Genomic DNA, 102321 nt, shown 5'->3' on the forward strand with positions numbered 1-102321 from the left:
CCTGGAAATCAGGAAGAATTTCTCCAGAGAGGGTGGGATAGAGGAGAGAATGGTCCGGCAGGGAGGGGAAGTAGTGATCTGGGAGAAGGCAAGACCCTAAGCAGTGAAGGGCCAGTTAGAAAAACCTCAAAAGCATTGTTCAGAAAAGACTCTAAAGAATGTCTGGTGTGTGAGCCTCAACTGTTTGCAGTGCATCATGGGACCCTGCTGCGGGGCTCAGAGCATCAGAATGTCTTCTCTACCCATGAATGTTTTGTGTGGGAAGATACGTGGGCAGTCCTCAGGAAAGGCTGAGCTTCATCTCTGCATTTTTGAACCGTGGCACTACAACAGCCTGGCAGAAACAAAGCCTGAAGGCATTGAGATTTAGAACACAAATCCCCAGAAACTGGCAGAAATCTAGGGAAGGCTTTGACCTCCATGATTCACTCTTACTTCAATCGCGAAGGGCAAGGAGGTTGACGTCTGAATGCACATTACAAAGTAATGCATATTTATATCAAAAAGTACAAAAGAGAGAGAGAAGCAGGAAAAAAAATCACTCAGGGTTCTATCATCCAGATATCTGAGGGTGTGGCCAGAGGAATGTATTTGAGAGGGAAGGGGTAACCTTAAATTTAAGGGTGGTGTTAAGAAGGGAGTTACACATTGCTGGTATACCTATGAATCAAGTTTTGTTGGTCACTAGATGACAAACCCAACTTCTCCCATACTGCCTACTAGCTGCTAGGTATCTTTTCACAGTATATCTGAAGGCACAGGTTTGGGATAACAGGATTCTTTCAGGTCTCAAAAAACTAGTTTAGGAAGGAAGAGCAGAATTTGCTACAACAGTAAGGAGCATTCTCCCAGTTTAGCTGGATATTCAGGAAGATAGGTAAAAACTCCATAACCATAAATTTCTAGTTGCAGAAGCCTGTAGAGAGAGAAAACCCTTTCATTAAAATTTCAGGCAGCATTGACTCCTTCAGCGTGGTCTGGAGACCCAGGTTCTAACCTCGGCGTTGCTTCTAACTGCAAGTCACTCACCTTCTCTGGGACTGTTTCTTCACTGCAAGGACGTGGAGGCTGTATTAGGCTGTATTAGACGCCCTCTAAATTCCTTTCCAGCTTTAAATTCCCTTTTGTGATACTTGCTGGACTTGTTTTACTGGCCCTGGAACATCCCCTCCTGCTCCTCCTTCAGCCGCCGCGCCCGCATCCCGCACCAGAGGGCGCTGCAGGCGGGCCCTGCGGAGCGTGCGGTGGGCGGAGTGCAGAATCAGAGGAGTCTCCAGGAGGCTCTGTGATTGGCTCCGGTCGGGGCGGAAGGGGGCGTGGAGAGAACGGAGTGGGCTGAGGTGCGCGGTGACGTCAGGATAGTGGGGCGGGTCCGGGCCGCGCAGCGTGTGACGCCGCGGCCGCTGCGGAGCTGGGGATTAATGGGAAAAGTTTTGGCAGGCTTCGGAGGATCCTGCGGAGCCTGCGGGACGGCAGCGGCGGCCCGGGAGACGGCCAGAACAGGTCAGCCCGGGTCGGGGGAAGCAGTAGGCGGGCGGCAGAAGGAGGCGGCTAGTCCGGGCTGAGGCGGCCCGCGGGGCCGGGGCGCGAGGCCCGGCGGGGAGTGGAATGAGGGGAGCGGCAGGGGTCCGCGGCGGAGCAGCTGCGGCTTCCCGACACCCCGGCCCCGGTCGGTCCGCGGTGGTTTGTGGGTCTCCTGGCGCCCCGCCGCCCTTGAGCCCCTGGCCTTTTGGAACCCCATCACTGAGCCCGAACCGCGGGCCTCCCCCACCCTACTCTATGCCCCCTCTTGGGCCTAGTGGCTCCGTCTCCTCCCACTTCTGTGGCGGAGACCCGAGAGCCGGGTCTACGGCTCGGGGTCCTCTCTCGTTCCCTACTGTTGTCTCTGACCTCTTCCTTCATCGCTTCTCTGGTGTCTCCAAATCCATTGCCCCCTCTACCCAGGGTCTCCTTGGGGGAATCTTCTCTGTCCCTCTCGTTACCTCTTGCCTTCGTCCTCCCACCCTTGACCGGTCTTTGCTCTCTTTTTCCGTCCCTGTCCCTTCCTCCCCCCATTGCCTGGCCCTTCTCGGCATTACGGCTTCCGGTCATCTTTGCGGTGTTATTAGGCTTTTTCTGTACTTTGCCAGCAATCTCTGTCTACCTAAGCCCCTTCTACCCTGGCTATCCTCAGAGGCCCAATTTTTGCCTCTCTCTCTAATTTCCTGTCAGCTGCCTCTCATTCCCTTCCAGTCTCTTACCTCTATTTCAGGGAGAAGCATTAGCTCCACACACTACTCTGCTTTCCCTTAATTTGCTACTGAGATACCCCTGGCGGGGGGGTCGTGGGGGGGAGTGGGGGGTGTGTCCAGCCCCTGATTAGAGTAAGAGCTGAAGTAAGTAGCAGGCATGTCTGTGTGGGAGCATTTACTCGGGTGTTGCATCAGGGATGGTGTCCAGTTTGTAGACCATTCTAATCTCAGCTTTAATACTTCCCCTTTATGGGTCTGTTGACTTCCAGGAACCCTTGGGGAGAGAGCAGCCGCTGACTTGGGTGTGTGCCAGGGGTAGCTGGAGGCCTCATCCAACTCTTTTCCCCTTCCAGGAAACAGGGCTCTCTGTCTTTCCACTCTGGATGTACCAAGCACAGTTACACCATGATACTCCAGATTATCTCTGGCCTCACTCCCACCCTTCACCCTTTGCGCCATCCCCCAAAGCTAAGAGGAGTCTCCAGAAGTTGTGTCCCAAAGAATCCCGTAACCTTTTTCCTCTGTACTGGCTCCAAGACATTTTTTTCCTACTTGAGTTTTGAAATAGATTGCTAGCCTGATAGCCCTGGGGCTGGCAGGCATCTGTCCCATTTGTTACTGGTCACCTGAATCAGTTTCTGATTTTCACTCATGTATCTCTAATCCACTGAACGTTAGGGCCTCTGATGAGTAGGTTCTCTTGAAGGTTCTTCTCCCTCCCGTTTTCCTTGAGAGCTTAATTTCCTGTGGCTCCAGGAGGAAGGCTGACCCCTAAGTTCTGGTCCCTTTGCCCTGTCAGGTGGATATCTGCCTGGGGAGTTGGTGGGGCTGCGTTAGATGGACGGTGTCATTGTTTCTGGCCACTCACAGAGATATCTTCTCTGGGGCCAGAAAGCCCACTGCCTTCCTGGTGTGTCTGGGGGTTTAACCTTCTTGTCAGGCAGAAAGTTCTTTTCAGATGCCTTCAATTTGAGCTCCTTTATTTGGCATTGGTCCCTGGAGAGATTTTTAGGAAATAACATTATCCTGTTTCTGGCCAGACTGATCTTGGAGGATTCTGAAAGCATGACCCACTCTCACATTTAGAAGTGAAGCCCTGTTTCACCTGACTCCGGGTTTCTAGGTCTCCTCTTTTGAGGATCGTGCTGTCTTTGAGCCAGAATTGGACACAGAATTGGCAACCTTCAGGAGCTGTGGTGGAGAGCCAAGTGAGCCAGCTTAGACCAGACTTAAAAGTTTGGGAGCCCTCTTGTGTACTGACCCTTTTCTGTGAAAGGAATAGGACTGTGGATGTCTGAGCCTCTCCCCTCTCCATTGACCCCTGAGTCCTTCCCTGAGCAGTGCCTGGGTGGGATTTGGATAGAATGGACCAAAAGGGGTCCCTTGTTCTTACATAAAGCATCCCTCCAGAGTTATAGTGTGTCGTTCTGATGAAGGTGAAGTCATGTGTTTGGCAGTAGGTTAGTCCAGTCTGACTCCCAAGGACTTTACCTGACTCTTTCTAGAGGTTTTCTGCTCCTCTGTCTTTGCTTACCCATTAGTACTCTCCACTGAGGCAGCAGGTGAGAGGGGCTTAAGAAGGGGTCAAGCCCAGTCCTTATGGAACAGCTTTGGCACCACCAGCTCTGGCTGGTAAGCTTCTTGCCATCTGTCCACCCTGTGGCCTTGGCGGTGGTCAGAGTTATCAGTGACCAAGTTCCCATTCAGTAGAGTTTTGCAGAGTTTGGGTCAGCCTTCTTTCTTTTTCAAAGGTGTGGGCAGACAGGTCCCCTGACATTATTCTACAGAGGCTGTAGTCCATCAGCTCCTTAGTTCTTTTTGTTTGGCTATTTCTTCTTGCTTCTCCACTACTGTTTTCCTCCTTTGGTGTAGGCATCTACCCGTTCCAGAAGAATGGCCCTTACCCCACCTGTGGTCCCTCAGGGCCTGATAGAGGCCAGCCAGAGTTGCACGCTGGCCTGGGCAGCAGGTAGGCCTCTGCTCTCGATAGAGTGCTGCTGTTCTGGCTGTTGTGCAAGCTGTCCCGAGGCCCTGCAGATCCCGGCATGTCCTCTCTCTCAGGAGGAGTCAGACCTGTTGCTTCTAAAGGCCTCAGCTGTAGAGCCCATCATTGCGGCCCACCTCCCCGGGTGGTCCCTGCTGGCTGGGGAGCCCAGTTGCAGGGCCCACTACCCATGCCTGAGCTGGGCCTGCAGGTACCAGGAGTTGCCTCACTGCCCTGCACTGTCCACAGTGGGATCACTCTCTTCTTCCTCCCTGCCCAGTGTCTCCACCAAGTTTGTCTGTCCCTCCAGGCTCTGGCTTGTGTCATGTCAGAAGTTCTGTGTGCAATGCCCTCGTCTGTGCCATGTTGTTGTACATGGCATGGCAGCTTCTGCTTGGGGATGGTCTGATGTTCCTGAGTATTTTGCTGTGCCTTTGGATCCAGGGGGAGGAGCCCTTTGCAGCAGCTGTGTTTCACCAAGTCAGAGGAGAGCTGGGTGCTTGCTCGAACCTGGGAGGGAGGAGATGACCCCTTGCATCAGGTTTCAGCCATGTGGGTCTTCTTCTTGGCAGATGGTTCCTGGCCTCTGTGGCTCTGAGGCGGGTGATTCGGGTGTGACTCTAGTCTTCCTGCCACAGGGCTTTGGTCAAGGACTCAAGCATGACTCAGGGCATCTCCATTTCTGAGCTGCCACCTGTGGAGGCTGTTGGGCTCCAGGTCCCTTCTTCCCTTGGCCAGCTCCTTTTGCCTCGCTCAGGGAAAATGAGCAAAGCTGGTGTCTGCTTACTGAGAAATGAGCAGACTCCTTCCAGGATCGGGAAATATTTGCTGACTCAGGCCCAGAATAACATCTCAGGCTGTGTGTGTGTGTATGAGGGACAAAGAAAGAGCGCGCTTATCTAAGAGCAGTTTTGGAGCCCTCATGTTTACTTAAAACATGAACGTTACTTTTCTGACCCCAGTGCCTCTCCAGTAAAGATGTTGGGTTTCTTTCTGTCCTGCAGCGTTGTGTGGCATTTTGGGCATGCACGTGGTACTCACGCAGTGGCTTCTGTTCACCGATAGATGAGGACAGATGCGCCAAAGAGGTAATCCCGTTTTCCTTACACAGGACCTCTGACGACCAACTGAGACATCCCAGGTTTAGGATCCTGGCCTAAATGATGGAAGTTTCACTAGGGCTGAGTTCCCAGATCCCAGGTGCCTGTCATAACATGTGGTACTCGTTGCTTCCACATAGTGGGCGCTTATTAAATAATTATTAAATGTCTATGGCTTATGTAGTTTTTTGGGGAGTGTTGATATTGCCTCACCTTTGCACCCACTGAAACATAAAATCCACAAAGGGCAGGGACTTATTTTATTTCCTGTTGTGTCTAGGACTGCCTAGTGCTGAGGAGATTCTAAATATTTGTTGAATGAATCAGTGCACAAACTTTTCTTCTCTATCCATATGGGTGCCAGGCCACAAAGTTGGTGCTTTACATTCTCTTTCATTTATGCAGCAGGCATTCCTGAGTGTCTGCTGGGTACCAGGCACAGTACTAGACACTTGGGAAGTGATGATAGGAAAAAAACCAAATTCATTCCCTGCCTGATGGGTCCAAAGTTTGTTGGCACACATGAGATCTGGGCATAATACACAAGAGTTTTTCCTTCCATCTCTGCTGGCATAGCAGGTCCTCACCAGTGTCTGAACAATGTGGATGGCCTCTCATCACTGTTTCCCTGTTTGTTCTCAGGATGCCTGGCAGATTTTATAAACCTTCAGAAGGGGAGCTGCAGGGAACTCGATGTTCATTGTTTCAGCTATCTGGGCGGCCGGGGCTGTGGGGAGATCCCTGCTGGGGGCCAGGGAAAACATGGGCTCCTGTCAGATTTGTTTTAATCTCTGAAGTTCAGTGGTTCCAGCAGCTGTTTATGGGCTTCACTTCCCTTTCTCTGCCTTTAACTTGCTGTGGGTTTTCCTGTTGCCAAACAGGGTGCTGAGCCCACATGTCTGTCTGCCTGTGGGGGCCAGCTCGCTTGTGGATCTTGCAGGAAGGCCTCAGGCAGGGGCCCCTCTGGTTGTCAAACCCATGCCCAGTCCTTCCTCTGAAGGAAATGTGAATGAGGAAGAAGGGGGGTGTGGGAGGCCGCTGAGGTTCCCTGAGAGGGGATCAGGTAGAGGGAGAGCCACTGAGTTCATGGCTTTGTCATTCGTTCCAGCAGCAGCTGGCCACAGAGCCGCATGTCCAGAATTCACTTGTCCGGTTTATCCCTGAGCTTTGAGCTCCCAGTCCCAGCCAGAAATTTTCCTTCTTAGTTTCCACTGGCAAAGGTGAGCCTGGGGCGTTATCAGATTTTTCAGTGCTAATCTCAGAAGTCTGTGGTGTGTTCCTTATCTTCATCTTTCCCATCTGAGGTCAGGTCCTGTGACCGATGTTTCAGATACAGTCCTTGTCTGCTCCCCCTCCCTCCCCACCAAGGGTGTAGAGTCTGGCTGGGGAGAAAAGACATATGCACAAAAAGATTTTGAAAATATGAAGAGAGCTGGTGGGTATGAGGATAATGGCAGGTATACTCATTTAGAGGAGCTGATCGTTACTTTGGATCAGCTTTGTTCCTGAAGAAACTGGGTTTCAGATTGGGCCTTGAAAGAAAGTTGGTTTATTTTGAAGTCTTTTTTTTTTTTTAAGATTTTATTTATTTATTTGACAGAAAAACAGCACAAGTAGGCAAAGTGGCTGGCAGAGGGAGAGGGAGAAGCAGCCTCCCTGCTGAGCAGGGAGACTGATGCCGGGCTTGATCCCAAGATGCCTGGATCACAACCTGAGCCACTCAGGCACCTCAGTGGTTTTGTTTGTTTGTTTTTAAGATTTTTATATATTTATTTGCCAGAGAGAGAACACGAACACAAGCAGGGGAAGCTACAGGCAGAGAGAGAAGTAGGCTCCCCGCTGAGCAGGGAGCCTGACACAGGGCTTGATCCCAGGACCCTGGGATCATGACCTAAGCTGAAGGCAGATACTTAACCAACTGAGCCACCAGGTGCCCCTGAAGTCAACTGTTGTGCTGTCATAAACAATGAATGTCATAAGCATCATAAACAATGATTCTCAAACCTTTTGACCTCAAGACCCTTTTACACTCTTGAAAATTATTAGGGGCACAAGAACTTCTATTTATCTTAGTAGAAACTAAAAACTGAGGAATTTTTTTAAATTACTAACTTATTAATCCATTTAATATAATAATAAACCCATTACATTTACCACAAATGGCATGTTTAAGAAAAAATGGTTATTTTTCAAAACAGATTTGAGAGAAGTGGCATTGTTTTACATTTTTGGCAATCTCTTAATGTCTGGCTTAACAGAAGACAGCTGGATTCTCATAACTACTTCAGTCTGCTTTGGTCTCTTGAGATATGTTGTTTTATTTGAAGGCCATGAAAAAAATCTGGCCTCACACAGATAGGTTCTTGAGAAAGAGGGAGTAATAGCTTTTAACAGCTTTTGCAGATAATTGTGGATATTCTTCTTTGATACACTACCAAAATAGGACAAATGGTAGTTTCTTAAAGGGTAGTTGGAATGTGGAGTCTGAAACCTTACCAACAGAGTTTTCATACTATAACATTAAAATCCATGGGTTCCTCTTGTGCTTTGAATGGATCTTTTACTTTAAGTTGGTCACCAGAAAATATTGGTTCACTAAGTCACATAAATCTTCTAAATGTTGACATATTTCATTTTACAATATCAATAAATCATATTAATACCACTGATCTCAACAGAAAGGCATTCAAGTGTTGAGAAGCTGTTAAGCTCAGAGTGGTAGATACAAGCTTTCCATAATTTGGATTTTCTCTTGAAAGCTTGATTTTTATCACTGGTAACATACTCTCAGGTTTTTTTGTTTGGTTGGTTTTTTGTTTGTTTGCCTAAAGATTTTATTTTTTGAGAGAGAGCACGGATGTATGTGTGTGGGGAGGGGCAAAGGGAGAGTGAGAGAGAGAATCTCAAGCTAACTCCCCACTGAGTGCGGAGCCTGCCACAGGGCTCGATCCCATAACCCTGAGATCATGACTCAGGCCGAAACCAGAAATAGGACACATAACCCACTGAGCCACCCAGGTGCCACCCCATACCGTTGGGCTTTTTATTTGAATCTCCCTTTCCAAGAAAAAGTCTGTCAAATACTCAAAGTCTAAATAATTATAGTGTGTTACTCTTTTCTTTGAAGTAAAAATGTTTCAAGAAGAAAATGACTAGCTTCCCACAATTTTTCTTGAGACAACCATATGACTCTCCTTACAAAGAATATTTAAAAGACACATACTTAAGGGTCATGATTTAACAAAGTCAGTTTTTATTGTCTCGTCTAGCAGTTCCTTCCCTGATTTACCAGCGTGGCCCTGAGGGCCTCAGTGTGGGGAGCCGCCAGGTTCTCTTCAACAGTTGGGTGTTCTGGTCAGTGCAACATGACACCCCTTTTTTATTTTATTTTATTTTGTTTTATTTTGTTATATTATGTTTATGTTATGTTATGTTATATTATATTGTGTTATTTTTTTTGAGTCCAATCTTCAAAGCCTGCCTTCCACCCCGCCTTGTCATCATCTCCACAGCTCTCCAGAGATCATTGGCGAATTCTCCACAGCTCATAGTGCCACACCTGTGAAAGAGTTCTCCCACGGGGAGGACACTGGAGGGAGAGGCTCCCTGTGTTGTGGGAAAACCACTTTGTGCTTAAGTTCATTCCTCTACTGTTAGGCCAATAGGTGCCTCAAAGCAGATTTTCACTGCCCTCATTTGCAATTGTCTGTAACTCCTTGATCCTTGTCTTAGTACTGCTCTTGGCACTTCCCTCATCCAAGAGTTGTAACCTCAGAGGCACACAGTTCTTTGGCTTCCACTCCTGTGGAAGTCCAGGCCAACTTTGCTCTCCCAGTGGCAGGTGTAGCCAAGCAGGCCACCCTACATACCCAACAGTCTGCGGGCCCACTTGCTCCTCAGAAACAGGCCTTCCTTCACTCTGCCAGAACCCAGAGCTTTACCTCTCATCCCCTTTTCCAAACAAGCAAAGAAGGTACACTTTCCTCAGTGTCCCTTTGTTGCTTCCAGCATTGCCTTGTTCGTGTCTCTCACTCTCTTCACCTCCAGTGCTATAGACATTTTGGGCTGGGGAATTCTTCATTGAGTAGGCTGTGTGTTGTGGGATGTTTAGCATCATTCCTGGCTTGGACCCACTAGATGTTAATAGCAACCCTCCCCTGCTTCTGCCTTCCTTCCCTGCACCAGTTGTGAAAACCAAGAATGTCTTCAGACATTGCCACATCCCCCAATACAGGGCAGACTCACCCCTGGTTGACAGCCACTGCCCCATTGCTTTGCCCACTAAATATTTCTGGCCAGCTGGGTCCCCTGTTGAACATGACATCAGTAGAACCAATACGGGAAGCATGCAGTTCTTACACTGGAAAAGTCTCCTTAATCATCTCACTGAGCCCTTGAGGGCTTTGGGGAGGAGTGAAATAATTCACAGTGAGATGGCATGTTCCAACTCAGTAAGAAGCCATATGACATCTATGCAACAGAGGGACAGTGCCCAAGGTGTAAAGCAAGGTCCCGGAGTGGCTGTGTTTGTCATGGCTTGCTTATCCAAATATTTCAGTGTCTGTGCCAAAACCATCTTCCTATAGCTCTCAGAGGTGCCAAGTACAATAGAGTTGATGTCGCAGGTAGACTGCCATTAACCTGTCTGTTCCTGACATCAGACATTACCAGCTGATCAGCTGCTCTGATCACAGCAGTCTTCCTTCCCTCGCCGAAGCCACAGGGGTTCTCAGAACCCTCTACCGAGGGCAGTTCTCATGAAAGAAGGCTTACCTGCCATCGCTGATCGTGAGCTTGTCTGTCTGGTCCAGACCATTTCTTTCCAGCTTCCCGTCCTGCAAAAGCCTTCAAGAGAGCCCAGAGATCCCGGTGGCTTCCCCTGGGCCCTCAGCACTTGCATCTTGGGATGTACTCTTGTGTAGTCCATTGGAGGCTGCAGATTGCAGACGACCCTTCAAGGGTAGATCTCCAAGGAGGCCCACCAAAGGCTAAAATGCTCAGTTCCAAGAAATTAATTCCCCACCCCGTAGATAATAGCAAGCAATGATAGCAAAAGAAAGCCCCTGGCCCAGGACACTGCCAAGATTCCTGCTCTGGTCTTTCACGTAGACCAGAGGTCTGAATTCTGTTTCTTCCACACTCTTGCAATCTATCTGCCATGGTGGTAGACTGGGTCATGGTCCCCAAATGTATGTAGGCCATAACCTCTACGACCTGTGGATGCTACCTTATATGGCAAAATGGACTTGGCCAAGGCGATTAATTTAAGGATCTCGCGATGGGAAGATTATCCTGGATTATCTGAATGGGCCCTAAATGCAGTCACGGGTGTCCTGTGAAGAGGATGGCAAAGGGAGATTTGATATAGAAGAGGGCAGTGGGACTGCAGGCTGCTACCCCACAGGCTCTGAAGATAGAGGAAGAGGCCAGGGAGCATGAGGAATGCAGCTCTAGGAGCGGGAAAAGGCAAGGAAGCAAGCACTCCCCGAGAGCCTCTGGAGGAAGCGTGGCCTTGCCAATACCTTGATTTTTGGAGTGAAACCAATTTTGGACTTTGAGCTATAAAAGAATAAATATGTTTTGTTTGAAGCCACTACATTTGTAGTAATTGGTAGCAGTGGCAATAGGAAACCACTCCAAGGCTCATTTGCCTCCAGGCCCAGGGGGTGACTTGGCTGGTCCTCACTCTTGTTTCATTCAAGTCTTAGAGCACCCCTGTTGCAAGATTCTAGGTCCTGCCCTTTCCTAGACTAATCTTTGAAGCAGTTTATTCTTTGAGGGGACCTTTTAGGGAGTTCTTGGGAGTAAAAGAAAAGGCCTCAGGTAGTATCTGATCCTTGCTTTTGGAAGTCACCCCACATCTTCAGTCAGTTGAGTAAGAGGGGGTTTCTTTCAGACTGTTGAGGATCCAGGATTAGTGTAAATCTGACCCCACTTCCATCTTCCACTCATTAATGTGCAGTTATTGGGTACCTCCTATGTGCTAGGCATTGGGGCTGAAGAAGTAAACAAAGCAGATAGAAAATGTCTTGTGCTTTCATGGTCGTTATGGTCAGGAACCAGGAGAGAGCCAGAATTAGGTAGTTAACATGTCAGATGATGGTAAATGCTGTATCAAAAAATAAAGTAGGAGGGGGTGCCTGGATGGCTCAGTTAAGTGTCTGACTCTTGGTTTTAGCTCAGGTCATGATCTCAGTGTCATAAGTTCAAGCTCAGCGTGGAGCAGACTTAAAAAATAAAACAAGGGGTGCCTCAGTGGCTCAGTTGGTTAAGTGTCTGACCCTTGGTTTCAGCTCAGGTCATGATCTCAGGGTCGTGAGATTGAGCCTGGTGTCGCACTCTGGAGTCTGGTTCAGATTCTGCCCCCCCCCCCACACACACCATTCGTGTGCACACACTCTTTCTCTCTCTCTAATAAATAAATACATAAATAAAGTCTGTCTTAAAAGGCAGGAAAGAGTAGTATTACTTTTAAATAGAGGGCTTGAGGACAGTCTCACTGAGAAGGTAATATTTGAGCTCAAAGAGAAGAACGAGCCATGTGTGGAAAGATCCTTACAAGCAGAGGGAAAGCAAGTGCAAAAACTCTGAAGCAGAAACATGGCTGGTGTGTTTGGGGAATAGTCAGGAGACCACAGTGGCTGGAGCAGAATGAGGGGAGAAGAGCCTAGAAGGTGATGAGATGAGGTCAGAGAATTGATGGGGGCCAGATCACTGTTGACCCTGAAGAACTGTAAAATCTCTCCCTTTACCTGGCTCTAAGCCTCTTCCCTTCTTTCCTCCTCTTCACACCCCCTCTCAGTCTTTATGCCTGTGTTCCTCAATTCCTTCCCATCAAATATTTGTCATGTCATACCTAGGGCACATCAGCAGGTAAATATAGTCAACTTAAAATACTAGGAGACGGAGAAGAAAGCAACCTTTTCTTTCTGAATAATAAAGGCAGCTCCACTGTCCATGGAGGCATGGAGTGGTGTTCCTAGAAATGCAGGTTGGCCACTCTGCTCTCCCCAGGCAGTACTAGGGGGGTCTCTGGGGGTCCTCACTCCAGGCCCCCATGCCTGCTACTTTGTCCCACTCCACTCTTCCTGGGCTACTCAGCATGGGTCCCACGGCTGCCACCTGAAATTCTTTCTTACAGCTTGAGCACCTCCCTGCCCTTCCTCCCAGGAGCAGCCCCATAGCCTGCCTTCTCCCCAGCTGCCCAACCAGGAGGCTGAGGGTTGCCAGAAAAAGAGAGCCAAGGACAGGAGCTGGTGCCACTGCATGTACATGGTTATCCCTTAGATTCGCCACCTCCAAGCCCCCCCCCCGCCCCTAGTCTCAGAGCCCTTGATCTGCCCACTCCTTAGAGGGTCCCACTCCCAACCTCAGGGTTCTGCGTCCTCCAGGTCCTCATGGCATCACTTGGGTTTCTAAGAACCCTATCCCAAAAGGTCAAGTAAGCTCAGCTTGAAAAGTCACGCTCTCCCCGGGTAGTGACCCCATAATAGTCCTCGTGCAACTTTCCAAAATGATAGCCTGCTGGTAGTTCATGGTAAGCTTCATTGTCATCTGGGGTCAGTTACAAATTGTCTCCATAGATTAAATCCTCCCTCCTTGTGTTCCCTCATTTTGTAGTCCTAGGTGACTCTTTCCAGAACCTGCTCTAAATAATGGCATCAAATTGTTACTGAAAAATTTTAAATGCTTGGTAACAAATTGATCAAAAATAATTTCTGTCTCCCAAGTGAAAATCACTAGGTGAATAAATTATCTTAACTGCAGAACATATCCAATCAAACTTGTATTATTCTAGTCTTGTTAAACACACACATATATATATATACACACACATATATATATACACACACACACATATATATATATACACACACATATATATATATATACACATATATATATATTTTTTAAGATTTTATTTATTTGACAGAAATCACAAGTAGGCAGAGAGGGAAGCAGGCCCCTGCTGAACAGAGAGCCCGACCAGGGCTCAATCCCAGGACCCTGAGATCATGACCTGAGCTGAAGGCAGAGGCTTAACCCTCTAGCCACCCAGGTGCCCCATAGTCTTGTTTATATTTCTATCCCAGTGTATGATTTCTATGATGTTTCTTTTTTTGGCATCTTAATGTCCCAGTGTATTTACAACTGCTACTTAAAATTTGCCTTTCATATCCTCACAGTCTGACACCTTGCTGAAAAATATTGTATCCATCCTTTAGCCCATTCCCTCACCTGCTGGGTTTATCGCACCCAGGTCAAGGCCTGTCTCTGGTCCCCTGCAAGCCTAGCATAGCCTTGTCTTTTCACATGCTACCATGTTTTGTTTTGTTTGCTTGTTTGTTTTAAAGGTTTTATTTATTTATTTCACAGACAGAGATCACAAATAGGCAGAGAGGCAGGCAGAGAGGGGGGGGGAAGTAGGCTCCCTGCTGAGCAGAGAGCCCGATGGCAGGGCTCGATCCCAGGACCCTGAGATCATGAGCTGAACCGAAGGCAGAGGCTTAACCCACTGAGCCACCCAGGCACCCTGTTTTTTTTGTTTTGTTTTGTTTTTGTTTTTGTTTTTGTTTTTTTAAAAGATCTTACTTATCTGAGAGAGAGAGAGGGAGATGGAGCATGTACAGGGGGAAGGAGCAGAGGAAGCAGACTCCCTCCAAGCAAGGAGCCAAATACAGGACTTGATCCCAGGACCCTGAGAACATGATCTGAACCAAAGGTCATGACACTTTAACCAACTGAGCCTCCCAGGTGCCCCAGGACAATCTGTTTTTGATTCACTTTTGTACCCCCACCCTGGGCACATTGTAGACAACCAAGAATGTCACTCATGAGCTGCTTCCAGTGCTCTCAGGGCTTCTGTCCTTAAGCTGCTTTCTCTCTGCGGACTGCGGTCTGAACCTTGGCCTCCTTTCTGCCTTCTGTTTCCATTGTGAGAAAGAACTGGTCCTTTCCTCTGATGTTCTTGATGAGTCAGAGACCTTGTTGAGTCGCAAGGGAGCAGCTGCAGTGTGCGGTCACGTTCTCAGTCCTGACGTGTGTTCATTAGCCACAATCAAAGATCCATTTCCCCAGAAACTGTCTCCTTAATGGGCAAGAGGTGCTCACTGAGCGCTTGTCAGATGGAAGAGTGCCTGGATGGCCAGCCTAAGTGGCTTGCTTCCCAGGATGGGCTTGGCATTGACCTACACCAGAGCTCTGTCTGGGAAGTCATTTCACGGGCCAGCAGTCAGACATCTGCAGATGGAAACTTAAGGCCCCCTTTCCTAGTTGTTGCTCTTTTGTTTGGTTGAAGCTTAGTGGAGACAGCTGAGGTTTCTGGTTTTGGCAGAGTCTTTTCCATATGTCTCCTTCTCATCACTTCCTCCACTGGGGGTCTAGTAAGGGTCCTTTCTCCTACCTCTGGCTTAGTACCTACTGTAGTATATTATGGTGGAGTTATTGCCTTATTGCCTGCATTCCAGGCTGGGACTGTGATTCTGAGAGCTAGGCTCACCTGTGTCTAATCCCCTTCCCATTCTCATACTGCCAGAAGTCAGTAGCTATCCAGGAGCCAAGTAAGCTGTGGCTCTCACATGTTGAATGCACTGTGCTAATTACTTCCCATGCATCACATTGTTTAACGCACACAATGCTGAGAGGTAGGAATCCTCATACCTCTTTTACAGATGAGGGTGCTGCGGCTCAGACTGGTTAGGACAATTGCTTGAAGCTGCACAGCTAATAAATGGCAGAGCTGAAATTTGAACCCAGGTCTATAAAGCTGTGTCTTTGATTACCACATAGCAGGGCCTCCCCAAGGAGGATGGCTGGTTGAATCTAATTATTCCAGTTTGGAAAGTACCTGCCTGACTGGCCAGACTGGTGTTGGCTTCCAAGAACACTCCCTGCTTTCGAGCACAGCAAAGTGTCTTGTTGGTCACTGAGCAGAACCAAATGTTGGCAGGCTTTAGAGCCCCCTACAGAGTCTTGTTCCAGGTCAGCGGGAAGAGGAGGTCCTGAGAATGGCTGCATTTAGTGTCTCCCTGGATCTGCTTCAAGGCAGTGAGCAGCCCCACATCAAACTAGAAGAAATAACCAGTAAGGTGGTGGGCCAGGCATGTAGAGTGGAAGGGACTTGTAGGAGAAAAAAACCAATCTCTGATGCAAGTGATTAATCAGCCTGTTTTCAGTCTGGTAAAGGGAGAGAAGAAGGAGAACGGGGCCCGGTGAGGCACATACGGAGAGAAAGAAAGGAAGGGAAATTGCCTTTATTCGGCTTCTCCCTTGGGCCAGACGTCATGCCATAGATGAGCTCACTGTCCCTCACACCAGCCTGCAAGAAGCAGATATTGGTATACCCATTTAGCAGGTGAGGAGCTGTAGATCACAGAGGTTAAACAGCTTACTCAGGTCATACACCTGACAAATCATGGCCTGAGGTATAAGCCTTTTGATCCCCCTGTGCTTCTCAGTTCAGTGCTGGCTTTTCTTGCTCATGTCACTCTTACAGATGTGTGCACATGTGCATCTGTAGGCCGTGAGCAGAGGCCAAAGGGGAAATCAGGGCTCTGGCTATCTGTTCTGCTTAGCAACGTGGGCCCTACCTAGTCCAGCAGGACCCTGGGCTCAAACCAGCAGTGGCCTTATATTTTTCCCCTTTCTTGTACCTTGCCATCCCTGGTTTATTTTTAGAGAGCTATTTTTATTTCTGCTCCCACTTTCCCTGGCTGGAGGCTGGGGTTGGGGTGCAGGGAAAGCATGGGGAATCAGAAGAGGCAGAGGCAGGCAGAGGCGGCATCTCAGCAGTGCACTCGGCTGGGCTCTGGGGACTGTGCTCACCTGCTTGCTTTGATGACCTCTCCTCTGGTCACCTGTGGGTCCTCGGGGGTCCTGGACAAGGGGACAGTTGCCCTTCTCATTTCTTTGCCTTCTCAGAAGGGAATGAGCTCTCCCCTGGAGGAGAACAGGAAGTAGCATGTGGCACTCTTTATATTTTTAGCTCACTGGCTGTTTCTGAGGCTAAGAACACAAGAGAGAGAGAATATGGGGTACTGGTTAAAAGCCAGAATATGTGGGGCTGAGGTCTGGCTCTACTGGTAGCTTTGGGCAAGTCACTTTGTGCCTTCATAGCTTCCTCATCTGTAGCTTGGGGGCACTAACCAGAGACCTCTCAGGGATGACCTGAGAATTAAAAGAGCTCATACAGGTACAGCACAGCTGTGGCACTCATTAGGTGTTGATTGTTTTATTGTTAGCCTGTCTCTGGACCCTGGGCACCTCCCACCAAGGGGTGGTTGCCAGTAAATGTTGATTGGACCAAACAGAACTTCAAGACTATTGGTTGGGCCCTGTTTCCACCTGAGCATTGGCTGGGGTGGTTGTTGGGTCTAGTCAGTGATGGCCTGCAGGACCCCATGGAGTAATTCCCACTGGCAGCTCCAGCCTACCCCTTTCCAGCCTTGATCTGGGCCTTGGGAAGAGGAGTCTTCCAACCTGAGGACATCAGGAGCCCTTGGCCTTGTGTTTGGTTTTGTACCTTTCTGAGGCTCTGGCTTTGGGTTGTGAGCTCTGAAGGGGTTGGGGACTGTATCCCATGGGTGAGGACAGTAGCAGGTGCTTCTGGGTGCTTGCGCGGAAGGTTTTGAAGGAGGAGCTTGCCCCTGGCCAACCATTTAGGTAGTAATAGTGAAAGACATCTTTGGAAGCTTGTACCTGGGGGCTGAGAAGCTAATCAGATACCATCGCTGCTGGGATTACCAGTGTTTGGGAGGCAGCGTTTCTTAGAATGTGAGCTGGCACTCAGGCCCAAGCATTTCCATGTGTGTGGTTTTTAATTTATCTGAAAATGTTTTAATTAGATAAATAGTGCTTATTCATAATAGACAATTAGAAAATACTTAAGTTGGGGTGCCTGGGTGGCCCAATCGGTTAACCTTACCTTCGTCTCAGGTCCTGAGATGGAGCCCCAGGTCCATCCATCTGTCTGTTCATCGTCCATTGGGCTCCCTGCTCAGTTGGGGGGGGTCTACTGCTCCCTCTCCCCCCGCCTCCCCCGCTTATGCACCTCCCATGCACTCTGTCTGTGTCAAATAAATAAAATCTTTAAAAAAAAAAAAATACTTGAGGCGCCTGGGTGGCTCAGTGGGTTAAAGCCTCTGCCTTCAGCTCGGGTCATGATCCCAGGGTCCTGGGATCGATCCCCATATCAGGCTCTCTGCTCAGCGGGGAGCCTGCTTTCTCCCCTCTCTCTTTGCCTGCCTCTCTGCCTACTTGTGATCTCTGTCTGTCAAATAAATAAATAAAATATTAAAAAAAATACTTAAGTTATGAGGATAGAATGGATAGCATGCAGCATAGTCAATAATATTGTATTACAGATTAGAAGGTTGGTAAGAAAGTAAATCTTAAAAGTTCTCATCTCCAAAAGAAAAAATTATTTGTAAATTTGTATGGTAACAGATGGTAACTAGTCTTACTGTAGAAATCTTTTTGCATTGGATATAAATGTTGAATCGTTATGTTGTACACCTGAAGCTAATGTATGTCAATTATACTTCAATAAAAAGAAAGAAAATACAGCTGAGCACTGAGAAGGAACTAAGAGTCATACATAATCACGGCATCCATAAGTGGCTGGTGTAAATTTTAGTCTGTGTTCTTTCAGATTTTACTGTGTGTGTACTTACTTGGTTTTCTTTGAAAAGTGGGGTATTATTTAACATTCCATTCTGGGACTTGTGTTTCCTGTTTTTCAGGTGGTTTCTTCTTTCTGCTCTCTAACCTTCCCTGCCCTTTGTGAATGAGCAAAGAAAGGCGTCTTGCCCAAACAGGTGCATTTGGGAAGGACAGTATGACTGTTCATTGCTGTGATGGTTTGAAGGGCGGAGGGCAAAAAGGTGCCTATTTCTCCCCATTCGTATTTCTCCCAACCCCCCTCCCTGTCTGCTCTCCTTCCCCACCCCTGGCCTTTTTCTCCTCCTTCCAAACAAAACCCAGAAAGGATACTGCCTTCCAGTCTGAAGATTCCTTTTCATGGTTTTTAGAGAGAACCCTCTCATGATTTCAGAAAAAAAGGTACACAGAGAAGAGGTGGGAATGATCGTGCCTTGTCTTGGGGATGGGGGGGGGTACTTGGGAAGAATAATAGCAGGGCCTGGGTCCCTGGCTCTGTTCTGAAACAAGAAGGAATTGGATCGTAGGCTGAGGGGTCAGGGCAGTGGCAGATTGCAACGGGATCTCCTCACTCAAAGAGCAGGCAGGGCAACCAGGCAGAGCCCAGAATAAGGGTCAGAAGCAGGGAGAATGATATACGTCTCAGTGGGACGTGCTCTTCCACCGAGGCTCTGCTCTTTCCATGAACTTGCACCTGGTCTGCTTTCCCCACCTGGCAGTGCCCAGGCCAAGTGGTTTGACAGGTCTGGTGGCCCCAGCCCTGCTGATGCCCGCATGTTCGCATGTTCGCAGCTGCTCTGTGGCACCTTGCTGGGCAGTGGGCAGGGGTCTGAGCATAGTCCGGCATAGGGAGGATGTTCCCAACATCCTTGACAGCTCCAATTCTGTTCTAGAAAAACAGCCCAGAGTCAGAAAACTGAAGATGGGGTATTCTGGGAGGGACAAGCTCTGCCTCCCCTTTACTTCTTACAGAGCGAAATGGGGGTAGGAGAGGAAAAGGCCTATCTGGGCCCTGAGAGTGAGTGAGACTTAACATCTCAGGTTTCTTCTGGACCATTCTGGTCTGCACATGGGCTGGTGTTGCATGGCGGGGCCAGGAATTCATGGTTATAAACAGGATGATTTCCATAAGCTGTGTGTCACTGTGGGCTTGACTGGGTCATACTTGTTTTCCTGTGGGATCCCAGTCCTGGTGCGACCTGACAGATGCTGTCTGGGCCACAGAGCAGGCTAGCTTCCTGTGTGTCCCCTCAAGGCTGCCCTGCTCCTCTCCCTTCCTCCACTCCTGAGCTATAATTAAGTTCCTCCGTGAAACCGAATCCCTCAGCTGACACACGCTTGTAACAGCAGTCCTGGTCATTGGGCAGCTCATCTGGGGTGACTGTTGGGGCTGGTGTCTCAGCCTCCAGACGGTCCTGGGTAGGTCTGTGTGGGAAGTGGAGACCCGCCAGGAAAGGGGTGGGTCTGGTGAGGCAGGGGCAGGCCTTGCCCAAGAGTCAGAAAGTGGGAAGTCATGGGGGCGATGAAGGGCTGGTAAGCAGCCAGAGAGTGCCAGGGGACACAGAGGGTAGAGGAGGGCAGGCTGCCTTGCAGGGTGAGAAGGCATGGATAGGGACAAGCTTTTGAATTACCGAACCACGAGGCAGAATATGAATGGCTTATGTTACTTTTTTTTCCTTTAATTTATTTTTTATTTGAGAAAGAGAGAGAGAAGGAGCAGAGGGAGAAGCAGACTTCCTTGCTGAACAAGGACTCATTCATGGACTCCAGGATCATGACTGGAGCCAAAGGCAGATGCCTGACCGACTGAGCCACCCAGGCACCTGGTTCATGTTACATTCCTTATCTTTTTCTAGCATTTTAAAATTGAGATCTACTTCACATAACATAAAATTCACTACTTTAAAGTGTGCGCTTCAGTGGTTTACTATGTTGTATTACTACTAATTCAAGAACATTCCCATCACCCCAAAACAAACCCTATGCCTATTAATAGTCCCAGTAGTACCCTCCCCTCAGCCATCACTAGGCAGCCACTAATCTATCCTTCTCTAGGGATTTCCCCATTTTAGACATTTCGTATAAATGAAATCATACAACGTGTGGCCTTTTGTGTCTGTCTTCTTTCAGTCAGCATAACGTTGTAAATGTTCATTTGTGTGCTTGCTAAGTAGCACGTAATGGTACTTCATTCCTCTTTATTTCTACTTGATGTAAAGTGCATTTTGCTTATCCATTGGGTTGCTTCCAGTCCCTATTCATGCCTTCCTTTACAGGCTTTTGTGTGCACATATGCTTTCAGTTTTTTCGGGAATAAGGGCTGGGATTGCGAGGTCATGTGCTACTAACTCTGTGTGTGACACTTTGAGGAACTGCCAAAATGGTGGCACAGTGCCCTCGCTGTATTTATTTGTTTGTTATGTTTATTGTCTATTTATTTCTCATTGTGAAATAGACATAACATAAAATTTACTATTTTATCCCTTCTTTAAATGTACAGTTCAGGGGCATTAAGTGTGGTCACACTGTTGTTCAACCATCACCACCATCCATCTCCAGAACTTTTTTTCCTCTTGCGAAAATGAAACTTTGTAGGTAATGCCCCACCCCACCCCTTGCCCCCAGCCCCTGGCAACGGCTGCCCTCCTTTCTGTCTCTAGGCATTTGACTAGGCTCAGTAGGACATGAGTGGAATCATCCAGTAGTTTTGCTTTTGTGACTGGCTTAGCTCACCTAACATAATGGCTTCAGGGTACATCCATGTTATTGGTTAAGTTGATTTCCTTACCTTTTAAGGCTGAATAAACTCCCCTGTATCTGTATACAGGCGTACCTTGTTTTATTGCACTTCATTTTATTGTGCTTTGGAGAGAAATTCCTTTTTTTTAAAAAATTATTTATTTATTTACTTATATATTTTACACAAAGTAAAGGCTTGTGGCAACCCTGCCGAGAGCAAGTCTCTCAGCCCCATTTTTCCAACAGCATTTGCTCATTTCACATCATGTGTCCTATTCTGGTAATAATTGCAATTTTTAAAACTTTTTCATTTTTATTAAATTTGTTGTGGTGATCTGTGATCAGTGATTATGACTCACTGAAAGCTCAAATGAAGCTTAGCATTTCATAGCAATCAAGTATTTTGTAATTAAGATATGTCCATCTTTTAAGATATAATGCTGTTGCACACTTACTACACTATGCCATAGGGTAAGCATAATTTACTTGCCCTGGGAAACCAAAAACACTGGACTCACTTTATTGTGATGTGTGCTTGATTGTAGTGGTCTGGGACTGAACCTGCAAGTATCTGGGAGGTATGCCTCCAGCGCATTTTGTTTATCCATTCATCTGTCAATGATCCGTTCATCTGTAGCTTTCACCTTTTGGCTCTGTGAATGTGCTGCTATAAATATGGATGTAAAAATATCTGTTTAGGTCTTTGTTTTCAGTGTTTTGGGTTCTATATACCCAGGAGTAGAATTGCTGGGCCATGTGCTAATTTTAGTTTTAATTTTGTAAGGAACCGCCATACTGTTTTCCATAGTGGCTATGCTGTTTGACATTCCCAGCAACAGTGTACAAGAGTTCCCATGCCCTCCCTCTTGATCAATAGTTTGATTGAGTATAGAATCCTTGGAATTTTGAGGCCACTGCTCTCTGTTTTATTTTTTTTTTTTTTTTTTTTTTTAAAGATTTTATTTATTTATTTGACAGAGAGAAATCACAAGTAGGCAGAGAGAGAGAGAGGAGGAAGCAGGCTCTCTGCTGAGCAGAGAGCCCGATGCGGGACTCGATCCCAGGACCCTGAGATCATGACCTGAGCCGAAGGCAGCGGCTTAACCCACTGAGCCACCCAGGCGCCCTGCTCTCTGTTTTAATATGAATAATGAAGTTAATTGGATTTGGGGTACTTTGTAGTAGGTAATCTGTTTTTTTCCTCTCTGAAAGATGTCAGGATTTTCTTTATTCTTGGAGTTCAGGCATACCACCAGGATATAACCAGGTATTTATCTTCTTTCCTTAGTATCTGCAGGGCCCTAATGGCTGAAGAGTCCTTGGGAAATTTTCCACTATTTGTTTCTTCAATGTCTCTAACCTCTACTTCTAGAACTCTGGATAGACTTTGGACTTTTGGACTTTTTGGTTCACTGCTAATGTGTAGAAAGATGATTGATTTTTAAAAAACGATTATTGACATGCAATATTGTATTAGTTTCAGGTGTACAACAAAGTGATTCAATATATACATTAGAAAATAAGTCACCACAGTAAGTCAAGTTACCGTCTGTCATCAAATATTGTTACAATATTATTGACTATATTCCCTATGTGTACAGTATATCCTCATGTCTTGTTTATTTTATAACTGGAAGTTTGTACCTCTTAATCTCTGTCACCTATTTCATCCACCCCCCACCTGCGGGGACCCATTAGTTTGATCTTTGTATCTGTGAATCCCTTTCTGTTTTGTTTGATTGTTTGCTTTTTAGATTCTACATATAAGTGAAATTGCGTGGTATCTGTCTTTCTCTGTCTGACTTAGTTCACTTAGCACAATACCCTCTAGGTCCATTCACGTTTCACACATGGCAAGATTCTATTCTTTCTGATGGCTAAATGATATTCCATTGTGTGGAATATCAGTGGACACTTAAGTTGTTTCCATATCTTGGCTATTGTAAATAATGTTGCAGTGAATATAGGGATATAGATGTCTTCTCAAGTTAGTGTTTTTATTTTATTTATTTGAGAGAGCAAGTGAGCGAGGGAGAGCACAAGCATTGCAGGAGGAGGCAGAGGGAGAGGAAGAAGCAAACTCCCCACTGAGCAGGGAGCCCGATGTGGGGCTTGATCCCGGGACCCTGAGATCATGACCTGAACCAAAGGCAGAGGCCTAACCCACTGAGCCACCCAGGCACCCCAGTAGCATGGACATTTTAACAATAGTAATTCTTCCACCTCATGAGCAGGGTATATTTTTCTGTTTATTTGTGTTGTCTTCAGTTTTTTTCAGCAGTGTCTTACAGTTTATACAGTACGGGTATTTCACTTCCTTGGCTGAATTTATTCCTAGGTATTCTTTTTGATGCAATTGTAAATTTTCTTAATTTCTTTTTCCGATAGTTTATTTTTAGTATATAGAAATGCAACGAGTTTCTGCATATTGATTTTATATCCAGCAACTTCTTTGAATTCATTTATTAGTTTTGTGATGTAGGCTTTACGGTTTTCTATGAAAGTATCATGTCATCTACAAAAGAGTGACAGTTTTACTTGTTCTTTTCCAGTTTGGGTGCCTTTTATTTCTTTTTCTTGCCTAATTCTTGTGGCTATGACTTACAGTACTATATTGAATAAAAGTGGCAAGATTGGGCAGCCTTGTCTTGTTTCCGATCTTAGAGAAAAGGCTTTCAGCTTTTCACCACTGAGTATGATGTTAGCTGTGGGCTTGTCATATATGGCCTTTATTATGTTGAGACATGTTCCCTCTATACCCACTTTGTTAATTTTTTATCATAAACCGAAGTTAAATTTTGTTAAATGCTTTTTCTGCATCTATTGAGATGATTCTATGATTTTACTTTTCGTTTTGTTAACATAGTGTATTATGATGATTGATTTGTGGATAATGAACCATCCTAGCTTCTCCGGAATAAATCCCACTTAATTATGGTGTCTTATCTTTTTAATGTATTGTTGAATTCAGTTTGCTAATATTTTGTTGAGGATTTTATGATTAAAAATTATATCACTCTTCTGTCGTTCAAACTTGCTAAATTTATTTATTAGTTCTGGTAGTTTTTTTAGTGGATTTCTTAGGATTTTCTAAGACCATGTCATGTACGATCATGTCATCTGCTAATATAGTTTTACTTTTTCCTTTCCAATCCAGATAACTTTTGGTTCTTTTCCTCTTTCCTAATCACCTTGGCTACAGTCTATAGTATAGTATTGAACAGACATGATTAGAGTGGACATCCTTGTCTTATTCCTGATCTCGGGGGAAAGCTCTCAATCTTTGGAGCTGTTTATTTTTGAATAGGCAATTATTGACATGCTACAAAATTCACAAGGTGTTCCCTCTTTCCCTCCCCTGTCTCTCAGCTGCTCAGTCCCCCCTCATGGAGGCAGCGCTCCATGTCACTTTCATTTACGAGCATGTAACTTTATATTATTCTATTATTATGTTATTACCTTTCAGGCAGATGCCATTCTGCCTTGTTCACTGGTCTGCCACTTGCTTTACATATTGTATCTTGTGCCTCGTGGTGTACTAGTACACTGTGGAGCTTCCTCATTCTTTTTTCCTGCTCCCTCATTTGTTGTATGGGTGTGTCAGTCTCTAGTCACCCATGTCCAGGTGATTTCCAGTCTTTGGCTGCAGTGAGTAACCTTGCCATGTGTCATTTTGCACACAGATAAACAGACAGATTGACAGTGATACAGTGTGACAGATGCAGAGATGGAGACGTGCAGGAAGAGCTTGGGGGGAGAGGAAAAGGCTCCTGGATGAGGCTGGTAGCTGGCACTTTAAGAAAAGCCTCAGGCTGAACGCTGATATGGGAGGTAGTCCTGGCAGGCTGGGAAGGTCGCACTATGTGAGATTTGGGAAGGGCAAATGTGAGTAAAGGAGCAACAGCTCAGATGTGTTTGGGAAAATCAAGAGTCTTAGTTATCTATTGCCTTCTAACAAATGACCCCAAAACTTATTGGCTTAAAACAACATTTGTGATCTTGCGGTTTTTTTGTGGGTCAGGAGGAAGGTATTATAGTGAGCTGTTTTAGAAGACTGCCGCCAGCAGCAAGTTGTAGTGAGGATGGGATTGGCTGGGGCAGGCCAGCATGACAGTGTGCAGCCATTATTGTAGCTAATCTGACATGCTTGGCTGAGAAGCTGAGATTGATGCGAGAACAGTGGGAGCCAGCAAGGGCCCTTGAGTAGGAGAGTAATGTGGTAGCTGTCATCTTGGACAATTAATGCGCTAGCATTATGCTAGAGGGGTCAAAATGGAGAGAGATACACAGCAGGAGAATTAGATGAGGAGATATCTGTATTAATTTAGGTGAAAACGGTTGCTTTGTACTGAGCACTTTCTCTGTACTGTGTGCTTTGGGTTCTAGGTTTTCTTATCCTAGAAAGGACTACAAATTTGGTTTGCAGCTAAGGAGATTAACCTCAAAGAGATAAGAAGCTTGTGTATGGTCCCCAGCTAGTAAGTTGGAGAGTGCACTCATATCTGCCTGGCCTCGAAGACTGCCTTTTGGGGGCCATGGAGATAGAGAGGTGGGGGTGATTGGAGAGGTGAGGTCTTGGCCATTCCTGGGTGCTAAAGAGAGACAGAGGAGTCTCAGAGGTTGACTTTTTGAACCGAGGTGACTAGGACAAAGAAGACACTGTGACAGGAAGAAGAGAGGCCAGAAGGGACACTGGTGTGGTGGGAGAAAGTGAGTCATCCTTGGAATACTGGGCACTTGTTGGCAGGTTCCCTCCCAGTTGTAGGGAATCATAAATAGTTCCTGTACTTTGTATATGAGGTACCCTTGGCCAAAAAGGGCTCCAGAATTGGGAGCTTATTGGTGAAAGGGTACTTACTGTGGGGCTGTTGTTTGGTTGAACACCGGGTTTACACGTTCTTTCAGCAGCCTGTACACTCCTTGGTGGGGCCTCTACCAAAGGCTGCTGGTCAAAGCAGTCACTGGCCAGCCCAGATTCAAGGAGAGGAACTAGACTCTGCATCTTGAGGCAGGAGTAACAAGGGGATGGTAGCCATCTTTAATCCACAGATAGCTGGGAATGGAGAGCAGGGATTTGAACCCAAATCTATGTGACTCAGACCCAGAGCTCTTTCTGCCACAGCATACCATGTCCCTTTCTGCTGCTGATTCCTTAGGGGCTGCAGAGCTTGCTGGCTCACATTTGCTGTTGTTAGAGGGCAATGATTCTTCCTTTAGTCTCCCAGAGTAGAAGTGGCACTGGTTACCCATTTTTCGCAGGTGAATATCCAAGATCACTGGGCCTGAGAGAACTGTCTAGAACAGGCTTTTTCATAGGGATTTGCTAGCTGCCTTCCCAGACTCTAGCACCCATTGCTAGACATGAATGGAATTTCCCCATGGACTTTCCCTTTTGATCCCCAGCACTGGCCCTGTGGGATCCATGTGGCTTTGCAGCCAGATGTGCAGGCTGGCCTTGTCGTTGGTGGTCTCAGACAGTATCTAGTCCCATGATTCCGAAACATGGCTCAGCCAGCAGATCCACCAGGGAATTTTGGAAAATAATGTAGATTCCTGGGTTTTGCTTCAGGCCTCTTGAATTAGGATTTCTAGGAATGATGTCCAGAAATCTGCATTGTAAAGCTCCCCATAGACTTGAGGCAACAAACCTGATTGGGGAAACCCCTGACTTCTCAGAAAGGTGCCTCTGAGATCATTGGTCAGAGAAATCAGTGGGACCTGACAGTGATGGTCCTGAGGGCCTCACACTTCACAACCAGAAATGACTCCTGAACACACCCAGGAGATTTCTGACCGCACCTGCTCAAATCTTTGACATTCTTCTGCATTCTTTGTTCATATCTGAACTTTATGGTGATGACTGGTTTTCTTTCTTTTTTTTTTCCTTTTTTTTTTTTTTTTTGTGGGTGGGGTGTGTGGAGAGGGGCAGAGGGAGAAAGAAAGGGAGAGAAGTAGACTCCATGTCTAGCATGGAGCCTAACGTGAAACTCTGCTTCATGATCCCAAGATCATGACCTGAGCCAAAGTCAGGGTCGGACATTTAACCACCTGTGCCACCCAGGCGCCCCACTGCTTTTCTTTTAAAGCATTTGCAGAGGAGAGTAAGTTCTGCCAGTGGTTGGCAGACCCTTCTTAATTGGGACCTATTTGGTCTGATTTATCTGGAATATACAATTTGTTGGCTTAGTTCTCTGGTTATCTTTGGTGCAAAGACTGTGACAACCCTAGATATAGCCAAGTTAAGACAATAGTCAGACCTTTCTAGCTCTGCATCTTGGATCTACTTAAGGTCCTCTTGTATCTTTTGAAACCCTAGCTGATTGGTCAGTGAAACAACTAACTTCTTCATTTTAGAATATTTGGAAAATACAGAGAAATATAAAGAACAAAATAGAAGCTACCTTAGAATCTTCCTCCCAGAGAATTACCACGGTTAATATTTTCATGAATATTCATTCTTTCTTGCCTTCTCTCTCCCTCTCTCTCTCTCACACACACACCTTCCTACACTATCTTTTTGAAAACCATGTTGAAGTCAAATTGTGATACTATTATTTAGTGGCTTTATTGAGATGTAATTCAGATACCATGAAGTTCACCAGTTAAAATGTACAATTTGATGGTTTTGAGTATATTTGCAGAGCTGTGTAACCATTGCTCTAATTTAATTTTAGAACCTTTTCATCATCCCAGAAGGCAGTCTTGTATCCATTAGCATTCACTCCCCATTATCTCCTCCCAGCCCGAGGCAACCATTCAGCTACTTCTTGTTTCCACAGATTTGCCTTCTCTGGACATTTTATAGAAATGGCGTTATACAATATGTGGTCTTCTGTGATTGTCTTCTTTCACTGAACATAATTGTGGTACTTTAAACATTTATATCACTAGCAATTTGAATATAGTTTTCAAGAATGCATTTTTAATTTAATTTAATTTTATTCCAAGATTTTATTTATTTACTTGAAATTTGAGAGAGAAGACCACAAGGAGGGGGTGATTCAGGGAAGAGGGAGAAGGAGAAGCAGACTTCGCGCTGAGCAGGGACCTCTCCCCCAGGGGGTGGGCACCCCCAAGAATGCATTTTTAACAAAGCAGAACAGTATTCCATCTTATGAGTGTATCTGAGCTTATATAATCAGTCCTATTGATAATTATTTATCATCTTCTGCTATTATATCTAATGCTTCCTGTACTCAAAAATCATCTTGTTTGTTAATCTATTGCTTAACTGTCAGGACACATGGATGGCTTGATTGGTTGAGTGTCGGACTCTTGGTTTCTAATTGGGTCATGATCTTGGGGTCATGGGATTGAGCCCCCCCCCCATCGGGGAGGGGGGTCTTGAAATTCTTTCTACCTCCCTCTCTCCCAGCTCTGCTCTTTTCCTTCCTTGCTCACGTGAGTGTTCTCTCTCTCTAAAGTAAAAAAAATAAAATCTTTTTTTAAAAACCTTATTGCTAGGGGCTCCTGGGTGGCTCAGTGGGTTAACCCTCTCCCATTGGCTCAGGTCAGGATCTCAGGGTCCTGGGATCGAGCCCCGCATCGGGCTCCCTGCTCAGTGGGAAACCTGCTTCCCTCTCTCTCTCTCTCTGCCTGCCTCTCTGTGTACTTAGGATCTCTCTCTGTCAAATAAGTAAATAAAATCTTAAAAAAAAAACAAACAAAAACCAACAACTTACTGCTAAACTGTCTGAATTCCTGACTAGAACAGAAGCTGTTTGAGGATACCCACTTTGTCTTGTTAACATTGTCTCCTTACTCCCCAGCCTCGTTCCAGACTACTTAGTAGGTATTCAGTTTTAAGAGTGTCTTTGTGTTTATATATGATTTTGAATGAACCAGAATGTTAAGGCCATCGATAAACTTCACCAAACTGCCAAATTCCAGAGAGGTATATTAATTTACCTTCTGTCTGCAGTCTACAAGAGTGCTTGACTTTATAAAGCTAATTTATAGAGGAAGCCCTGTGATGTTTTGTAAATTGGCACTCTCTGACCTGTGAGCCAGTTAGCTTAGGAATGCGTGCTCACCTCTCCCCATCTGTGGGCCCCAGAAGTCCTGTCTGTTGGGTAAGATGGTGGCTCTGACCTCTTGGCTTTTCCTCATGGCCCTGTGGTACTGTGCCGTTCCCCGTTGCCCTCAGAGAGGCTGCGAGGCATTTTCTGACCACGTGCCCTGTGGTGTATGGATGTGCTGGGGAGTGAGTAGAGTTGGGTTGGTTAAGTATGTATATAGGACATTGGTTCTGGCTGCTGATGAAACACCATTTGAGGGGCATCTGCGTGGCTCAGTGGGTTAATAAGCCTCTGCCTTCGGCTCAGGTCATGGTTTCAGGATCCTGGGATCGAGCCCCCTCGGGCTCTCTGCTCAGCAGGAAGCCCACTTCCCCTTCTGTCTCTGCTTCCTCTCTGCCTACTTGTGACCTCTCTCTCTGTCAAATAAATAAAATAAAAATTAAAAAAGAAACACCATTTGAAGTCATCAGGAGAGATGGTACTCTGGAAGTCATGTGTCTTCACAAATAGAACTGAAGAATGTTTTCAGGAAGTGACACAGTCAGCCCAGTGTGCCCCCTCTGAGGGTGGTAGGCACCCCCAGGGCTGGTAGACCCTGCCTGAGTCACTGCAGGCTACAGGCCCTGCTCCTGTCTACACAGTTCCTGTCTGGGAAAGCCAGCTACCTGCCCATGTGGATGAGCCGCCCCGAGAGCTGCCAGGGCTGCAGGAAGGTCTCCCCAGGTCGGGGTGGCAGTCCTTTTCTCTGCAGGTGAGCTGTGGCCTGTGTGTCTTCTAGGGAAGCATGTGGAACAGACACGGGATTTGAAGGAAGAGCCGGTTGGCCGGGATAATGCTTGTGTGTAGCAGAGAGCGCATGAGTCCTTGTGCGGGGTCAGTTAGAGCCCTGGCAGTTCACCTTCTCCCACAAATGCTGGCTGCTTCTCCTCTTATTCCCCTCCTATGGCTTTCAGATCACATTCCACGTAGAGTCTGTGCCAACCCTTTGCCCACTCACCCACGTCTCTGTCCTGGGATGCTGCCTCTTGGAACCACGGACATCACAAGCGTTACAGATGCCATCACTTCTTTTTGTTGTGTCTCCTAAATTTCTCAGGAGAAATTTGGTCTCTTACACAGCTGTTCACTGTTTGAGTCTTATTTCAGCTCGCTCTGTGCCCACTGCCGTGTTAGACTGTAGAAATATGCAGCAGAAGGTCCCAGACAAACCGTCTCGTTCCTTGCCTTGGCCCCGGGTCCCTTTCTCTCTGTGCCTTTGCTATCCTCCTTCCTCTTCCTCTTTCCTGTCTGCCCGTGAGTGTGCTCAGTGCTCTGTCCTTTCTCTGCTCCTCTCACCCTCTTGGCCCTTCCTGGCTAAGAATTTCTTCCCTTGTAGGGAAAAATACTGAACTACTTCCTTTTTTTTTTTTTTAAGATTTTTTTTATTCATTTGAAAGAGAGAACACAAGCATGGGGAGGGGCAGCCGGAGAGGAAGAAGCAGACTCCCTGATGAGCAGGGAGCCTGACACACAGGGCTTGATCCCCGGACCCTGAGATCATGACCTGAGCTGAAGGCAAGATGCTTAACTGACTGAGCCACCAGGGTGCCCCAAAATACTGAATTTCTTACCACAAATCCTTTTCTGCTGAATGCCAGACCTGTATGTCCCCCTGGCTACTGGAGTAGTTTTCAAGGCAGAACTCACCTCTGTCCCCTCCCTTCCCTTGTCTCCGTTTTATCTGTAACACACCATTCTCAGTTCTTGGGAGCCAAGTGACGGCTTGAACCCTTCTCTCTTCTACCATCCACAGGTGTCCCTCCCATTCTGTCCGTGTGTATCCCGACTCTTCTGATTTCACTTCTCATAGTTTGCATAGTGGCTGCACAAGGGACATGTCCGTGTCCTAATCCACAGAACCTGTGAATGTGACCTTCTTTGAAAAAGGTTCTTTTTGGGATTCTTGCCTACACTGTGGCTAAGTACAAGCCTGTGCTCGCTGACCTCTGGGCCTTCCCTTGGCCTAGAATAGGGTCAGTGTTCGCAGTGCACAGTAATTCCATGTTTTTTATTTCATTCAGTCTTCTCAAGTTTAAAGGCAGGGTTCTCTGCCTTCCTCTTCCTCTGTATTCCTAGGTCTGGAGAATATGTTCAAGGCTTTATGTCTGTCTAGCAGCTACAAATGCAGTCTGGGTTTGGATTCTGGTTCTCTCACTCATTAGCTGAGGGCCTTTGATAGATTATGAACCCCCTTGCGCTTCAGTTTCCTCTTCAAGAAAATGGGGCTGATGGATTGTCATGCGGGTTAGGTTATATGGTAGTGTCTAGTACTGTGCTTGACACTGTTTTATAACTGGAGAGAGTCACTGAGCTTCTACAACGAGCACTCAAGCTGGGGCAAGCCCAGGACCTCTGACTCAAATCCAGCCCCTCCCTCTGTCGTCCTGCCGCAGAGTTCTCATCTGTGTACTGTGCTTGGTGCTAGCTATGGCAGGGTTCTATCATGACGTGATCATCTAGGAGCGTAAGCAGAGCATGTATACACGTGATGTGGTATGACAAAGCAATTACAAGTGTGGGCTCTGGAGGAATGCCTGGGCAGCTCAGTTGGTTGAGCTTCCCACTTTTGGTTTTGGCTCAGGTCATGATCTCAGGGTCGTGGGATCAAGCCCCATATGGGGTTCTGCACTCCACACAGAATCTGCTCAAGGTTCTCCCTCCTTCTCTTTCCCTCTTCCCCCTCCTTGCTCGCACTTGCTCTCTAAAATAAACAAGTAAAATCTTTTTTTTTTTTTTAAGATTTTATTTTTTATTTGAGTTATAGCACGAGCAGTGGGGAGGAGCAGAAGGAGAAGGATAAGCAGACTATCCCCTGAGCAGAGAGTCTGATGCTGGACTCCGTCCAAGAACGCTGGGATCATGACTTGAGCTGAAGACAGACACTTAACCAACTGAGCCATCCAGGTGCCCCAATAAATAAAATCTTTTAAAAAAGAGTGTGGGCTCTGGAGATTGACATGGTGGATACAAATTCAGGCTCAGTGAGTGTACCTCAGTGACCTTGGGCAAGTTCTCTTTGCCTTTCTAAGCCTCAGTTTCCTCACCTGTAAACTGAGAACAAGTGGTACACACCTTAGAAGGTAATTGAAGGATTGAATGAAAGCATGCTCATAAAAAACATTCAGCGCGTGCCTGCCTCTTTATAAGCCTTAATAAATATTGTTAGGAAGCACCAGCTTCCACAATGGAGGGCAGTAAGTGCTTTGAGGCCCTGAACTGTAGAAATCCTGTGCCCCTAGAATTAGGTAACAAGGGGACATGCAAAAAGAACATTTCCAATGTTGCCTCTTCTGTGAACTCATGATTCTTCCCCTGCACTGCAGAGGGGAGCTTGTCATTCTTAAACCCAGAGCTCTTGGTATTTCTTTTATGGAGGTTTTTCTAGTCTTTTTTATATTATGGTTGTCCTTTATACCAACATACACACCCTGGGAGCAGGATTGGCACTGGGTAACTATTTGATTATTGGAGTTGAATCTGGGCATTCAGCAGTGGGAGTAGTCAACCCACTGCTAGCCAACCAGAGAGACCCTCTGGCTCCTGATCCCCACTTCTAGTGAGTCTTTTTCCGTGGCCATGAGATGCAGGGTTCCTTCTTCCAAAGAGCTTTCCACTCTGTACATGGGACCTGACTTGGCTCCTGAAGCCCTGTGCACCGCCCCTCTTGGAGTCAGTTGCTGCCTCTCTCACCATCCAACCGGGGCATTGTTTGGATGGGCCAAGCATCAAAAGGAGATGCAGGTTTAATGCCAAGGTCATTGTGATTCTTAGGACTAGCACCTGGGGTTTGGTTGTTTTGGGGATTTTTTTTTTTTTTAAAGAAGGAAACAAGATTTTATACATTCTTTTTTTTTGGTGGGGGGAGAGGGTAAGAAGCAGACCCCATGCCGAGTGTAGAGCCTGATTCAGGGTTCAGTCTCACAACTCTGAGATCATGACTTCAGCCAAAATCAAGAGTCAAATGTTTAACCAACTGAGCTATACTGTCGCCCCCAAGAATTATGTACATTCTTAATACTGAGTGTTAAGACTCTTCTCTGGATAACTGCAGAATAACCCAGTGAACTTGTGACTATCTGTAACTGCTCATGAGACATCATCACCTGGGGGTCTCTAGGGTTCCAGAAATTTAGTATGCCCCAAAATGACCCCTGTGTTTTTTGCCAGACCTCCTCTTCCAGAGTCCCTGCCTTATGGGGAGCATCCCCACTCCCCCGGTCACCTCATAGTGGCCCTCCATTTTTTCCCTCTCTCCATGGCCTCTTTTATTCAGTCACCAAGCCTTGTTATTTTTTCCTTCTAAATATTTCTTCTGCTTTTTGCCTTAAAGTTGGATGACATTAATGCTACTTCAGCTTGGGCCTTGTTATTTGCATTGATTTTCAACCTTCTGTGTCCTCATGTTCCAGGAGTTTTCTTTCATAAATAGAATGTGGCTGCATTTAAATTTTAAAATCAAATCTGAAAATCTGTCTTAAGTCAGTATAATTATTTACATTTTTGGTATTTGACTTAAATATATCGTGTTTTTGCATACTTTCCTTATACCTTCCCCTTTTTGACTATTTTTCTCCTTTCCTGCCTTCTGTTAGATTGCTGGAGTTTTCTTTATTCCTTTACGGGTTTGAAAATTACGTATCTTGGGGCATCTGGCTGGTTGGAGGAGCATGCAGCTCTTAAAGTCCAGGATACTTAACATAATACATTTATTTATTTATTTATTTATAAAGACTTTATTTTTATTAGAAAATGAGCAGGGAGAGAGGAAGAGGGAGAAGATGACTCCCCACTGATCAGGGAGCCTGACTTAGGGCTTGATCCGAGGATCCCCAAAGGTGGACACTTAACCAACTGAGTCACCCAGATGCCCTGTAACATCTTATATTTAATTCTTTTTTAAATTCTGGGAAATTCTCAGGGTACCTGGCTGGCTCAGTCATTAGAGCATGTGACTCTTGATGTCAGGGTCATGAATTCAAGCCCCACATTGGGTATGGAGCCTACTTAAAATTTTAATAAATAAATAAATAAATAAAAATAAAATAAACTCTGGGAAATTCTTCTTTTTCTCTTCAGTTCTCTCCCATTTTCTCTACTCTGACCTTCTGGAATTCCTCTTAGATATATGTTGACCATTCTACCACCCAAGTCTCCATATCTGTGTTTTTGCTGCTTTAGCTCTTTAATGATCTTAAATGTTCTCATTTCTAAGGCTCAGATTGTTTTACTATTTCTGGTTTTAGGGGTGATACTACTCTTTTTTGGTCTCTTCCTCTTGGTGGTTTATTTCCTTGCATGGTTTATGACTTTGGGTTGTGAGCTCATCTTCAGGAAGGACTCTGCTTTAAGGGTAAGTGTTGTGTCCTGGGTTGTGAAACTGTCCCTAAGAGCAGTTTACTTCTGGTGGGGACATTGTTGTTTCAGTGGTCCTGGCTCAGTTTTGTGTTTCGTTTGTTTGTTTGTTTGTTTGTTTTAAGATTTTATTTATTTATTTGACAGAGAGAGAGCACAAGCAAGGGGAGCAGTGGGCAGAGGGAGAAGCAGACCCCCTGCTGAGCAATGGCCTGATTTGGGGCTTGATCCCAGGACCGTGGGATCATGGCCTGAGCCAAAAGCAGATGCTTAACCGACTGAGCCACCCAGACGCCCTATGGCTCAGTTCTTATGTTCATTTCTCGGTTTGGTGCCTCTTCACTGCTCTATGAGTGTCAAAGCAGGTTCAGTTCCATGGGTGTGGCTAGCTGAGCAGTTTAGCTTCTTATAGGTGACCTATCCTCCAGCAGAGCCTTGGAGAAAGTGCCAGCTTCTTGTTGCTTTTCTAAACTGGGCAGCCCTTTGAGGCTCTCATCTTGGTATTGGGACTCGCAGCCACAGCCAGCCATTAAAACCATCTCAGATGTGGGTTCAAACGTCCCTGGGTCATTTTGGTGTCAGTTCCACTTACTGTTCATGTTTCCATTGTTCTTGTCATATCTGGCACATGGTGTCATTTCTCTTTCAGATTTGGCTATATGTTTAAGAATATCTGTTTTCTAGTTTTTCTGTGTGACTGTAGTGGGACGGGGAAGCTCTTTCTTAATAATTCAGTGTACTGAATTGCTGAAAGATCAAGCCCGCATTCTTAGCATCGTGTATGAAGCCCTTCATGGTCAGCCTCTGCCTGTCCTACAGCAACTTAGCTCTTTAATTTGTGTTTTGTTTTTTGTTTTTGTTTTGGGAGAGTGCAGGTGAGAGAATAGGGGAAGGGGCAGAGGGAGAGGCAGAGTATCTTAAGCAGGCAGAGCATGGAGCCTGAGACAGGGCTGGATCTCACTGCCCTGAGATCATGGCCTGAGCCAAAATCAAGAATTGGACGCTTACTGAGCCACCCAGGCGCCCCTGCATAAACTTAGCTCTAACTTTACACTTCAGCCAATTGAACTCTACACACAATGTGTCCTGTTATGTTTGAAAAAAGCTTAGGTTTTAGAATCCACCTGTTAGTTTTGGAACCTGTCTTCATCCTTTTGTAACTTGTGATTTTGGTCAAGTTATTATCTCTGTGCCTCAAGTGTTCTCATCTGTAAAATGGCAACACCAGGCATATAGTAACCTAATCCCTATTAACTCCCTCCATGGATGTCATTCAGTCTCCAGCAGGCCACACTCATGCTCGTCCCTCCCAAGAAGTGCTTGTCTTTCTGTGACTTCCTTCCTTGATTCCCCTTGGCAGAGTGGCCATTACTCTGTCTGTGCTTGGGGTCTCTTTCTACAGTAATTATTACACTGTGGGTGGCTGCTTGTTTATGTGTCTCCCTACCATACTCTGACCCCCTTTTGAACAGGGTCTTGTTCTTCTTGGTGTTTGTTCTTTCTGTCACTTAGTGGCTGCTCTGTATTGCCAGTGGAATGGAACTGCATTGAATTTCTCTAGTCAAATAGAAGCAAGCTGGGAGTGGCAAGAGACACCAATGCAGAAAGAGAGAGAGAAAAGAGAGAACAGGTGGAGAGAGCAGGGAGTTCATCTTTTTGCAAGTTTTGTGCCCAGTTGATGGCAGTGTGGCGGAGACACGAGGTAGCAGTTTTCAACCTAGCTGCTGGTGCCAGAGACTTAAAGCAAGACAGCAGCCAGAAAAAGCCACGGAATCCTGCAAATTAAAGTGGTTTCCGGCCTTAAGGATGTATGCCCACATTCCGTCCCTAAACTTGCTTCTCCAAGTGCCAGAGAGAGTAGTACAAACTTTATTATAATTATAATTTAATTTATGTAATTATAAAATTATTTAATTATAATCCCTAGTGGACCCTAAGAACCTCTTACTTCAGAATAAGGCTGCAGTTCTGAAAAGGACAGTTGCTTTAGGAGTGGACGGTTCTGTGTCGGGGCCTCCAAGGAGACCAGGGTGTAAAAACTCTGGTGTTCAGAGCTATGTGTCACCTATGCCCATGACTGAAAGCCCAGTTCAGGTTTCTGTTCCTTAGAAAGGGTGGCTTGGGGGCACCTGGGTGGCTCAGTGGGTTAAAGCCTCTGCCTTCAGCTCAGGTCATGATCCCAGAGTCCTGGGATCGAGCCCTGCATCAGGCTCTCTGCTCAGCAGGGAGCCTGCTTCCTCCTGTCTCTGCCTGCCTCTCTGCCGACTTGTGATCTCTGTCTGCCAAATAAATAAAATCTTTTTTTTTTTTTAAAGATTTTATTTATTTGACAGAGAGAGAGATCACAAGTAGGCAGAGAGGCAGACAGAGAGAGGGGGAAGCAGGCTCCCTGCTGAGCAGAAAGCCTGATGCGGGGCTCGATCCCAGGATCCTGAGATCATGACCTGAGCTGAAGGCAGAGGCTTTAACCCACTGAGCCACCCAGGTGCCCCTAAATAAAATCTTTTAAAAAAAAAAAGAGGGTGGGGTGGCTTGGATATGCCTGGGCCAGAGCTAAACAGGCTTGTGCCAGCCCTCTTTGGCTTTGCCTGAATCCTCTGGACTCCTGGGACTCCAAAACAGGAATAGCTTCAGAAGAGAAGGGAATCTGATCTTCGAAGATCCCCAGAGGGAGTCTGGCAGACAGTAGTCTGGTGGGAGGATAGCGATGACCACACTGACTCTGAGTCCCCATGTCTGGGGCTTCAGGAATCAACCTCAACTCAGGGAGGCATAGAGCTAAGGGTTGGTGGACAGCTCGGCCAACACCCCAATTCTCTTAGTTCTTTCCTGACCATTCTCAGTCTGTAGCCGTGAATTAAGAACCTCTGTGCCCATTGCTGTGCTGGGCCTTCCTCCCGAAGACACCAAAACAGTAACAACACAGCCCCTCTCCTGGGACATGAGTTGGAGAGAATTTCTAGCACACAGGAATCTGCAGGCGATAATGGGAGACCAATTTGGAGTGGTGCTGCTCTGTGCAAAGCTGGCCCTCACAACAGCCTAGCTGTTCTGCTTTGGGCGGTTTGGACCATCAGTGTATTTTTTTCTTGGGTGATTTGCTAGCACTGTTACAGACTGGTCTGAGATGACTAGGGCCACCTTTTAGGTTTCTGAGGAATGGCCCCAAATGTGTCTTTATGAACTTGTCCTTCATTCCATTTCTTTACATAATGGCAGGTTAGTTTTACAGTGGCACTTGCTGGTCTCCTGGGGGCAGATCAGCAGCCAGCAATTGCTGCTTTTGAGGCATCAAGGATTTTCCTGCAGACTCTCAGATTGTTCCTTTGCCTTTACTAATCTGACTCCATTTTTCTAGGAGAGTACATCTCAAAGTGATTGCTGAATCAGGATCTCTGGGAGTGGGCCTTGGAATCTGTTACTGAGGATTGGGGGGAAATTGAGCAAATTGAGGTCTGAAGTTGTTACAGGTGGATTTATGGATAGGGACTCCAAGTGGGTTAGGTAGTCTGTAGTCTGAGGTAGGTGTGGAAGCTCCACTAAGTCATAAAGGACCCAAGCTCCTTCCCGTTCCTTGCTCTGTCATTCTTAGGGTGTGACTGTTGTTCAGCATGGCTGTCATGGGCCTAGATGTCACATCTGCATCCCAGGCAGCAAGATAGAGAAAGAAAGAGGGAAGAGTGACATCTCCCCTCCCTCCCTTTTAAGCCTACATCAGGAATGTCTTCTGCCTCTACCACTTTCTGTGACTGAGGGGAAATTATTTAATATCTCAGAGCCACAGTTACCTCATTTGTAAAATGGGCATGATAGCACAGACCTCAGGGGGATGAGGATTAGAGAGGATCATCCATGTCTGGCACAATGCCCAGGCCACAGCGCGTGCTCTCTAAATGGTGACTGCTGTCGCAGCACATCTTGACACCATTCCCTTCCCCTTCCCTATATGGTCTCTGCCCTGCTTCTCGTCTTCCCCTTTCCTTTTCTCTAACACACTTTGCCCTCTGTTCCTACCCTTCCACATCCTTCCCCCCACATCCCTCTCTTTTCTGCCCCTCATTTTCCTGCTCCCCTTCCTGCTGCCACCTTTATTCCCTACCACCTTGTACCACCTCATCCTTGTATTGTTTCTGTCCCTCTATCTCCCTGGTATCCCAAATTAATGGCAAATCGTTGTTGTGTTGCAAGGGCCAGAGAGGTTAGAGGTGGTGACTGGCCTTTGAACTGCAAGTCAGCGATGAGTAAGTTAAGAAAACATGTTTAATTGGCTTATTCATGAATCAGTTGCAAATTGCATTTGGCAGTTGGTAAGCAGAGATCAGAAAGAGCAGTGGCTTAGACCAGTAGAAGTTTATTTTCTGTTATGTTTTTAAAAGAAATCTGGAGAAGCCTGTCTAGGGCCAGCCTCTCTGTTCTGCCATCCTTAGTGTGTGGCTTCCAAGCCCAGACCTGCATCATGGTCTAAGATGGCTGCGGAGCTCCAGCCATCAAGTCAGGTTTCCAGGAAGGAGGGTGGTGAGGGGAAACAGAAAAGACAATGCCAAGCTGTCTTTCTCCTTCTTCAGGAGCTTTCTTGGAAGCCTCCCTCTCCCTCCCCAATAGCTTCCACTTCCCTCTTTGGCCTCCCATAGCTGCAGGGGAGGTTGAGAAGTCTTTTAGCTGGACATGTCTCTACCTGAAATAAAATCCAGATTCTATAACTAAGAGGAAAGGGGAGAGTGGATATAGGGTTAATGACTTGTAAGTAGAGTCTGCCACGATTCATTTAGCATGAATTTAGCACCTACAGTTTGCTAGTTATTAGGACAGGCCAGGACATCCCTGTTCCAGAGGGGAGACACAGATATGTCAACAAGCATAGCCAGCATGGGGTCATAGAAAAAGAGGGGTGGCATGGAGGAAGGCACAAGCAAGCACACCTCCCACACCTCACGTGCCTGCCGGGCCCAGGCATTCTCCTGAGTTTGTCACGCCAGCCTTCTTCTGTGCCCTCTCCTCTGCTCACTCTCGCTTGTATTGCCATTACCAGCGTGGTCATCATCGCCGGAGTTGTTTTTGCCCCTTCATTCTGGCCCCAGCAACAGCCCTTAGGACCTGAGGAAGTGGGAACAGTTGACAGCTGAGTGGGAAGCTCTGGGCTGAGGCCACCCATCAGAGATCCAGGTTGCAGGCCCACAGGCAGTTAGAGGCTAGGGGCAGGCACATTGCCCGCTCGCTCCGGGAACAGGGTGGACATCGGGAGGGGTCTTCCTCACCAGCCCCCTGGCATTGGCTACTCTCTGCTGTGTCCCTGGCAGCTTGTCATCAAATGAAACCTTAAGAGGAGTAAAATCCTCCCGGTCCCATAAGATAAGCATGATTATTTCATCCTCATGAAGTAAACAGGTGCCTCTCTGACCTGTGGTCTCTTTGATTTTGATCTCAGGGATACCACTGGCCCTCTCTCCTCTGCCACCCCTTACCCAGTTCCCTTTGGGAATTCAGGGAGGCCCCTAAGAAGCTTGCTGCCAAGATTATTTTTAAAGGTGTATTCTGGCCCTTAAGGATGTAATCTTTCAGGGATTACTAATGGGTTAAAAGGTTGACATTTATGACCAAGCACACTCCTTATGAGCTTCACTGTGACCCTGGGCAAGTGACTTAACTCGGCCCTCCTCGGTTTCCTCATCTGCCAAATTGTCATCCTGGTTGTTACAGAGATTAAGAGGCACGTGGGAAGCACTTGGCCCACATTGGTTCTTGTGACTGCTTTTCCCCATGGTGCCTGGAACGATAGATTGGGGCCAGGGCGTGGGAGGCCTTGGATGCCACAGGAAGGAGTTGGATTTTCTTTTTTCTGCACAGTGAGCTCCAGGAGATTTGTGAGCAGGGCTGTGACAGATTATGTCCGGACTTAAGAAATGTCCCTGGCAGGAGGATGGAGTCTGGACTGCAACAAGGGAGCACCTGGGGGTAGTTCCGGGTGGTGGAGTCCAGGGCCTGAGCCAGCAAAGTCAGGGAAAGGGGACAAAGGACAGTTGAAGAGTCAGTAGTGAGGGAGGACCTGATGCTGATGTTTGAGCCCGTGTGACCCAGGGTGGCGTCCCACTGACAGGGACAAGGAGTGTGGGAGGAGTTGCAGGGGGAGGTAGCCGGAGAGGACATGAGCACTTGTTGCCTACTGGGCATGAGGGGCAGGGTTGCCTGGGGCCTGACCCAGGGATCACTGGGTTTGGGAGGCGTGACGGGGTCCTGTGAGGCCTCTGTGTGCTGTTGAGGCAGTCAGCAGGTGAGAAGCCGGGGACGGAGATCTAAGGATGTGGTCACTGTGTGAAAATAACAGTGATGGTTTGTGCAGCAAGGAGGGGAGCCAGCGGGACAAAACCAGGGAGGAGCATGAGGGGAGGGCCATCATTTTAAAGGCTGTTGAAGGAAGAGCCAGCAGCAGAGTGGGCAGTCCCTAGAAAGACTGGAGAGAGAGGCAGAGCCCAGATCAAGAAGGGCCTTGTACGGCCCAGCCAGGAGCTTGAGTTCATTCTTGGGGCAGCAGAAAGTTTTTGAGGAGTCCTAAGCACGGAAGTAGATGTGATTCAGTTTGTGATTTCAAAAGTCACTCTGGCTGCAGACTGGGGAGGGGGCAAAGAATGGAGACAGGGGACCCTTTTAGAAGATTGTTGTAGTCATTCAGTTGAGGTGAACCAGGAGATACTGGGCACTTGGATGGACAGTACTTGGTTCACTGGGTACCTGGACTGTTTGGATCTTGGGGGCTCCTGAGGGGATGAGGGAATAGCTCAGGGAGTCTGACTTCAAGGTTGAGATGTCAACCAAGAGGCCACCCAAACATAAACCAGGAAGGTGATAATGGAACCCACCTCACTGCTCATCTGGCAGCTGGAGTTTCTTGGTTGACCTTGAAGCTCCTGTAATTCCTCAAAGTCAAGGATAAGGCTTCAGAATGGGTGGCCCGGCAGATGAGAGAAAGAGACAGGCCTTGCAGAAAGGTTGCTGCAGTCTTCTCTCCCACCTCTGGAAGAGCCAGGAAGCCCAGAAACCCCCTGGGACCCTTGTCCTTCTGCCCCTCCCCCTTAGGTGGCTTCTCCCAACCTTGCATGTGTATGTTCATTGGGAGATGGGGAAGCCAGGCTCCTCTGAGGCCCAGACCTGTTTGAGCCACACAGCAGGGTGGGCAGCACTTTGCCTGATGTGGCCCTACGCTCTGAGCTCCTAGCTTTGGGCTGCTAATCAGAAGGTAACACTGCATCAGATGCTGCTCCTCCCAAGGCCCCAGGGGTTGGCACAGGTGAGCCCACAGGCTGTAGGCTGACTTGTGCTGAAATTCTGCTGCCAGGCCTGTTGTGGTGTTTGCCCGGAGTCTGGGGCCTGAGTTTGGTTGTCTCCAGGCTGTCCTCAGTTTACCCTCAGGATGAACTTCAGTCATTTTACCTTGTTTTTATGTTAAAATGTCTGTTTATATAAAAATACCCTGCCGATGGGTGAGACAGTTATAGGACCAAAAGCGGCTGAATGGCTGTGGGACCGCAGCCCCACTCCCTGGGGGGGGTACAAGTAAGGGTATTCGGTTTCTTGTGTATTCTTCCAGAATTTTCCAGGCACAGACTCAAGTGTATGGTATTTCTCCTCTTCCTCCTCCTATCCCCTGTGTCAGTGGGGAGCATAGAAATTGTTTGGACACCTGGCTCTTTGCTTAAGTATGTCTTTTACTTCTTTTCCCCATCAGTAGGCACAGATCCACTGCATTCTTTTTTTTTTTTTTTTCAATCTTTTTTGTTGTACATATAGCCAATAATTTTCCAGCTGTTTTCTGGTGTGATCCTCCTAGCCCTAGGGGGAAGACAGACCGGAAGAAATTTTTTGCAGCTCAGGATACTCTGTGAGCAGTGAGGAGGCTAGAGAGGTTGGTTCTTGTTTAATGAAGAGTAAAACAGCATCTGCCCTCCCAGTTGTTTGGGGAGCAGTATTGAGAGGTTCATACATATGTGCCCGGAAAGGTCTTGGGAAGCAGCATCTGCGGAATGAGTGTGGTGGGTGGAGGATGCCTTGGGGCAAGCTTCCCCAAAAGGAGTGGGACTTGAGCCAAACCTCTACAAGAGGTGGGGGTAGGAATGAGACCAATAAAGAAGGGAGGACATTGCAGGCATGAGCAGAGGCTTGGAGTTGCAAACATTGGCTGGGGCTCGGGGCCCCGGGCACTCTTGCTTCCCCGTCTAGCCTGATCTCATCATTCAGTTAGCAGATGCTCACAGGCCTGCTTTGTGCTCAGCCCTTTTGGTGTCCAGAGAGCAGCAGAACAACTCTGTGGGTGCTCACACTGCAGCCTGGAGACACTGTGTGCGTGACAGGCAAAACTGGTTGGTGTTGGTATGGATCAGACTAGTGGTTCCTGACTGGGAAGGGGCCTGAAGAACCTTCTGGGGTGCTGGAAATGTTTGGGATCTTGAACTGAGTGATGATCTTGTTGAGAAATGTAAGACTTAGCGGGGCTACATGTGGAAGATTAATGCAAACCATACCCCGTGACCCTAGGTGTGTTATATTCCTGTTACAGAGTAGGGAAAGGAGCAAATAAATAGCATATCCCCAGAATAAATCAGTGAGTAAAATGCAGTAGCCGGAAAGTGTGGAAGGGCTGTGCTTGCGGAAATACAGGGACTTAGGAGCACACCGCAGGAGGCTTTTCTGAGGAAATTGTCTATTCGCTGAGATTTGAAGGATGAGGAGATATTAGTTAGGTTAAGAAAGTTGAAGTGTCCCAGTTGGAAGGAACAACCTGTGCGGAGGCCCAGAGGCAGAGAGCCCAATGTGCTGGAAAGTTCTGGTTGAACACAATGTTGTATTTGGAAGGACTGAGAGTTGAGAGTTCAGACCCTCACCCTCTCTCACTGTGTTGTTTCAGAAACCCCCTAGTGAAAGTCTCTCAGCCTCTCTCTGGTCTTACAGGCATTGGAACCAAAGCACTTCTCTGCTTCTGCCCTCCCCCTTGCCTCAGAATTAAGTCCCACTTAGTAAGTAGGAAGTCAGGGCCATCCATATTGGGGCCCCTTATCTGTCCATCAGAGAGGCGGACTCCCCAGCCAAAGCGGGGAACCCCTCTGTTCCCAGAGCTGCTCTGTGTTTTCAGCTGCTTTGCCTCCTCACTTGTCCTTCCCTGGGAGTGCCTTTCCGAACTTTCTGACTCTGTTGGAAGAAGGACCATAGCAACTACTCCAAAACGATCCCTGCTCATCCCGAGTTAGAAATATTTCTTTGTCGGAAGTGTCCACCTCCCATGTGGCCTCCGTCACACAGCTTGTGTGTGCTCGCTGTCTTCAGGGGCAGTCTCTGACTTACTCCTTTTGACATCCCCCTGTAGGAGTGAGTCTAGGTCAGTGCTGGTGCACAGAGTTCCCAAATCAATCCTGTAAACAATTTTTTAGTAGAGGGGCTCTGGCTAGAGGTGGGTGGGAGGTTGCTAGGTTGGTGGGGTCTTAGCAAAGCCTACCTGGCAAAGTGTCAAGATTCTGGTGCTTCCGAATTCCCAATGTCTCCTAACTTTTCAGGATTTGGGAACCAGGAATTGAGTTTCCTAAGAATTCCCCAAATCATAAGTTATTCTGTATCTTTCATAACATTTCATTTATTAGTTTTTAGTCATTTTTTTAAAAAAATTATTAAGTTTTAAATTTTAATTCCAGCATAGTTAACATACAGTGTTATATTAGTTTCAGGTGTACAATATATAGTGATTCAGCAATTCTACACATTACTCCGTGCTCATTGTGACAAGTGCGCGCTTTAATTCCCTTCATCTGTTTCGGCACACCCCCCCCCCACTTCCTTTCTGGTCACCACCAGTTTGTTCTCTGTAGTTAAGAGTCTGTTTCATGGTTTGTTTCTCTCGCCCTCTCTTTCTTTCATTTGTTTGGTTTTTTTGTTTCTTAAATTCCACACAGTGAGTGAGATCGTATGGTATTTTTCTTTCTCTGTCTGGCTTATTTCACTTAGCATCACACTCTCTAGCTCCACCAAATGTTGCAAATGGCAAGATTTCATTCTACGACTGAGTAATATTCCATTATATGTATATATACCACATCTTCTTTATCCATTCATCACTTGATGGTCACTTAGGCTGCTTCCATGATTTGGCTGTTGTAAATAATGCTGCTGTAAACATACATCAATGCATGTTTCCTTTTGAATTACTGTTTTTGTATTCTTTGGGTAAATACCCAGTGGTATGATTACTGGATTGTAGGGTAGAAACACTTGTCATTTTTCACATGTATGAGTTTTTAATAAGAATGAGAGGTCAGGTTTTTTCTTTCGGCACTGCGGCAGCCACGATGAATACACTCAGGCTTCAGAAGAGGCTTGCCTCCAGTGTCCTCCACTGTGGCAAAAAGAAGGTCTGGTTGTACCCCAACGAGACCAATGAAATTGCCAATGCCAATTCCCATCAGCAGATCCGAAAACTGATCAAAGATGGGCTGATAATCCGGAAGCCTGTGACTGTCCATTCCCAGGCTCGGTGCCGGAAGAACACTTTGGCCCGTCGGAAGGGCAGGCATATGGGCATTGGTAAGAGGAAAGGTACTGCCAGTACTCGAATGCCCAAGAAGGTAACCTGGATGAGGAGGATGAGGATTCTGCGCCGGCTGCTCAGAAGATAGCATGAATCTAAGAAGATTGATTGCCACACATATCATAGCCTGTACATGGAAGTGAAGGGTAATGTGTTCAAAAACAAGCAGATTCTCATGGAACACATCCACAAGCTGAAGGCAGACAAGGCTCGCAAGAAGCTTCTGGCTGACCAGGCTGAGGCCCGCAGATCAAAGACCAAGGAGGCTCTCAAGTGCCATGAAGAGCGACTTCAGGCCAAGAAGGCGGAAATCATCAAGACTCTGTCCAAGAAGGAAGAGACCAAGAAATAAAACTCCCTCTTTTTTTGTCTGTACACAGTGGCCTCAGCAATAAGACAGATCAGTTATTCAATAAACAAACTTTTATCTGCTTAAAAAAAAAAACAAACGAGAGGCCATAATCTGATTTATTTTTCTGTGGTAAAAGTTTCGACGTTTTCTGTAAAAAATGAAAAAGCATAATATTAAATGCAGGGTTTATTATTATGAGGAACACTATATTGTGACAAGACTATATATTTTATTAACATGTAAAAGTGATCTCTACCCAATCTAGATATTTGATCAGAGAAAATGCTAAAGGATGAGAACATTAACACAAAATGAATGCCAGATAGAAATAATGGAATGACTTAAGGATAATACTACAAACATTTAATATTTAAAAGTCATTCTTAGAGAATTATAAATTTTTATTTCTAAGTTTCCAGACACTAAAATTCACCCATTTTGGTGTGCACTTCTGTGAGTTTTGGCAAATTTATAGTTATGAACCACCACCATGATTCAGGTAAAGAACTGTGCAGTTACCCCCTCAAAACAATAACATTCCCTTGGCCTACTCCTTCATAGTCAAACCTCCCCATATTATTTACTCCTACTCCATTGTCTGTTCCTATAGTTCTGCCTTTTGCAGAATGTCATATGAATGGAGTCATAAAGTACATAGCATTTTTTTACCTTTCACTTAGCACAATGTATTGCAATTCATCTGTTGCTACTGCATTCATTTGTTCCTTTTTATTGTTGAATAGTAGTCCCTAGTAAGTTTGTTTATCCATTCTTCACTTGAGGGACCTTTCAGTTTTCAGTTCCTGACAGTTTTGAAAAAGCATTCGTATGCTGGTTTGAACAAAGATTTTCATTTCACTTAGGTAAATACCTTGAAGTGGATTGCTAGATCTATGGTAAGAATATATTTATCTGGCAATCTCTTTCTCACAGTGACTATGCCATTTTGAATCCTTGCCAGCAATGTATGAGAGTTCAGTTGCTCTTTACCCTATCAGCACTTAGTGTTGTCACTTTTTGTTTCATTTTGGCAATTCCAGTAGGTATGTAGTGGTCTCTCACTGGTTTTAATTTGCTTTTCCCTAATGATTAAGGATGTTGAGCATCTTTTTGTGTGCTTGTCATCTATTTATCTTCTTTAGTGAAGTATCTGTTCAGTCTTTTGCCCATTTCTTTTGTTTGTTTGTTTAGATTTTACTTGTTTATTTGGCAGAGAGAGCACAAGCAGGGCGAGCAGTAGGCAGAAGGAGAGGGAGAAGCAGACTCCCTGCTGATCAGGGAGCCCCATGTGGGATTCAATCCCAGGACCCTGGAATCATGACCCGAGCCAAAGGCAGATGCTTCACTGACTGAGCTACCCAGGCACCCCAATTCAGATTGTTTTTTGTTTATTTGTTTGTTAAGCAGTTTCCAAAAGCATCTTCAAGTTGGAAATCAAGGTACACGTTACTTCATATAGGCTCATTTCCTTTTGTAGTGATGAAAGTACTTTGCTTGCCCCAATTTTGATTTAATTACTGCTTTTACTAATCAGTGATGCTTTATTAATTCAGATTTTAGGTCCATTTCTGACTTTGTGTCCTTAGAATTCCACAATACTCATATATTTTGTCTGTATTTCTCCCATATTAAATACACTTGATCTTAGCCAAAAGGCCGAGAAGCGATGTCTCCCATATCAAATAGACACTGGAAAATGCCAGTGAACATTACTGAGTAGTTTAGTAGTATTTGAATAACCTAACAGGTGGATCTCCTAACAAAATTAAGAGCACTACACAAAATCATGTGTCAAAATTGCCAATTTAAGGGCTTTCTTTGCTTCTAGACTTATTTCTTAGAATGTACTAGTAGGATTTGTACATACTATGTATTTAAATATATTAATACATATTTACAAGAACGACTCACCATTAATGACAGACGGGGCCATAAACGCACACATACAGCATGGCAGTGGCTACAAGCAAAACTCAATTAGATTGTGACCACTTCTCCCCTTCACACTCCTGTCCTGGTTCCGAGATGCCAGCCTTAACCTTCAACTCTGCATGTTAGCTTCTTGCTCCTGCTTTGACTTGAAGTCAGTGGAGTCTTTCAAACCAGTAACATCTCTAGATTGATTGTTAAGCTTTAATTTTCATCAGAGGATTATCATACTTTTCCTATTTTCCTAACTTTTCAGTTGATGTTTCTCAAGTTTGGGGATTAAATAAAACATAAATTTCCCAAGAATGTTGAGAAGGAAGTTTTGTATGGAAGTACAGTCAAGAGTTATCACAAGTCAGGGTGGCTCAGTTGGTTAAGCATCTGACTTGACCTTGGCTCAGGTCTTGATCTCAGGGTCATGAGTTCAAGCCCCACATTGGGCTCCATGCTGGGTGTGGAGCCTACTCAAAAAAAGAGAGAGAGAATGAGATCACAGGGCAGCATTTGACAAAAGTCAACTCTTGTGCCACCTATTGTGTGGTTCCCTACCAGGTAAGCTCCACAGGGCAGCCACCAAGTCTGGTCCATTATAATGCCTCTGGGGCCTGGTTTGGTGCCTTTACCCAAGGTGGGTGCATGACCCTTAGAGAATACTTCATGAAAGTTGTTGGCTCAATAAATGGGTTTCCAGCTAATGGCTGGCTGTCTGGAAGCAGTGTGTAAACAGCTGTGGCTGACGGTGGTTCACGGTTTAGAGTTTTGTGGAAGATGAGCTTCAAAAACCCTGTGAGATCGTTATTGTGCCAAGCTTTGCATGACAAGCAGAGAAGCCTGAATTTTTATATTCCCGACACTGGATACACGATACACAATACATGACAATGGAACACGATACATCCAAGTCTCTGTTGAGAGTCATGGGTGAGCTGAAGGCAGAACAGCCTTTTTCCTCTCTGTTTTTCATTTAATAAAAGGTCCAAGCCTCAGGTGAGTTGAAAGAAGAGTGTGGTGAACATCTCTTACTTCCTTCACTAAGATTCATCAGGTGCTAACAGTCTGTGCATTTGCTTAACACTGTGTCATCGATTGTCCACATTCCATATTTGTTTGGTCATTTCCTTGCGAATAGATTTCCAGTTATCATTTTTTGGGCAAACCCACATAGGTAATGAGTGCTTCCTGTTGCTCCACATCAGGCAGCGTGATGGCCCCAGTTGGCCCCAGTAAAGGTGATGCTAACTTGAATCACCTAGTTAAACTGCTGGCTGGGAAGGCTGCTTTTGTTGTAAGGCAGAGCACTTTGGAAGTAACCTTTCACCAATGTGTTTCTCTGTCAATTGCACCTGCTACTCAGAAGCATCTCGGTGTTGTCAACAAGGCCCTGGAAGCCAGGAAACTGGGGTGGGGGACCAAGCTCTACAGCCATCTCTCCCCAAAACCGTAGGCAAATTACATCATTGCTCTGGGGTGAGTAGTTAAACATAAAAAACGTAAAAGGAAAAAGCTACTCAGAGAGGTGAAGCAATTTGCCTAAGGCCACTCAGCTAGTGAGTGGCAGAGCCAGGATTCCCAAGCTGAACCAGAACCCTGCCCTTGTCCTTGATGACAGTCTGCTGCCTCCGAGGCACCCCATCATTCTTTTGGTGGCACCAGGCAACTCGGTAGTGCTGCTCAGAACACAGCAGGGCACCAGCCCTTGCAGGATCCGAGGCAAGAGGGAAAAGAGAGGCGCCTCTCTGGCACGTGGCAGACTGTGCTGTAGGAAGGCGTGGGCAACTCAGGTAAGCTGCTAGACGGGCTCTTGGACTCTCCTCAGCCACCTTTGGAATAAAAGCTTTTGTATGGATGTTACAAAGGTGAGGCCCTGGCGCTGTTCCAGCACCCCCTTCCTAGACAGGGAGGTGCAGGTTTCACATACCCAGCCTTGGCTTATGCTGGGGTCAGCGCCCAGGATCCCCAGACTGGCCCGTGAATTCCAAGGGCAGTCGAGATGGGTGGAGGGGTATTCCCTCAGCCCGCCTGGGTTCCTGGGGGTGGGGATGGAGACAGGAAGTATTAATGGGGGAAAGGTGTGCAGAACCTTGCCAAGCAGGTCACTGTGGGTGGGGAGACACTGCCTGCGTGCTCTGGACGCCCTAGGAGTTGGGTGGAGGTTCTCAAGGAAGGCTGCCACAGTGACTCTGGAGTACTCTGGGGCTTCTCTGTGGCCCTCTGCTCTGGCAGCCCACCACTTCCCAGTTAGCTCTCTCCAAAGCAAGTAGCACCAGAGCACGTGGTGAGTAATGTCTGTTCTTCATGCCCTTCCAGTGAGCAGTTGTTATGAGGAAAACAGTGGCTCCGGCTCAGGCAGGATATGGTGTGTCAGGACCCTGTTGTCCTATTGCTGTGGAGCTAAGAGTCCAGGAGAATCAGCCTTCCTGAGTTCCTGCTGCTTCTCCTTGAGTTGTTCATCTTCACAGGCCTCCCGGGAAGTGGCCAAATCCAGGGCAGGGCCACTGTGACCTAACCAGGAACAAGCTGTTTCTTGTGGGCCCAGAGGGGAATTCTGGGGAGTTCTTCTACCTCAGCTGATGGCCTCCCTGGGCCCTGCATCTTGGAGAGATCCCTTAGGGCTCCGGCAGCCAGGTCGGCAGGGACAGAGGGTCCCCCTGGAGAGAACCCCAGAGGAACAGCGGTGTTTATAGACAGGACTCCCCGTCATCACTGTCGGTAGCACTCAGGGAACAGTGGTAGTACTTCACCTGATTCTTTCCAAGAGAGTTCTGTCTTCCTCCTGCCAGATAGGGCAGAAATCCACACTGGGAGCCTGACATGACCCGACATGTGAGGCCTTCCGCTCTCTGGATGAATTCCCCAGGTGCCGTCCTTCTGTCTCTCCACGCCCGGTATTTCCCCATCTTGTCCTGCGCATCCCTCGTCCTGGCTCTGAGTCCTGAGAAGTGAGACAGCAGATTTTTTTTTTGACCAGCTTTCCCACTGAGAGCTCTGAAGGCTGTCTGTCGTGCAGGCGTACAATCCAGAAGCTGCTGCCCAAACGATAATGCAAATTGGAAGGTGAGGGTGTGGCCGGTTTTCTGACTCTCCAATCTCCTTGAAAAAGGATGTACTGGTGTTCCTGAGACTTGAAGACTCTTGTTTGATTTGCACTTTCATTCCTTTACCTCTGGTTCTGGTTTCCTCTTTGCGGGGGCTTCATGCTTTTCAAATATTTGTTAAATGAGCCCTTATCTAGGACCTTAGAGAGCAACCACATAGGTGTGCACTTGAAAGCGCCAAAGGTGGGGGATGGCACCTGGGCGGCTCGGTCCATGAAGCGTCCGACTCTTGGTTTCAGCTCAGGTCATGATCTCTGGGTCATGAGATTGAACCCCATGTTGGGCTCCCTGCTCAGGGAGGAGAGTCTACTTGGGATTCTCTTCCTCTGCCCCTTTTCTCTCTCAAGTAAATAATAAATCTTTAAAAGAAGGAAAAGGACAGGGAGAACAGAGAGCAAGTTCTGAAAATGTCTTTGAGATCCAACACCAGATAAGCTTTGCCTCCTCTGGTGTCCATATTCACCCCTAGTTCCCAAGCTGGTTTCACTCAAGTGAGATCCAGAGCTTTTGTTAGGGAGAAAGCAAGAAGTTTTAAAGGAGACTCCTGGCTCTCCTCGGCTCCCTTGCAAAAGACATTGATGCCTGTTTTTATTTTTTTATTTTTTTTAAATATTTTATTTGTTTATTTGATAGAGATCACAAGTAGGCAGAGAGGCAGAGAGAGAGAGAGAGAGAGAGAAGCAGGCTCTCTGCTCAGCAGAGAGCCCAATGCGGGACTTGATCCCAGGACCCTGGGATCATGACCTGAGCCGAAGGCAGAGGCTTAACCCACTGAGCCACCCAGGCGCCCCTTGGTGCCTCTTTTTAAAAACAATTACAACTACATACTTCTAAAAACTATTACTCTCCCCACCATCACACTTCTCCTTCCTCCCTCCCATTCCGGACTGTTTTCCCTTAGTAGTTGTTGGGTTACTGGGCAAACGTGTGTTGGCTGTGTACATTGTCTTAAATGAAATGAGTATGTGGCAGATGTGAGAAGGGACCCCTTGCCATCCCCTCCCAGCGGGGTGTCAGGGCCATCCTGCCGTGGCCCCACATGTGTACCGTCTGCTGCTCTGGTGGGGGTTGGGGTTCTGCAGAGAATGTGCCAGAATGTCACATCATGAGACTGACTTCTTTAGCTTGTTCTGCTTCATCTCGCTTCTCTAAAATAATGATGTCTCGTGTTTGACCACACTTTTAAAACCTTTTTTTTTCTTTTTACTTACTGAATAGTGCATGTTCATTATAGAAAATTTAGAAAAATCACATAAGCAATAAGAGAAGAAACAAATATTACTCCTAAGAGATCACCACCATTGATATTTTGGTGTGCAAATTGTATAATACAAATGTTTTTCATATTGAATATCTTACCCAAGCCTTGCTTCTTCCATTCAGGACGGCATGTGGATACTAATCCCGTCTCACAGTTGGGAAAACGGGAGCACAGAGAGGTTAGAAGGTCACCCAGAGGTACACAGCATATTAGAGACCAAGCTGGGAGTACACTTGTCATATAGGCCTGAATTAACACTCTACTCGCCTCCCCTCCCCTGTATCTGCACCTCCAGACAGAAAGGAGTCATGCTGGGGGTCTGGATTTCAGCAGGACTGGGGCAGTCATTGTAATTTGTCCAGTTGCCTTATCCAGAGGTTAATGAACAGCACCTAGAGGAAAGCATCTCATGAAACTTTGGCGCCTTACTGACGTAGGAGAAAAGATAGGTTTAAAGTATTACCACTCCAACATTCTAGCTTCTTCTTGACCATTGGAGGTTTTAGGAGCCACACAATAGGAGGGCATGATAAATGAAGGAGGAGGAGGGTCAGGACGGTCCCGTGACAATTGCTTCGGTAACTGAGGTCTCATCTGGACAGGATGGCTTGAGGGGAGGGAGAGGTGCAGGTCAGGACTTGGTGACCAGAGATCAGGAAATGGACCGGACCAGAAGTGGAGGTTTGTTGGAGGATGGATTCACCTGCCAGGTTGCAGGAGCCTTTTTAGCATGAGAGGGGCTCAGGATTGGGGGTGAGGAGCAGTCCTGTGGAGAGGCTGAGAGCTCCCACCCTGAAGGCAGACTGGCTCATGGCTCCGCGTCCTGATCCTGGCTCCGTTGGGCATGGAAATTACTTCACCCTTCCCTGCTCTGTCTTGTCATCGGTAAATGGGAATGATAATAGTACCTGCTTCCTAGTTCCCACTTGCGAAGCCCCAAGGAGTCACTAATGTAAGGAGCTTACAGTAATGCCTGGCATGTAGAAACACTTTGTATGGTGCACTTAACGCAGAAGTTGGATAGGCCCCACATGAGAGCTGCGGGAGGTTCTCCGTGCTGTGGTTTGGCTATGACCTCCTTCCCCAGCCTTCTCTGGTCCCTGCCACTCTCTCTGCTTGTGTTTCTCTCCATCCACCCCCTTCCTGGGCCTAACACCCTGCATTTCCCCAACCTAGAACAACCAGCCCTCAGTCTATAGTTAAAAAGCAGTCTCCCCCCTCCTTGATTTTGTTTTCTTCTCTGAATTCTATGTTTTCTTGAGCATGTTTTACCTTTAAAATCATTTCTTAGTGGTCTTAACCCAGCTCTCCTTAGCCTTGAACCCTCTCTGAGGCCTCCAACAGAAACCGTTTCTTCTTTCTCTGGACTTAGCCACTCTCCCCCACCCCCTTCCCCATCTGTGTGCAGCTTTCCCTGAGGTTGTGGTAGAAAAGGCCTACCTTCCTCCATGATTGGAGTGTAAACACTGGAGGATTTGTCACCACATCCCCACCCCTGCCCTGAGAGGAGCCAAGGCCTATGAGTGACCTGAGCCATTTTCCAGTGACCACTACCCATGGGGTCTGCTCAGTGAGAGGATTTTAGAATCAACAGGAGGTAGGAGATAGATGCTCCAATACTCACTCCTCAGGGGGAAAATTAAGCCAAGTAAAATGAACCACTGCCTTCCAAGGTCACCTGACAGATTAGCAAAAGAGCTGGCCTGGACCACAATGAGGTACCCTCAGCCTGCTGATTCTGGACTCCCTATCTTCCCCTACACTGCATTTCTAGTTCGTTGTGGTCCTGATGAGCTCCTCTCTTAACTGGAAGGGTCTGGAAAGCAGGCTCAGATACCCCTGGAAAACTGAAACTGAGACCAGATCTCTGCAAGGCTGTTTCAGGCCCAGCCATGAATGGAAATCTTTTTTTCAATTATAAAAAGTTATTCATTCATTCAGTACATATTTATTGAGCAGTTACTATCAGCCAGTCATGGCTGTAAGACTTGAAGATCAGTGTGATTCTAACAGGTGAAAATTTTTGCCTTGTGGGGTTTATATTCTTTTGGGTAAAGACAATCAGTAAACAAAAGTCTTTAGAAATACTTACATATATGGGGGCGCCTGGGTGGCTCAGTGAGTTAAAGCCCCTGTCTTTGGCTCAAGTCATGATCCCAGGGTTTTGGGATCGAGCCCCGTATTGGGCTCTCTGCTCTGTGGGGAGCCTGCTTCCTCCCCTTTCTCTGCCTGCCTCTCTGCCCATTTGTGATCGCTGTCTGTCAAATAAATAAATAAAATCTTTAAAAAAATTAAAAAAAAAACCTTACATATATGTATATGTATGTATATACATATATAAGGGTGTACTCACCCCATTCCAGATAGTGGTGAGAGCTGTGGAGAAGACTGAAGCAGGAAGAGAAATGGAAGTACCTGAGGGTGGGCTGGGATGGTTTTAAACTGAGTGGTCAGGTGTCACTTCGGGCAGAGGGCAGACAGAGCCAAAGAAAGAGGCAGGCCACTCCAGGTTAGCACCGGACAGTTTGAATAAGGGAAGGGAGCTTGCTTGCAGGGCTTATCTGTGTGGCAACAAAACAAATGGATCCGCACCCCACCCACCAGATCTTACCAGGAGACTTTAACTATAGTCAGTCATGTACACCATGCAGGTGTTTTCAATAACACATCCCTATCTCAAGACTGTGTCCTTGGAACAGCCTCTGGGGAGCAGGAGAGGCAAACAGAACCCGCATTCCAAAGACGAGGAAGGGGGTGAGGAGCTTTCAGTCACCTGGGTCTGGCTCATGGGTCCATTGCTGGGTTGACTTTCACCTGGGAGCAAAACCCTGAGGAAGTATATTTCAGCTGGAGGGAATAGCCGCAGAGACACTGCAGGAAGTTATCCCTGTTGCATTGAATACCATTGGCAGGGAGGCCATGTGCCTGTGCACAGTATGCCAGGAAGGGAGCCAGAGGGCAGGGCACCCATTCTGGAAGGCCTCACAGGCCACTGTAGAGATGGGCAGGAAGCTCCTGGAGGGATGTGGTCACAGGAAGGACAATATTGGACTTAAAAGGATCATTCTGCTGTGTGGAGAGTAGAGGGCAAAGCCCGAAGGAGAGAAGCCAGTTGGGAGGTTGTTGGAATAATCCAGGCAAGAGAGGATGTTGGCTTGGACCAGGATCATGGCAGTGGAGGTAGTGAGAAGTAATTAGGTTCTGGGTATTTGTTAAAGGCAGAGGCCATAGGATTCGCTGACTCCAACATTTTGGCCTGACCAACTAGAAGGTTGGAGATGACCTTCACTGAGATGGAAAAGACCTTGGAAGAAGGTCAAGGGCTCTGTTCGGATACCACTGGGCATCCATGTGGAGATGTCAGAGAAGCTGGAACTGGAGAACTAAATATGGGAATCATAAACATATTTATTGAAGGTATTGAAAGCTACGAGCCAGCTTCAGGTCACGTAGGGAGCGAGTGTAGCTGGAAAATGAAAGAGACCTTCAGACTGGGAGTTGACTGGGAGCAGCAAAAGAGATTGTGTGGGAGCAGCCAGCAAGCCTAAGAGCCAAGTAAAAAAAGGTGTAAGGAGGGAGGATCCAGCAGTGGTATCGCATATTGTGATGGGTTAAGTGTAAGGTGAAGATAATACGTGTTTGGTATATCGAGTTCAAAAAGTACAGCCACATAAAAACAGTAAATCACTTTCCATCTATGCATACGAGGAAACTTGCCTCCATTCTTTCTCTAGTCATTTTTATGGGAATCCTGCTGTCTGTGTAGTTCTGTATTTTATTATTTTTCACTTTAAGTTATTAAATATTGTACAGAAGTGTAAGTTTCATAGCTGGGTGGTACTCCATTTGTCAGGGAATGCCTAATTTATGCAACCCTTCCTCTGTTGGGCATCGAGTCATTTCTGTTCTTTTTCATTATAATATTTCTCCTTATTATAAAAAGTTATTTCATTATTATAAATAACACTGCACCGAATAGCCCAGTGCATTTTCCTATGAGGGGAATTACAGAGTCAAAGGACATGAACACTGTTAAAGATGAAGCTTGAACTTGGGTGCCGCAGTTTCTCCCTGTTCTTAGCTATAGGGTTCTTTCCTGTCTCCCCTCCCCTTGGAGAGGTTCAGAAGTGACTCAGGCCTGCCAACCCCCATTTTGACCTCCCCCTTCCAACTGTGAGGCCCGTATCTCCTGGGCTGGGCTGAGTTTCGTTCCCTCTCACTAGACCTGGCACCGCCTCCATGTGCTGTGCACCCTCCCCCCCCCCGCCCGTCACCACCAGCCTCTGTTCCCTCACCCAGTTTGTTCACGTGGCCAGCAGGAATTAGAGCTTCCTTTGGAGGGTCATCATGGTGTTAAAGTGAAATAATCCATTCTAGTGCTCAACACACATTAGTCCTGTCTGCCGCCCTCCCACAGGGTTGATTAAACGGGATTGTGTACACGAAGGCGTTCTGTGAACTTTAAAGAGCTGGCTGGTGTCCCGGTCTTTGTTGTTTAAAAAGAAAAGGGTATGTGTAGTGACCTCTGGCCCCTGCCTTGTAACCACATAGCTCCCAGAGCAGGGCCGCTGGTCCACAGTTCAGTGTGCGGGGCACAAGAGCTATGTGTTGGGAGTCTGGGGGGCTTGGATGGAGTGGTCAGGCCCAGGAACGTGGCCCCTTGTGGCAGTCAGCCTCATAGCAAGTGCCACGTCTGCTCCCTTGATCCACGTGTATGTTTGTCACAGCTGGGAATCAGTAAGACCAGGACAGTGCGAGGGGGCTGGAGTGAAGGACGTTGAAGCCCAAAGGGACCTTGGAGGTCATCTAAGCCCACACTGATGTTTTACTCGGAAGGCACCGATGGGGCAGCTGGAGAGGCATGCAGCTCGATGCAAGAGCCTCACCCCTCTACTCTGTCGAGCTGATCTTCCCGGGAATGCATAGGCAGCTGTGTCCTATGCCCTGCCTTCCAGGGCTCTGGGAGACAGCCTTCTCCTTCCCATTGGTGGCCCAGCTAGGTTTGCTGTTACCCTGGCTTTTCAGAACCCGACTGAAACCGTCTCCAGCCTGCCCTCCACAGCAGCCAGAGAAGCTCGTGTTTAAATGCAGCTCGGATGCTGCCCATGCCCATCCTCTTCAGAGCCCTCCTAGGCGCTCTGCTGCTCTTTGGATAAACACCCACATCCTCAGCTTGCCCTTTGAAGCCCCAGGTGATCTTCAGCCCCTGCTAGATCAGCCTTCCTGTGCTCTCAGAGGGGCCCTGCCATCCTCCTCTCTCGGTGGGGCCTTATCACATCTCTCTTCCCCTCTGCCCCAGGACCCTGCAGGCCTACTTCGCAGTCAGGGGCGTCTGCTGAGCACCCACACTAGGCTACCACGCTCTGAGTGTGACCCTGCTATGCTTGGCCTTTGTCCTTCGGAGCACTGGTCTTCATTCCTAGTTACATATTTATGTTGGTTACTTGCCTGATGTAGCCCGGTGCATGATAGTAGGTACTAAACAAATATTTGTTGAATGAGTGAATGAAAGCAGCTGGCAGCAGCTGGCAGGGCCCAGAAGAAGAGTGGAGGGGCACTGACAGCACCGCAGCCGTAGCACCTGAGGTCCTCAGATGAAACGTTCTGGAAAAGTCCACTGATGTGGCCCCCTGCCTGCTGGCACAACCACCCTTACCTCAGGAGGCTTCTCTGAGCAGTGATGCATCCTCCTTTCTCCCTCGGGCTTCCAGGAGGAGAGATCTGGGTCTTTTCTGGGCAGGCCTTTCTCTTACCTCATCAGTATCTCAGCGTTTGATTCAGCTTTCTTTGTTCACCACACTTCTTTAAACATCTCCCCCACCCCCATCATTAAAGTAACCTATGCTCTTGGTGAAGAAATTGGAGAACACAAGACAAATATAAGAAAAAAAGAATCACCCCTAGCTGGACCCCTCAGAGAAAAGTACCATTCACAGTTTGGGCCATATCTTTCCAGTTTTGTTTCTTTTGCCTTTTGTACATGTTTCGACATCACTGAGATTCTATTGTCTATAAAAACTATAGGGTTTTTTTTTTAAGATTTTATCTATTTGAGAGAGAGAATTAATGAGAGAGCACAACTGAGGGGAAGAAGAGGGAGAAGCGGACTTCCCTACCAAGAAAGGAGCCCAACACGGGGCTTGATCCCAGGACCCCAGGATCATGACCTGAGCCAAAGCAGATTCTTAACTGACCAAGCCACCCAGGTGCCCCCAAACTGGAGATTTCTGATATGTCCTTGGTCTTCAATAGCTCCAGCCCAAGACAGTCAGGGCAGTGCTCAGCACCTTAACCCTTACAGCGGGAAAGGTGATGGCTGGGCGTCCGGGTCTCCCAGCATACTCAGGCAGGGCGGATCCCGGATGAAGAGCTTTCCCCCCCCCCCACCCCCCTCTCTTCTCTGCCACACTCTGTAACTGCCTGAGGTGGCTTTTCTTTCTAGCTAGCTCCACTCTGCAGGGCTTAGGGGCCTGACTCTTACTGGAAAAATTACATAATGTGAGGGGCAAGGGTGGCCTCCTGCCTGTCTCTTCTCTGGTTTCTGATCTCTCTGAATAAAACCAGCCCCCACCCCACACTACTTCTGGGGGGTTGGCTTCAGGTGGCCTGCCAGCTGTTCATTGCCACACAGGCCTCTCCTTATGCCCTGAAAGGAGTGGGGTGACCTGGATTGGCAAATGGGGAGCAAAGAGCCCCGTGGAGTTGCTGGCCTGGAAAACCAGGGCACTGGGTCAGTACCTGGATTAATGATTGATTGGAAAGCTTGGGACAGAGTTAAGCAGGCCCATTCTTCCATGGCCTCTCTCACTGCCGATCCTGAAAGCACTTGCCAGGGAAATGGGGCAACCTCTGCCCTTGATCCTGAGACTGCTGACCCTCATCCTCCTGGAGTGGCGTGAGGGGGGAAAGGGCAGCAACTGGGTCATCTACATTGGGGAGAGGGAGCACACGAAGTAGAGGAAGGTTTGGGCCCAGCTCTCTGAAGGAGAGGCACATGTCTAGAGTAGGGTACTCCCTGTCAGTTCTCTTCTACACAGCTGATTGTAGGGCAGGGGATTGGGAAGTTCTGGATCTGCTTAGGTCCCTGGAGTAGGGACATTTCCCTATACCTAATGGGACTATTCCTAATATTCCTAATGGGGCTAGCACATTTCTAGATCTGCAGTGTCACTTGCTCCCTATCATCCCTTAAGATGAGCCAACCATGACGATCGTGGCCACAGCCACCTTCCCTGTTTGTCGGACATACACTGTATACTCAGCACTGTTCAGCCCTAATCCTCCTGACATCTGTTCAGCTTGGGGAATAGCATCCCAAATGTTGGGCTGAGGAGCTCTGAAGAGTTAGTATCTTCCCCGAGTCCCAGAGAGGGTGGAGCAGAGCCAAGATCTGAATCCAGACTGGACGCAGAAGCACCTGGAATTAACTTCTATGGAGTATTGCATCTTGGGGAGGTAATACACGGAAACTGGTACCATGGCAATGCCAAGTAGGACTGAAAATACTATGCCTAAGGTTAACATCTGTGAGTTCATCCAGCAAGTGTGTGCAGAGCACCCACTAAATGCCAGGCCCTATGCCAGGTACTGGGGGCCTAACTCAGCAAGACAGAGGGCATTTTCTGGGAAACTGGTAACAGCATGGTGAGGCCAGACCAGCTGCCTGACATTGCACTTTGCTGCAGTGATCACAGATCTGGAGGGCCCGACCCAGGTTTGCCGTAAGAAGGAACAGAATGAGGCTGGTCGGCGAGCGTTTCCTCCTCAGGAAGGGGGTGCAGGAGAGCCCACTCTTGAAGGAAAGGAGTCGAGGGGGCAACATTCAAGGCTGAGGCCAGTACGAGCCTGTAGGGTCAGAGAGTGGTGCTGGCACACACGGTGAGTGGGATGCCTGGAGAAGGAGCCAGGGACCAGAGCCTGTGGCTGTCTTTAGCCCATAGCAGTCATTTTCTGGCAGGGAGTATCCAGAAGGACTTTGACCCGGGATATTCTTGACAGATAAACAGTTGGGGATTGGCAGCTAGACAAAGAATTCAACAATGATAGCTCCAGACCGAGGCTAAGAGCAGCTTCTAGATCCAGCAGGGCAGTGACATACCATCTTCTGGACATACCAGTCTTACCTGGCACCACTTGCAAGGCCCATAGTGCAGTGATTAACACCTCAAACAACCTGCCTGGACTCCAGTCCTGCTGTTCCAGTTACTGTGACCTTACTCCGATTTCTGTGTGACCTTGAGCCAGTTACTTTCCCTCTCTGTGAGCAAATTCCTCATCAGTTAAATGGATGTAGTAATAGTACTCAACTGTTAGTGTTGTTGGGAGGATTATATGTCCGGACACACATAGCCTGGGATATAGTAAGCCCCGGGAGAAGGGAAGCCAGTACCACTGGGATGGAAGTGGTGAGCTGGAGGCTTAGAGCTGTGACCCAGCTTGGGCTCTGGTGCAGGGAGAAGCCTATCAGCCTGTACCACAGCTCTGAGAGAGGAGTGGGGCTCCAGCACCCTGCCTGACCCCAGTCCGAGCAGGCAGCCTGCCGGTGGGTGGCAGGAGCACTCCGCCTCCTGAGGATGTCTAGACTTTGGGGGATGGATTAGGGCCCCAGGCGGCTTTGTTGCTTGGACACCAGACCAGGCCTCTGTACAGCTCTGGGTCATTTGGACTAAGCTCCTGATTATCTCTGCCCATGAACTAGACCTGCCTGATGGCAAGTGGATGGAGTGTGCACCTCCCTCTTGCCTTCCCTCCCAAAAGGCCTGGCATTCTTCTTGGGGGAAAAGAGTGGGTATTGGAGGGGTAGCTCGGTCAATTAGGCATCCAGTTCTTGGTTTCAGCTCAGGTCATGATCTCACTCATGGGATCGAGCCCCACGTTGGGCTTCATGCTCAGCATGAAGTCTGCTTGAGAATCTCACCCTCTTCCCCAACTCCTCCCCCTGCTCACACACACACACTCTCACACACTCTCTCTCTCTCTCTGAAATAACTAAGCTTAAAAAAAAAAAAAAAAAAAAGTGGGTACCAGATTGGGAGCACTGGGTTTGCTTGCACTGCTGGCTTGTGTGAGCATGAATACAAACAACACACATGTGTACGTGCCAGAATCAGGGTGGGAGGGCATTTGGTTTACAATAAATTCTTTCGCCAGAGACTCCATTTTGTGTCTGAGGGCGGCAGAACAGCACCTCCTCATTCTGGCTTCAGGACCCTTGTCCTATCTGATGACAGCACCAACCTCGTAAGTGAGCTGACACTGGGACACAATCAGGGGTTTCTGGCTCTGGGCCATTAATGGGGGGTCGCAGCAGGAAAGCCCTGGGCTTCCCAGCCACACCGAAGTTAGACCTGGTGCCTGCATGTGCTCCTTCAGTGCTAGGGCTGCAGAAAGGAAGGGAAATAAGGTCCACTGTAGGAATAGTGGTAGTGGGGTGGCAGCCCCCTGAGGAATGGCCAGCCTGCGGGCCTAGGCCCAGTTGGGTCAGGAGAGGGCCCCGGGATCAGAGTAACCCCTGACCAGGCAAGCTGAGAACAGCAGTGGCAGTGGGGCGGCCTTGGCTGCGGGCAGATGGAATAGCCGAGGCTGTGTGAAAATGTGGTTTCTGGCAAAAAGCAAGGATGGGCTACAGCACAGCGGTTCCATCTAAATATGAAACAGCCCAAGGGATGTGCGTGGGTTTAGAACAACCAGACTACTGTTCCCCTCCCCCTCCTGCTGGTCACAGTCAGAAGGGACAGCTCCAGTCAGGGGAGGAGCATCCGCCTAGAATCCAGGGCCCCTGGCCCCAAATCCAAAACTCTAGCCAGAGCCCAGATCCACATCTGGTTCAAGAGGCATTCGTTTGCACCCCCTGAAACTGATAACAGTTCCCCCAGTCACGTGACAACCTTCTGCGGGTGGCAGAAGCAGAAGATGAGGCTCAAGGTGGCCCACTGCCCGCGGTTCTTCGGAAGTCTGGCCAGGCTCAGACCCCATGATGTCTGAGACCCTGTGGTCTTCTGCTTTATCCTTGGCATGTTCTCTGAGAGACTGGCTCCACAAGCCTGAGCTTTCTGTCACTTCCCTCCCCAGAGGAGCACACAAGGTTCGACTGCCAGAGCTTGGGAGAATGGAGCAGAGCCTCTTTTCCATGCACCAAACATGGCATGTAGTGGGTGCTCAGTCAGCTCCCACCCCCTGCTTCCAGGACTCAGGACTGACTGTGAACTCTTTCCCATCTCCCCAGAGTCACTCAGAGGATCAGAGGGTGTGAGGGAATGAGCGAGAAAAGGTTTTATCAAGTTATCTATATGAGGCTGTGTTGTAGCTTTCCCTCCTCTGTTTTCAGCTGCTAAGGGGGACCCCAAATCTTCATGTCCTTCCTCCCCAGTTCTCATCACCACAGTCTGGTGTGCATTTCCCTGTGTCCACTGACAGCCAAGCTTCACATAGCCAGAAACAGTCTGTTCTCTGCCTCACGCCACTTACCCTGTGGTCATTGCCACCACTGTGCTTGCAGCTCGTGGGAGTCACATCTGAGCCTTCTTCTGTTAGCATACTGCCCCCTCTTCAGTCCTGTGGAGTAGGACAAATCAGTGTCCCTGGTCCTTGTTACTCAGAGAATTACTTGTGTTTTTGGAGCAGTTTACTACGTGCCACCATCTCCACTGACTGCTCCCGGTGATCATGGCCAAGGTCCTTTTCCCAGTGTTGGCGCCAGCCCCCTCTTAGGACCCCATTCTCCTCTTTAGCTCAGTGTCTGATACCGCGTTGTTTCTGTTAGGGTTGTGCCTGCAGCTGAAATCTGGCAAACGGGGCTTGTGAAACGGGCGTTTCCTTGTCTCCCGCAGCAGGGAGTCCAGAGACAGGCATTCCAGGGCTAGGGGAGCAGTGGCCTGGGATCCCTTCTCTCCTCCCGGCCCACCTCTTAACCTATCTGCTGCTGCTCCAGCTCCAGAGCCAGTATTCCTAGCCCAGGGCGGGAAAAGGGGAAGGTAGACATTGGTCTCTGCTGATCAGGGAAAAACCTATTTTCAGAAGGCCCTCCCAGTAGATTTCTGTTTATCTGTTGGTCAGCATTGTCTCACATGAACACAGTAGCTGCAGGGGAGCTTGGGAAATGGAGTGTTTGACTAAGCATGTGCCTGATCCAAAAAATTGGGCCTCAGTAAGGAAGAGGGGGGAATGGCGTTGGGCAAACAACAAGAAGGCTGTCCCTTGTAATCAGAGCCACATGTATTCAGGGACCGCCATGCTCCAGGTCTAATTTGATGACCAGTGATTGATCCTTGAGGAACTGATTTATGCTAAACAGACTCAGATTCTTGCAGGAGGGAACACCTCACACAGTGGGCATGAGCAAAACAGCAGGAAATAGCCAGAATCGTGGGTGTCAGTGGCTAGCACTTGTCCAGGTAAAGGGGAGGCCACTGCTCAGCTCCCAGGGTGGTGTCGGCACCATGCGGGTACCCAGTGGCTAGGTCTGCCCAATTTTCAAGAGAAGCCAGAAAGCCAGGAGGGTTTTTTTTGTTTTGTTTTTTGTTTTTATTTTAAATATTTTTATTTATTTGTTTGACAGGCAGAGATTACAAGTAGGCAGAGAGGCAGGCAGAGAGAGGAAGAAGCAGGCTCCCCGCTGAGCAGAGAGCCCGATGTGGGGCTCGATCCCAGGACCCTGGGATCATGACCCGAGTCAAAAGCAGAGACTTTAACCCACTGAGCCACCCAGGCGCCCCAAGCCAGGAGCTTTTAAGCTTTTAAAAAAAAATTCTATTTTGAAAAAACTGGAGAGTTACAGAAATCTCACAGAGATCACACAGAGTTCCCATGTGCCCTTCATCCAGCTTCCCCTAATGTGAACATCGTAGAAAAATGCCAGACACTTACCCATCCTAAGAAATGAACATGGCTTCAGCGCTACAAACTAAGAGGGTTTTAAATTCAGTCCTACCAGTTCTGCTACCACTGTCCTCTTTCTGTTCTAGGATCCAATCTGCCTTACGTCACATTGAGTTTCTGTGTCTCCATAGTGTCCCATCTGTGACACTTTCGCAGTCAGAAAGCTAGAGTTTTACATGACTTCTAAGTTTTCCTGTTCTACTGTAGTAATTTGGCAACCACACATGCTATTTATGGTATTATAGTGGTTACCTCAGACGTTTTTCCATCTGTATTTGCCCGAGCACTTCCAGCTGTCTCCCTCTCCTCTTCTACATTATCATTTGTAGATTTTGCCTCTTTATTCCAGTTTAAATGCTTTTCAGAACAGATAACATGCCTGTAGTTCAGAGTTTAAAAGGCACAAAAGGTACTATGAAAAGACCTCTCTCCCGCTAGCGACCCAGAGGCGACCAGTATTCCCAATTCTTCTGGGGCCTTCCTGCCTTACACACACTCACACACATGCAAGCAAACGAAAACTTTGGTTTATCTTTTTTGCATGAGGTGTAGCTCTTCAATTCCTTCTGCAAGTTCCTCTATTCCCTTTTTAATATGTGGATGGAGATATAAAGATACTTCCTTTCTGGTCCATAAACATCATGATTCTTGTTTGTGGCTGCATAGAATTTCTGTCCCCATGTCCTAATTTGTTTACTAAGCCCCCTGATTATAGACATTTGGTGTGTCCCTTGCCTCTTACTAGTCCGATATTACTGTAATGGATAACCGTGTACTAACGAAAAGTTCTGTTATTTTGCTAAAGTGGAAACACAGCTGTAGCATAAAGCCCAGAAGTGGCATTTCTGGGTAATAGGGAATGTGCACCTGTAATTTAGATAAATGTAAGCAAGTTACCCTCTTCAGAGGTCATGCCAGCCTACCTCTCCATGAGATTATGTTTCCCCACGTGTTTAGCAACATGTTAGCGTTTGTTTTAATCTGATCTTAAAAAGTGTATTTGAGTATTATGTATTTCTTTTTTTTATGAGTGATGCTCAGCTTTTCAAATGGGTACCTTTTTTGTATACATGTTATATATCTCAGGCCCATTTATCTGTGAGGTTGCTGGCCTCTTGTTTATAGGAAATGTTTTAGAGAAATTAGCCCCTTGATGAGAGTTGCAGATATTTTTCCCAGTTTATTATCTTTTTTTGTTATGATTTTTTCTACCATGTTGAAAGTTTATATATGTGTGTGTGTATATTTGTACATATATATAATTTTTTAAAGTAGTCTCTGTGTCCACCATGGGGCTTGAACCCATGATCCTGAGATCTAGAATTCCATGCTCCATGGACTGAGAGAGCGAGGTGTCCAATAATGCATATATTTTGGGTGGGTTTTTTTTTTAAGATTTTATTTATTTATTTGACAGAGATCACAAGTAGGCAGAGAAGCAGTCAGAGAGGGAAGGGGAAGCAGGCTCCCCGCTGAGCTGAGAGCCAGATGTGGGGCTTGATCCCAGGACCCTGAGATCATGACCCAAGCTGAAGGCAGAGGCTTAACCCCCTGAGCCAGCCAGGAACCCCTATATTTTTGTTTTAACTTTAAAAAAATTTTTTTTATTTACTGGGACCTCATCTTGATAGAAGATTTGAGGTAGAGATCCATCTTAATTTTTCCAGATGGCTACTCTGTTGCCCCATTACCATTTATTGGAGAACCCATTTGTTCTCTTTGATGTGAAGTACTGTCTTTATAACATATTAACATTCTGTATGTGTTAGCATCTATTTATGGACTCTGTATTCTCTTTCATTGATTGTCTATTCATGTGCCAGTGTGACACTGTTTTAATTATCATGGCTTTGCTATCCTTCTTTTTATTCTTCTCCAACTAATTCTGTGTTGTTTGCCAAAGTGCCCCCACCCAGCCTCTTTGCTTTCTGCAAGTCCCATCTTGTACTCTCAGTGGACAACTTTCCCTCCTACTTTATTAACTCAAAGACTGAGGCCATCCCATCCAGTATGAGCTTTAACAACCTCCTCCCCAGTTGCTATGATACTTCTTGGTATATTCTTCCTCCTGTGCCCTTGAATTAGTCCCCTCCCATTAGTCATTATGTCCCAGCTACCCGGACTTGAATCTTCAGATGGTCTTTCTCTGCAGGCCTCTCCTCTACCCATGGCTTACTCGAGTCTCCTCTAGTCCAAAAATCTTCTTCCTGATTTTGCCACTTTCTTGAGCCAGTACATTTATTTCCTTGACATATTTACCAAAAACCGAGCCTCCATTTGCCATACTACCTCCCTCCCTCCCGCTTATTCTCCAGAGTCCCAGTTTCCATCCTAACCACTTGACTGAAACTTGCCTCACAAGGTCACTGATGACCTGGCGGTCACTGAACCCAGGGATCATGTGTCAGTTTATCAGCCTTCAACTCTGCAGCTTTTGACACAGTTGAGCTCGCCCCCGTGAAACAGCCCTTCCCATGACTCCAAATTGGTTGTCCCATGTCTGTCCTGCGCCTGGCCAGTGCTCTGTTGGCTCTGGTGCCTATGCCCCTGACGTCCCTTGACACATTGTTTTTCCTTTGGTGAACTGAATCCCTTCCCATGACCATCAGTCAGATCAACGAGGATGCCCGGCACATCTCCACATTCCCAATTTCTCAGCTCTTAGACTCTACGGCCAAATTTCCAAACTCCCTTCCACAGACAAACTGGAAGAGGTTGTTGTCCTTCCAAACAAGGGAAAATGAAAGCCTCCTGGAAAGGATTGCTGGGAGAGGGAAGATTTACTGTCTGTTGGAAGTGGCGTTGCTGTGGAGCAGTGGTTCTCAAGCTTGGCTGCATGTGACAATCACCAGGAGAATTAAAAACAAAGATCCCAAGTGCTCAGGCAGCTCCCCCAGACCATTTGATGAGAATCTCTAGGGATAAGCCCAGACATCTCTATTTTGAAAAACTCCCCACTAGTTGCAGTGTCCGTCCAAGTGTGCAAGTGTGGAGCAGCGTGGGAGAGGGAAGAGTCTCCATTGACCCCTGACTTCTGGGTTTGCTAAGTGGGTAGATGGGCAATGCAGATCACTAAAGTAGGTATTACCAGAGGAAGGGTGGGTTTGAGGGCAGATGGTGGGTTCTGTTTGAATAGGTTGAGCTCAAGCTGCCTCTGGCACATCTAGAAAGCCCACAGATGCTTAGATTTCCCTAAAGCAGGTCTTGAATGCTCTCAATCCTCCCCCAGCCTGCACTGCCTTGGGATAGATTCAGTTGCTCACACGTGCCTGGACGCAGCCCACCTTCCCAGCCATCCCTCCAAATCCTCGCTCCCACAGGGCTCGCTCTGTGGCCACTGGGATCCTCACTGCTCCCCGCTGTGCTGCCTCTGAGTCTTTTCTCGTGCTTTTCTCAACACAAGTTCCATGCCATCTCTGGTCAAAATCCACCCCACTCTCAAGGTGTCTCCCTGCTGGTCCCTACCAGCACAACACCTCATGGTCTTACCACCACTGACACGATGGTGGCATTTGTGGGCAATATGTCACTTGCCAAGTCAGAACTGCCTCCTCCATGCAGGAGTCCCCACCCAGGACTCCACCTCAGAAAGATTCCTGGACAGAGCACCTGGCCCCTTACCTGCTGGCTGGGCTGCTGAAGGTCTAGTTGCAAATCTGCCAGCTGCAAGCCTAGCCTAGCACCTAACAGAGCCTTGGGTCTTTTTTCTTCCCCCCACACCCAAACACAGGAAGGATAGGACTTACTTCCTCCAAAGCTTGTGGTGTATGGGGTGCCTGCATGGCTCAGTGGGTTAAGCCTCTGCCTTTGGCTCAGGTCATGACCTCAGGGTCCTGGGATCGAGCCCCACATCGGGCTCTCTGCTCAGCGGGGAGCCTCCCCTCCCCGCACCTGCTGCTCTGCCTACTTGAGATCTGTGTCAAATAAATAAAATCTTAAAAAAAAAAAATTTTGGCATAGGAGAGCCTGAGTGCTGGAGGGGAAGGATGGGGGTTAGGAGGCATGATGTGTGTCAGGATCTCAAGGAGGACTGCAGGGTTGGAAAAAGCCCCTGAAGTCATTCTGATCTAGCACAAAGAGCAGGATGGGGCTGAGGAGGGGAAGAGGTTGCAGGGATGTGTCGCCCTGTCTGGTTCGTGGAGACTGCTCCAACCCCCCAGAGGGCAGGAGGAGAAGGGACACAGGGTACAAGGAGCAGAGCCCGTGGGCTAGAGCTACAGGGAGGAGGCGTGCCTGCCGTGAAGGAGCAGAGCAGGGGATCCCCCTCCATCCTGCCCCCCTGCCAGTGGTAGCCCTCTCACATGCCCTCCTCTCTCACCTTCTCATGCTCTTCCTATCTTCCCCTTGGCCCAGGCTGATGGCAGCTGCCCTGTAGAGGTCCCTCTGCGTTCAGACCCAGATGATGCCAGAGCTATGAGCGGGCCTGCAGGCGTGGCGCCGAGGGGAAATCAGCCATGGAGCAGCTGCCGGGGGAAGCCCCTGAGATCCGGGAAGAGGAGGAGAAAAAGGAAGTGGCAGAGGCAGAAGGAACCCCAGAACTCAATGGAGGACCAGAGCGCTCTCTTCCTTCCAGCAGCTATACAGGTGAGGAGGGGGCAAAAGGGAACATAGGGCAAAGGACACCAAGTGGGCCAAGCAGGAACTCTTGCCCTCTGTAGACAGCATCATGGGGCTCAGAGGGGCAGAGCCGGGCAGACAGGGTTCACAGCTCTGTGCTGGTGCTTCTCGGCAACAGGACTTCAGGCCAGTGCACTTCTTCTTTCTTTGAAACCGACAGCTTGTAGGGGATGTGGACAGGGGCTTTCATGAGAATTCAGTGAGTTAGCATTTGGGATCCGTGTAATCATCTGTATGATTCCCCTGCTGCCGCCCAGGGGACCTGGAGCCAGTCTGCGTTTACCCATGCTGGGAAGATCAGCTGTACCTGTGATCATAACAAACAGTCGCAGCACCCAGCTCCATTGATCTGGTGCTAATGACACACATCATGGAGTGGCCCTGTAATTAGGAGTAAGTGCTAAGCGGCCCGTGTGAATGATTGTAATTAAGATTACTTTTGTGCAGCAAACCAGTTTTCAGCTTCTCTTATCGCACTTGTCGGCTCCCTGGGACCGTGTGCTGTTCTCTCCCCATCTTCATCATCATCGTGCCACCTTCAGGGGCACCCAGAATCCACTCTTTGGCCTCTGGTTTTCCCTGCTGCTGATGCTGCCCCTTCCCTAGCTTCTCTCCTCTCTCCACCTAAGTTCTAGCACATTCAGCTGAGTCTTGCTCCCTTACCCTCTTGGGGAACTCAGGGTCATGAGAGGATGCACTTCCGGCAGGGGACATCCCGATCTGGCCTTGGGTTTCAGCTGCAGGAGATCCCAGACACAGGTGGTGATTGAGGGCAGAGGAGCAGGCCCACCCCACAGGATGGTCTCTGGAGGCCTGTGTCAGAGTTAAGGTAGGGCAAGGCTGCTGAGGTGAGCAGGTTCCTGGCTGGCCTGTAGTTAAAAAAGGCCCAAATCCTGGAGCCCTACTACTTTGAACCTGTAAAACAAGTTCCTGGATTTTGCTGAGCTGCTTCCTCTTCAGGGCACGGGGTGGGTAGGGTAAGGGAAGGCCATGATCCCATCCCTCTGATCCCACTCGCATATCCAGGAATAACCGAAGTGGGCTGGGTGTGATTTCAAGACTCAAGAGAAAGTCTCCCCAAACCCCCACAGTATCCTGTGTGTTGGCTGGTCACTAGGATGAATTTAGAGACCCTATGACTGGGATGAATTTAGAGCCTTTCCCAGAAGAGGAATGGCTCACTGGTGATCAGTCATTCAGTGCTCATAACATGTACTGTTCTGAAATTGAGATGGGCAGGGAGGGTTAGGCAGCAGAGGAGAGACACCAGAGGCTAAGAGTGAGCAAGGTCTGGCACTGAGGAAGAGTGAAAAGGGAAGAGAAGGCCATGGAATTTGTGGCCTTACCACCTGGCCGGGCCCACTCTGTCCCCACATCTGGGGCCAGGCCCACAGAAGTTACCTCCACAGTAATGCCCTGTCCTGGAGTTTCCCTATATCCTTGTGGGGACCCTATCCCCACACGATACCGCTGTTAATGGCAGACCAGAGCGCAGGGCCCGGGTGCACAGATGGGGCAAGGTGGACATGGTGATGGCTTCTCGGGGAGCTTTATCAGTGGGATTTAGGGCACACAGGGAGTTGTCTGGGAAAAAAATTAGCCCAACCTCCCCCCTTGTGGTGCTATATATGATGTGATTTTTAATGGATTCCATTTACCAATAAATTGATGAAGTAGAGCTAGAAAGACTTCCCTGTTCAATAATTGAAACAGGAGGAGGTTGTTTAACACAATCATTATGTGTTAAAGCCATTATATAGGAAAAGTTCCTGCAAATTCTATAAGACAAACAACAGAAAAATAGAAACAGGCAGTTCACCATTGGACAAATACAGATGGCCAGAAAATAAAGTGTTTTTCAATCTACTCATCAAAGAAGATATCTTCAAGATGAGATGTCATTTAGCCTGTCAGATTAACAGAGAGGACTCTTGTGGCCAGAGGCGGAAGACATGGCCCTCCAGCCACCGAGGGTGGAAGGGCAGCTTGGCTATGCAAGGGAACACTTCTTTCATTCCTTTGACCCTGCAGTCCCCCGTCCTAGGAACGTATCCCATGTAAATACTCACTGGGAGCGCACAGAGATTTCCACACTCACTTACTGCAGTGCTGCTCAGAAAAGCAACAAATGGGCAAGCGCCCATCTGTGGGGAATCAGTTATGTAAACTGTGGGAAAAACCGACTGTGGAATGCTGTGTAGTCATTAACAAGGACTGGGTGGGGCTGAATCTACCAGCGGGAGAAAGAGCTCCTGCCAAATGGGGGATCCCATTGCTTAAAAATCTTTTAAGTATCATGGAAGGCACTAGAAGAGTGTACATGCAAAGGGCTGTGCCATTAACTCAGAGGAGTAGGATCATGGCGGAGAGGCTGGGTCACACGGTGGTGCGCGCCATTACATGTTCTTCTCAGGTCTGCAGTACTCTCACCGTTTAAGAAGCAAATGCATCACTTTTCTTTAAAAAGTAAAGTAATTTTGTTTCCCAAAAAAGGCGGGCAGGTGAGGGGCCCTGGGGACACAGCCTCATCCTGTGTCGGGAATCACACAAACCAGGGCAGGGATCTCAAGCCTGTGACCATCAGCAGTAGCTTTCGCTGGTGCCTTCACTTCTCCAGTCTCAGCCTCTACCTTTAAAGTCTGCCCACCTCAAGGGCTGGCCGGGTGAGGTTCTCTACCCTGCCCCATGAGTCTATGACTTGGGCCTCTGGAGTGCCCTCAGGAATTCAGGAGGATGGAACACAGCCTTGATCTTTGAAACTGCAGGAAGTTCCCACAGTTTGCTTCCCTTCTGACCCCTCAGAAGTTCTGCAGCTCTGTCCCGAGCTCAGCACCTGACAGAGAGGCAGGCAGGACAGGCCTCACCATGAGCACTCGGCAACCCGGGAACTCACATGCCCAGGGTCCCCCGGCTGGGTAAGGGTGGGGGCAGCTTTCCCTTCCTGCTTCAGTGATGGGCATCCCATCCACACTCTAGGAAGAGGTCAGGGGTCTTAATGTGGAGCTGGGGCTGAGGAAGACCGAGTGTCCTTCCTCCTGGCCTTGGCACCTCCTCTCTCAGCAGGCACTTAGTGGGTGTCCAGGCAGGGGCTGGCCTTTCAGTGGAGGACAAGACTGCATGCCAGCCCTGAGAAGCCCACTGTGCAAGTAAACAGGACGACAGATGTAAGGAGGCTGCTTAATAACCCAGCTCCAGAGTCCCACAGAACTGGCCCTGCCTTCAGCAGCTAGTTGCCTTTGGGACTCTGCCAGCAAAGTAAATAGTGTTGACCCTCCTGGCCACTATCACAGCTCTGGCAACAGCATACCTCCAGTGATGGAGATGAGATACGCGAGAGAACTCCCCTCCATATAGAAATGATGCAAGCAAGGTCAATAGTGTCTGCTGAACTTGCAATCCAAGATGGTACAACTGATAGTTCACTCCCTGGGTGTTGGGCTTAGTGTTTACGCTGAGTCTAAACATTCCAATAATGGCCTGGTGTCATCCTCAGCAGTGACCTGTCTCGTTGCTTGTCATAGTCATGAATTATTGATTAGTAGTAATGAATAGTATGAGCTCAGCCCCAGGGGTTGGGTGGTTCTAGGTTATTACCAATAGGATGTGTGCACACATAGAGAAAGAGAGAGAGAGTGTGTGTGTGTGTATGTGTGTTTAAGGCCTTGGCTTACACAACTGTGAGGGCTGGCAAGTTGAATTCTGCGGGACAGGCCAGCAGACCATAAACCCCAGGAAAGAGAGAGTTTGTGTGTGTGTGTGTTTAAGGCCTTGGCTCACACAACTGTGAGGGCTGGCAAGTTGAATTCTGTGGGACAAGCCAGCAGACCAGAAACCCCGGGGCAGCTAATGCTGTAGCTTGAGTTTGAAGGCAGTCCAGAGGCAGAATTCCGTCTTTCTTAGGGAGGCCTCTGTCTATTTTCATAAGGCCTTCAACTGATTGGCCCCAGACCTACTTACATTATGGAGAGTAATGATTTCAGTTTTACTCACATCTAAAGAATATCTTCTTTTTTTTTTTTAATTTATTTATTTGACAGACAGAGATCACAAGTAGGCAGAGAGGCAGGCAGAGAGAGAGGAAGGGAAGCAGGCTCCCCGCTGAGCAGAGAGCCCAATGCAGGACTTGATCCCAGGACCCAGAGACCATGACCTGAGCCGAAGGCAGAGGCTTAACCCACTGAGCCACCCAGGCACCTGTGGGTGGCTCAGTTGGTTGAGCAACTGCCTTCGGCTCAGGTCATGATCCTGGAGTCCCAGGATCGAGTCCCGCATCAGGCTCCCAGCTCTGCAGGGAGTCTGCTTCTCCCTCTGACCTTCTCACCTCTCATGCTCTCTCTCACTGTCTCTCTCTTAAATAAATCAGTAAAATCTTAAAAAAAAAAAAAAAAAAAAAAGAATATCTTCACAGCAACATCTAGACTGGTGTTCAACCAAAAACTGGTCATCATGGGTACCATGGCCTGGCCGAGGTGACACATAAAATTAACAATCTGGTCAATGCCACTGTCAGCATGTTACTTAGCCTCATCTATGAGAGGGTCAGAAGACCTTCCTTGAAGGGTTATTTTAAGGTTCCCATGGGATTAATGATATAAAGTATCCAGCAGAATGCCTGGTGCACAGAGGCACACAAAAAAGAGATTATTAGTGTAAACACACAGTCTTTACCAGGAAGTCAGGTTTAGGTTCAAGTCCCAGTCCCAGCAGGTATTAGACAGATGACCTTGGCTGGGTCCCTTAACCTCACCAAACTTCAGTTTCCTTATCTTTTTTTTTTAAAGGTTTATTTATTTATTTATTTGACAGAGAGAGAGAGAGAGATCACAAGTAGGCAGAGAGAGAGTGTGGGAAGCAGGCTTCCTGCAGAGCAGAGAGCCTGATGCAGGACTCGATCCCAGGACGCTGAGATCATGACCTGATCTGAAGGCAGCGGCTTAACCCATTGAGTCACCCAGGCGCCCAGTTTCCTTATCTTTAAATGGTATCAGTCACTATCTTCCAAGGTGATATGGAATGATACTAACAAGCTCTTGGTGGGGCCTGATAAGTGGTGGTTCTTTCCCCCTCGCTTCCTGGGGTAGAGGTAGAGATGGGCCCTCAGGAGATGTTTAGGGGGTCAGGCAAGGTGTGGCTAGAGTGGAAGTTCAGAGGCAGGGCTCAGGGCCCAGATGATGGCCAATGGGTGAGCAAGTACATTTCCTGAGAGCTGAGGAGGAGCCAGGGGAAGGACGTGCTGGCTTGTTGGGAAGAGCAGCTGTACTGGCAGATGGCCCTCAGACTGGTATGGCCCATGTCCCCACCCAGCATACCTGAGAGGCAGCAAGGCAGAGACTTCTGGTAAGGGGGATGGCCTCTCGGAACCCCAGTCTCACACCGGAAGATCATAGGCAAGGCAGTGGGACCTTCAGAACTTGGTCCCCAGAATGGGGAGCATTCTGCCATCATTACTATTGGGTAAGAATCAGGGATAAACCCTTAAGCCAGGTGGTCAGCCAGGAAGAAACAGAACCTTTATCTTTAGAAAACCCACTCCTGGAGCCTGGGTGGCTCAGTCATTAAGAGCCTGCCTTCGGCTCAGGTCATGATCTCAGGGTCCTAGAATCAAGCTCCACATCTGGCTCCCTGCTCAGCTTGGAGCCTGCTTCTCCCCCTCTCTGCTGCATCCGTTCTCTCTCTCTTTCTCTCTGTCAGATAAAGAAAATCTTAATAAAAAAAAGAAGGAAAGAAAACCCACTCTCAAGCACCCATCACTTCCGTATCCCCACTGTACATGCACTCCAGCACAGAGCCTACCCCTGGAGGGTGTGTACACTTCTGCCCACCCCAGCGCCTCACCTCTCCTGCCTCTCTCCGCCTTCTGTGGCAGTTATTTTTATTCTCCAAAATTTATTCCAGACAGGCAGGGAGTGCCCCTGTCCCCCTAACCGGCCACCACCAAGCATCACCAACTGCTTTCAGGTTCTGCAGCCTGTGTCTGCTCACGACCCAGGGCTAGGACAGCCACAGCCCAGTGACCTGATACTCGCTGGGCCCGTTTCCCCACAGTCTGGTTTCTAGCACTTCCTTCTGAGATGTTCACCCCGGGCATCTCCTCAGGATCTGGAGCTCAGGCTGCCCCAGGGGCTGGTGGGGCTGGAGTTTCTGCTTCTTCCAAGGTTCCCAGTGATCCTAGTGCTCCTGAGCCCCGGGCCAGTGGCAGGCCAGGAGACATGAAAGGAGGCTTGGTCTGGTTCTGGGGGCTCTCTGGGCCTCATAAGACATCCCCCCCCACCATTGAATTTCTTTTCTTTCTTTTTTTTTTTTTTTTAAGATTTTATTTATTTATTGGACAGAGATCACAAGTAGGCAGAGAGGCAGGCAGAAAGAGAGAAGGAAGCAGGCTTCCTACTGAGCAGAGAGCCCGATGCGGGGCTCATTCCCAGGATCCTGGGATCATGACCTGAGCTGAAGGCAGAGGCTTTAACCCACTGAGCCACCCAGGCAGCCCCCTTCCCCAGCCCACATTGAATTTTCATGAAGCCGTGGGGGAGGAGGTACAACCCAAGATGAGGACAGGTCACGGTCCCTGCCTGTGTGAGGGGTACACAGCTTGGGGAATGCAGAATTGCAGCTTTCTGCCTAGCACTGTCCTAACTCATGTTGCTTTTCACATGCACTTTCAGGTTCTAGGGCTCTTCTCTGTTGTACCTCTGTTGCTTTTCACCATGGCTCTCAGATAGATGCTCCTGTCATCTCCATCTTACAGAGTAGGAAACTGAGGCCTAGAGGGCAGAGATGGGGGTTGAGCCCAAGACACCTGTTTGAACTCAGTCACATTCTTAACCCTCATGCCTGCTCTTCCCAAGCATCTGGAAGCCAACTTGGAAGTCTCCCAAGGATCTCATCTTTGAGCCCAGAAAAGGGAGCAGTCACCTTTCCCAACAGCCTCTTGCTTGAATGGTGGGTGCTTCCAAGTCCCGAACCACCTGCCTGCCTCTTGGCCTGTGTTGCCCCTGGCCACATCGTACTCCAGCTTTCTCACCTCGTTCTGGCCTTACCTGGTCAAGGGCAGGTCTGGATCCTTCCCTGCACACAGCAGGTGCTCATCAAATGTCTGCTGCATGAAGGGAGAGGGTGGCTTGGCCACGTGCAGTGCAAATGCCCAGATGCCTGCCCAGCCTCTGGGGCCAGGAGGGAGAGCAAGGAGGGCACCACCAAGAGATCGGTGGTTGTGGACAGGACTCATTGCTGGAAGTGAGCTCTGAGATCCAAAGGCGGTGTGATTAGAGATGTCCCCCGTCTAGCAGAGGAGGCAGACGTGTCAGCCACAAAAACGCAGCTGTTTACAAGAAGTGACACAAAGTGAACCTGCACACAGACCACATGGGTTGGAGTAGGAAGTGCCAGAAACCCTCCTGCTCGTCCCGACCAAGGGTTTTCACACATGATCTCATTTTCCCATTTTCCCACGACAGCTCATACTGTGAGTTCTCTTGCCTCTCTTAGGCTGCCTCCAGGCGCAGCAAGGACTGCCCAGCCCCTGCATCCAGTGGGCGCTGAGCGCAGGACCAACCCAGGGAGCTCGAAGTCCACTCACTCCACCAAAGTCATTGCTCCGTGCCTGCTTCCCGTCCTGCAGCAGCACCCGGGGGCAGCATTCCTGCCCAGTGGCCCTTACATTCTGGTGGAGGGCCCCCAGCAGTGAGTGAATGCACACGGACTGTCGTGTGGTGGTAAAGGCTATGCAGAGAACCAGAGGGGCTCTGCCCTCCTGGGCACAGTGCCCAAGAGACAGAGGGAGACCACTCCCCCCCATTTGTGGGCTGAGACGAATGGTTACACCCCTCAGAATGACCGAAGGTTAGGAGTGAAGACCCTAGGAGGGACAGGCCATTTCACCTCTGGCCCCAGCCCTTACCAGCCTGGGAAGGGAGAAGGCTCCCTGGTCCCTGGATGACAGACAGGGGATAATACCAGCCTGGGAAACGTTCAGTCTGGGCTCAGCCCCACAGCGTGAGTCTCCCTGAGGTGCCGGCCCGCTCTGAGCCAATGATTCTCTGGACTGGGGATTTGGCCCCTGACCCTGAGGAGGTTGCTCGGTCATCAGGAAAGAGAGCAGAGAACAGCAGATTCTAGCCAGCGTGGCAGAGGCAGGACAGGCGGCGTGTGGGGTCATGTGGCTGGCCCTGGGCCGGGAGACCGAGGTTCAGGCTGGGCTCATTGCTAAGTGTCCAAGGGAGAGATTCCGAAGAGTATCCCAGAGATTACCGCATCATCTGACAGCATCTACCCGTGATGCTATTGCCTAGTCTAGTACTAGTACTAGGTCTAGTACTTTCCTTGCTTCCACTCATACCACTGGTTCAGACGTCCCATGCACTTAATAGAAAAAAAAACCTGGGGAAATTCAGTTTGCTGCCCAGTTGACCTGACTGATACTGCCTTCTTTCTGCTTGAGCAAGAAGTTTCGTAAGCGTGGCTTTGAGCTTCTTGGGACACCTGGGTGGCTTAATCATTTGCCTTTGGCTCAGGTCATGATCCTGGGATCCTGGGATCGAGCCCCACGTCCAGGTACATGCTCAGCGGGAAGCCTGCTTCTCCCTCTCCTACTCCCCCTGCTTGTGTTTCCCTCTCATTGTGTCTCTCTCTGTCAAATAAATAACTTAAGAATCTTTAAAAAAAAAAAAAAACAGATTGGAACTTCTTGAGAGATGCTTTACAGCATCTCTGGAGCCCACCCAAGAGTCGAATTTCCCGGGAGAGGTGGATAGAGGGTTGGTCTCCCTCACACACATTCCGTACAACCCCACACGGGCCCGACGGTGGAGCCTGTCACACTACAAGAGCTACTTCTCAAGTTGAGTCTAAAGAGATCTTGTCTGCTTCCTCCTCTTGCTCCCTTTCCCCCAAAACACAGTCATCCTCCCCAGTGCACACACATGCACACACACCCCTCTTTCCTGCCCTGTGGTCAGTACAGCCCAGGAAGGCTCTGACTTCCCCCCAATAATGATAGCTGCCATTTCCCAAACACTTCCTATATGGTAGGTCTGGGGAAGAGCCTCATGTTCTCGATGAAGAAACCAACCCTCAGAAAGGTTGACTGCTTGCGTCACTTAGCTTTTAAGTGTCTGAGCTGAGTGAGGGCCGCTTGGGAAATGTGGGCTCTCCCCCACAACCCTCACTGTGCCCCTGTGGGCTCTGGTCACCTCCGCTGGCCCCTGTCCCAGCCAAAGGTGAAGGCATCCCTGTGTCGTGTGTCCGCAGACCTTTCCCGGAGCTCCTCGCCACCCTCCCTCCTGGACCAGCTGCAGATGGGCTGTGACGGGGCCTCGTGTGGCAGCCTCAACATGGAGTGCCGTGTGTGCGGGGACAAGGCATCGGGCTTCCACTATGGTGTTCACGCATGTGAGGGGTGCAAGGTAGGGCCCGCGGCGAGTGGCGGTTGGCAGCTGGGGCTGTATTTACATGGAGAGCTGACCGGCCAGAGAAGCCAGGCCATCACAGTACCTGCTGCGGAATTCCCACCCAGGAGGCAGCCAGGCCCTTGGGCTCCTTCCAGGCCTCCACTCTGGGTACAGCTGGTCCCTTGTTGGCCTGCCCCTCGGCTGGGCTGGCTGGCTGCTGGCGCCCTCTGGAGACATAGCTCTAAAACAGAACGAGGGGCTTGGGCTCAGCTGTCACACTGATGGCAAGTGCTTCCTGCACCTCAAGGCCCAAGAGGGCCCCTTGAAGGGAAAAGAAAATTTACTTTTCTTTCTCCAGGGGTGCTTTTGGGTTCATCCTTCTAACTGCACACCCATCAAAATGGTACATATTCTTTTACTAAACCACTGCCTAGAAAATACCTGGAACCAGATACATTTACGAATAAACCAGGTTAGCCATGATACAATGTTATGTTACCAAACGCACAAAGAAGCACTTAAAGTGAAGAATTAGACAGATAGATAGATAGATACAGATATAGATAGATGTATCTCAAAGGCTTTAGCGTTATTTTCTTCCTCTCCTTCCCTCCAAAAGAAACCCGCCCCCCCACCACCCCGGGTAACTTCCAAATTTCAGGAATTCTGACATTTACACACAGCACTGAGGCCCCTGACATCCCAGAATCCAGGGTGCAGAGCAGGATTCTCAGCTTTCTGTGACACCCCGCCCCCAACCAGGGCTTCTTCCGTCGGACAATCCGCATGAAGCTGGAGTACGAGAAGTGCGAAAGGATCTGCAAGATCCAGAAGAAGAACCGCAACAAGTGCCAGTACTGCCGCTTCCAGAAATGTGTGGCCCTGGGCATGTCACACAATGGTGAGAGCCAGCCCGGGCACAGTATGGCCAGAAAGCAGGCCCAGCGGTGGGGGGGAAGGGGTTGCTGAGGTGGGGTGAGGAGGCCCTCAGAGCCATGCCCAGTGTGCAGGAATCCCAAGACCAAAGTGCCCTCCCCAGATGGCTCCACATCCGCTTTGGGGCCCGGGCCCAGAGTGGTCACCCGCTTTCAATCCCCGAGGCTCACTGGGAATTGACCCCAGCTCCAGTCACATTGGAAACACCATTTCCAGCACCCCAAGCCTGTCTCAGATGACCTGACAGCATAAAAAGCTGCTTCCAAAGCCTGGGATCCCCTGGGCCCTTGCTGGTTAGTAAAGGCAGGCAGGAGCCATGAGTGACCACAGGTGTCCACTGTCAGCAGCCGGGCAGGAGTTTTCTGGAGGCTGGCCACTCCTGGGAGATAGACTGCCCTGCACTTTGGGCCTCCTACGGTATTGTCTTCAGACCCCATATAGTAGGATTGCACAGAGCCCATCTGCCTCCCACTTTGCCTGTCTTGAGTAAGAGCCCCCCCTTGGGGGACTGGGGAGAGCTTTTTGTTTAAATGCCTCCACCCACAGCTACCCTGTCTTGCCTTTTAGATGGTGGCAGGACCCAAGCTCTCCAACTGAAGCATTTCCTCCGTGGTGGGGCCTGGCAGGTCCAGGGCTTGGTCCCTCCCTCCAGTCTTTATCTTCCCAGGCTCTGTTCCTTAGGTGGGCTGAGCAGATTTCCTAGGAGATCTCAAGGCCAACTCAGTTCTTCTCACTTCTTCTCTTAGAGAAGCTGGATTTGTATCTTGTTCATTACTAATAACTAACTTTTTAGTGCTTACTGTGTGAACATTCTTATTCAATTGTTTTGACAATCCAGTGAGATTTCAGTATTAGCCCATTTTTCTTATGAATAAAGGTGAAATAGCCTTCCTCTTCCTGTCTCCTGGAGCTCAGGCATGGGCCTTTGACACCAGAGACTGTCTTCCCACCTATCACACCGTACTGCCTTCCACCCACAGTGGCTCAGCCAACTCCCTGAATTAGGGCCCTTGCCAGGCACTATGAACAAGACAGAATCCCTGTCCCCCTAGAGCTTACATTTGGGAGGGGTTCCCCAATATTCCCGTGTGCTGGCTGTAGAGCTTCTGAGGGTCCTGGGCTCAAAAAGTGGGTCTCCATTTTTGGCCTCCGTACCTGTTGTGAGACAAGGAGGTTGGAGGTGTTGGCTCCTGCCTGGGCTCCTCGATGACTTCTCTTCACCCCCCACCCCACACCCAGCCATCCGCTTTGGCCGGATGCCAGAGGCCGAGAAGAGGAAGCTGGTGGCGGGGCTGACGGCAAGCGAGGGGAATCAGCACAACCCACAGGTGGCTGACTTGAAGGCCTTCTCCAAGCACATCTACAATGCCTACCTGAAGAACTTCAACATGACCAAAAAGAAAGCCCGTGGCATCCTCACTGGCAAGGCCAGCCACACGGCGGTGAGTGTCACTGCTCGGCCTGGCTGCCTGGGCACTAGGCCCTGCCTGCCACCCGCCTGACTTCTGGGAGAACCGGGCTACTTCCTTCCCCTCACTTCGGGGAACAGGCCAAGGGTATGGGGAGCACATGGGCGGGGGTCCTCCCAAGGCCTGGCCTCTAATGGGGCCTGGTTTTCAGCCCTTTGTGATCCACGACATCGAGACATTGTGGCAAGCAGAGAAGGGCCTGGTGTGGAAGCAGCTGGTGAACGGCCTGCCCCCCTACAAGGAGATCAGCGTGCACGTCTTCTACCGCTGCCAGTACACCACGGTTGAGACCGTGCGGGAGCTCACCGAGTTCGCCAAGAGCATCCCCAGCTTCAGCAACCTCTTCCTCAATGATCAGGTGACCCTTCTCAAATATGGTGTGCACGAGGCCATCTTCGCCATGCTGGCCTCCATCGTCAACAAGGATGGCTTACTGGTGGCCAACGGCACTGGTTTCGTCACCCGGGAGTTCCTGCGGAGCCTCCGGAAGCCCTTCAGTGACATCATTGAGCCCAAGTTTGAGTTTGCAGTCAAGTTCAATGCCCTGGAACTTGACGACAGTGACTTGGCTCTCTTCATTGCGGCCATCATTCTCTGTGGAGGTAAGTGAGGCTGGGGCTGGCGGGCCTGCCCCACACACCCATTCTTTCTGGGGGTTGGGCCTTCACCACGGGGCACCAGGCCTGAATGCAAACAGTGTGGGGCCGTGCCCGTGTGATGGCAGTGTGACACACGAGGTGCCGATGGTGTGGAGGATCGGCTCCCTCTTCTTGGTGGAGAGGAGGCAGACAAGACTGAAGAAATATGCAACATGTTCATGGGGATGATTCTTCGTATTTTGCCTCCACTTTTTGGATCCCAATGTAACAAATAGAATAATCATCACACTCACAGTGCTATAGAGCTCACTTCTTGCCAGGCACTGTTCTGGTTCCTTTTCCTAGATGATAACTCACTTGGTTCTCATGGCAACCTGTGCAGAAGGCATTTCTGTCACCCCATTTTACAGATGACGGAACTAAAGTCAGAGAGGCTGCAGGGAGAGGCCAGTGCACAGTCTCCTCGCTAGTCTGTGGTGGGGATGAGGGTTGAACCCAGGCAGTGAGTCTCTTTACCATGAGGTCATACTCCCCTTTCTCATAAGAGAAAACCAAAAAGGCGAAGGAGATGGGCCGGGCCCTGGGCGGAGGGACTAGAACTCTCTGTGGAGCAGTCACTGACAGGACAGGGCTCGGGTCTGTCGCGGCAGCGGGTCTGCTGTCCTCTGGGCCAAGTCACCCACCCAGGGCAGAGGTAGGGGAACTCCTCCGCGACTCCCTCCCATACCTCTGCCCTGTGTCCCCACAGACCGGCCAGGCCTCATAAACGTGCCCCAGGTGGAGGCCATCCAGGACACCATCCTACGTGCCCTCGAGTTCCATCTGCAGGCCAACCACCCCTACGCCCAGTACCTCTTCCCCAAGCTGCTGCAGAAGATGGCCGACCTGCGGCAGCTGGTCACCGAGCACGCACAGATGATGCAGCGCATCAAGAAGACCGAGACGGAAACCTCGCTGCACCCCCTGCTCCAGGAGATCTATAAGGACATGTACTGAGGGGGCGGGCCGCCTGCGCTGGGACATAAGTCAACCATGGGACTTTTCCAGACCGCAGCCCCCCTGCTTCTGTGCTCAGACATACGGCCTCCTGCTCCCCGCGTTTCCTGCCTCTCTCTCAGATCCTCTTTCTTCTCTGATTTCCTTGCTCTTCCTCCCTCTCTCTTCCTGCCTTTCTGTAGGTTTCCCTCCTCTTTCCTCCCTTGCCTTCCTTTCTCTCTCTCCCCATCCCCATGTCTGTCCCCTTTTCTCTTTGTGGGAGACAATTTGTGTTACTTCACCAGCAGCATGGAACAGGTCCTCTGCTTTCGTCCACCCCGTCCCCTGTTCCCCAGGAGCCGGGGGGAATGGGCCTGCCCTCTGCACGAACAGTCACCTGCAGGGGTGGGCGCCTCCCTTCTCCTGTCTGCACAGCAAAGGACTCGGGCCAGCCAAAGAAACACTAAGCCCTCTAGGCCCGGCTTCCTGGGGAAGCCATGTGGGGCCTGGGATGACTGCAGCAATGGACCCCGAGTCACCGGGGCCCTCCCCTGAGGGCCAGGATGCCTCCCCCAGACTGTCACTGCCCTCCCCTATCCAGCCAACCCCTCTCCAGCAACACACCCCAGCAACACTGATAGCAGCACCCTCTCTTCTTTTCATCAGTTTGCCAGGCCAGTGTCACTGATGGTTTCCTGCGCTGGCCGCCAGGGGACAGCCCCAGCCTGGAAGGAGACAGGCTTCCCTCCAGGTGGGGCCCCCACTGAAGAGGAGCAAACCTCAAGGGAGGCAGAGGTTGGCCAGAAAGGCAGCAGGCAGTGGACTTAATTGTGAGCCCAGGCCTGGGGGTCATCGGCACCCCCTCTCTTACCACTCTGCAGCAGCCACCAACCACGACTCCTGTTTCTCAGGAGTTCCTGGGCCTCAGCCTCAACCAGGAGCCCTCGATGAAGCTCACGCACCTCCCTCTGCATGCGCACACAACACTCCAGCACACACAAGCACTGAATCACTTTACCTGGTCCGCACCCCTCTCTTCCCTTCCCCGAGGCAGATGGGCCAGAGGGCTCTGCGCAGGGGTGTCCTGCTGAACCAGCCCAGCACCTGCTCAGCCGGGAGGTGCCCGGGGTAACTGATCCCGCTCAGTGTTACATCCGTTTGTCCCAATAGTCGTGCTACCCTTCCCTTCCCCTGCACTCAACACAGCCAGTCGCTGGGAACTCAGCCTACACAGCCTCTGGTGACCCTAGGACCTTGCCAGGCCCAGTCCCACTTCTCTGGCCTTCAGGTCTGCCCTTCCCCTCCTCCCAGGTGAAGTACTCGGCCTCAGGGGAGGGACTGAAGCCCAGCTTGGATGCTGTGTCTGAGCAGGAAGTCAGAGAGCCCCCTCCCCGCCCCCAACCTGCTTCTCCAGGAAGGAAACTGTCCTGGAAGGGTCAGGGACTGGTGGAGGGTCTCTGAGAAAGGTTAGGGAAGACCTGAGTTTAGAGTCCTGACCGTCTGTTCTGCCTTCCAGGCCCTGGGATCATTCTCTACTGACAAGATTCTTCTCTCTCCCATCCCCACGCTCAGCTGACCAAGGATTGGGGTTAGGGTGCTCCCTTTGAGCCAGCGCTGTGAAGGGAGGGATACTGTGCCTGCCCCCGCCCGCCACCACGCACCCCCTCCCCCACCCAGGCCTGGTGCTGAGGATACAGCTCTTCTCAGTGTCTGAATACAATCTCCAAAATCGAAATGTATATTTTTGCTAGGAGCCCCAGCTTCCTGTGTTTTTAATATAAATAGTGTACACAGACTGACAGAACTTTAAATAAATGGTAATTAAATATTTAAGAGTTGATGTAGGCCAACACTGTTTTGTACAGGTTTTTTTCCCCCGGGGGCTGATTGGACTTTGCCCCCTCTTCCCTATCCAGTGAGGAAGGGGGAAACTGGGCTGGGCAAATGAGACTTTGGGGTACAGGCCAGGAGGGCTGATCTGTCTTTCCCCATCACCTGTTCCTCACCATATGTCAGCAAGGGCGGAGGACCGAGGTCCCTGCCTTGTACAGAGCATCTGGGGGACAAGGGGGAGAATGGTATACGCGCCCTTGATGCTGTGGTACCAACCTGGTAGGCGGGAGGAGGGCCGGGGAGGGTCTCCAAAGGGCCCTGGAAGAGGCACCACCCCTATAAGAGACCAGGGCTTTCCTCAGCCAGCACCCCAGTTTCCTCGTTTACTTCCTGGGGTGCCACCTTCACAGAGGCTCCAGGAGAGCCCGGCACTCTGCAGCTCGATGGCAGAGGCAAGTTCAGGGTATACTGGTGCTTGTCCAGCCAGGAAAACAAGCACCCCAAAACATTTCAAAGTAGGGAATTTACAATAGGAAAGTGTGACTGAACTATTGAAAGGAGTGAAAGATCCAAAGGGGAGAAATTGAGGCCATCCATTAGGAGCTGGGCAGATGCTGTGTGGGAAGTGGGATCATCTTAGAATCCCCAAGGACACTGCAGGAATGGGGAGCCTAAAGCCGCCCACCGGGGTGACTGCAGAACCAGAGTCCACACAGGACATTGAGGGCTGCCAGGGTGCTGGCGATCACCAATGCTGCTCTGTTCCGGGACCTCATCCCCTGAGCAGGAAGCCTGGAGGGCCAACTTACCCGCTCTTGCCAGAAGCGCCATCAGAGTACAGGCTGGAGAGGCAGTGTCTGCCTTCCTCCTGTCTTCCAGTCGGCTCCCTGGACCTCCCATTGAAAAAAACCTTAAAGAAACCTGGGAAGTGTAGTGTGCAGACTTCCAGCCCCAAACGTACAGAGGAGCACAGAAAGGAGTGGGAAAGGTGCCCAGACCCTGCGATAAGCCAGCACAAGTACAGACAGCAGCTCGAGGTGAGCGGTCCCAGTAGGCTCAAGCTTAAGGCTGTGGCCAAGTCTGACACTTGTCTCCCTGTTTCTCTGTTGCTGGCCACAGCGATCTGAACCCTGTCAAGTCCCATAGGGTTCATCTCAGTGAGGAGAGTGACAGTCCCAGGGGAACAGGAGGACCTGAGGAGGAGGAAGAGGAATGCTTGGAACAGGTGTGGCTCTGAAATTGATAGTCTTGCTTATGATGGACTCTTCTGGTTTGCTTGATTTATTTTGCTCATGTCAAGTGGAAGACTGCCTCAGTTGTTAACTCCCAGTCCTCTAACCTGTGCTAAAGAGGTAAGAATACAGGATACCAGATAACCAGATAGCGCTCAGTTCAGGGAGAAGGTACGTCTCGGTAGGAGTTTTCTGTTGGTACCTGGCTTCCGGGGCTGCAAAGAGAAGTATTGTTAGAATCACTAAGTGATATTCTTTATTAAGCACCTGTTTCGTGCCAGCCGTTCTACATACTCACCTCTTAACTCACCACCTCTTAACTCACCAAATATCACCTGCCCTTCACAGGTGAGGACGCACAATGAGATTAGCAGGTGTGCCTGGGGCCACTCAGCTGGGAAGAGGCATATTTTTTTTTTTTTAAATATTTTATTTATTTATTTGACAGAGAGAGATCACAGGTAGGCAGAGAGGCTGGCAGAGAGAGAGAGAGAGAGGGAAGCAGGCTCCCCGCCGAGCAGAGAGCCCGATGTGGGACTCGATCCCAGGACCCTGAGATCATGACCCGAGCCGAAGACAGCGGCTTAACCCACTGAGCCACCCAGGCGCCCCTGGGAAGAGGCATATTGATCCCGGGCCTTAGGACCCCTGATTTTTCCCCAGGAGTAAAACTTGGGGAGCAAGTCCATCTCTTTTTAATGATGCTCAGGACAAATGAATCAAATATTTAGACTAAAAGAGAAGAAAGTGACCTTAAGAAAATTAGGAGCTACTACCTCTGTAATAGCTTTTTAAAACTTCAGCGCTAAGAGGCACCTAGGTGTCTCAGTTGGCTAAACGTCTGCCTTCAGCTCAGGTCATGAGCTCAGGAGCCTGGGATCCCAGCCCTGCTTTGGGCTTTCTGCTCAGCGGGAAGCCTGTCCCCCCCCCCCCCGTGGTTGTGCTCTATCTCTCTCACTCTCTCAAATAAATAAATAAATAAAATCTTTTTAAAAAGAAGAAGCAGGTTAGACACCACCAAAGAAGTCATTTTTGCACCTCCCGAAAGACCTATTGAAATTACCCAGAAAATAGTATGGGAAACCCCAAGATGGAAAACATCAGCAGGAAGAATAGCAGTACAAATTTTTAGACACTGAGTAGGGAGTAGAAGTTGGTATGATCTTGAAAAGCAGCTTGGCAAAACCTAGTACACTTAAAGTGCCTGTGGCTGCTGGGGGTTGGGGGGGTGCGGTCAGGGAGGTTCCATCCCTCAGAACCTAGCGATTAGTTGCCATGGCAGCAGGGCTCCCAGCCCACTTCCTCTCAGGAAAGTGCTCTTGCTGAAGGCAGCTGCCTTGCTTCGGTAAGTCCACCCCCCAGGTGCAGCCTATAGCCAACATGGGGGTATGAGGCCAAGCCACCTAGCCCCAGTATGGGACAGCTTGAAGGATCACCCTAGCACCAGAGAGGCTTCGCTGCAACTGCCTTGTCATTAAACTTCTCTCTCTACCCCAGCCTTCCTCCTTTCAATTCCCTACAGCTGTTATTCCAAAGAAGACCCGGCCCTGAGTGTCCTGCAGATAAACCTCCAAATGTACTTCCTGGAGAAGCCGACCTGACCCCATAGTCTGGGGTGAAAAACCACCAAATTACACAGCAGACTCCCATAGGTTTTCACTGCAGCAATAACAAAAACTTGGAAACAAAAGAGCGTTCATCAATAGGAAAATGGATACACTTGGGCTCAGTCATAAACAGTCAATAAATACACTATTTACACAGTGTTAGAACTAGAAGAAACACGTGGGAAAAGATTTTTATATAATCTTGAACTGGATAGACCTTTCAAAAGTCTATTGTATACACACAAGTTTCTAAGTTTCATGCAGTGTACACAAAACTCAGAATCCATTAAATAAAAAATGAAAAGCCTTACTATATATACATCTTAGAAATTAATTCCCAGAACTAAAACCCTAAGACATTTTAAATCAATCATGTAAAAAAAGTGTGACATAATCAGACAAAGAGCTAAGTTTCTTAATATATAAAGAACAGCTACAAATCAGTAAGTAAAAGGACCACGACTGATAGAAAAATGGGTAAAGATAGAAAAAGAGAAAGAAATGCCTTTTAAACATAAAAAAGATTCTTGGGACACCTGGCTGGCTCAGTTAGTAGATCATATGACTCTTGACTCTAGATCTCTGGGTCTTGATCACAAGCCCTACATTGGGTATAGCGTCTACCTAAAAAACGAACATATGAAAAGATGCTCAGTTTTATCCATAGTAGGAGAAACACAAATTAAAACTACAATGGATACTTTTAAATCACCAAGTTAAGAAACACTAACAAGTGTGATAATATTGTTTTGAAAAGGATGTGCAAAACCAGGCACTCTCATACTTTTGGTGGGAATATAAATGGGCACAGCCTTCACAGAAGGAAGATTGGCAGCTCCTATAAAAATTTTTAAAAATAATTTCAATCCATTTACAATGACAGGGATGGAACTAGAGAGTATAATGCTAAGTGAAATTAAGTCCACCAGAGAAAGACAAATACCATATGAGCTCATTCATATGAGGAGTTTAAGAAACAAAACCAACAAGCAAAGGGGAAAAAATCAGCAAACCCAGAAAGGTCTCTTAGAGAACAAACTGATGATTTGCTTGGGAGGCGATGGGAGGATGGGGGAAACAGGTGAATGGAGATTAAGAAGGGCACTCGTGATGAGCCAGGGTGTTGTGTGGAGTTGTTGAGTCACTATATTGTACTCCTGAAACTAACATAACACTGGGTGTTAACTAACTGGAATTAAAACAAAAACTGTATATAAAAAACATAATTTTGATCCAAAGGGGGCTCCGTAGCTCAGTGTTCAGAACAGCGGTCTTGTAATAATTTTGATCCAGCAAAAGTAAAGGAAATAACAAAGATGTCCAAGACTATTGGTCCCAATCTATGATCCCAATTTACTGACATATAAGTTGTTTAAATTCAATTTTTAAATCTCTCCTTTAAGTGAAATTCCTCTTATTTGCTGTTTTTAAACTTCTCTTCCATAGGGGGCAGTGCAGTCAAGTGGAGAGAGCACGGGCTTTGGAGGAGTAAGATGGGACTGGGGGGGGGGGGGGGGGGGGTAGCTTAGAAATAGAACCACGGAATGGCACATGGCTGGTTCAGTCAGAAAAGTGTGTGACTCGATCTCAGGGTCCTGAGGTTCGAGTCCCACACCGGTCACAGAGATTACTTTAAAAACTAATAATAAAATAAATAGAACAGGAAAGACTCCTAAACTTCATGGTCCCCCTTGCCAGCTCCCCACCCTCCTTGGGCCCATCCCTTGGTTCTCCCCACGACAAGCTCTGAATCCACCAGGCGTTTATCCTGCCCGAGAGAGAGGCTCTGCTTGCCCGATGGCCTGTCATCTAATCTGAGGCTTTCTCATTGGCTAAAGGCTTGCCAAGCCCCTTCCTGGTTGCCTCTCGTGGTAAACCTTGCCGAGGCACGGACTCTAGTCCAATTTCTTGTGCCCAGGAGAGCAGACTTGCTTCAGTGGCATAGAGCAGGCCACGGTGACTTTCTGCAGGAAGAACATCCTGGTCCTGGAGGGAGGTCCCCAGAGCCTTTTTCCAGGACCTGGCCACTCTCTGGATGGCCCTCCCTGGACCCCATACCTGGCTTCAGCCACCACCTGAACGCTCCAAAGTCTCCCACCCTACTACCCTGATTTTCCCACCAAGCTCAGCTCCAAATGTGGGGTTTACGTAGCCCTGGAGTTGAGCGAGGCCCCGCTCTGGCTTCCTCCGTTGCAAACCCCTCTCAGACACCACAAAGCACTTCCTCAGCCCTGAGACTCCCAGCCTCCTGGGCCTTTGGTCCTAGGTCCCAGGTCCTTGCATCCCCTCCTCACCCTGTCCCTCCAGACCTTTGAAGTTTTAACCATTCCCCAGTTTCCTCCAGTAATCACCTAGGGATCTCTGAAGGTCCTCAGGCCCGATCCCTTCCACTTCCTGGAGCCTGGGCTGGGCTGCTAAACCCCCTCAACCCTCCTGCCTCTGTCCTCCATCCCTGCAGGCCTGAAGCCATGGGAGGGGGCAGGTCTGGCTGTGGAGCCCCTCCTCCTTTTGGCCCTGCCTGCGGAGGGAGGGATAAAGGTGCACCTGAGGAGCCTGCTTGATTCTCACTAGGGGCTGCCCTCTGGAATGGACTCCACAGAGGAAGATGGCAGCCGCCACGGTAGAGAGAGGCCTGGCTCCCAGCGGCCATGCAGGTAGGGCTCGGGGTCTCAGTGGAACCCAGGGAAGGTGGGAGAAAAGGCTTTGAGGTTTGGCCTAGCTTTCGAAAGCCCAGTGTCTAAGAATGTGGGGTGCATCAGGGGGAGGAGTGGCTTCCTTGTCCCCACCCCGATGCTGGAAGGGTCTAGAGATCATCTCCCATACTCTCATAGTCCAGAGGAGGAGACTGGGACCAGAGAGGAGAAAAGATATACCAAGGCTGCCCAGCTCAGTCAGGGCTAGCTCATGGTCTGACCCTTCCCCAGTTGCCTTCTTTCTCTACCACTCAGCAAAGATTTCTCTGCTTAGAAACCCCAAACAGAGGGTGGGATCTGGTGTCCTGGTAACCTCTATAGCTCTGGCACTTTGCAGGGAGCCGGATATTCATAAACGTTTGAATGGAAACAGGTCATGTTAAACATTACACCATGAGAGAGTCATTCCTTTGGGTATGCTCACTGCTCCAGCACCTCAAGCACCAAGCCCCTTTTGCTGTCTCCCCAGGCCTGGATTACCTGTGTCTTTGGCTCTGTCCCTCCTCTTTGGCCTCAGAGCTTGGCTTGAGAAATTCCCCAAATCAGGCAGCCCTTGCCCTTGACAAGTCAATCTTGGTTACCTAGAGAAAAATTGGGCTGAATGAGGCCACCTGGGTCCTAGCTCTTTTTCTGAGTCCTACTTCTCTGAGCCTCAGATTTGGAAAACAAAAAATGACTCCTGACTTTTAAGGCTTGTTTTGAGGATTAAATAAACTGATCTGATGTTTCCACAAGCAAAATGTGTTTCACTGGTATGCTTAATGTGTGTGGATGGAGGGCCTAAACAACAGTAAAAACAGGTTTAAGCAATGCTGGGTTAGATGGAACAGGCTCCTTTGCAGGACTTACCAGAGCCTTTTTTAACAGATTTATTTATTTATTTTAGAGAGAGTGTGTGAGAGCATTGGGGGAGGGACAGAGGGAGAAGTCAAGCAGACTTCCTATTGAGTAGAGAGCCCAACAAGGACTCCATCCCATGGGATCATGACCTGAGCTCAGCCTGTGAAGGAGACAGTTGGTGGCCCCGTCCTTGGCAGTTCTGGAGATTGGCCTCAGTGGTGGTCCTTGGGGAAAGGCAAAGCCATCCCAGCACATCTTCCCTTCCAGCGGATTTCCATCCTTGGACTGAAGAGAAGACCTACAAGTGCTTCCTCTGAGGGTTACTGGCTCCTCTTCTAGGGTTACCTACCCCCACCTTCCATGGAGACTCTCTTTAACACCTCACCCCTCACCCCTCCCTCCACCTTCCCCAACCTTGCCGAACTTTGTCACCCACTGGCCTGGTCCCTACTCCAGCCCAGCCTCTTCTGGTTTACTCCCCACATTGTAACTGAGAGCAGAAACCTACAGACTAGGCCTCTTTCAAAATCTCCTAAAAGAAATCTGGAAAACCACATGTCCCGTCCAGGCACCAAGTTACCTAGTGGTTTGCATCATCACATAAATTGTTGCAAAGAGGATCATGTCTTAAAGTATTACAAATAGTCCCACTTTATAATAAAACAATTACTTTTGGGGAAAAAAATCCAAAAGAGCTTTTTAAAAGATGTGTTTAAAGAGAAGATACATCACTAAATCACATGCTTTTTGCCATTTCTGAATCCTTCCTCTCCAAGGCTGGCCCTTGAGATTTTGAGGGATGTGTTCAAAGCCCCGAGCCCACAAGAACTTGCCCTCAGTCCTGCAGCAGCTTCTCACTTTTTCCAAGCCAGGCGGTGAGAATGATAAGCAGGCATCACGGAGCACTGGGCTAGGGTAGGCTGTAGTTCTGGGTAGAAATCTCATTCCAAGGTATTCTGGGCCACTGGCTGTGGGTCTTGCCAATGAACTTGGTGTGTGGGCAGCTGACCAGAAATGGCAGGTGAGCAGGGTGGCTGTGGGTAAGTACATTTTTCTTTCATCTATCCAGGAGCATCTAACTACCAGAGAGATTTTACATATAATGTCCTCCATCTAAAAATATATATAATATATGTATTTTATATGTGTGTATACACAGGCTGTACAGGTTTTTTAAAAATATTTGAGAGAGAGATTGCACAAGAGCAGGGTGAGGGACAGAGGGAGAAGCAGACTCCCTGCTGAGCAGTGAGCCTGACTTGGAACTTGATCCCAGGATCCCAGGGGTTCATGGCCTGAGTCGAAGGCAGATGCTTAACTGACTGAGTGATCCAGGTGCCCCCAATACAGGCTCTTACAATTTTACATAATTCCTTTTTTCCTTGAATGCTTTCTTTACTTCACTGACCCACAGGATTTTATCTTAACATTTTTTCTATTCTCAGATTCCATCTTTTACTGATGACAATAGTCTATGCTCCTGTAACAAAAATACTTATGAAACTTACTTTTTTTTGGATTTTGTTTTTAGTAGTAGTCAATTGATCAAAACAACTTAGATATATTACATACTTTGTCAGCTATTAAATAGCAAAGAATTTTCTTTAGAAAATTTTCTCCTGGGACGCCTGGGTGGCTCAGTTGGTTAAGCAGCTGCCTTCGGCTCAGGTCATGATCCCGGGGTCCTGGGATCGAGTCCCACATCGGGCTCCTTGCTCAGCAGGGAGCCTGCTTCTCCCTCTGCCTCTGCCTGCCTCTTTGTCTGCCTGTGCTCGCTTGCTCTCTCTCCCTCTGTCTCTTACAAATAAATAAATGAAAAAAAAAAAAAAAAAGAAAGAAAATTTTCTCCTGAGATAGGACAATTGCTTTTTCTTGCCCCTTCCCCACCTCCAAAAGCTCCTGTGTCTGTGGATAAATGTTACTTTTCGCTAGAATAAGCCAGGGTTCAACATCAATTTCTACTTTCAATTTTTATTTTGTTAAAGATTCTATTTATTTATTAGAGAGAGACCGAGATAGCGAGCATAGGCTTGGAGAACCCGGCTCCCCGCTGAGTAGGGAGCCCAACTCAGGACTCGATCCCAGGACCGTGGGATCATGACCCTAGTGGAAGGCAGTCACTTAACTGACTGAGACACCCAGGCATCCCCTACTTTCAATTTTTAAAAAAAGATTTATTGGGGGGACACCGGGGTGGCTCACTTGGTTAAGCCATGGCCTTGGGCTCAGGTCATGATCCCAGCGTCCTGGAATTGAATCCCACATTGGGCTCCTTGCTCAGCAGGGAGCCTGCTTTTCTCTCTGCCTACCACTCTGTCTGCTTATGCTCTCTCTCTGACAAATAAGTAAATAAAATCTTTAAAAAAAAAAAAAAAGATTTTTGGGGGCACCTGGGTGGCTCAGTTGGTTAAGTGTCTGCCTTCGGCTTAGGTCATGATCCCAGCGTCCTAGGATCAAGTCCTGCATCAGGCTCCCTGCTCAGTGGGGAGCCTGTTTCTCCCTCTCCCACTCCCTCTGCTCGTGTTCCCTCTCTCCATTTGTCTCTGTCAAATAAATAAAATCTTTAAAAAAGATAATAATTTAAAAATTAAAAAAAATAAAAAGATTTATTTATTTTAGAGAGACCACACATATACCCAAGAGTATTCTTTGAATTTCTTCTGAATTAAATGCCAAAATTTACATAGCAGTCTATCAAAAAACTTACTGTCTAATGATCTTATATTACACTCCTGGCCCTCATAATAGCTTCTGTAAAAATAGCAACAATACTGGGGCACCTGGGTGGCTCAGTTGTTAAGTGCCTGCCTTCAGCTCAGGTCATGATCCTGGGGTCCTGGGATCAAGCCCTGCATCTGTCTCCTGCTCAGCGGGAAGCCTGCTTCTCCCTCACCCACTCCCCCTGCTTGTGTTCCCTCTCTCACTGCATCTCTCGCTGTCAAATAATAAATAAAATCTTAAAAAAAAAAAAAGGAAATGCAATGGTTTCCCACATTTCCAAGGCAATTTAAAAAAAAAAGCAACAATACTACTATTATCATTATATTATGTGACAGCAGAACATTCTATCTGGAATAATGATTATTATCTCTTCTGCCTCCTCCAAGGCCTTCCCCAGCCACCCTGTCAAAAGTCAGTCCCCACCTAGCCTGCTGTTTGTCCCCTGCTGAGTCTTCGTCACAGCGTTGGCCTGGATCGGTTGTGCCCTTCTTACAGGGCCTGGACTGGGGGAGGCAAATCAGATAACTTGTGTGGGACTGAATCCTCTCTTTGTTTATGAGTTTAATATTTTGGTCATGGTAGAATTTCTTGGGCATGTATTTTGATCTTTAAGATAGGATTTCTTGTGTTGGGTTTTGGGGGGCATCCCCTGAAATTTTGTGTCTGAGGGGAACGCCTCACACCCCACCCACGAGTCATGGCCCTATTTCTTGGTTCTCTGGTTGCTTCAACGGGAGCTCCAAAAGCAGGTTCTTCATCCGAGGGTTCCATGTTGTTGTTGTAAATGAAGGACCATGTGACCCATGATTTGGCACCTTCCCCAGCAAGCCCGGAGCAGGGGGAAGCTGTCGTCCATCATCCCCTCCCTCTGCCTGCTTCTCTGTCTGGGGCTCAGCACTAGCCATTCTTGGGACAATGGTGCTGGCCGTTCTAAGGTGGACCGTCAACTTGGGCTAGTGGTCTGTGTTCTCTTGAGACCATCCCCATCCCTGACGCCCTGGGCACCTCATGTGTGGTCTCATTTGCCCTCAAAGCAAGGAAGCACATGACAACTGTCCCCATTCCCAGGTCCGGGCCTGAACATATAGTAGATTCTCAATAAACACCTGCCCAACCCAGCCTCCTCCTTCCCTTTTCTGCCTCCCACCTTCTCCCTCAGAAGCCCTTGTAGTAGGTGATGGTGAGGATGAAAACAGCTAATGTTTATTGAGGGCTCACTATATATATTGTCTTTGTTTTTAAAAATTTTTAGAAGATTTTATCTATTTATTTGAGTGAGAGAGAGCATGAGAGCAGGGTGAGGGGCAAAGGGAGAAACAGACTTCCGCTGAACAGAGAGCCCGATGAAGGGCTCGATCTCAGAACCCCGGTATCAAGACCTGAGTCAAAAGCAGATGCTTAACCAACTGAGCCACCCCAGATGCCTCCATATATTGTCTTTAAATATACTGTGTCATTTAAATTTGATCTCACCCCATGAAATAGGTATTTATATTATCCCCATTTTACAGATAAAGAAACTGAGGAATGGAAAGGTTGTCCAAGCTCACACAACCAAAGAGTAGAGGGATCAGGCAGAACCGGCTAAGGAATCTGTGAGACCCAGTTCAAAATGAACATCAGGGCCCTTGTTCAAAAATGTAATCATTTCAGGGGCACCCGGGTGACTCAATCAGTTAAGCATCTGCCTTCAGCTCAGGTCATGATCCCTGGGTCCTGAGATCGAGCCCCGCATCAGGCTCCCTGCTGAGTGGAGGCCCTGCTTCTCCTTCTCCCTCTTCTACTGCCCCCCACCATGTTCTCTTTCAAATAAACAAAACGTGTTTTTTTAATGTAATCCTTTCAAGAGGATAAGAGCAGATCATTAAAGCAAGTGCAGGACCCCAGTGTGACAACACAGATCTGTGCCCATGAGGCTGGCCCTGGTACTGGAATTTGAACGCAGAGCTCTGACTCCAGAGCCCACAAAACTCTGTGCTTGGAGGAAGAGTAATCACTGTGATTTACTAAGTACCCACTACGTATGTTATGCAAAAATCTTTAAAGAACCCTTGCAACAACCCTGAGGCAACAATGAGGCATTGCTAATCTAATTTTAAGGATGAGGAAACCAAGCTTTAGGGAAGTTGAGTTGCTCACCCCACGCACCCCAGAAGGTCAGGATGTGAACACAGGACCAACTCCAGAGCCTGTGCTCTCCGGTCCTACAGCCTTTCTGTCCAAGGATCACAAAGGCAGGAGCTAAAAATGGGGCTGAGCCTGACTCAGGCAATCTCTTAGGATCTCTGCCCGTGGGGCCCATCGCTGGGCAATGAGCTACTACTTTGCACAAGGCAGGAAGAAGTCCCTGGTCTGCAGATACTTCTGGCGAGGTTTCTGCTTCCAAGGAGATCAATGCAGGTAAGCACTCCTATCCTCGAGTGGGGAATAGGACTGGGGACACAGGATGAACCCTCCCTCCATTCACCGTGCATCTTCCCAAAGCCTCTTCTCCCCTCTCGGCTCCAAATTCTAGGCTGAGCTAGCTCCGAGCCCTGGGATGGGGGTTGGGGGATCCTATCTGCTCCCTTCACTCTTCTCTTTCCCAATGCAGCTATCAGCACCCTCAGCCCCCTGGCCACCTGGAATGGGGCCGGCGCCATTCGGAGCCATGTGTCACCCTGCCAAGACCCTGGCTGGGCCTGACCCGCAGGGGCTCTCAGCCTACCAACCTGCCCTCTGTGGCTATGGGCCGGGATTGGCCCAGGGCCTGCTGGGGCAGGGAGTTTGGCCTGACAGGGTTGGTCAGCAAGGTCGATGAGGTTGAAGACGGTTCCTGGAAATCCTTCTCACCATCATGTAAGTCATCCGGCGCCCTTCCGGGGGTGAGGGGTGAGATGGGGGGCCCAAGTGGGATCCAAGACCAAGGTTCCTGTGTTATCTCTGAGCAAGGTTTATATTTCTTTTATCCCTTTCTCACTTCACGATTCCCAGCTAGAGGGAAACTTTCCTACAGCTCTGTCTTTATCTATGTTCTAGAAGCAGAGTATCATGGGGCCTGTGGAGTCAAGCTACCTTAGTTTCTTAGGCCGGCTCTGCCACTTAGCAGCTGTGTGATTTTGAGCTCTCTGGACACCCATGTCCTCATCTACAAAAGGACACTGATAACAGTACCTGTCTCACGGGGTTTTATGAAGTGCAGTGCATTCATAAATGTGATGTACTTAACTCACAGTACTGGATGCAGAGTAAGCAGTAAATGTGAGTGGTTTTTTTTTTTTTAAATTACTGCTCTAATTCAGTGCTGTCCAGCTGATATAGAAGTCACACATACAATTTTTTACCAGCTTTGTTGAGATAAAATTCAGATTCACCAATTTAAAGTATACAATCCAATGTACTATAGTATATTCAGAGTTGTACAAACGTTACCACTATCTAACTTCAGAAGATTTTCATCACCCCAGAAAGAAACCCATTAGCAGTACCTTCCCCTCCTCCTCCCCCTAGCCACTGGCAAACATGAAACTACTTTCTGTCTCAGTGGATCGGCCTGTTCCAGACGTTTCATATAAATGGAGTCACACACCATATGGCCCTTTATGGCTGGCTTCTTTTCCTTGGCATAACATTTTCTAGGTTCATCCATGTTGTAACATAGATCAGTATTTCATTCCTTTTTTTTTTTTTTTTTAAAGATTTTATTTATTTGACAGAGAGACAGCATAAGCGGGGGGAGCAGCAAGCAGAGGGAGAAGCAGACCTTCTGTTGAGCAGGGAGCCTGATGTGGGGCTCGGACCCTGAGATCATGACCTGAGCCAAAGGCAGATGCCCAACCGATTGAGCCACCTAGGCACCCCCAGTACTTCATTCCTTTTTATGGCCGAATAATCTCCTGCTGTATGAAAATACTGCCTTTTGTCTTTTTTTTCATCAGTTGATGGACATTTGTTTTGCTTTTTGGCTATTACAAATAATGTTGATATAAGCGTGCATGTATAAGTTTTTGTGTGGACATACATGTTTTCATTTCTCTTTGGTATATACCTAGAAGCAGAATTGCTGGATTGTATAGTAGCTCCATGTTTAGTATTTTGAGGAACTGCCAAACTGTATTCTGAAGTGGTCACAATTCATATATGCAATTTAAATATTTCTAGTAGCCATGCTAAAAAAGTAAAAGGCCGGGGTACCTGGGTGGCTCAGTTGGTTAAGTGTCTGACTCTGAATCTCAGCTCAGGTCTTGATCTCAGGGTCTTGAGTTCAAGCCCGGTGTTGGGCTCCATGCTGGGTATGGGTGTGGAGACTACTTAAAAAAAAAAAAAAAAAAAAGTAAAAAGCAACTTAGGTAAAGTTTAATTTTCATACTATATTTTATTTAGCCCAATTTATCAAAAAGTATATATCCAATATTATCCCAGCCTGTAATCAATATAAAAAGTTATTAATGGAGGGGCGCCTGGGTGGCTCAGTGGGTTAGCCTCTGCCTTCGGCTCAGGTCATGATCCCGGGGTCCTGGGATCGAGCCCCACATCAGGCTCTCTGCTCAGCCAGGGAGCCTGCTTCCTCCTCTCTCTGTCTGCCTCTCTGCCTACTTGTGATCTTTGTCTGTCAAATAAATAAAAATAAAATCTTTTAAAAAAAAGTTATTAATGGAATATTTTAGTCTTTTTTGGTACTCAGCTTCAAAATCTCCTGTGTATTTTACACTTTCGGCACCTCTCCGTTCAGACTAGCTGCTGTTTGGGTGCTCACTAGCCACATGTGGCCAGTGGCTGCTGTTATTGGACAGCATGGTCCTCAATGGTTGTATTAGAGACTTACAATTCTGCCTGGATTCTGAGCTACTTGGGGGCTGGACGTTGCGTGCCTGTAGAGACTGGTGTGCACCAGATGCTGGGTAGGTGTTGCCTGAATGAGTAGATGAATGAACGGATCCAGTTTCCCCCAACAGCTGCTGATGGCGAACACAGCTACTCCCAGGATAATCAGCCCCCGTCAGATCCAGTGCGGGAGCTCGTGGGCCCACTTCAGAGCTTGGACCAGAAGGTACAGCCGGTAGCGGGGGAGGGCCAGTGGCAGAGGATGCCTGACTCGACCTCTAAGCCACCCAGCCCTGCTGGAGGAGGGTTCCACGGTCCCCGGGGCTGTATTTGGGGCAGCAGTGTGTCCGGCGGGAGGAGGGGGACTGAATATGGATGTGCTCTGACCCTGCGTGTGGCTGCAGAGGGAGCAGGACAGTCGGGATATTGTATGTGGCATCTGCATGGACAAGGTGTGGGACAAGCCAGAGGCTGAGCGGATGTTTGGCATCCTGCCCAACTGTAGCCACGCCCACTGCCTGGGCTGCCTGCGCACGTGGAGGAAGAGCCAGCAGAACTTCCCGCTGGACGTCATCAAGTCAGTTTCAGGAGGAGCCCGGAGGCAGGGAGGGAGGGAACCCCTCAGAGAGGTCTGGGTTCGTGACTGCTTTCCACCCCTTACCACCTGTATAGGGCCTGTCCCCAGTGCCGGGTCCATTCCAGCTACGTCATACCCCACAAATTCTGGGTGATCAAGGGGGCTGAGAAGGAGCAGCTCATCAGGAACTTCAAGGCTCGGACCAGGTGAGCCTGTCAGGAGGACCATAACCGCTTAGGGGAGTGGGGAAGGCAGCCCCTGCTCCACTCCTGCTCAGCCTTGGTTCCCAGCCTGGGATCCCCCAAATCCTAGAAGTTCAGAGTGATAGAAATGGAAGACAAGGATGTGAGCTCTTTCCGCTATTTCGGAAATTGGCTGAGATGGCAGCAGCAGATCAAGTCCAAGTGTCTCTTCCAGCCTGGCACAAGGTCAATGCTGGCCAACTCTGGTTTTCTCAGCAAAACGAGAAGCCCTGCTTGGCTCTTACTTCTGATTTTTTTTGTTGTCGTTCTTTGTTTTTTAAGCAAGATGATAGATTGATATGAATACATGTTGTTGCATAGATGATTTTTGAAAACACAGGGTCTCTGAGAAGACCAAAAGGTCAGCCCTTGGAGCAAGGAAAAGGTGGGTAAGTTTTCATCCATTGGGGAGGGCGGGCATACATCCATATCTGGAATTAGGTACAATTAAAGCTTCTTAATGCCGTCTTCCCAAAGGGTTACTTATGCATGACATATGCAAAGTATATTTGGATAAAGGGTGGGATAAAAAAGATCTTGTCTCTACCTGTGAGACATACAACGTCCTTAAGAAGGCACGTGGATTTTGTCTGTGGATTATAACAGCTAGATCAGCAAAATGACTGAGACAAAACTCGTGGGTGAATCTCACAGAGGATGAAATATTTGAGGTGGGTGTTGGAAGAGGAGTAGGGGCCCCTCAGGAGGAGAGAAATGAGAGTACTCCAGGCAGAGACAGGCCAAAATGTGTGACTACTGGCATCTGGGGTACCAGTCAGGAGTGGCCAGAAGGGAGCACCCAGGCCCGGGGGGTGCTAGAAGAGGTATGGCTTAAAATGTAGAACAGACTTTGCACATTATCAGCTCCATGAACTAGGGCATCTTACAATCCTTGTGCTGCAGAAGAAGAAATTGAGGCATGTCTTTATGACTTCAGTGAGAAAGTGGGGCTGGAACCCAGGCGTTCTGACTCCTAGTGCATCCTGGGAGGAAGGGGGTCGGGGGGATATGGACTTAAAAGGGAAAAGGGCTAGACCTGGGTGGCCAACTGGCCATGAGGTGGAGAAGGAAGATTTAAGATGATGAATATTGGGTACCTGGGTGGCTCAGTGGGTTAAGCGTCTGCCTTTGGCTCAGGTCATGATCTCAGGGTCCTGGGATCGAGCCCCACATTGGGTTACCTGCTTAGTGGGGTATCTGCTTCTCTCCTTCCCTTTACCCCTCCACCCTTCTTGTTCACGCTCTCCCTCTCACTCAAATAAATCTTAAAAAAAAAAAAAAAAAAGTGAATATTTTCAGCATAGGTGGCCACAGAATGGCACTATCACCTGAGCGCAGAGAGAGAGGAACAGATGGGGGATTTGGACAGATGAGAGCGGGGTTTTTGTAGGCTGTCCAGATGGAGGGGGTCCTGTCTGACGCTAGGTTTGGGTAAATAGGAGGAGGAAGAAGAGAAATGCAGGGGGGGTCCTGAATTCACCCTGGGGCTGCAAGAAGTGGGTAAGACTCAAAGGTGTAGGGCAGGGAGTGATAATGCAGAGAAAAGGCTATTAACAGGCCCTCTATCCTTTTCTCCCTCCCATCCATCCTTCTCGGCAAGAAGGAAGCTGGTCCTACATAAGCCGATCACTGGTGGCCCACAAACTTCTCCTGTATTTGACGTTTCGCTCCTTTGGTGGTATTATTGAAACTTCGTTCAAAGAAGGAAAAGAGATCCCCAGGGTCACTGCTGCCCCCAAATAGACCTTGGGGGACTTGTGAGAAAGACATCCCTTAAGACGTTTTACTGCCATCTGCTGGAAAATAGTTGTAATAAATGTAGTAAAATCTATACCCTGACACCAGTGTTGGCTGACTAAGAGTGGTAGAGTGGTACCCTTGTGGTATTGTACAACCTACCCAACCTTACATGTTAGCTTTTTTTTTTTTTTTTCCCCTGGGGCAACAGGGCTTGGAGGCAACAGTCATCTCTCCTTCTGTCCTCTCCTAGCCAGATCCGGTGCCGATTCTTCATGCAAGGGAATGGCCACTGCCCCTTCAAGTCTGATTGCATTTATCTGCACCAGCTCCCGGATGAAGCCCTGACCTCTGATCCTCCCTGGACTGAGAGTATGCAGCTGATCTCGGGAGTGAGGTGGTAACTGCAGGGATATGGGACAGGGAGGCTGCTGGCCATGTTTATAATAAATGTCTGCGATAAATGTAAAAGCCATACATCATGTCCATAATGATAAAGGCACCTGCTGGGATGCAGCATCTTTGTACTATGTACAGCCTGCCTGATCTTACATGTCAGCCTTGACTCCCTTGTTCCTGGGGCAATGGGGTTGAAACTGATGGGTTTTCACTGATTTCTTTCTCTATTCCCAGGTGCTGGGCCCAGCAGGGTTCCCAGGGGGCACCGAGCAGGAAGACGAAGTGTTATTCATGGACTGTGCCTTGGCCATGGCCTTCTGGGGTTCAGAACTCTTACTGGATTCCAGTGATTCCTACCTCGGCATTCTGTAACCAGGATCAACATGTGGGGGATGGGGCTGAGGGGCAGGGATTGCTAGGTGGTAGGTCTTTTCCCTTTCAGGGCTTGGTGGGGGCTGAAAGGAGCAAACCCTCCGTGCCCATGGAGCGCAGCATCAACACAGCTGGGGAGCAAGGGAAGAGGTGGAGGGCTCTTGCAAAGACAAAGGGTTCACTCTCTTGCCAGGGACTTGGTTTTTAACTTTGCTCTTTTGTAAGATTCTGAAAGAAAACCAATAAAATGCATCTAAGCCATCACTGCTGGTATCTAAAGAGTGCTCATAGCCCAGATGCCCTCCCCCTAAACCAAGGGTTGTTTCCACCTTCATTCTGTTGCAGTATCACCTGTCACTTGACATTGGCAAAGCTTCACTTTATGCTCCTAAGAGTAGGAGGGTGGAGAGGGCAAATAACATTTTAGTATTAGCAAAATAGTAATAACATCATGGATCTCATGAAAGGGACTCCAGGGTTCTTGAACCACTCTTAGAGCTTTCCTTCCTATTCTCCTTCCCATTGGCTAGAATGCCGACCTTAGTGGGCATAAGCCAGAGCCACCATCATGGTGTAAAGCTGAGAATGGAGAACTGGCAAGGCATTGAAGTTTATTTAGCATTCCTGACCCTACCCACTACTTGTCAGGGTCTGTCCCCCACACCCCCAAACAGCTGGTCATTTGAAGACAAAGACCTTTTTCTTTTTTTTTTTTTTTTTTTTTTTTTTTTTAAAGATTTTATTTATTTATTTGACAGAGAGAGATCACAAGTAGGCAGAGAGGCAGGCAGAGAGAGAGGAGGAAGCAGGCTCCCTGCTGAGCAGAGAGCCCGATGCGGGACTCGATCCCGGGACCCCGAGATCATGACCCGAGCCGAAGGCAGCGGCCTAACCCACTGAGCCACCCAGGTGCCCCTTCTTTTTTATTTTTATTATTTTTTTAAAGATTTTTAAAAATTTGATCACAAGTATTTAAAGATCACAAGCAGGCAGAGAAGCAGGCAGATAGAGAGAGGAGGAAGCAGGCTCTCTGCCTGATGTGGGCCTTGATCCCAGAACCCTGGGATCACGACCTGAGCCAAAACTAGAGGCTTTAACCCACTGAGCCACCCAGGCGCCCCTCCAAAGACCTTTTCTATGAAGTTAGAACAGCCAACCTGAGATAGAGGTGTTGGCAAAAAACTTTTTTCCTGCTATTTAAGCCTTTGCAAAGCAGTCACTCTCTTGGAAATACTCCTCAGTCTTTCTCAACACCTCCCCTGAAATTGTTTTTTGGGGAAAAAATGGCTTCAGTGGAAATCAGATCCAGCTCAAAATATTCCTATGGCTTACCCTACCGTTCAGGGGACCCTGGCTGGCTCAGTCCCTAAACCATGTAACTCTTGATCTTATGGTCATGAGTTCAAATCCCACGTTGGGTATAGAGATTTCTTAAAAACAGGATATTCCTATGGCTTACCATACTACTTACAGTGAAAAACAAAGTCCTCTTTATGACCTCAAGGCCTCACAAGATCTAGCCCAGTTACCTTTCTGATCTCTTCTCTGATTACAATCCAGCAAGTACATTCTGCTCCAGCCACACTATGTCTTGGGGCCTTTGCATGTGCTGTCCCCTCCGCCTGAAATGGCCTTTCCACAGATCTCTATCTGAATTGCTCCCTTATCTTCTTCAGGTTCATCTTGCCTGACTACCTACTTAAAATTACCTCACCCTATCTCCCTTCCCAGCTATATTCATCTTGAAAGCACTAATCACAATCATTCTATTATTTCCTTGTCTCTCCTCTCTAGAGTGTCAGCGACAATGTGGAGGGCCTTTGCTTTGTTCCCTGAATCTCCAGTCCTAGGTGCTCAGTCAAGGTTTATTGAATGAATGGATGTGTGTGGTTGCAGAAACTGAGAGAACGGTAACTAGAAACTGGAGCCCGGAGTAACGTTTACGGGTGCTGTGGGGGCTCTTCTCCCCTCTTTTTTTTTTTTTTTTAAGATTTTATTTCTTTGAGGGAGAGACAGAGAGCCCAGCAATGGGAGAGGGAGAGGGAGAAGCAGATTCCCTGCTGAGCAGGGAGCCTGATGTGGGGC

The 102321-nt window shown here is 48.4% G+C and overlaps 1 protein-coding gene, 1 long non-coding RNA gene and 1 pseudogene across 5 annotated transcripts; all 3 read left to right on the plus strand.

Moving 5' to 3' along the window:
• The first annotated feature begins 1350 nt into the window (after window positions 1-1350).
• On the plus strand, window positions 1351-83013 carry PPARD (peroxisome proliferator activated receptor delta). 4 transcript variants are annotated; one of them, XM_045074754.1, is made up of 8 exons: window positions 1352-1503; window positions 5220-5303; window positions 67552-67782; window positions 77062-77216; window positions 77964-78102; window positions 79377-79579; window positions 79758-80208; window positions 80954-83013. In XM_045074754.1, exons 3-8 carry the CDS (start codon window positions 67653-67655, stop codon window positions 81199-81201), a joined length of 1326 nt encoding a protein of 441 aa, XP_044930689.1. In that variant the 5' UTR covers window positions 1352-1503; window positions 5220-5303; window positions 67552-67652; the 3' UTR covers window positions 81202-83013. The 4 variants fall into 4 exon arrangements, with proteins under 4 accessions (XP_044930692.1, XP_044930689.1, XP_044930690.1 ...); XM_045074756.1 differs by lacking the exon at window positions 1352-1503 and adding an exon at window positions 60472-60561; XM_045074757.1 differs by lacking the exon at window positions 67552-67782 and having other exon boundaries at window positions 1351-1503.
• LOC101677172 lies at window positions 44387-45056 on the plus strand (annotated as a pseudogene).
• A 2180-nt stretch (window positions 83014-85193) lies between the features above and the next one.
• Window positions 85194-89413, plus strand: LOC101677454. The gene is made up of 3 exons (XR_200751.3): window positions 85194-85590; window positions 87299-87340; window positions 88424-89413. It is a non-coding gene; the product is annotated as an uncharacterized LOC101677454 (long non-coding RNA).
• The last annotated feature ends 12908 nt before the right edge of the window (window positions 89414-102321 follow it).

Source organism: Mustela putorius, unplaced genomic scaffold (assembly GCF_011764305.1).
Source record: "Mustela putorius furo isolate JIRA1106 unplaced genomic scaffold, ASM1176430v1.1 tig00000135_pilon_pilon_pilon, whole genome shotgun sequence".
NCBI classification, from domain to species: Eukaryota; Metazoa; Chordata; class Mammalia; order Carnivora; family Mustelidae; genus Mustela; species Mustela putorius.

Excerpts from the sequence above, each read along its gene's own strand:
- PPARD (XM_045074754.1), top strand. The coding sequence starts at position 67,653 with ATGGAGCAGCTGCCGGGGGAAGCCCCTGAGATCCGGGAAGAGGAGGAG. Across the intron at positions 67,783-77,061 it reads TCCTTCCAGCAGCTATACAG|ACCTTTCCCGGAGCTCCTCG; the intron begins GTGAGGAGGGGG and ends GTGTGTCCGCAG. Across the intron at positions 80,209-80,953 it reads GGCCATCATTCTCTGTGGAG|ACCGGCCAGGCCTCATAAAC; the intron begins GTAAGTGAGGCT and ends GTGTCCCCACAG.